At 41.6% G+C, this 119,855-nt stretch overlaps 1 protein-coding gene and 1 pseudogene across 1 annotated transcript; one reads left to right on the forward strand and one right to left on the reverse strand.

Moving 5' to 3' along the window:
* Window positions 1–1,397: 1,397 nt before the first annotated feature.
* large1 (LARGE xylosyl- and glucuronyltransferase 1) lies at window positions 1,398–64,916 on the reverse strand. Its single transcript, XM_053415438.1, has 14 exons — window positions 64,772–64,916; window positions 61,211–61,512; window positions 56,850–56,932; window positions 49,823–49,946; window positions 49,412–49,583; window positions 23,948–24,052; window positions 21,720–21,832; window positions 19,213–19,338; window positions 17,563–17,718; window positions 14,255–14,418; window positions 10,935–11,213; window positions 10,327–10,473; window positions 8,413–8,608; window positions 1,398–4,451 (listed from the first exon to the last, which is right to left on the reverse strand). The coding sequence occupies exons 1-14, from the start codon at window positions 64,914–64,916 to the stop codon at window positions 4,254–4,256; spliced, it is 2,310 nt and encodes a 769-aa protein (XP_053271413.1). The 3' UTR covers window positions 1,398–4,253.
* Window positions 38,752–40,979, forward strand: LOC128428627 (tubulin beta chain-like; annotated as a pseudogene).
* Window positions 64,917–119,855: the final 54,939 nt, after the last annotated feature.

Here is a 119,855-nt window from a genome sequence, read left to right on the forward strand (position 1 = left end):
AGGTTATGCTTTAACGTTAAAGACAACTTCCCAGAAAGAAAGTGATTCTTCGAATGTTGCTGTCAGATGGACAAACAGCTCCCGAGACCCCGGGGTAATGTCAGTGTCAGTCTGATATGGTGAAAGAAATCTAAATGATATGGAGGTTTGACCCAGTTACCCTCCACCGCCGTACGTTATCCGAGGACATAGAAGAAGACAACTCTGTCCACAGACTGATTGTTGCATGATGCCCCGACCCCACTGACTGCCACAGCTTGTATATTGACTTGTATGTAAAGATTACATTTTTTTTTTATAATCAATGACTGAATGGCCAGTCCAAATCACACCAAACTCACAACATTGTTCCAGTTTTGTCATACAACACAAGGATAAGTCTCTTTATTGTGGCGGCTGTGGCTGAGGGGTAGAGTGGTCGTCCTCCAACCTGAAAGTCGGCGGTTCGATCCCCAGTCTGAACCATCTGCATGCCGAAGTGTCCTTGGGCAAGATGCTGAACCCTGAATGGCCCCCCCATAGAACAACAAAGTGCTGCAATTAGATGCACTGTATGAATGTGTGTGTGAATGGGTGAATGTGAAACTGTAATGTAAAGCGCTTTGAGTGGTCATCAAGACTAGAAAAGCGCTAAACAAATCCATTTACCATTTATTTTTTCAGTGGCAGCATATTAAGTTCTCTTCCTCGGCTTCCTTTTTGATCAAGTGTTTGCTCTGCAGCAGTGGGTCAGTAGCTGCAGAGGTGTGTCCTGCTGCATATGAATGTATATTAGATCCTGTGACAACGTTCTAAAACATATTATATATTAGTAATTGTGTTCATTTTCCTCTCGAACACAAATATGTGAATGTTTGCGATTAATAAAAATGTCGATCCCAAAGCCGAGCTCCCAAGTGTCCCTGCACATCACCCTGAAGTACTGTACCACTGGTTAAGACCCATCACTCACTGGAGTTTTTAAACACCTGCTGTTCCAGAGTTTAAAAAAACGACCTTGAGCCCTTGTGACCACCAGGAAATGCAGTATCTGCCTCCATGTAGAGTGAGGCTCGGCAGGGATGGTACCTACTGGATTTGTCTACACACACATTAGCTTCAATTGAACACTTCTATTCAGTGAATATTGTTTGTTAAATCGCACATATGCTTGTAACTCAGGCAGTCTGTTAACAATCTGTAGTCAAGTGTTGATAACCCTGATATCAAAGTGATTTGATTTTCTCAGCTCCAGACAGAAGTGACATGTGCCCCTTTAACTCTGAAAGATGGCAACGCTCTTGGGACTTCTTGCTAGTACAAAGACACACACTGGTGTGATACTCTGCTTTGTGTGTGTGTGTGTGTGTGTTTCACATTAAACTGATAATCGTAAAGAAAGAAATGGTGAAACAGAGTGACAGAAGAGTGTTTGACTTTGCTTTTATTCAGGTAGCAGCATCAGTCAGCACTGTCCTACTTACACACCGCAGCTCCTCCCAGCTCCACACTCAAACACACACACACACACACACACACACACACACACTAGCAAATTGAACAGACATGTACAATCAGAAAAACAGCGCATTCACCTACTCACACACACGCACACACACACACACACACACCTGCATGACTGCACCGAGCCCTTCTGCAGCTCTCCTGTACAGAGTGAGAGAGTGCTGTCGAGAGAGAGACAGACGGGGAGTAAGAGACAGCGAGAGTGTGTGTGTGTGTGTGGGGGGGGGGCTCTAGTTAAACCCCATAGCAGAAACCAGTGGCGACGTGTGATGTGTGGTGAGCAGACTCAAAGGTCAGGCCTAATTAAAAATAATGATGAGTGTGGCTTGTTTGTCCCTCTACAAATTATCTCAGCTACTGTTCTCATGAAACTCATCACAGCTCAACAAACTTTTATCGACATGATCAGCCCCAACACATGCACACACACGTGCACACACACACACTTTAGGTACTGTATCTGATACAGAAATCTGTGGAAATCCATTTCCTTTCTCAGAATGTTCAAGTGGGCGGCCCTCTCTCTGGGTGCTCCATCTTCCTCCCACAGTCCTCTGATGCAGATTGGGGTAAGGTTGATTGGAGATTCCAAATTAACTGTAGGTGTGAATGCGAGCTTGAATGGTTGCTGTGCGATACACCGGTGAAGGGTTCAGGATGGATAATGTATTTTTCGGATTGCATTATATTTGTAATGATTATATTATATTTTTTAAAGATTAGAGTGGGAAGCGGATTCGATTGCTTTTGGAGAAAACGTATTAATATATAAAACTCCGCTTCCTTCTACTCGCCTCAGTGTCACCGCTGATGTGCGGAAGTTAAATCTACCGAGCAGCCGGGGCAATAAGCGCTCAGTGTAACCTCTAAATGTTCTGTGTGGGAGAGGCAGTGGGGCTGGACCCTGGCTTCTACTGGGAACACCAGGACAGATTCTAATCCTATTTGGATTTTTACTGGATCATTTAAAACCCTGCATCGTTTTTTCGTTCTATAATAAACTTGACAGAGGTTCTTATCTCAACCAAGGACGTTTTAATTTCATTTCATGTGAATGTTAGTGAGCAGGAATACCCAAAAACTACTGGACAGTGTAGTGGAAAGGTATGTTTTTTTTTTTTTTTACATTCAAGACTTTGATGTCGTAGAGAATTATGTGTGACAAACGTTCAGACATTCAGTTTGTGAATTTTCTTATGGATCCAATAAAAAAACCTGGATCTAGTGGATTTAAAGAAGAGGGCTATAAGGTGTAGCTGAGGAACGTAATTTGGAATTAGCTTTAAGGATTGTTTTAATTGATTGGGATTGATGGATTGTTGGGCTGTGGTTAAAAATCATGTGCTCTACTAAGTGCAATTTAATTTTTTCATACTGTCACATTGAAAATAAGATTGTAAAAACCTGTGACATTCCCCCAGTGTTACTTATTCTTGATCCACTGTAATTTTATTCTCTGTGACGTCGTCAAACTAGAGGCCAGAGTGAGAAAGAAATAGACAGAGTGAGAAAGAGAGACAGTGATAGTGGATCTCCTGTTCAGTTTCTTCTCCTCATGACCCCCCCCCCCCCCCCGCATCATTTCCTCCAGACAGTGAGTAGAGACCCTACCCCTCCCTGCTCAACCCAGGAGGACGGTGAACACACTGATAAACGATTCAGATTCTTGGAAAGAAAAAGTAAACTGTGCGCTCAGTGACTGGTGCTCCACTGCTTAGTGCTCAGTGTGGCGGGGGGGTAGCTTCACGAACCGACAGCGTTCCGTGTGCAGATCGCCCTGGCATCAATTTAAAATACAGTGGGGAAAAAAAGCCCTCTGCACCAACTGCTGTCAGATTCTGTTAATTGTAACAAAACACTGGAAACACTCGCGAGCAGCACAGTCAGGCTGACGTGGAGACACCCTGAATATCAACCGCGTGGACGATCTCCTGCCATCCTTGCACTTAACTCCCCTTGTTATACAAGGAGGAGGATTTATTCTGATCGGTATCAGCTATGGAACAAATTAGACGGCAGCAGATGGTCGGCGGACTGGCGGACTGGCTGCTCGACTCGATATCGGAGCACGTGTCATTCGTCAGGAGGAGATTTTCCAAATCTGTGTGGACGTGTTTACTGCTTTGTCTTATCTCGGCCGCTCGCCGGCGATTTGCATTTGAGTCGGGGTGCGCCGTCACTCAGGCCGCAGCAGCTTTTTGTTACTTCATGGCACTTGGAAGGCATTCCTCTTTGCAGCGTGCAAACAGAATGTTAAGCTTCCGACGCTTCACATCTTCAGCTCTCCGTTAAGCTTTTTGCCAAGCACCACCCTGAAGGGACACACACACACAGTAACACCTTTCATCTACCTGCATGTATACACACACACACACACACACACACTCACACACTCTCTCACACACACACACACACACACACACACACACACACACACACACGTACATAATGTTACACATAGCTCACAACTTTGTCACTGCTCTTACAAATATGGCAAGGCATTAAATGTCTTCTGTCCTTTGCCTGTCATCCGACACAGTTCCCCATCTGGAGCCCAGGGCCCCTACAGCCGGGGCCCACGTTCAGCTGCTCCGACCCTTGCAGTCCCACACTGAGGGTCAGTTTCTTGTAGTCCCTCAAGCCATCATAACCCCCCGCCCCCCTCCCAACACCCCATTCCCGCCACGACACCCCCAGGCTCTGGAGTGTGTTCAGCAGTCCACCGGGGGTGCGAGGGTCAGCAGCGGTGGCTAGCTGTTGTTCTCGGCCGTCATGTACTTAAGGGCGGCGAAGCCGTAGCGCCGCGACATGTTCTGCTGGAACTCCTCCTTCAGGGTCTTGAGACAGACCCGGTACTGCTTGTTGGAGCGGAACTTGGTGATGTCGAAGCTGGGAGCATGAGGCATGTGGATCATGTAAGCATTGGGCAGAACCACAAACTCGTACTCCTGCAGCGAGAGAAGAGCAAGAAGAACTGTTGAGTAACAGACATTTACAGCCCCTTGAATACAGAGAGCACACACATGGCATCAGTCCTATATGAACTGGTGAGTATTTCATTGGAAAGAGAGCAAAGGACAACGCTAGAGGCTTTTCTCCATTTGAAATATGTTTTCACTCTTCTCCTGACCGCCTTCGGCCCCTGTGATAACCAGTGATAGACGGGTGGTTCAGCCCTTCACCTGAAGTATTTTTCCCCTTTTCCCAAACAGTTTCCAAAGAAGGCCTCCCAGATGGGTCTGTGTAACAAACCATCTGGTGCGTCAGGTTATATTTTCAAAACTGCACATTTATTGTCTTACAAACTTAAATCAAGTCAACCTTGGGCGGTTAAGTACACATAATAGTTGTGCATTACCTGGTGTTGTCTTACCACTTCCTAGATGATCATTATTTATTGTGACTCATGGGAGCTACTGTTGGCAAACTTTAGATGTTGCTGTATAAAGCCCTTTTTCTGATATGTCAGAGAGAATCATCACTACTGCACCATCATCATGCAAGAAGGGATGTTCTGAAAATTGCTTTTCTACAAGCTACATGCAACCAGTCAGTATGCATCCACATTCACCAGTAGTAATACGATCATATTGTAGGTTAGATTATGTAATGCAGTACTTCTCACTCAGTTTTAATCTCAATGCTGCAAATATCTTAAATCACGATTCTGTCACTGGGTCAGAGTTTGAGGCTACAATCACTGATCTATAAACATCCGTCTCATAGTTTGATCTACATCTTCAACGGCTGCTGCCAGCAGCACTTTGTCTTCAGCTAAATAAATATATTTAAACATTTAATCTAACAAACAGTAGGCGTTCAGCACTTCAACATCCATTAAAAGAATTAAAGTCTGCTAAATAATGCGGTCTAGTAGACTATGCTGAATTAAATGTAACAGTGTTGACTTAACAATTTTCTAACACACACACTCTTCCACTGGTGCTGCTGTTATTTTCAATATGTGGGCTTTGACAAAAAAGTGAATTGTCTCAGGTTTAAAACCCTTCACCAAAACAGCACTGATAAACCCTTTTGTTTTCCTCCAGGAAGAAACAGAATAAGTAACAGCAGCATCTGCCTGTCCTGAGGGGGATGCAGGCAGTGGATGTGGGGCAGCTGAGGCTGACGGGGAGCACAGTGTGAGCGATGTTTACAGATGTTCCTCAATCGTGCAAAGTGAGGGAGGGAGCCGAAAGAGGCCACGAGGAGGGAGGAGACTGCTTCAACTGCGTCCTTAAATCAAGCCCTCCCAACAACCCTGAGTACACTGAGCCGAGCAGCCAGACCCATGTATATAGGACTCCTTTGTATTTGAACTGCAGTACATTTAACATATATATTTACAGCTGCAGCAGGTGCATCAAACTCACTATTACACGCCTCTCTGCATGACACACTCATTTCTTTCCATGAGGTAACTTGTTGTAGATCTGCTGTTCAGATGACAGCAATCCAAAGTCAGAGAATGGTTTTAAGAGCCAGTTCTGTAAGGGATAGGCAGAGACGCTCAGGATGTAGTAGCCAACATTCACTCCTCTGGTGATTCTGGTGTGAGCTGCCACTGCTGCCCAGCTCTCCTACAATGAGGACTTCCACAAAGCACGAGCATCATGCTAACTCCCAGGCTGTCCCCACAACCTGTTCCAGAAGAGTCCCATTCCAGCTACAACACCATGAAGGATGATGGAGCGCCAGCCTTTACAGTTGAAATAGTCACAGTGGTAGTTCTGATGTGCCAATAAGGGGTTCTGTGATCCATCAATGGCACCAATACACTGTTGGAGCCCCCACTTGGTCCCAGTATAGGCAGCCACGTCTTCAAACGTCTCCTGGACTGGGATACAAATGTATTCAAATGTACCACCAACGTCCACACAGCCACAGTGAACTCATTGGAGCAGCACGTCTCTGATACCCACCATTGTTTGTGTGTGTGTGCAGTATTGAAGATGATATCCTGATAGATTTATGTGTCATCACTACTGTAACCATGGCACATGGGCAGAATACTGTCTGCCTGGTACCAGTGAGTCGAGTTGAGTCAGTGTATGTGGTGGAATAAACACCATAACTGACATTTCTGAGCCAGTTTGTGGACTTTTCTGTGACTGCTCTTAGGCTGCTTTAGGATAAAGATGGATTACTTACATTGTTTGCTTACTATGTGGCAGAAGAAAAAACAAAACCTACATATACAGTTGACATATCTCATAGTACCTTAGCTTATAATGACTTACAATTAGCAAAGAACAGTTGCCCACACATTCACCAGACACTTGGCATCGATGCCATTCATTTTGAGTTAAGTGGCTGAATGTTTCCTGTGCAGCATTTGAGTAATATAGGACACAGTCATGATGGAAGAAGAGAACTTTAGTCTACTTGATTAAAATTAAGTACCTCCCATGAATTACAAAGAGTAAAAGTATGAACTAATTCATACAATTTATCACCTAATAACCGCTTCAGTAGCAGTTTTACATTTTTATTATGTTAAAGATGGGAAAAGAAGAGTTAAAAAAAGATCAACCTGAACACAAGGAGATCCAGTGATCATTTCTGCCTTCGCTGCATAGTTTTACTGATCCACACGCCAGTAACTGTAGTGCACATTACATCTGTGTGTTCTCCTGCTCAGGAAGGGTGCAAGGGTTCGGTTATGATGTAACTTTGTTGAACGAGTACCAGTGATCGTGCCCACAGTCAAACACAGCTTAGTTCGAGGGCAGTGGAGGAGTTACACAACACGCAGCTGGTGCAAAGGCCTGTTGGCTCTCTTCGCTGCTCATCCCACTCATCTCAGTAGTAACGAGTGGAGAATGGCTGCTGATGGAAAAGACTAATGAGAGCAGAGTTTTTTGGGGCTCGAACACCAAAACAATGAGCTGAAAGAACCTGAGGAGCTCAGTGGACCGGACAGGAAGGGCAGAGTTGATGAAACCTCCCCACTCACCATGAGGAGCATTTATATCATATGATTTTATATTTCCTCTTTAAGGTGGTTAGTTATAGGTCTTATTTTGAGGAACCAGCATTCTTATGAATCAGAATCCAATATTTGAGATGTCACGTTGTCGAGGTTGGTGAGGCTGTGAGGCACGATCAGGGACTCCTTCATAATAAGATGGCATTTAATTGAATAGGTTATGAACAATTAAGCCGAACCTGGCCTTAGGCCGTTTAATAAAGCCTTGATAATACCATCTAATTTTAGATGTGACTTTTCCACAAGGGCACTGCGGATCAGACAAGAGCAGAAGTATGAGGTAGTTTTATTTCTGATCGTTCGACTTATTGTGTTTTTGGCCCAGTCTGATTTCATTTGAGCTATTTTGGTGCATTACCAGATTTTAGCGCTTCACTTGGCAGGTACAATGTTCTTATAGCTTTCACAAATGATGGCCAAAATAAAGAGAAGAAATGAGTCCTGCAATAAACGGGAGTGATTCTTTAAAATGGTATTCAATGACTTGGGGACAAGGACTCTGTTTATATTTGTGAGGATTTTCATCTTTCTCCCAAAACCAGAGAACAAAGACACCAGAAGTGCTTCCAGTGATGTGAATCCAGCATGAAAATGATAGATTAACCTTTAGAGAACACAGTTTAGGTGGCCAGACAGGATCCTCTGTGTCTGTGGACTAGAATATATTTACTGGAGCAGAGGCGAGCCATTGGCTGGATTTCATGTCTTTTGTAAAACGTTTATAAACTTACCGGCACATCTGCCATAACTTGTTTATCAATCACGTTTCTGTGGGGAATTTTATTTCTAATGATGGTCTGAATTCTTATTTTCTGAGCTTAGGAAATGTTTTCCTAGAAATCTGGTTATATTATCACTGTCACAAGAAAATACAACACATTTTTGCTTAATACAGATAGATAAGAGTTGGGTACAGTTACCTGCGCATCCAATTCCATGATGTGAGCCACCTTGTTCCAGCCGAAGCCCACAAAGCGGCGGTCGTACTCGGGACTGTCCCGCCTCACCATTACGTAGGGCTCGAAGTCCGCCTCCCACTGCACCCTGTAGGGCGTGGTGGCAGTCCGCCATTTGGCAAAGTTAGTCGGTGCGTGGCCTTTGGTCCACACATGATACCTGGCAGGAGAGAAGAGAAAAGGTTTTGACTATTGTTGGAGACGGTGTGAACTTTGCTGTTAAGAATGTTAGGTGTCATTTCAGTTATGAACCTGTCTTTATATCACGGAAGCTCTTAAAAATGTAGACTATATTTGAAGACTTTAGCTTACAAGGCATACCAAATGATTTTTGATGGGAAAAGACATGTCTCTGTTGTAACAACCACCCCCAAGATAAAAAGGCTTTATTGGACTAGCAGATATTGCACTGTGTTACAAAGACATTCACATAATCTATCTAATGATTTCTGAAATCCCTCTCTGTCTGTGGCTTGCATGTTTAAAAAAACTTTCATTTTATAAGCATGTTCACAACGTGTTCACGATAATGGCACTGGCAACAGATTTTACATTTTGCGGTTCTATTTACCAAGTCAAGATTCACTGAACTTTGGAATAAACAGATGACCAGCTCTTTATGCAGCGATGGTGGTGCAGCTTCACGATTCCGTGGGAAGAGAGAAAGCTACAACCAGCATAACCACAGGCGGAGCAAACAGCCCATTCCAAACAGGCATGTTTAGAACGGGCGCTGCACTTAAGCAGTAAACAAGCGAGCAGTAAGAGTTAATGAGAGCTAACGACAGAATTTAAATTTGCAACAACATTTTTGCGGATTGTAGATATGAAACAAAACCATGAGACTGTATCAAGTTCAACTACCTGTCACAGATCGATTCAAGTAATCAAGCAGACAGGACTTAGGAGTTATTTCACCTCATAGAGCAGCACGAAGTGAGTGTTCACTCTGGATGGCAAAAAAAAGGACTGCTTTTTATAATGAGAACCAACGCCCTCGTCTGCTAGTCCTACATAGAACACTGAAGTGATGTGTCGGCCAAGACAGGCAAACAGTGTCCAGAGCCTTCAGCATCTCAGACCAAATCTCATCCACTCCTGGAGCTTTGCCACAGAGGCACTTCTTAACTACCTCAGAGACCTTTGCCTGAGATATGCTAGGACTAACCCTGAGTCTTCAAAATTTGCCTCTGCCACAGAGGACACGTTGGTTGGTTTGAGAAATTCCTCAAAGTGTTCCTTCCACCATCAAATTATATCCCGAATCAGCAGCTCCACTCCCCTGCTGAAAGCATCCTAAGTGAGCCCGGCTTCCCTTTCGCGAGCTGCTGGATAGTCTGCCCAGACTTCCCTGAACTGCCCCCACACACAGGTATCTGCCAACCAGGCATCCCTTTGCAGCTTGACTCGCCTTTGCTTCCCGCACAACCTGGGTCCACAAGGTGCATTGTTAGTTACCACAATGTAGAACACAGCAACCTTCCAATGATCGTACTCTCGCAAATGTCTTAAAATTGCCTTAAATTAAAACCTGTTTTGTAATTGCCTATTTTTCATCCATGTGCTGTCAGTAGCATTCCAAATGTCTTACTGTCCATCATTTTTAAATTATTATATGCAATTTGCTCTTTGTGCTTTATCTATGGATAATTCAGCATAAGTGCAAATGAGTCTGTCTCAGTATGGCCCTGAGGGTTAAATTAATACTTGAGGTAATTAATGAAGCAAAAATTTTTTATCACTATTATTGAGCGCTGATTTTTGCAACCTCTACTGCGTACTAGGAAGAATGTAAAGTACTGCTGCAGTTCTGTTGAACCAAAACTTGTATTATCTTGAACATTGTTGACTACTAAAAAAAACAGAAAACAGTTTTACCTGAAGGTGAAGAGTGTACCCATGTCGAGCTGAGAGAGCAGCTCAGCCTTAGATTTGGGGTAGGACAGGCGATATCGCAGCGTCTCAAAGGCTGGAACCACCAGAGCTTTCTTGTTGTTGGCCATGTCCAGCTGCACCACTGACTTCCTGTTAACACACACACACAAATAAATTTAATCTTACTGCAAGTCCAATAGTTAAAAAAAACTAGAACTAGTGCTTTGCGGTTGTACTCCACCAACCAGTGAAGTTGCAATTTACATCCATGTCTCTCCAGACTCTAGTGTTTTGTCATATGTCATAAGTGAACTTAAGAGTCATGACCGAATGTGTTTTGTGTTGTTGGACCCTTTTATCACCAAAAATCTAATCGTTACATCCTTGAGCCCAAGTAGACATCTTGACAAAATTCCCTCAAAGCGTTCCTGAGATGAGTCTGATAGGAATTGATGCATAGACGGCTAAACAAAAAACATAATGCCTCAAGCCGTACCTGTCACCAGCATGGAGGCCTTATGTTTAGTTGTATAAATCTGCTATCAATGAGAAATACCTATTTTGAATACCATCATGACCTATCGTTCAACCCATTTTCTTCCCCCTCTTACCTGAGATATTCGTAGAGGCCATACATGGGTAGGAAGTCGATGTCAGAAAGGAACATGTAGGGTGTGTTGACCTGCCGCATGGCCACGTTCCGCAGGAGGTTGACTGGGTAGAACTGTCCCTCTTTGTAGACGATGTGGTAACCTACGTTCCCTCGGCTCATCAGCACTTCGGAGCCCTGAGCATAACGAAGGAACTGCTGGGCCTCGGCATCGGACAGGTACAGGGCCAGGCTGATGGGGCCTTCCCAGTGCTTACAGATGGCCTCCAACATCTGGAGCCTGCAGCAGATAGGACAGAGGGTAAGTGACATCACAAAAAAATACATTACTATCGTCCACTATGCAATGGATCAGAGTCAAGTTTTTCCCATTACTTATTTTGGGTGAGGATGTGAGATAATAATGTTTGTGCAAAACAACTTGGGGAAAAATAAAGCTAAGAAGATATTAAGTTACAACCAATACCAGCTTAAGGGTATATAGAAATGTTCAATACACTACACTATATAGACAGATCTTGGTTTGTTTTGACATGTACTGAGCTTCAATTTAAAGGCCTGTGCATTAATCAAAACAAATAATAATTTGAATGCAGAAAATTTGCCTTTTGTGAATTGCAAAAATGGCAAAGTAAAAAATGGTTGTGTTAGAAATCAATTCTTTGATTTAATTTATCTTGTGAAACTAAGGGAATAATAAGTTACTCAGCCACTTGTTAAACTAGCAAAACAGAGTACTGATATTTACAGTTTCTTACGTTAAAGGGATTTTCAGAAAGCCTGCCTTCAAGGAATACTTGGCTTTTGTTGAAGAACCAATATTTTATAACTTTTTTGGTGAGTCTGGCACACAATATAAATATTTAATAGACATCTAAAGTATTAACTGAGTCCAACACTATCTTTCTGTATTTAAGATTCTGAAGTGTCTACGGCGTAATTTGTAAAACCATGTTTTGTTAATCGAATTCTTTCCAAACTACAGTTTATAATATGGTATTCTCGCTGTAGGTGAGATTGTGTTATTTGCTCAGTGTCTGACACTGATTTGGATCTGCAATAGGCCCGCGGTGGCTCCGGGCCCTCCATGGGCCTCATTAAAACAAGATGAAGTCTATAGTCAGCTAGCAGCCCCTAGAGGCAGCCATGTTTATTATACATACACCACAATAATATATTGCAGAGCAGGAGACACAACAAACTGACAATATTAAATAGGGGCTTAAATTATGTTTGTCCTGTGGGTGATTTAAAAAACTATTTAAATATAATGTTTATCACCCTTGGAGCATGAATGAATACGCATTACATAATTATCTTGTTTTGTGGTTTTACATTGTGTGGCACATCAGAAATGCTTGTGGGATGCCTGTAATAAAAAGTGCTCATCCTCAAAGGAACATGTGCCAAACTAATTTCAATCAAACTGAACCTCAGCAGAACATAATTTGGAAACCAGAGCCAAAGTTATTAGTCCGTCCCCTCACTTGAATGAAAAGCATTTTATTCTGTTGATTTCATGATTTAATGTGAAGAAAGTTACATCTTCCACAAATGAGCAATGCATTTTCTCTATATCATTTAGATTGAGGGATCCCAATGAGGAATCGAGTTATTGCAAACACGCAGTCTGAAAAAGTGAGAAAACATTCAAATGAGAAAAACAAACACTGAAGACAAGATTTAAACATATTGCATTGAAATGACCTTAATATGAAACACATCTCATGGATTTAGTGCTTGTCGTCTTTACTATTGGAGAACGTAGAGTATAGGGCAAGAAACTGTCCCTTTCTTTATCATACATATCATATCATAAGGTGCTTCAGTCGGACATAAGACTGAGATTGAGAGCCAGTGCTTTCTTACTGATGTATTAAGTGGCAAGACGACCAATCCACAGGTCACAAGAGCATCATGGGAATTTTCTATGTATTTGCGAGTGTGGAAATACAAAGAAAATTCCCATGGTGTCTTTGTGGGACCAGTGGCCATGTATCACTGTTGATCCTTCAGGGGCAAAAATGGAGTAAGTTGTTATATTGTGAGGCGAGGAAAAATAACAAAGTCACCCAAGGACTACACTTAAAAGATACTTGGACATGTTTTGCTTCAATACATGTATTTAAGAGGAATTGCATGTTTGCAGAAAAACACAATGCTCCCTGCAAAATTGGCCTTGAATCCCCCTGCCCACTGTTAGCAATGCCACAATCAGCACAATTTGCATATAAATAGCAGATTGATGTCTCCTCACCTTCACATATCACACAAAGCTCTTTATTAAATTTGACATTGGCACGTTCCAATTTCTCTAAAAGCCCGTCATTGTATTTCTATTTTGTCAATATTGTCAAGATTTGTCAATAGTCCTCATTGTGTCTCAGCATGGAGTTAGGAGAACAGTGACATCCATTCGGCTTTATTGTTTCTACATGACCCCCCCTTACATGAAATATTATCCTGAATATTTGCATGTGAACACTTTGAGCCCGAGGCACTTTCATCTGTGTGTGCATGTGCATGGAAACAGCTGTAAAGGATTATTATTCATGGATGCATGTCTGGTAAAAGCAGAACCACGAAGAGCAAATCCCGTCCCAGTCATCTGCACCGCTTCCCCTTTGCACTGCACAGACTACTAGCTATGTGATGAGTCTTGTAATTGAATATAAAGGCATGAACTTCCCCTAGTTCCTCTAACTGGGTGAGCGGTCAGCTTTGAAGGTGGTGGAAGTATTTGTGTCCCAAATGATAAGAGGGAGCTACAGACTGTGAGAAACCCCTGGACCTGAAGTACTGTTGTGTCCGTTGCATATTCCCATTTCAATTTTCCTTTCAAAGGGTTCCTACACACAGAGACACACGAGCTAGGGATACTGTAACCATGCTGCAGCTTTATGCTATTTCAACTCTGTCCCTGAGAGATCCTTGGTCATTAGTATGGTATGGTGGAAGGCTCCAATTCTTACAACATCCATGAGGTAACTCCATAGCAACTATGGAGATAAAGCCAGTCAGGGGTGTGGATTATAATGTTTCGTCATTGTAATCGTGATAAAACAATAAGTAGTTGCTAAACTAGTCCAAAGTGGCCTAGAATCTGAAAGAGAATTTGTTGTGGCTTCTTAAAACTATTTAATTATCTTTAGGTCATGTTTTCGTCTGCATTTGTTTGTCTGTCTGTTTGATTGTTACTTAGCAGGATTACGGAACAACTGCTGAACTGATTACCATGAAACCTGGTGGGAGGAGGAGGTATATTCATTTACAGCAGTATTTCACTTACAAGTAGGGAGGCAACCACAAATCCGATATTACCTGTCCATGGAGAGCTGAGCGACAAGAGTGACGTCAGTATTGTCCGAGCTGGGTTCGTACTCATAGTGGAGGAAGTACAGGTGGGTTCGGTGGACGGTGAATCGCTCTCGGCGAAACTCGTAGCAAGGATCGTCTTCGTCCAGCTCGGACAGAGTCTTCTGGAGCTGCAGGGAGAAAAGGAAAGAGACAGGAGTGAGGCAGTATATGGGCCAGAGGGAAGCCCCTGAAGATGCTGTCTGCTGCATCAGCAACATGTAGTGCCACTGCCTCTCTGCCTGGGTATATTCTGCACCCTGATCAAAAGCACAAAAAAATCTGCTTAAACAGAAACATCATTAATGATTTCACAAGTAGAAAAACTGCACCAGGCTTAAAGATGTTTCCGTGTCCTTTTTGGCTAATCCAATTCAGCTCACATTTTCAAGGAGTTAAGTCTTGAGACTGTTCACTACAGGTACAAGCTGCCACATAAGGAAGGTTTGTATGTGGCACCATCTCTACCTGTGAACCGATTTATGTTGCTTGTTTTTGAACAGCTGGAAGTGACAACATAAATATCCCCAACAGTTTAAATCACTGTGATAAAAATTGCCACGTCCTAATCTGACTTGACATGGCATGGAAGAGCAAGACTGATGTGGTGTGAGAACTGGACGAGCAGAATGAAAGTTGGACACAGCCCAAACACACACACTCACAATCGGATAACATTTTAAATTGAACATCGTATATACTGTATGTGACCTAGAAATAAACTTGGGCCAATTACAGGTCAAGTCATAAACAAACTTTGGTCATGAGAGAATGAGCGAAAACATTATGCTGTTGTCCTTCATCTATAGGAGACCCGAATGAACAGGTGAGGGGATATAAAGAGTGAAAAACTGTTTATACAATGGTTGCGGAGGTTGATTGGTCACTTTCCCTTGTAGAGGTCTGGCGTATGAATCACATTGTACTTATTGATTTAGTAGACCTATTATTTTCCTTATTATCATATTTTAATGTTTCACTAGGAAGCCTGCACATAAGACTCCCTCATGAGAGAGGAGCTGATGTGAGGAGCTAATGCACAATTTGAATCACCTCGTACACAGAGAGACAACTGAACGTGATTAACAATTTAAATGGCTTCCAGGGTGAAGGTCCTGTGCTTGAACCCTTCAACCCCCATAATCAGTTACTCTATATATGCTCACCTGGCTTCCTAGTCTCCCTTTGTTAAATGAAAGTACATTCCTTGTTAAAAGAAAGACATGACAGCAATATTACACACAGAGCTTCCATATTCCTCCCTCATTTCCATTTTTTCATACATTTTACAGGGGAAGTCAATTTAAGGGTGTTAATAATGTTATGCAAATAATATGCATGTAACTTTCTGATGTGTGTCCCCCACAAACAGTGATGGAGGATTGCAACCGTAATACATTAGTTGATGTGTTAATAGAGCAACACATCAACTAATGTATTATGGATGTCAGCATTCTGTTCGGGTCTATCTGACTTGATTTTAATTCAAGTGGAGATGAGCTCAAACACACTGGAATCGCTGCAGCTCAGCAGAGCACAGTTGAGCGGTGCTGTGGGGGGAGTTAGACAGAAGTGTTTAAAAGGGCTGTCAGCGGAGGACTTGGTGTGTGGCGTTGCTCGGCTGTGAACGTTGTTTGATTCGCGGAGCCGCGGAGAGTGACTGGGCTGAAGTGGCACTGAGGCCCTGAAGGAGCCTGGCCTGCAATGTGCCGGCGGAGCCAATCCCTCGGTGACTTCATTAGTCTAATAATCACGTTAATGGGATTTAAATCGCTGCTCAAACTCTGAAAAATTGAGTGGGCAAACTATTTCCTGAGTTAAGGACACATTGGAATTGACTGATGGCGAGAAAAACAAAAAAAAAAGCCTTGCACATCACGATGGAAATCTATAATGTGATTAGCTGACCACAGAGCTGACACTTGAATAATTGTTACACCCCATCGAGGCTTGTCCTGTAAAAACCTAGTTCCTGAGTCCCGGCCATGTGTGACATTTAGCAGGTCAGGGAGTGATAAGGTGCAAGGAATGATCAGCCTGTATTTTAAAACATACAACAGAGTCTGCAGATTGCTAAACCTGTTCTGAATGGCCAACTCATACTACCTGCCTGTTCCCTCTCTAGACATTCATGGTGTTTGTACTTAGAGCTTTGTGTAGACATCTCCCCTTAACCTGGACACATTAGAGCAAACCCACTGTTGCAGCAGATGTAGGTTGTCAGCGTTACACTTGAGCTAGCATCTGTTCAGTCCACACTGACTGACTGACTGACAGCGGTAGGACTGTTGCTGTCTTCAGAGCCAGCTGTTCTTTTATCAGGGCAGCTTAGGACGAGCTGAAGGAACAGCAGCTGTCTTCACCACCGTGGCTGTTACAGAAATTTAAAGTTCCTTTTAACCATCAGGAGGAGGCAATACACTTGCTTTGTCTGCACGACATTAACAGACGAGTAAATCACCTCAGTGATCAGATCTCAAACGGTTTCTCAATACCTCTTCGGTGAGTTCTCACCGGTCCACGTGTAATTGGAATCACCCTAGTCTTTTAAAGGACACATATTTAGCTTTTTCAGTTTTTCCCCTATAATGTGTTGTATATGTTTTTGGTGTTTGTGAATGTTCTTCAAAATTTAGAAGTCTAAAGTCTGAGATAAAGGAAGCTCCTCTCCCCCACAGAAAATCCTGACATGAAGCTCCTGAAACACCTCTTAAGGTGGCCAGCCGATACTTCTGCGGTACCGTGATGTCCCTTAACAAAGCCAGTGAGTGGAGGTCCACATTTCCTACATGCAATGAGGGCCCGATCCCAATAGAGTGGGTGAGCTGGCCAGTCAGAGCATAATGGGCTTCATCGCAATGGGGGTCTTAGAGCGAAAATGTGTTTCAGACAGAGGCTGAAGAGAGGAGCTGCAGCAATGGACAAGAAAGTGATGTGTTTTCTAAGCTTTAGAGCATGAAAACCTTTTCAAGTAATAATTCAAATGAAAGTTATGAATATGAGCATATGCCATGTCAGGCCACATTGTGGAGCCAAAATCGCCTCAAGAACCAGTGCCCAATTATTAAAGCTGTTCAAATTCTTAAAAACTAAATCCTATACCAATAAACAGCACAAACAAATTCCCTAATCCCTTGATACATCTGGGATTCAACAATGCTCAGCAGGTGAGTGCGGTGATAGTTGGATTTGACAGTTATACTTGTTATACCCTGTACTGATCTTCATCACTGAATGGACCCCACAACCAGAACTACAGAAGCAGCTCCACCTACGTTCTCACTGTTGTGGTCGGCCTCGCTGGGACAGCCAAACAGCTCTCGCCGTAGCAGGTTGCCATCGTACTCCAGAAAGGTCAGATAGAGGTTCCGGAAAAACTCAACGTGCTTGTTCTTTACCCGCAGCTTCTTGGGGGAGTTCCAGTGGATCACCTGTTTAGAAGAACCACAGAGTAAAGGAGGGTTGTGTTTATATCATCCTGCTCAGATTTTATTGAACTACAGCATTTTAAATATTTAAACATCGGAAACACTCTCAGTCTAAAATGTGTACTTGCAGGTACTTCCACATGTTACAATGATGAGTCAAATCATTTTGACCACCACTGTCTAATATGCTGTTGGTCCTTTCTAAGCGGCTCTGACCTGCTGTCACATGGTGTTCTAAGAGTTCTGTAATGCATTCACACAAAAAAGCAAATGTTCCCATCATGTTACCATCAGTATGGATGCAAAAGACTACTGACTAAAGTGACTATAATTGCTGCATTATACCTGAAGTGGAAACACAGCACAGGGAGGTTTATGTCATGGAGGCATTGTCAAAGTCCCACAGTGGCTATGTGATAGAAATTTTACTATTAGGGCAATGATTGATATGAGGAAGTACTTTGATGTTTTCGAAAGATAACAAATGTTGCCTGAGAAGTCAGGGGTTGCACTCATGACTGTTATGTGACATCCTCACTGACGAGGTCACCAAACAAATCACTTAACAGAACAGAGGATTTGTGTTTGTAAACTACTCAAGGGATCTTGAACAGTAGATGCTACATTCCAAAGGTCTGGGAAAGATAGGTGACAGGATATGGGTCACCTATTGCTTAACATGAAAGAGGTTGATCAATAACATTTGTTTCCTCTCTAGGAGGGGCTTGGAGATGTATAAAGTGCTGCTTTTCTTGTATGTCATTGCTCATTGTATGAGATCCATTCCATGGTCTTGTACATTGATGCCCATCTGCAGATGTAAAATAAACTTCCAGAAAGACATTGTAATGACTTGTGCTTGACTATTGAGAAATTCCCATGACAGGCTACAACTGCCATTTCTCCTGCATCCTACACATTCACTTCTGGAACCAAGTGTTTACAATATCCTGTATCCCAGACCTGCACGTAGTTCCCTTTATGTGTGACTGGTGATTCTCGTGTGTTATCGACGTACATAGATGGTTAAAACTCCACTTTATCTCCTTTCATTTGTTAAACATTAATTGCCACTTTAACTTCTTTCTGTGCTTACACAGAGTGCTTACACCTCAATTGCCCCTGAAGCCTGAAAAAAAAAACAGTGTTTCTTTACAAGGTTTACAAAATCCATAAAGTATAATCAAATATCAGAGTGTGGGCCTTGAGAATCTGATTAATGCAGGTCAGGTCTTTGATAATCTTGTGAGGGCGGGTCTATCTCCACAGTGCTGGGTAAACACTAGAGATTGGTGTAGGAGAAATGCTTTAGCGTCTATTCCTTTCTCTTCAAACAAAACGCCACAAATAAAAATGTGAAAGACATATTGTGCTTTTGTTTCCGAAAAGGGTTAACACGGCAGAAGCAGGGACACAGGGGAGGAGGATGCTGGATGAATGACAGGCTTGTGTCTGAACTGACTGAGTGGATTCACGGCGGGGACAGCAGGGCCTCACCTTCAGGTCTGAAACATCCTTGTAGCACTTCTCTGAGCGCGTGTGATCGGACAGCTGCACGTTCCAGAAGCACGGCAGCTGGTGAACCAGGAACGGGTTCTGTTTGATCACAGCGTTGAAGATGTCCTGCACACACACACACAAAACAGACACAAAACACACACTGAGCCTCATGCTTTGCCTTATGTTTCATCATCTACAGGCGTACTCTTTGGCTTATTTGATGTGCACATGAAGCTGAATTTGATCTTACTCTGATGTTTGCATGGAGTTTTGGCTATAGACCAATTTGACAGGTACAGTAAAATAATGTGGGTCAAAAAACGAATTATTTTTAACAAACCCTTTCCCCAAATTATAGGAGAGTATGACCAACATGTTTTGAATACTTTATAATAATCATTGTTTTAAGTTATTCTTGTGATATGGTACTTTTGTATAATATCTGTGAAGAGTGTGGTAATGCACCCTACAGGCAGTTCTTCTAGTTTGCTAGTTGACGGCCTACATGGAAGCACACTGGATGATCAGAGCTTCTTTTTCCCCTACAGCCCAAAATATCTGAAGTCTTGCTCAGAAGTCGACCTGTTGCACCAAGAAGGAACATCTTGTCTCGGTCTGTCTTGTTTCCTGTTATTGCCGGTTCTTTGAAAAACAATCCGCCACCTTAATCTTCCTCTGGATGTTCCCTACAGAAATAAATCACTATGCTATTCTGAGGTATCAGCTTCTCTCAAACTAGAAACAGTATTTGATGACTGAATCCTGCTTCTGTAGGACAACACCGCTGTGCTAATGCTGAGTGAGCAGTGACAGCGCAGGGAAGGTGTATACTGATTACTTGATTTACTGACAACAGTTGCATTCCCTGAGAGCGGAGTGACATGGACATTTCGTGCCGGTGAACAGTATCTTTTCCACTGACCTCACAATGGAGGGGAATGACACCTGTAACCATGGTAACTGTGCTCATTTGCAGTCACTCTGTGTCTTCTTTGTGGTGGTTCGGAGTCTCTTTGTGGTCCAGTTAAGTGTCTCTGTGGTTGTTCTGGGACTGAGGGCGAGCGATTATGGTCTTCTTTGGTAAGTTTATTACCAGTTATTTTGTGTCTCCTCGGTGTCTGTTTGTCTTTGTAACTCTTTTATGACTCTGCGGTCTTTTTTTCCCCCTGACTTTATCATCATTCCTGTCTTGTTGTATTCATATATAGAATGGTTTAAACTTTACAATCTCCGGAATTAAAAATATATGTTTTATGGATTTGGCTGCGTAGCATGAGATTGTACTGTGAGCTTTAAGTGGCCATTAAAATACCTTTTGATGGATGAAAAACGTTGTCATCCCAACTGACATTAGGGGTGAGAAGAATGATCACCCAATTGATGGCTTCGAATTAAATGACACTATTCTCCCCAGATGTGAGGCCAGTTTAACACTACTGACTCCTCCTCTGCGCTGTCTGTGTTTTGTACGTCTCCAGATGTTCAAGGTGTTACTCTTAATTTATGTGTCATTACAACCGGTAAGGCTGCACACTTGAAGTAGCTTTGAGTGGATGCACTTGTGTTACAAAGGAGACACATTTTAGCAATTTGAGGTTTTGAAGGTTCACGAGACACATTCCACTCCTGTAATGGGAGGCATAAAACCTCTATAGCCACATAATGAAGGCTGTGATAAAGAGGGATGATTGTCCATTGGAAGAGCTCATGCAGCAGAAGGAATGCTGAAACAATTTCCAAAGCCCTGCTCATTTTCCAAACTGCATACCTTGCAGGACCTTGCTTAATGAAGGTTGAGTTAAAATATCATAAATGCACCTGTAATCAAGATGAGCTCTGCGATAATAGAAACCCTTCGCCGAGCGCTCAGATTATGACCTTTACTATGTTAGGAAGACTGCACAAGCTAAGGTATGACTTATTATTAGGAGTTGAGATTTTTTTATTGATCAAATTAACATTGGAAAGTACCTCACAAAACACAAAATAAACCTCCGCCTGCAATTTACTGGAGTATAAATATTTTAAAGCCCTGTTCAGACCTGGAATTCACATCTACCTTGAGGGACCCCATTACAGTTGGACAGCTCTACCTATGTCAGCTCACATCTGTCATTAGGGTTTGGCTGTGTCCGAAATCACCCACACATTAACTAACCCCGACTTCACAGCAGTGGTGTTCTAAAGACTTAGGGCTTTGTCCTATATTTAAAATTTATTTTTATTTTGGATGAATAAAGACTCTAAATTAAAATCTATCAGTCCCTTACACATGTAACAACTGAACGCAACACCTACAAGAACAAACCATCTTAAAATATGTGTTGTTATCCCCATTGGTGTGATTTTATGCACAAAGCTGAATAAACAGCACAGGTTGTCCGAGTCTAACTTGTCTGCCAGAGCTGGCTCCGGTCCAGGCGATGTTGTGATTTGTGCGTGTGAAACGGCAACTTCTGCCAAAAGGGGACAAATTTGCCCATGTGTGATGTGAGGATTGTTACCTGGTCTGCCAGCGAGGTGGATAGCATGCTCATTAGTTCTCTCTCTGCAGTCAGCCTCCACATCTGCTCCCATCTGAGCTTCCGTAGCCGATCCAGGAGAAGCAAAATCACCCCTGGAAAGCACACGTACACATTATGCAAACACACAAACACGCAGGCAGAGACACGGTAGCTTAAGAAACAGAGAGATTAGTATCTTGCTGCCTGGTAAAGGTGATAAATTCCCATCATGAGGCTCTGAATCACAGTCTTGTATTTTCTGAGATAAAGCTGTCGCCTTTAAGCTTGCAGACAGACTGGCACTGGGTGGAGTAAACATGTTCAAATCCTCCTGGAAACACAAATTATTCTCAGAGGCTCATGTGCTTTTCACCGCTCAACCCCCCCCCCCCCCCCCCCAGCACCTGCCACAAACAGGAAGATTCAAAAAACAAAATCTTCTAAGTTCCTTCGCTGACAAAGCTTTTTTTCCCCAGTCGCCTCGAATAACATCCAGCTGCCAGTGTTCAGAAGACAGACTCGGTGAATCATTTCCGGGGATTGGAGCAACCTAACTATGTTTCACACACTGCCGTTGCCCCCCGTATGTTGCCACGGTCACTGCCACAAAGCCGACCAGCCGCAGCCGAAGTGGAGGTTCTCCTGTCAAATTGCTGTTCTGCCTAAACGCAACACACGCCTTTCTGTCCCTGAGATTTGCTTTTCAGTCACACTCACGGGAGGCTGAAGAGCGGAGCACTGAACCTTTACAGCACAGACGTGTCCGGGGGAGTTTACACTGCACCCGCTGAAATTCACAACGCAGTGGGCCACACTGTTTGTTCTGGGTTATATTCAATATAAAGTTTATCCTCGAGCTCAAAACAGCACAACGAGAGCTATATGTCTCCTGAAGGGAAAGAGCTGCTGGATTTGATGGAGGAAAAAATATTTATATATAAAGTCAGGGGGGGAAATAATAGCAACGTGTAATGGAATCCAATCCATTCCACTATCAGCAGCTCTGAGGCTCTGTGAATTATACCCTGCACCTTACTGAAAATGTGTTTTCATACAACTTTTAACAAGCCTGCTGGATGCCGGCAAATTCCATCAATGACTGTGTCCTGCTTCACTGCACACTCACTGTTATTTATTTAGAACAGGGAGACTGAGTTCTTTGAGCTTAAGTTTCCCTCAAATTCTCTCGGATGGTGTAACACACCAACACAATCACAGTGTGAGCTTACCCATAATAAAGATATAAAGCATGACAACTGTCACAGTTTTCAGTGGGAAATATGTGTAAAAGTATCAAACAAAGTTTACGTAATCTTATAGAAACACATACGGTTTGTGACTCAAGGAACTGTTTATTGACACAGTGGCCAAACAGTGTTTCTTCATTACAAACCAGAAAAGCATTCAAGAGCCTCACTTGAGCTGAACGCTGTCTCAAACATTCAATATATGCTACACTGTTTGAAAAGTTTTAACTTTTGAGCGCAGCAGAATGTTACTGTTTGACAAAATGATTAAATTATATCATGACATTTATCAGAGGGCTACAGGCCAGCCAAAATAAGAATCCATTGATAATGCCACAGTCTAAACAGATTAATGAGAATATTCATTTTGTCAGTCGTGTTGTGTAGCTATTACTATCAATAGTATAAAGAACCATGTATATTTTTTATTCTTTTATTTTTGAAGCTGTCTTATATTGATCCTTATACAATGTTTATGTAAGTCTTTACCACTTTTATACTGGTTTGCAGATATACCGATTTTACTGTTAGATATATGAGACTGTTTACATTGTTTATATGGACCTAAAAAAAAAAGGAGCTATATATTTCTTTAACTTTGGAAGTTCAGAATTTTTGTATTTTAAGTTCTGCTTTTGGACGACAACAACTCCGGGAGTGTTCGCTGTTTTTTAAAGCTTCTTCTCAAAGGATTATGGAAGTTATATCACTGTGTTATTTCATAAAGTGTGTTAACAAGATATTATTCATCACATCCGTATTAAATTCATTAACAAGCTACATGCATGTCAACTTTCAGCATTTGTACACATTTACAAGTGAGTTTCACACTTCGAAGCTGACAGCTGCTCTGGTAAAAATAGACCAGATGTGTTACGACACACTAGAGTGTCTGCACAGTCAGAACAATGACTCCAGCAGCAATGAGCACAAACAGACTTTTAATGTCTCTATACCAGCGCTATGTCATCAAGAACTTACCGGTGTTGAAGCCTCTGCCCAGAGACGGCCAGGGCCGATGGTTCTTCCACAGGTTCCCAAGGTACCAGTCACTCTGGTTCTCCACCAGACCCAGAACCTGCTGACCTGAAATACAGCAAACACATCATCACTGCTTTTCCCACTTAAACTTTATTCACTGAACCTTCTTTTTTATTTAGCAAATATTTAGATATTAGTCCATATTTGTTTATTTTATAGTTACTTGTGTCCTTAAGGTTTTAGACCTATTGGCTTGGTTCTTCAAATTTGAATTTTCTTTCATGGCCTACCATTTCATCAATGACATTCTTTTCATTCTCCTCTACTTGCTACACTTGTTAAAGTACTGCCTTTGACATTCAGTATTTCATGCAGGTGATTGACATTAGCACCATGTGAACACATTAGTGGAGCAGCAGGAGCAGCTCTGGGGCTCTGTGTGTGTCCACACAGAAGCAGTACAGGTTCGATAGTGAGTTGTAGACCAGAGCCCGAAACATTACTTCATAAACACAGGAAAATAATAAAAAATGTCCATTGAGCCATTATGTACCTTGTGAGGATGGATGGTTTGATCAAAATAGGAGTGTGTCTGTTCAAACGTCGCACACTGACGGCTGACTGAGAAACAAAGCAGCAGAGAAGAAAGCCTAAAGTTTCCTTTGATCCTCACTCGGAGGTGTCAAATGATTCCGCAGACTAAAGCCTGGCTAATGCTGCTGAGGAGGATCAATGCAGAGCCTATGCCAGTGTCCTGCACTGTTTGCAGTTACAACATCGAAACACAAGTTATACAAAACACACTGCTTCAGTTGGAGCTAGTAAATGCTCTGAAGTCGCTGCAATGCAAGCAAGAGAGAAGACGCCGGAGGACATTATGTCCATGACCACCAAACTGATGGAGGCAGAAGGCAGGAGCATTTTCATGGACAACAAGCTGACCAATCACAGTTGGTCTGCATCGCAATGACGCCTGGTTAAATGTCTAGATAAGTGCATATTGAGCTACAGCGTAGGGCACTGGGCTACTTACACGGCAAATACACATGTGCTGTAGCTATGGCAACAGCATGGATTTGACACAGAAAAGATACCTAAACAGTAACTATTTAGTCATCTGATTTACAAAGTCAAGCACATGTTTCAAGGAGAGGACCGACTGTTACTCCATAGCTGTAAACATAGGCCTGTGTAGGCACATGTGATCTACAACACTCAGATACTGACCACAGCAACACTCAACATCACAGTCATGATATTTAAGGATAGCAGCTTTAAAAACAAATACATTTTTGCCATTTGTTGCTATGGTGGTTTTAGTTGAAGAAGGCAATTGAGTCACGATGTGCTGTTGATCTGCAGGTCTGTGCAGTTTGCAGCTCATCAGCAGATCATCAGAGAAGATGGTTTCAGAAACTTCAGGGTTATCTAGTTCTACACCGAGCCAGAAGAAACGCAATCCTCGCAAAAAGCGGGCTTTTATGTCTGAGTCATCAGCAAACTTGGAGCGCACACCTCACAAATGGCATACAAGTGGCATGGGAGAAGGCGGAAATTGAATTTAACACTCCGCTCTTATGAATTTGGATTTTCCGGGCCACTAGACATTAGGTAGAAAAGAGGACAGGAGGTGGGATGAAATAAAGAAGAAAGATCCAGAAGGCGAAGGGACGAGAGGGGAGGGGTGTACGTGGGCTTCAGGGTGACAGATTATAGAAGGCATGCTGGGCAGAGATAAAGGTCGAGGAGATAGGCATTAGGGAGGAGATAGGAACCCCGAGTGCGGGCATGGGTGTAGAGGTGGCAGCTTTAATGAAGGTTGTAAGGAAGATTAATGACAGCCTATTGGAGCAGGCAGCCTTTAGAAGGGCTGCAAAACAAAGACCACAGATCTGCCATCAAGGTGACGACTGAGCAGGACAATTAGAGCACAGAAACAATACACTGCCCCCTTTTACTGGGAAGCACAGGTGACTCAACTAACAAAAAGTCCATAATATCAATGCTAGCAGTGGTAGGAATCAAAGTGCACTGCAGATCCTGTCTGTTTATATTCTAATAAACAGTTTTATGATGGTTAATAATTTTTATTGTAATGAAGTAATAACACTGTGTGATTCATTACAGTTAATGACTTTTTAATCGTGTTGGAATCTATCATCTATTTTTCCTGGATCACATGCAATTTTAAATGTCACAGAGTGTTAAATATGGAAGTTTAGACATCCCACACGAGCACATAAATGAAAAACGTGAATGCAAAAGTCACAACACGACTGCAAATCCACAACACAACCACAAAAACCACACAACTGAAACGCAATCACAATGGAAGCGAGTGGCCACAGGTGTTGACAGTGAAATGAACACTGCTGCCAAGTTAGCTGTCATTTGTGAAAACCCAGTCAAATCAGTCGCCACTTCAAATGAGATGCTCGTCTATTTGAGGTGTTAAGGTACAATTGTGTTATCTTGCTTTTTGGATGCTCCAAGCACCTGTACCGTAACACCTCAACGTCACTTAACTCTTACATCCAGGACTTGAAGACAGTAAGTAACCCTGCTTGTTTAATTGTCAACATCCATGAAAACTTCCACTGTGGTTGTGTTTCCAATGTGTGGATGTTGTATTTTTCGTTAACGTGCTTGTGTGAGACATCTCGGCCAACGCAATTAAATGTGCAGGATGTCTGCCTTCCTTATTTGGAGAGGACAATTTCAAAGATGTGGGAAATTAACTCTCCGGGTTCAGTTACAGATAGATCTTAAAGGCCAAAGCTAAAAGGGGAACACATTTCACGATGTCAGGGCTGTGTTTGTGTCTCCAGAGAGAGAACTGTGAAGTCTGATGAATGGCCTCAATATCATTTGAGTTAGTGTCGGCAGGATGTGAAGACTAAAAGTTTGAAAATGAAAAGTCTGGTAGTTACAAAGATCCTCTGTCGGCTGATTTTCATCTCTGCTCAAGGCTGCATCCGACAATACTTATCTCCCAATTTAATACTCTCACGATACTTAGTTATACATTTGATATGTGTTGTCATTTATTTAAAACAGATTCCATTACAGCATCATTACAATAAACCCCCTGCCTCTGTCTTAAAGCCATGCTAATTAAAAAATATATTAAAATAACATTACATAAATACAGTAGGTCATAGGATTCTACCTATTGGTTTAATAAAGTACAGATCTAATAAGCGTGGTTATTGAAAGTGAATCAAAAAATGTCCCCAACCCGACTTGCAAAACACACCTGTTAGTGTTTGGGCTGCAATATGAGTGGTGTAAGGGCCAGGGTTTGACATAAGTAAAACAGTATCTTAGGTTTTGCTGTATCGATTTTGAATTTGATTTGGTTTTGTTTGATTTAAGCTTTTCATTTTGAGCCCAATCATATTATAGGAGTACAATGCAGCATCTGTGGAGTGCTTTGAAACAAAGCCTGAAAGCCCCCCCCCCCTCTGGCACTGCTCACTCTCTGCTGCTGAGCTTAGGGTAATTTTGTCGGGAGTCACAAGGTCAGAGTTTTGATGCCAAATAGTAATACTGTGGAAATTCTACATTCAAACCTAGTCTAATCCACATGAGGTGTCTCAATCAACATAATATAAATATAACGTTTTAATATACAGGAAATATCTTATTAAATTATCCCAGAGCATCTGCAACACAACAATGCATCAATGGTGTACCTTTAAAAAAAGAGTTAGCGGCCTTCAAAAGTATGAATCGATCCAGTAAGGGTGCATGGAGAATGACAAGGTGGAGCTCTAAAGTGATGAACAAATAAAACTGGTTGACTCCAGCGTGTTCACCAGCTGCTCCCTGACTGCTGTTTGCTGCTGAGCAGGTATGTGAACAGTGGGTTTTTAGAGACGTTTACACTGGAAACAGCTGCCTGCCCTAACCCTGCACCCCAACCCTAACCCTGCTGCTGTGGCTGGATATAAGACTGATGAGTGCAGAGTTTGCACCAAATTAATGAGCTGACTGAGCCTGGAAAGTTACACACAGCATAGAAGTGTGGCGTTCTCTGTGGATGGGCAAGTAATAATTCAAATAATAATAAGAAATTACTTGAAAGCATCTTTCTCTATGGAACTGTTTCTGTTTCAAAGAAGCAAAATGAAAAGGTCAGTGTGATTAATGAACGGCTGTGGCTGAGTGCAGGTTGTGCACTATACAGAAGGTCGGCGGTTCGATCCCCCATTCAGCACACTGAAGAGTCCTTGGGCAAGACACTGTACCCCAACTTGCCCCTGATATCTGTGCCAGCAGGGTATGAGTGTCCGATTGAGAATGTGCTGCACAAAGATGCCCTGTATGAATTTATATGTAAATGGTGGCAAATCTGTAATATGTGTCATTATTTTTTAAATGAGCATAAAGTGTTGATGCATTTTTCGGCTTTGACAGGACTAGCTTCCTGATAAAAATGTGTGACTAAATCCAAACATTCAAAATGATAAAAACTGTGTGTGACTGACCGTGATGCCTTAACCATCTGCTCCGTCATATAATCTGTTTCCAGGTGAGTAAGTCATGAAGCAAGAAATAAAAACTAAATCAATACAGCTCCACTCTTTTTCAACAAAGAGAAAATGTTCTGCTCTGCAATAATCTACCTCTGGATAATACTCTGTCAAAAATGGCAGACTTTTCACACTCTTCTCTGTATTCAAGCAAAGCTGTCAGCCACACATACTGGATATTCGATACAGATTAATTCAAATTATCCTGTTTAGCTGTTATTGATCCATCATTTATCGACAGGCTACCTGGCCTGGGAGCCCCTGAGGAATTCAAGCCAATATTTGCTATTTAGCAACTGCATTCTGGGCAGAATGTATTACAGAGGTGGACATAATTGGATGTACGCATTTCCCACAAAGCAAAGACCGCACACAGCAAACCTCAGGGCATCCACTCCCAGCCTGCTGGTGGCTGATGCATGTTCCTCAATGGACTGTGGCAGGGCACCATGGGAATGAGAGGGAATTCTTTACTGCGGTGTCAGTGGCGCTGATTTAGAAAGATGAATGTCAGGGTCAGCAGGCCACACATGCACTCTTCAATCGGTCTACGCATCCTCCTCTACTGCTACTCGCATGGAGCATCAGAGGTACACTCGACATGTGAGAACAGGGAATTCTCTGTCAGCGATTATGTAGCAACCTATTTATGTCTGGAGATATTTGCTGACCTGGGCATACCAAGGATGGATAATGTAAAAAAACTGTTGTCCAAGCTCTTGATCCAAGTAAAAGTAGTGAATAGTTTGTTCTGACGTAACGCACTACAAAGTGGAACAGTTTGTTGCAGTGAATATCTCTTATTTCATGTTATTTTACGTAATTTTCGAAAGTGTGGGAACATAATTGACTGAAACAAACGTTGGAAATTATGTTTGGAAAAAACTATACAACAATTATGAGATATTCAGATATCAGACATCAGATATTCAATTTAAGGAGAGATATAATTGTTTCACATTCTATAAAAACAGGACATTATCCTGCCACATCACCGTAACTTAAAGTTTTGTTTGGGGCAGACCTAAGATTTATTTCTAGATCTAGGGCAATAAATAGGCCACATTTGACACAAACGCATCAATGTTCACAATCTAAACGCAAGTCCATCTTCAGTAAAGTACTTCCTTGTTTGCCAGTAGCTGCTGTGAGCAAACACACACATATTAAATATATTCGGCAAATTGTTCCCTGTTAGAGCGCTAGTGAAAAATCACTTGTGGGTTTTAAAATAACTCTTTCAGAATTTCAGATTTATTGCATTTTAAACTCATGTGCCTAGAAAACATATGATATGTAAAAGCCCTTTTTTAATAAAATAAATACTAATTAAATACTGAAGTGCCCCATTTTTTGACATTTACTTGTCCTTACAGAGAATAGTGACAAGACCGTGGTGCTTCAGAGGCCAATCAGACTGGGACTGGGCCCAGTGCCCCTCTGATCCTCACCCATAGTTTTCTAGTTAAACTTCCCATCCTGCTGCCAGAGCTGGACATCAATATTGGACAAATTAGCAAACCACACACTTTGTTCAATGCCAATGTTTATTTAGTTCTATTACCTCTCTCTACACACGACACTAAAACAAAGATACACTACCTGCATTACCACAGAATATTCTAATATTTGCAGTTATATACTAGGTCCCTGCAGTAGCACTTAATTGTGTATTGAAAAGTGGGTAAAAAGGACAGTTGTGATCGGCCGATGTGTCAGGTGTGATTGGCCATTCTGTTTCAAAGCCCAGGGCCTTTTAATAATAAATTAAACATACTGAGCTTCAGGGAGAAATGGGAATGAGATTGACATGACTTGTGCGTCACGATTGTAGGCTCATACTGTCGACCCTGAGATTTTCCTGACTGGGTCCAGTGAAAGCCAATAACATCCCCCCCCCCCCCCAACACACACACACACACACTTCAGTTCCAATACTTCACAGCAGATAATGTCCAATGTGTGTTTAACTGAGAGAAACTGAACAGCATCCAATCTGACCGACAAGCTTTTACTGTCTCCCACTTACGCCATCTCATTTTCTTTTTGTCTGGCCTTGAGGGGGACAGGGGTGAAACATTTTGTTCTTTGATCGAGAGAAAGTCTTTATTCCATATGTTCACTAAAAGCTATACAATCTATAGGGTGGGCCCAGTTCAGTGTAATGGGCATGTTTCAACCTTTAGCCACAAAGATACAGAAATTGCATAAAATGGGATATCTCAAACATATTTAATCAGAAACTAAACTTGAATTCATGTCATTCATGATTCTACTAGATGAATAAAGAGCAGCCACAGTGACCCGCTCAGTGGTCACAGGAGAAAATATGAAGCATCCTCCGACTGAATTTGTGGGACATAATTGACTCATAACACCAGAGTAATATCCGGATATTTAACAGATCTTTATGAATAATGTTAAGTTCAAAATGAGTCCAAATTTAGAATATATAGTGGAACGTTTGAGTGCAATTTAGATTGTTAAAATAAACATGTTGGTGATGAGAAAGCTCGAAAACAAAAATAAATATTTGTTTTAAATCTCAAAAAGGACAATTTGCTTTCTTATTAAGTGATACGCTTGATTCTTGGCATTCATGATTGATAAAGAACAACCACCAGTGCTCCATTTTCAATACTCAAGGGAAAACAGTGAAGGAGTCTCACCCTGCACTACAATCTGTAACCTCCTTCTGTCAGTTTCTGTATGTATTGTGTATACTAAGACTGAATTTATATTTTATGAGTCAAACCTAGAATTACTGCCTTGCAGTTGTACGCCTGCAGCAAACAGTCAAGTTTCAGTTAATGTCCATGTCTTTCTAGGCACATGCAATACATTTAGAGAAGAATTTGGAGATGTTATGGTAGTAGATGTGATAGTAAGCGTAATAATCCTTGTGCTATGGCCAAATTGTACATAAATAAGCCGCACTTGTCTATAAGCCGCAGGTGTCTCCGTTGAAACATGAGATATTAACACGGCAAGAAAGATTTTTTTAAAACTTTTAATTAAATAAATGCCAGTAACATCCAAAATTACGAGTCAGTTCTTCATGCTGCCGTCGCTAGCATCTCAGAATCATGAGCGTACGTGCAGCAGCTCTATTTCCTTCTTCGACAGCCAGACGGATCGCTTTTAACTTGAAAGCTGCATCATATGCATTTGTTCGTGTCTTTTCCATGATGAGGGTGTGTGCATCAAGCGCAAAATGGGTGATCTGAAGAATTAAGTGTGAGTTAGTTTGCCGAAACAGTTTCATTGGTCCACTGTGACCTGTTCGGTAATTTCATTGGTCTGATATGACTCGTACTCATACAACATGTTTGTGCCCTACCCACAATTCTCAGGTGCACTACGTCACACACACAACAAATTTCTTAAAGTGGCAGGCCATACCTGCAACACTATGAAAATCCATCAATTAGCTGCATCGTTGTAAAAGCCGCAGTCTCAAAGCGTGTGAAAAAAAGTAGCGGCTTACATGAGGGAATTTACGGTAAATGATGCTGACCATGTCTTTTGTCAGGTCACAGTGATCTTTACCTCTGACACCCAAAATAAAATCTTTTCATCCTTGAGCCACTGCCTAATTCGAAGGGAGATCCACAAAGCGTTCTGACCTGATGTGTTCTTGAAGGTGGGATGGAAGCACAGAAGGAAAATCTGAAACACGATGTGTTGAGCTGCAGCTTTGCAAAGGCATGGAAAAGGTCAGTGAGACTCTCAGAAGTTCTTCTTTGCAGTTTCTAAGCTCCTGAGTGGGCGGTCTGGTGCATGTGTGTGTGTGTCTGTGTTAAACAGCTGAGCCACAGCCAAACTGACCTTGGCCAGACAGTGTTTTGTTGTCGATGCTGTTATCCACTTATTCATCAGCTAAACTTTTGGGGCTTTATTTGAAAGTTATTGTTTTCTCTAAGTTGTCTGCACACTGATGTCCGCAGTTCATCTTGTTTAAGTAGTTGCTTGTTTAGTACCACGAGCAAACAATCAGTGTTCAAGAGGAGACATGTGTCTTTGTAGATAAGAAGCAGCCATTTGCTTTAGTGGTTGTAGTGTAAAATCTATGGCTCTTGATGTCGGGCTGTTGTCTGATTCATGTCACTGTCACCCAATGGAGAAGTTCTCCATCAACAGGATATCATTCTGACTTGCTTACTGGGCACTTTATAAAAAACGAAAACCTATTAAACACATATGTCCCAATTTTGCCCTCAAGAGGGAGAACAGTTATTTATGTAGCAGAAAAACATTACATTTTCACTTAAATCTCAGTATCCTCTGTGCACAAATTACCCATCAATCCATGCATTCAGCTAGCCAGCTAGCATTGCAATCAGCCAGCCAGCCAGTTTATCCTTTTAAGGGTCACCAAGGGGTGTGTGGCAATCTCATATGACATTGGGTAAAAGGCGGTGTACCCCGTGCCAGTCTATCACAGACAACAAACAACCATTCACACTCTCACCTATGGATATTTTGAGTCTCCAGTGTACCAAACCTACTAACTACTGCAGCACCTGTACAACCACATCCGAGTTTTACATCAAACTAAGTTAAGCAGCATTTTTAATCAATTTTACTCATCACTTATGTACTCATTAATGATATATCGCTCTTTTTTTCACAACAGACATTTTGACTAGTCATGGTAGGAAAAGCAAAGGTGTTGCTTACTTGGTCAACAGAGTATCTCCCTTCTATTTACTATTTGCCAAAGTGAGTCAACATGAATACCTGAACGAAAAAGCCACAAAATTTAACTCAGCCATTCATCTTGTTACATCCACCTGTGGTTTTTTACAATACTTTGACATGTTAAACTGTCTTCTGTGAATGAACAGACCACATTTTCTTTACTGTTGAATTTTCTTAATGTCCAGAGTGACCGCATGAAGTCATAAAGCTTTAAAAAACCAACAGGTAAAACAAGAGGCTAGTTAGTGAGCTGGCATGACAAAGCAACTCACTTCCTCCGTCCCAGGGCCCTTGAACACAAAGTGATCAGCTAAAAAGCATTTCTATCACATGAGGATTGAACTGCTGACAAAAAAGCTAAGGGATGTCTCATGCTCTTAGAAAACTGTAATACACTTAAGTGTTCTTAATTCAAGGACAGGTAGTTTGGACGGCTACACTGCCAAAGAATCATCTGCCATTAGTACCGTTGATTGCATTTAGCCATGGGAAGAGGGAAAGCATGGTGTCATAATGTAGTGCAGGATGTTGCCATGGTGACCCATATACTATCCACATTAGCAGAACATGTTTAGTTTGGGTTTAATGCATATATCTTCTGCGCACACTGACTATGATCCTATTGAAAATTGTTCAAAGAACAAAATCCAGAACCAGCATTCACACTCTGGAAATTCTCCCTGCAGATATAGTCCGATCAGGGAGTAAATCTAAGGATGCAAGACGACGTTTCAGTCAAAGAATTTTGAAAGAAAGACTCTGGAGACAATCTACATCTGCGAAGCCTTCCATCATCAATAACCTACACAATCATGTAGATTCCCACACCCCTCCCCTTGATCCTCACTGGCATTATCTCCTTCCTGCACATGTACTCTTATGCTTAAAAAATTCAACAGGGACTAGGGACATCCGCTTACAAATACCGACTGAATAAATATGTAAAAAAAAAAATGAAAGTCATATTAGCATTGAAAGTGGTTCTTGCATTGAAAGTGGTTCGTGGCTGCTCTTGGAGCAGCCACGTATTCTTTGAAACTTTCATGATGGTACGTACATCTCTCTGTTTCAATGAACCCCCAGCATTTCCTGGAGACAGGCCTGACACCCATCTTTGGTACCAGTATATCAGTATTGAAATCACTACCCAATATTATACAAATTGTAACCAAAGGTCTTGACGCTGCAGAGTGTGCTGCATTGTCCTTAAAATGGCACTAAAGTGAAGCTGATGGTGTGATGAGGGTCTGCAATGGAATCTACAGTAAACGACATGGGATGAATGCATGAAATGATCTGCAAATTTGTGTGAAACGTGTGTTATCAAAAGACAATATAAAGGACCATTAGAAAGGAAAAGTGTCATGATAAACATCACTCTGAGGTGTGAGGTATAAACTTCAGCTAATTTGGCAGTTTTTACATGTTGCCTTAATGGATGGAGATCTGCAAATCTGTCCATAGATCAGTTTTTTTCATTGCCCTGAGCTGAAGCTTACGAGCTTCACACTGGAAAGTGTGTAATGAAAGCCGATGCCATTCTTCCAACATGCCACAGGAGATGTGATGCTTACAGGCAACCAGACAGCAGTTTAATCATCTATTCATTGAGCAGTAAGAAGGCGGTTTTTTACCATCCAGTTATTAACTCATGAAAAAAGAAATAGTAAAACCTTGACTCTTTAAAACTCCCTGGGAAAATAATAATTTCAGTAAATTATATTATTATATTATATATATATATTATATTATTATATTATTATATTATGTAAGTTATTTTCAGGACAATGAAATGTTAAGAAGTAAATCATCAATTTTTTCAGATCCGAAAATAAAAGCAGACCAGAATGAATTGGCATTTGGCCCCTCGCTTTGAAGTGTGAGACTGCTTCCAAATGAAGTTTGTATAGCTTGTTTCCTCTTCTTCTCACTTTCATCATTCCTTTAAACTTTTACAAAGTTGGGGGTAACCTGATTTGGCAATTGTAAGGGCACGTACCACATGAACACACATGCTCTGTGAGGCAGGTCACTGGTTTAACTCCTGCTGGCCAGATTTTCTACGACACGTGTTTCCTCTTCTATCCCCTACATTTCCTATCTCTCTCCAGTTTGTTGATCTACTAAAGGCATACAGGCCATTCAAAAACCACTTTTGTTGGCGTCCACAGTAAATTAGCAATTTAAACTGCTAATCATCTAAGATAGTCCATCCGTCCATCTCTACCACTTATGCTTCGAGGGTTGGCTGGAGCCAATTCAAGCTGACATTGGGCGAGAGGTTGCCAGCGTAAGGAAAGGCCAAAATAGAGACAAACAACACTTCACTCTCATTTTAACACAACTGTCAATTTAGAGTCTACGATTAACCTAACTCCTGTTTGCATGACTTTGGACTGTGGGAGGAAGCCAGTAAATCCACATAGACCCTGGCTAAACTGGGATTCCAAACAACGTGCCGCCAAGATAGCACCTTGTTAAATGAATCAAATACCGTATAGCTGCACCATATAGTATATGACTTCCCCTTGAAGATGAATGTTATGTGGAGTAGAAGTGTCCAGAGCATTAACAGCTCATTCAGCAGAGGTTGAGGTGCAATGACTTTTGCCACCCGGGAAAGAAACCTGTGGAGGAAAAGCTCCTGTTTGCAGCAGTCTTGCTCCTGGGGCTGAATGATGCTAGATGGGTTAAAATTCCAATCCCAAAAAGTGAGGGGCTTGTTCCAGCTCAGCAGCTCTGTGGAAAGACTTCATCACACCAGAGATGGGCAATTATTGTTTACGTCAATCAAAATGATATCAAGCCCAGTCCCTGTTCACTGATAAGGTTCCGTTTGCGTATGGGTTAGTCTACTATCTCGTATGGGTTAGTCTACTATCTCTGCCTCCTATTGTGTCTCACGTCATCTGAGACAATTGGGTGTAAGTGGTAGATAGCAGAGATGGAACAAAAGAAAGTAAAAGCTGTGTGACTACTGGTAAAGTGGATTCTTTGACACTATTGTCAACGTGTCATCGGCTCTTAAAGCATGATATTTAACTGTGTGATCACACCGAAAGATATGAGGAAAGGAAATGGCTGGCAGCGTTTCATTTCACAGAGTCTCGATGAAGAGAAGCAGCAGCGCGGACTAAATTGCCAGCACTCCGAAAAACGAGTCAATGACGACCCAAGGATGAATCACATTACCCTCAACATGCTGCTACTGCAACCAATTTCAGATAAGGATTTGATTTTCTTCCAGATCAAACTCTTGATACATGATTAGAGCCAAAGAGTTTGTGCCAAGGTTTTTCTATAAAAACACGGATGCTGAAGCTTGTAACCATGTTATATGTGTATAAAATACTTTGTGTGGGTAACACCAGGCATTACTCCTCACCTGGCTGGTGAGAATTGAAGTAAAGATAAATGCTTTCTCACTGCAGACTGCTCACACCCCCGCCCATCATGAAAACTCTCCTATGCGCATGCGTATTTGTGTATCAGGAGAGGAGGGAAGCGATTCAGAAACCATCGAGGGGGGAAAAAGAGTTTTGAAGATGGCCTCGGATGACATGGTTCCGACGGAAAAAAGCAACGATCTTTCATTTGGCAGTGGTTCAGATATCGCAAGTAAGACTTTGAACAAAACCCTACCTATGCACTATATGCTGCCAAACCATTGCCACAAGACGTAGCAGTACCACAAATTTGTTTCCCCACCAAAAATGCCAAAAAAATGCCTCAATCTTTGTATCTCCATATCTCCACCCACTTGAAATAAAACGCTGAAGGAAAAAGCCCTGCAGCAAATTACTCTGGCTTCTTCATTTGAATAGAAATCCCATTGGACAAAAACAAGGAAAGTGTCCATGGCAGCACTTACAAAACACATCGCCAAAGACATGGCCCTGATTAGTGTTGTGGAAAAGCCAAGATTCAAAAATCTCATAAAGACACTTGACCCAAAGTACAATTTGCCTGGTCTTACATTTTCTACATAGAAAGCGCTGCCAGAGTTCATTCAGTGTACATTTCAGTAAGAGAAAACGTGGCCTTCCAGCTAACAGATGTGCCCCCACCTACGGATCTGTGGTCCAGCACAAGGGCTGCAAGATGCTCTCCTGTAATTGGACTTTTCAGACACTCGAAAAGAGTGCATCACCGCAGATAACGGGTGAATAGCTGTGGGCCTGAACAAGTGCGATCGGTGAGTATTTGTATAGGTTTGCCTCCCTCTGATGGGCAAATGATAACAATTTTAACTATCAACAACTTTAAAGATTTAATAATTTGTTACATTCAATTAAAAACTCTGACTGTATTTTTAATGATTGTTTAATACAGTTAAAAACTGTATGAGCGCATTTCATGATTTTTGTGTCCGCATGATCCATGTATATAAAATATAATTATTAAGTATTTAATATATGTCAAGCTTATATTGCCAGAAAACTTAGTTTAAATAGGAATCTAAAATCTTTCTGAGATCTGTAGAATATATATAAAAAGATTAATGAAGAAGGCTCCTTTGATGACAACGCATCTACCTCTGTCAGAGCCACCATCACAGAACTGCACTAAATATATCTGTCTCAATTCATCATTTTATACAATAATATTGTCTTTTGCACACTCTGTCTACATATTCTTACACTCACAGTATATTATATTATCTATTTTATCGCCAAAAAATATTTATACCCGTACTATATATCATATATTATATCATACTCTTTGTATATTCTTTGTATATATAAGTCTATATACACATATTTTATTTATACATGTGTACATGTTATTATTATTATATTATATTCTGCTATTATTAGTATATACTGCTATTATATTGGTATAATTACTATCATATATAAATATATATTATATACGATATATACTGTACTATTTTTTATATACTGTCTAACAATAACATTACCATCATATCATCAGTACTATTACCATCATCTGCCACTGCACCTTATCTACCTATTTTATCTTGTGTTTCTGTTTTTATTCTTTCTACTGCAATATTTTATATTTTATATTTTATTCTATTGTATTGTATTTTATTGTATTCAAATGTACCGGCTGCTATGACGACTTAATTTCCCCTCGGGGATGAATAAAGTAATCTATCTATCTATCTATGTCATCCAAAGAGCCTTTTTCATTTAGGAGAGCTGGATTCTAAGACACAGCTAAAACTCCGGCTTGATCCTCTGGAAAATAGTCCTGTTCATCAGCATCAGAGATTTCAGACTATCAAGACAAAGAATTGCCTTTTGAGTATATAAAGTTTTATTTTAGGTTACGCTAGCTACAAATATGTAATGTCAAGAGCTAGTTAGTATTGTACATATTTCTTTCTCACTAGTATTGGATAATAACATAACACTTACATGCATCAGATGTGCAAAAGCAGCTGTGTGAAATGAATGGCAGCTGTTCTATTGTGTATGACCCATACAGTATGTGTCATTTTTGACCCATGTGTTTCAAAGTGACTAATCACATTCCCTGTTTGATTTGAATGATAGTAACTCAATCTTTCTGTCACTCCGCAAGCATTTAATCTAGACCACAATGAGGGAGATACTGCATCTACAGGCTGGCCAGTGTGGCAACCAGATCGGAGCCAAGGTTTGAAACACGTTTTAAAAGTGTAACAGAGCAAATGTTAAATTCAGATCAGATTCAGGCTGCTGTATTAACTTACCTGGTGACAAAGCTTGTGTTAAGTTTGACCTTCTAGGACAAGTCGTGCTAGTTAGCCAGCTAATTTAACCCCTAACATTTCTTCTCCTCTAGTTCTGGGAGGTGATAAGCGACGAACATGGCATCGACCCGTCTGGGACGTACCATGGAGACAATGAGCGGCAGTTGGAGCGAATCAACGTCTACTACAATGAGGCGACAGGTTAGCGCCATCATCTAATTCTGAGGGATTAAAGTTTACTTATAAACCACTGTTGAAAACATTGCAAGTCACTCTGTGCTCCTTTGTCTTGTGAAAAGGGAGCGATCTCTAGTTGTGTATTATTTTCTATTTCAGCATTGTGTAAATTGTCTGTGTATTCATATTCTTGTACCCGTCATCACCAGGTGGGAAGTATGTTCCTCGTGCAGTGCTTGTGGATTTGGAGCCAGGAACAATGGACTCTGTGAGGTCTGGTGCTTTTGGCCAGATCTTTAGGCCAGACAATTTTGTCTTTGGTGAGAATTTAAATGTAAAATTGAACATGTCTTAAAATACAGCCTGAAAAAATTGGCTTAATTTGATCTTTAAAACTAAAATTTAAGTGCTTTCCACAATTCTGCAAGAGTAAGTATGCATTGCTCATTGTAAGTAAAATTAGTTTTACTTCCAAATACTATGAAGTCATTGTAAATAGATCGGGAATGTTTTTCTATGCAGCTGTGATACAGTTCTGTATTTGCTTGTACCACAGGCCAGAGTGGAGCAGGTAATAACTGGGCTAAAGGCCACTACACTGAGGGAGCCGAGCTGGTGGACTCTGTCATGGATGTGGTGAGGAAAGAAGCAGAGTGCTGTGACTGCCTCCAGGGCTTCCAGCTCACACACTCCCTTGGTGGAGGCACCGGCTCTGGCATGGGCACGCTGCTTATCAGCAAAAATCCGTGAGGAGTATCCTGACCGCATCATGAACACTTTCAGCGTGGTCCCCTCACCAAAGGTACACTTCACTCATTAAAATGTTATCAGATGTTTGTTGCTCTACCTGTTTCCTCTGTGCTTTAATGGTGTTCTTGCTTCTTTCCTTTGTCCCCTCTTTCCCTTCACTTTCCCTCTCCAGGTGTCAGACACAGTGGTGGAGCCCTACAATGCCACCCTGTCTGTCCACCAGCTGGTGGAGAACACAGATGAGACCTACTGCATTGATAATGAGGCCCTGTATGACATCTGCTTCCGTACACTGAAACTCACTACACCCACCTATGGTGATCTCAACCACCTTGTCTCAGCCACCATGAGCGGGGTGACCACCTGCCTGCGCTTTCCCGGCCAGCTCAATGCTGATCTGAGGAAACTGGCCGTCAACATGGTGCCCTTCCCCAGGCTGCACTTCTTCATGCCAGGCTTTGCCCCCCTGACCAGTCGGGGCAGCCAGCAGTACAGGTAGGGAGGCAGGTTCCGTATAAGACAAGGAAATAGTATTTAAAAGTATTTTGAATCTGACTTGTCTCTTTCCAGGGCACTGACAGTTCCTGAACTCACCCAGCAGATGTTTGACGCCAAAAACATGATGGCTGCCTGTGACCCACGCCGTGGTCGCTACCTTATGGTCGCCGCCATCTTTCGGGGCCACATGTCCATGAAAGAGGTGGACGAGCAGTTATTGAATGTGCAGAACAAGAACAGCAGCTACTTTGTGGAGTGGATCTCAAACAACGTCAAGACGGCCGTCTGTGACATCCCTCCCCGCGGCCTCAAGATGTCCTCCACTTTCATTGGCAACAGCACAGCCATTCAGGAGCTGTTCAAACGCATGTCAGAGCAGTTCACCGCCATGTTCCGTCGCAAGGCCTTCCTCCACTGGTGAGTGAAATAAGACTGATGCCAGGACATTGAGGAGAAGTTTGTTTTCTTGTTCTTACCTGTTCTTACCCAGAATTCATACACTAACTTAATGCCCATCAGAAAGTATTTACTTTATGTCGATTGTTTCAGGTACACGGGCGAAGGTATGGACGAGATGGAGTTCACAGAGGCTGAGAGCAACATGAACGACCTGGTGTCTGAGTACCAGCAGTACCAGGACGCCACTGCTGAGGAAGACGGCGAGGGTTAGGAGGAAGGTGACGAGGATGTGGTCTAAACAACAGCCATGACCTGCTTCTTACTATGCAAAAGTTTAGGGTTTGGAGACAACGATAAAACAATCCGACAATTTATTCAAAATTTACTCTTAAAGTTTTAACACTCTGCCTCATTTGTGCTTCTTTGGACTAATAAAAAGTGTTAAGTTCACCTCTGTTATACACAAGTGTCAGTAAATTCTACTCTTATGTTATACTCCACAGACTCTTTACCTGTTCACCATGTCCTGTATCAGTTTGAGTCGATGTAGAACAACTCGGTCCATTCATGCAGACACCTACTGACTTCTCTGTCTGCTCGGTGGTGTTGTGCAGTAATGTGAATGATCACCCTCTGTTTGTTTCTAGTCTTTTTCCAGTTGCAAAACCTGGGTTTATGTTAAATTGTATTCATTCGTTTGGTCCAAACGGCCCCTTCACGTGAGTGTGACATAAATCTCTCCGCACTCTTGGAATTCTAAGACACATTTCATCAAAGACATTGTTTAGAATATATTGCATTTATTTAGGCACAAATCGCAAATGAATAGTAGTATTTTTTACTCCAATTGAAAAGTGACGTACAGTCCCTGCTTATTCCCTCTTGCAGCAGACAAACAGCGGAATCTCACAATCATCACTAGTGGAGGGAATTTGCTTAGTTGTCATGGTGATAGCTGAGATTTTTCATTTGACTTTAGCTTCAGATTTATATAAAGTTAAAGAGCAGTAGCTGGCCCTCATTCATGCTACTACAGCTGAGGTGCCCTTGTGCAAGGCCATCAAAACAGAGCTTGGTGGATCATCCACAGTACTGTACATATTTAGCAATATGTCTAGAATACAAACACACACCCAAGTTTGACATCTTGATAAGAGATTGCAGATGCAGTGTGATGAAATCAGAATGGGGCTATGACAGCAAGCATTGCACCTCACTTTCTACAGTGTGGCTATTTGGTATAGGGAGACAGCAACTCAGCTGTTTTCAGCCATGACCTATTATTGGTGAACAATATTTGTGCCTACATGTGTAGCCAAAGCCTGGAACCACATGTTTCCTGCCCCCGGACACAACTTTAAGCCACTATCATCAGCTCAATAAAAGCCCAGTTCCCCTAGCCTGACGTTGTCATACTCACAATTCTAGTCAGAATGTGAGACTGATACCGCTCCATTGGGCTGTGATTATGGGGCGTGTTTCAACTGAACCAGAAAAAAAAATGCCTCTTGTCTCAATGGATAGACCTACAACCAATCAGAGCAGCTTAGTATGTGACGTATGTTAAGCGCCGGGTTCACACCGGACGCTGAAGCGACGCGCTTCACAGTCTTTCTTTGCAATTTTAACTAAGTACTTTCTCTAACCTGGCACCAACACCTCACACACACTCATCTGAAAAAAATGGTGACATCTATAGCGTAAATCACATTGAGATCAAATTCAAGTGTATCCTAAATGTGCTTTCAATTTGGCACATACAATGTCAATATTATGAGCCCAGCCAGGGTTGGAGTGCCACTCTGCCAGTAAAGTTAAGGAGTCAACCTTAAGTTGCCTCTAGCTCTCTCTGTGGGAGTTTACTTGCCAGTATAGCTAAATACACTGCAGAGCTTCAATCATTAACCCAGATTTATGGTGATTTAGTCAGACAATGTCAGGATTATTGAAAAAAAACAACAATGTTATATCCGCAGTACACCAACTTGGGAATGTCTGCATGCTGACTATCATGTAGGGCTTATGGGCAACAATTAAATAACAATGTTATTACTTGTTAATTTGTCTTGCAACAGAAGATGTGTACATATATATATACAAGATCAAGTATAAATTGTTTGTTCAGCTGTAAAATAAAAAAAAGATGCAACTTTAATTGCCTTCATGCTGCTGCTCCAACTGCTGACTGTGTTAGTGAGCAGACAAATTACAATAACTAACTTCCTGTTGTGTCTTTACCCGCTGTGACAGCGCTGCATGTTTTGTTTCCACCTGTGTGACTGTGTCTTCATGGCAAAACACGGTCCTTGAAACAAGTACTGTACCACTGAGGTGATTTTGAGTATTCTGGTGTTTGTGTGACTGTGTGTTGGCAGAGTTCGAAGCTATTATGCACAACTGATCTCTGGTGGGAACTGTTTGCTTGCTGCGGTCACAACCACAGGAAAAGCTAAATCTACTGCATTATGCCAGCATGCAGAGGATGGTAAAAAACATGAATTAAGCAACGATACAAAACAGAGCTTAAGAGTGATAAACAAAGATTTTTATGAAACCGGACATATGAGTCGATGGTGGGTCACCAGAGGCGAGGTAATTAATGGTAAACCTTGGGTCACATTTGTTAGTTTTATTATCCTTTAAGTTCCACATCACTGTAGAATCACCTTTACTAATTAAATCCAATAAAAATTATAACAGCAATGCTGAGTAAACACTACACATCATTGAACAGCAACAATAAATGCATAAACAATTATGAAATCTCATAAATGTTGACACACAGGGAAAAGGTCTGCCCACAACAGCTGGATATTTGCCGGGTTAGTACTGTTGACAGAATGTCTTTGACAATTCCCAGTGCAGAGTGATCTCTCCCTAGAATCAAAGAAAGTGCTCTGTGTCTGTAAATGGTTTAACGAGGAAAATGCCAGGTAAAGAAAAAATGGACCAGGACTCCATACACAGTCCCTGAGAGATGTTTAAGAATGAATGAGTTCAAATGCATTACAACAGACTCTCTAAACCTGACCTCAACCTACCTGCCCTCCCCCTTAGTACACACCCTCACAGGCCTCAAATTTGTCAAAGTGGCAAGGGTCATGGTTTCTACTCCCTGTAGACCATGGTATGGGAATGAGGCAAACATTAAACATGGGGTCTTGAGTGGAGCACTAATTTCCCCAGGGCTCCACACCTAACCCCAGAATATCTACTGATTACAACTCGAGGGATAACTCTTAATAAATTCCAGGCAGGGACCAGTGATTTGTGGCCATGGAGCCCACTGGCAGGATCATACAATCTGTGGTGAGGGAAGAAAAGAGGCTGAATATTCAGTGCTTTACCTGTTAATAACAAATTGAAGTGTGGAAAAAATATAGTCCAGAAAATAATTTGAAGATGTGACCAAACCATGACCACGGGTTTTGGACAAATCACTCTCCCTCATGATCACAAATATGATGAAATCCTTGTGAAAACATATTCTCTCGAGCCGCAGCTGTCGCTGGTGCGGAGGCATGACGTTTTTCTATTGGCAATAAGAAAGCTGGCATCTGCTTTAAAAAAAAAAGAGAAAAAAACACCAATAAACTCAAATTTTATTGTAAAAAGGCCACATTTCAACCTCAATTTAGAACTCCAAAATGCATGTAATTCATTGTTATTTTAAGGAGGTTGAAACAAAAAAAAACCTGCAGAGTGGAAGTAACCGGATTTGATAAGAAATGTAAATTGTGTCTCTATGAAAATGAGAAAGTTGGGGCAGCAGAGTGACTCTGATGGAATAAGTGCTGTGGAAATTCATATTATGCTGAACTTATCATTCAATTACAAACACTGCAAACTCAATGAGAGCACTAGAAGCCTCCCAAATGGACTCCCACATGTGGCTCTGTTGCCAGTATGTTCGAACCAGTCTTCAACTTGCAGTGGGGCCAGCATCTACCATAAAGCATTCAACACTTTCATATTTCTGCTGGTACACCTCCAAGGACAGGACGACCTTAGACCGGATGAAACAACAAGGATCATGGACAAAAATCGGAATGAACAGCGAACACCAGTGTCAGTGAACACCTGAAAAAAAAAAAAACACAGACAGCTCCACTGGGAAAAGATGGCTGCTCTTGGTGGATCAGGAGTCAGTGACCACTTAAGAAAGATCAGGGACATTCACGTCTGACATCAGACAACATTTTTGAAAAGATAGCGGAGTCAGAGGTTATCATCTCTCACATTATCACACCTGAGGCTGAGGAGTGGACATTAATTCATTATTTTTTCTTGACTCCTGCCAAATAGCCTTTGTTTAGCATCGGTCTGTGGCTATATTACGTTCATGAAGTAATGTCAATAAAGTTGTTGAATACACTGATATAAGAAGCGTGGAATCTCAGCATGCCCGAATTAAATTAAGATGTTTTGTCGCAGAATAACGCACTGATCCCGCAGCAGCACTCAAACAAGGGAGAAACTTCAGACTACACACATTACCTGAAAATATGCCCAAAAGCTAAACAGAGTTTGAATACAGTCAGAGCAGGAAGTTTGAGAGTAGGACGATGGAGACAAAGGAAGATCAAACTTTGAGTAAGAGTTGTTACATGAAAGAAAGTGAGTGAGGAAGAGCAAGAGAAACTCACAGCAGGAAACTGCAATAGCAGCACTAATACCTAAACATGTAAGATCAAGACAAGCGGCTGTAGACACACTGGAGAAGATATTTAGAACAATGTTGTTCGATTTTGGCTCAGATCAAACTAAAAGTCCAAATTTACTTATGGGTTTTTCAAAAAATCGATACAAAACATTTGTACCGGATTAGATACTCAATTGCAACAGAACCGATACCAGCAGTGCCGTCTTCACCTCCTCCAGTTGACACAAACCTTCACACAGCACTGCTGCAGACAGGAAGGCACACAGCCCCTCCCATTACTTGCTGAACACAACTAGACGTTCACAACACTTAACTTTGCAAATGCTGCTGTTGAACGTCCTTCAAGGTTACTTTTAGTCAAAAATTAAAAAAGTTAATGTGCCATTTGGACCTTGTTTGAATACGAGGCAAATGGACAGGGAAAGGCTCAGGAGGTTGATAAGCAAACAATGCTACAAAGTGGCGGCGACAAAGTCGAGTGGCACAAAGAACTTGTCAAAGCATCATAAAGTACCCCGGGTCTTTATGACGAATTTCAAATTATCAGTTAAACTACAGTTTCAACAACATTGAGGTATTAATCAGTTATAAGAAACATTAACCTGGCCGGCGGGACATGATAATGTTACCCCTTTAACTATTAGCCATTAGCAGATAGCCACATTAAACGTCCATTAAATTATCATTAAGCTAGTGGCTAAGGCTTATAATAAAACAACTAATGTCAATTTGGGAGCAAGGCACCAAACGTAATCAGACCTGCCCGTTTGTAATGTTAATAATCAAGTAGCGAGTATTTACCTTCGTAGTGGTATCGAGTTTGAAATTCTAGTATCGTTACAACCCTGATTCTGATAAATGTCTAATTGTATGTTTAAAAAGAAAAGCGGTTTACACAAATCTGTAAATTAGGAAACTTTTCACCCTGAAACATGGCTGACCAATAAACCACAGTGGAAAAATATTACTAATTAATACTGTGAACACACGGCTTTTAGTTGTGAGTTAGTTAAAATAAGTCAGACATTACTTGTTGTGAGAACTACCTTCCATTAGGCTAATCTAAGAGGCAAACTACGACTAAGGTCAGGGAATGGCAGTGTTTAGAAGCCTTCTCATCAGCAGGGAATTTGAAGAATTAGCGAAAGCCTAAGTTACATTTCTAAGTGTGCTAGTGCATTGTTGTAATGCTTTAAACATAATGGGGATACACAGTTCAGCCAGACTGAGCAGCAAAAGGGGGTGGGTGGTAGGGGTGCCACGCTGGAGACGTCTGTTAATTAAGATTGATCCAATCCCCATTGAACATGTTGCGCTATAGGAAGACACTATCCATAAATCGGTGTGTGACTCACCTACGCCTCCTTCCCTCATCCTGCCTATGTGCCTTTCTCAATCTTTACTCTCTCCTCTCTTCCCTACCTCCCGGGGATATACTCTTGGGAAGGTCTTCTAACACCTCCACATTTCCTGCCAGCCTTCTATTTAAGATAGAGGACAGGATTCTATTAAGGTCTGACTGTTCTAAAGAAGTGCTGCTCTGACCATTTAACAGCATCTGAAACCCATTTTCCATTGGCACAGTCTGTTGTGGCCTTTGTGTTGGTTGTTTTCATCAGCCTCACTGATGTCGTGTGCAAGGTCATATTGTTTAAATGTCGACATAATGACTCAGATTGTCAATGGAAGGCGTTTTGGAGGTTGCATTGGGGAATCTACATTAATAGTGCCAAAAGTGGTTAAACACACCGGCCAATTCCAATGTCACAATGGTATGCTTGACAGATTGTTGGCTTTGGAGGATCATGGACATTGTTGGGTGCAGCCCTCCCGAAACTGGGGTCAGGAAGGTGTGGGAGCAAGGAGTCACTTTCAACGATTATGTTCTAATCAGACATCTTAACTGTCTGAAACACACCTTTGACATCATACCCACTGGATACATTGGCGAAGGGTGCAGAGTTGTGAAAGCGGTCAGTGTTTCATCCTCTCTCCTTGGATCCTCATGTCAGTTTGAGATATTGAACATTCATTAATTGCAGCTGTTCATTATAAATTATTGTCATAATCAGCACAATGACTTTTGGTTCAGTTCAGTTCAAAGGCAAGGCTTGGATTCTCTTCATTTTTAGAGCGATGGCGAGAATGACCAGATGATGAATGCCCCTCATACATTTGAAGGTCCTGCACTAATTAAGTTACCATCCACCAGTAATGTTTGAAGGTGTAAGTGACCACCGGGGGATGTTAGGGTCATAACTAGTTGTGCGCCTTAGCGTCATCAAGTGTTTTGACCTTGTGATCGACGATACAGGCCGAACCTGATGGTGCGCTGAGCCTAAAGGTAAATCTTACTAGTTACTGGCTTGTATGGAAGCACTACGACAGGCATGTGTCCCACTCACTTCAGACCAGCGGATGTTAGGGACATATCTTCTGTGCACTCAAGAGATACTTCAACTATGAAACTGTTATGTGGGAAGTGTCCCACTTTTTACTTGCAAAGCCTTTCCAGACTCCAACAGAGGAGTTGGCAGGTTTTTGGTATTTGTATTAAACACCTACGCCCATCAACTGCATCGAGCAGGAAAAGCACTGAGTGGATTGAAACATTTCCTTTAATAAATATAATTTATTTTTTAAAACCATGTATTGCATAACAGTTTCTTTAAAGTTTACTTTGCTATTGAATGCCAGTTGGGATTTACACAGGAAACAGCTGCTGGCCTATATTTTTGCACAGTGTGGTACAAGAAAAGATGGAGAGTCAGTCCCAAAGACTCATAGAAACACCACCTGTATAACACACAGCATCTACCGGGCGGATCACAACCACATATTGATTCAGTCGTACATGGTGAGTCATACTGTTACATAAGCCATTGTTGGATAACGTGAGAGGAGAGAGAAATACAGCTGCTCTCCCAGACCTAGATGATAGAATGATTGGGTGGGTTATACGATATACAAACATAATGGCAGATGCCTATCAACAATACCAGAGTACAACATGCACTGTCTACGTGTCGTGCAAACATAAAGCTACAATATACAAGGGGTGCCACCATTTTGCACTTTCAAAATCATTTTGGAGCCAGAGTCAGGGCAACAGTGATCATGGCGTGGCTAGGCGGTATTGAGGCCCGGGAGAACCCTTTAAAATAAGTAAACTGTGTTCACCTGACAAACTTCCATTCCTAAGTAACGTCCCAGGTGTGAGGTTAGCATAAAAGTAAAAGTCATGACCAATTTGTCAAGGTAAGAAAGCTGTTTTCCGAAGTTTCTGCATTCGGCTCTCAATTGTTTTGTCGCAACCAACTGAATCTGTGGGATTTTGAGTTCCTCCCTTTATTTGATTGTACTTTTTCAACTCTCAGCCAAATGACAGCTACTTATGCCAGCCGGAAATTTGACATTAAATGTTTTCACAGCTCAGCTTGATTTGGATACAGCTTGCTCAACACGGTATTTGTTCACAACTCGAAACAGGTAGAAAAAACTCTGGCAAGCTGCTGACAGACCAATCCATCAGTCCACTGGTGCTGGCAAAATGGTTGTTAGACCTTAGTTATATTACTATTAAAGAAAATAATATTGCTTTAATAAGCTATTTTTAGCCACCTTTGATTTTAATTCCTATTTGCAGAACTACTGAACCAAAACTGAACTGTCCAAACACTTTGTTTGATTTTGTTGTATATATGAATGAATTCCATACTTCTGAAAGACAAGCCAGTCAGGTAAGAAGTTGTCACGCTGCATATTCATGTAGTGAAGTAGTAAAAAGACAGGAGCCTGATCCATAAGTGGAATATTACTCTCACATACTGTCCCAGACTCGAGTGAATGGCTCTATCTAAATGCTGTACGCAAAAGCTTTCCACAACATACACCTCTGGGAAACAGCATAATCTTTAATTTGTCTAGATTTAAATCACCTACTGATAACCAGCACAAAATCACAGAACAACGCCATTCTGATAAAATATTCATGGTGTCCAGCCGATTTATCAAGAGTTGGAAAATGGGAGCCGTCTTACCTTTGAACTTGTGAAACACAGCCCAGAGTTCAGCGATATCGGTGGCAAAGGTAATGTCTGTGTCCAGAACGATGACCCTCTGCAGGTCGGACGGCAGCGTCTTGGTGAGCACAAGCTTCATCAGACCGTAGATCCCAGAGTAGTGTTTGTTCGGGATCCATGACACCTCACTCTGAAACACACAGAGGAAAGATCGGGATCATTTGCTGTTAAATGAAGTGAATAAAACAGCAGTTTACATAACATCATTCTTAAAGATGGTTTACGGAGCCGATAGCGTTCTCCGGAGGAGTAAAACGGGTAGCACATCATCGAGCGCTACAGGAGAGAAAGTGAGGCTGAGTGCAGCTCTCTGTGTTTCTGGGGGGGATCAGGGGGTTAGTAAAGTGAAGAGCGGCTGGTGTTCCTCACCTTCAGCTCATCTGCGTCGTAGAAATCAACCCTGACGGCGGGAACCATCCAGGTGTGGAACAGAGAGGACAGGATCTGCTGAGCAATGGAGTCTGTGATGAAATGGAAATGTAGAGGGTTCCGCCTGTAGGGACACACACATGCACACGCCAAAGGTTAAATACATTCTGTTGTTCTATTACCGAAACATCCCAAACAGACAGTTAACATTAAAGGAAAACGTGAACAAATGACTGGACAGACACCGAATGCTGATGCTTCCATTCAGCTGCACCTCGTGATACAATTATGCATTAAAGCTCCCACCACGTTTTGCAGCAGGTAAAAAAATGCTGAGCATGCAAGTGGAAAAGATCTGAGCGACTTTCGGCGAGGGGTTCATTGTTGGGGAATAATAGACGACAGCAGCTACAGTCACAAAGACACCCAACCGGCTGTTTCAAAAGGAGCAGTGACTGAAGTGACATCTGCATTTACACCGATGTGAGATGTCAGTTAACACTGCTGGAAACTTTGGTGGACGAAAGATATGGAAGCGATGAGACTGTCGGCAACAACAGTCTGTCAACGGTAACATGAAACCTCAATAATTGGTACTGGACATTTTCCAGAGTTTGGCTTTCACATATGAAGACTGCAGCGGGAAACCGACCCAATGGGACCCCTTCACAACACATGCGAAAATATCCTGAACATTCTGGTGAGGGATGGTGCCTGAGCTCAGCATGTAGGAGGCAGGATGTGATGAATACATTCCACTGTGGAAAGCTCAGTTTGGAACACATCACCGACATGTCAGCCCTCACTGCCAAGATATTATTAATGTTGTTGTCTTGCCAAGTTGACGTCTTCGTCCACGTCTTCTTGGAAACTCCTTTTCATCCTGAGATATTTGTGTTCATCTAGTTGGGCATCAGTCATGTGTTTGAAACACTGCAAACTGGCTCGCTGTGAATCTTCTTGCTGTATTCTCGCACAATGTTTGGACATCAGCGTCCGAAAGCATCTATAAAGCATCTATAAAGGAAGGATAACATTGTAGAGCTACAGTGCATAAACCCTCCATAGGCACTGGTCTGCACAGATGTAAAAAAGTGATACATCAAGATGACTCATCCTTCACCATGTTCTCCACAGGTGGGCGAGTGCTTGCGTGGTATATGCCAGAGAACAATATAGGCCTGAAAGCCTGACCCCTGCAGAGAGGGGGTGTGTGACAGCTCTGTTATTCTGCAGGGGCCAGTTTGCTTGTATGGTTCAGCTCCACATACCTCAGTATGCCTGTGTATCAATGCAAAGTTTGCTGGAGTGATCATCTTTATTCTACGATGGAACATGTCGTCCTCTCTCCCAGGATGACAATGTTCACAACCGCGCAACATGAAGAGTCAAATCATAGTTTGATGATTGCGAAAATTCATATGCATCTATCCTACTTGAGCAAAGCTCCATTGTTTACAAAAACCTATTAAAATCCCATCAGTGAGTCACGCTGGGTGACATGGTCCTTCATCACTGTGAGCACACACACTGTAGTGTGTTTTGATTCACACACACATCATCTTTACACCCAAAATACTTTTAGAGCACAAACGTGGATGAATCACAAAGTCATAATATTCTCAAACACTTCTTGTTTAAATGTTTTATAAGGAAATTGCTGAGCTTTAAAAAAAGAAATAAAACATTTACAGTTAAAATATCAACTAGTTTCACAGCTTTTTTTTACTGTGTTTTAGCTCAGCAAAATTATTTTATAGCTTCAGACCTTTTATATTTTATGGCTTAAGCTTCTGGTATTACCAGAAAAGAGCTCTGTGCTCTGAAACACATTCTGATCTACTCTTGCCATGCAGAGTTTTTTTCTTTGACTTTTAGGAAGCAAAACATCCTGAGTACATCATGTGCATGTCTATCTTAATCTTCATCAACAGTTTTATTTACTCATGAGGGAAATGTGATGTGACTGGAAGCTACAGATAAAGCAAGTAATTTGGCTTTACAGACTTGGGCTGGATGCAGAGAGGATGGCCAAAAGCCTCATCCAGAGAAGACTGTACACTCTTTCTATATCTATCCATATATTTCTCACACTCACACACACACGCACACGCATGCGCGCACACACACACACACACACACACACACACACACACACACACACACACACACATACACAGAGAAGATGTGTGGGGTGTAAACTAGGTATTCAGAGCATTCAAATCAGGTCAAGATACAGCGACACTGAACCGGCGATGTGAGGACGACCCCGGTATCTTGTGCTGAATGACTTAGGGAATGAATGTGTCAGCTGCACTTGCTCAATAAGGACTGGAGGCTGAGAGCAGTCAGAAGGCATCAGAATCATACAAGCTGTCATACACAGTAGTACAAATAGAAAGGATCTTCACATGCACGGCAACAAGCACTTTACTGGATCCTGTGCCGATAAACAGTGTGAGTGCAGCCATTTTGTGTCTCTTTATGATCATTTTGTGTCTCTTTGTTGTCGTTATGCATCTCTCTGTCTCCTCATAGTTGTTTTAATTATATGCTTCTGTATGTCTTTACCTGTGTACTTCAGCTAAGCTGGGGCTTCATGTTCCACATCAGAAACCCTCAGATAAGCTGAGGCTTCATCTTCCACATCAGAAACCTAAACTCTATTGAATTTGTTAAAAAAATCTTTGTTGAGAAAATGAACCATTGGTCCTCCTTTCTAAGAACATCATAAAATCAATTATTATAGAGAGCAGATGTCAAAATTAAGAGCAGTGTCAAGAAAGTTTTGGTCAGTACTTTTATGCATTTCTAGTAAATTGTAGTAATTGATGAGTTAGTATCAGCAGAAGGTCACACCTGTGGATGACATTGCTCAGTCCAGTGTGTAAAACAGTTTTTCTACGATTGATCATGCAAACCAAATAGGCTCAGGAAGAATGACAATCATGACAATCCATAGATTTTAAGTTCCATGAAGAATGACTTTATGCATTTTGTAAAAAAAGGACATAGGTTTGGGTTCTGCAGTTCTCCTGCCTCTTTCTCCTCTTGTTTCTCGTTTTCCTCTCCCCCTCTGTGTCATGTCTGTCTCTCCCTCTGTCTGTGAGTGTGTGTGCTGATACAGGGCGTTGCTGGCCGCTCTGCTCTATCCTTCCTCCTCTTCATGCGATCACTGTTGCCTATCATTGTCGAATCAAGGGCCACCAGCTGCCACCATATTTAAGCCCCAGCTCTGCACCCAGGATTTGTCCAATGGTCAAACCACCCAGTGGGTTTTCCTGCTTGCCTGCTATCCTGACTCCTGCCTGTGTTTCGGTCTCAGCTTCACACCCTCCATCTGTTTCACCTGCTCCCTGTGTGAGTCTGGTTTGTGTCGTGCTCCGTCTGGATTGGATTCATCACCTGCCTGTTCGTTCTCATTCACCTTCAAGCTGTTCATCATCATCTGGATTCTTCTGTTGCATACTTTAATATTTATTAAATCTTTCTTGAACATTCACTATGCCTTCATGTCCTGAGTTAAGAATTTATGTCCGGATCTCGTGTTTAACGCAACAACTGGCCTGTTTCCATTCTTAATTTATAAATATTCAGCTAAATTCGGAGTGGATGTTAGGTTTCTGATTGTGTGATATATAATGTGGAGGGCAAAAAGCCCTAACCTTGATTATAGTGATCTATCGTATTTAGTGTGTCTGACATGTGTGCCCCGGTTTATACCTCCCGTAAATATTCAGTTTGTATAAATGTAATGGCTTATGCTGCAATACCCCTTCCATCAATAGAAATGTCAAATATATAATTGAATACTTAGGTCATTGGATATTTGTCAGAGCAGCCTGGGTATTAGAGAATGGAGCAGGTCTTCATATCTTATCAGCAAAATAGGCAGATTTTGACCCTTATAGGCAGTTGCTGATCTGGTTTTGGTGGGAGATGAGATGTGACCTGTGGTTTCACTTTGAACGTTTTTGAAATGTAACAACACTGCACTGCTTCAGCTGTTGCTTCTGACAAATAGGATTTATCAATAGTTCCACCAGTAAAGGTTACATAGCTCATTTAAAACTTTTAAAAAGATGACTGCTCCTGTCGATTTTCTGCTGAGGACAGTATTGGATTCTCCCGACAAGACTTATAGTCGGCGTTGGACAGAGCAAATTATGAGAAGCCCCACGGTCTGACTGAATACAGCGGAAAGAGGCCATCTTTCAAATGGAACAGCATCAGTCACACAATGAGCAACTCTCCAGGGCTCTCCATTACTGAGGGAAGGTAATTTATAGCATATTCTATATTTCATTAATAAAACATATTTTAGCAGTGATGGTGTTTATCAAATAATTTATCATATTTGACAAGACTTGTCAGCGGTTGCCAGCAGCGCTGAAGATGATGCTTTGAGAACACGGTAAGTGTTCTCAAAGCTTAACTCTAGCCCTGTCATCTGATAGGTGATTTGAGGGGGGATGAGGGGAGTTTCTGATAGTAAAATGACCAACATGCAGACAAAATACACAACCTTGTTGTTATCCTTTCACCCTTCCTCCATTCCACGGCCGAACTGTGCTCTGCATTGTTAAAGCCATCAGACGCTGTCCATGGTGCTGAAGCTACCGAAGCTCATTCACCCACATTTCATATGAAGAATATAACAAATCCCTGCTGGTTGTAGCCAACAACCAAGTACCAAGATAATTTACTCTATTAAAGGTAACAATAGCACAGTGTAAAATATATATATATATATATTTTTTTTTAATCTGTCAAGTCTTAGAAACATCATCATCTGGCTCATGGTGACACAGGATAATATAGGGTTTTAAAAAGCTGGAGTAAAGAAAATTCAGGGTTTTATGAAAAAACACCAACATTTGGAAGAGTAAAGAGAAGAAATCTAAAGAGCATGTTGAACTTGACCTCACATAAATCTACTAACCAAAGAATAGGAAAGAGGTGAGGGTGTGTGTGCGTCGGCCCCAGTCTCAACGTCCGGAGTTCAATTCGTATATTTACAAAATAAGTTTCAGTGTCCCCCACAAACCAAACATAGTTCGGTTCAATCCAGTTCAACGACGACAAACAGATACAACAAAAATAAACAGTTCCTGGTTTTTACCGCAGATCTTCATAAACCAACAACTCAGGAAAGCAAACAGAGAGAGAAGCATTGTGTGTGTCGCTTCAATAACAACAGTGTTCCTACATACAATATGTTCGGGGCAGTCACTGTGCCGGCGATAGTCAAGTCGGTCAGCCAGCCGCTCATAAGCCGGCCGGCAGCTCCTCAGAAATAATAAGGAAAAAACAATCCACACCTGATTTCCTCCTGACTTCGACTTTAGAGACAAGGCGTCTGCCCAAGAGTTAAATGTTCACTTATTAGCAAAGTTGACTCTCAGGTGAGTTTGATTATTTCATGAAATAATTAAGACACTGAAGCATAATCCAAATTAGAATGTTCAGATAATGACTGTGTATTTATTATCATTACTATTTCATAATGGTCTTTACGGTTGCTTCCTATTTATTTCCTCTTTCCTAATTACACGTTGTAGAGTTTTAACAAAGCAATGTTCCTGCAGGGATCAATCTTTCCGATTGTGATAAACACAACAGTAGTTAGACTCTCTGATTTCCTTTAGAGCGCCCGCAGCTCTTTCAGGTAGAAGGCAGAAATCTTAACCAGACACAGGTTCAGTGCTGCTGAAGTTCCCGTGGCCATTAAAATGAAAAAAATAACCAACACAGTGAAAGTGTCTCTGCCAGCGGGAGTTAAAGCTTGAATTCTGTCAGGATGAAATCTAATTATAATTGCACTTATGATTAATTCACCTGCAACTCTGAAGCTAATTAACAAGTGCTGTATGAAGCTGCGATGCTGAATGCACACTGACTGATTGCTAATGGATCCTCATATCTCCAATGCGTAATAAACCTTTCATTATTCATGTTTACATGTGACTAATGGCACATGCCGCACATCAAGTGATGTTTCACGCTGTTTAACAGTGAAATGCGACGGAGTCAAATTATGTGAGTGGAGACTAGCCTTTAACATCCGTCAGGTCCAGCACATCCTTTATCACACTAAACAGGTTGACTGACTTGACACACGTTTCTTTCTTTATGACAAAGAGCTGGAGGTAACGAGATGACGTTTCAGGGTAAAAATAATTGCCCTCTGATTCTGTCAGATATTTCTGCAAGAGAATATTTGTGTACTTTCAAACTTCTGCAACGGAAAGCATCGGAGGGGCGATGCATTCCCTGAGCAGGCTCAATAAATCGGTAATGCTAATACTTTATTTATTTCATAACAATGTCATCATGTGAGTTATTTATACCATGCAGATGCTGATGAATGTTTGGATAATCAGAGTGTAGATCATGTCTACATGTACAATATCCTAGGATCATAAATAATTTTCATAGAAACACTGGTTGTGTTTATAGTGGTATAGGATGCAGAGATTCATTAAATAATGCATGTTTTAAGAACACATGCCTTTTGTAGAGTTCAGTGGGACTTCCTCACTCTTCATGTGACTTTATTTGATGGGGAATCATTTTCTGATCAATATAATATTTTGATTCTCTCTATATTTGCAGAGATATCTTGGCAAATTTGTTTTTCAGACCTTTTTTTTCCTGACCTTGAGGCTGGTCAGCTCTGAAACTTAATCACCTGACGGTACTAAGTAATATTACTTACTTATCCGGCTCTAAAGTGATGCGGTGCATTATCATGGGTCTCAAACATTTAGTGGTGTGTGTCTATCCCCTAGCAAATATATTTATATGTTGCCAAAGAGTTTTTCTAACTAATTTGTGTTATCAAACAACTATTAGTCAAGTAAATATTAAGCTACTAATAGTAAATAGTAAGTGTTAATACTCACACAACTTTAACATAACATGTGAGAAAGGTTGTGTGTGTGGTCATATCCTGAGGGATACTGCCTCTATATGTAGTATATGGGAAAGTGCTGGTGTAAGAAGAGAAAAAGGAGCATTGCTTTACCTGTGGAAAAGGACGGATTTGACCAGTGTCACCACGTCTCGACTCGCATTGTAACCTGCGCATACGATGGCCACGTGGATGGTCTGTGGAGGGAAACAAGTAAAGGATTAGAATAAATACACTAGAAAAAAGAAAAGGTTAGAAAGAGACACATTTATTCTGCATGACACAGGGAAGGAACATGTTTTGAATTTGCTGAGTAAAAGTATAATCAAAGGCAAAAACAAAAAGATATCCATTCCAGTGAGCAACAGTTTTGTGTTAGGGGTCGCAGGTCCAAATAGCAATTTAGTCAACACAGCACCTCCTTGGGGCCTTAACAAAACACATGCAGAGTGAGAAGCCGATAAAATGAACGGTTCTCAGGATATGCTAGACAGACAGACAGACAGATACAACTTATACTGAGCTGCCCTTCCACAGCCCTTGGTCATAGCCACACTCCCAGCTTGACATATCACAACTCCATGTTCATTTTCTTTCCCCCAGGGATCAGGGGCGGCAGGGGCTAACCCTTCAAATGAGCAGGGGTCACGTTCAAACACTGCTGGATAGGAGCAACAGTCACACATGCCCTCCCTAGATGTCTCCTCCTGTGACCCTGAAGGAGTTCTGCTTCCCCTGCAGTGAGCTGGCTGCTTGAACAGTGACTGAAGGCTGAGTGTGAGTGACAGCGGAAGGAGGAGGAAAGCCGAGGGTGGTGATATAAAAACAACAACCATGAGGGCATAGGCTTTTTCAGTGCTACACTCAAATCACACACACCTGCCATGAGAGAGTGGATGCTGGGGGTTGAGGTAGCTCTGAGGCTGCTGCTGTTATTCTAGTTGCATTCGGAGCTATGAAGAGATATGAAATCTGTTAGGAAGTCACGTCATTCTTCCAAAGCACAGGGTGCAGCTTTAGCAGTTTGACATGCATTTAGAGACATCTATTAAATCAATGTTTCTCTTGTTTGTGCATCTGTAACTTTCTCCTGGTGCAGATTGTTGCGTACGCCCCACTTGCTTCTACTCTTCTAAAATATCCAGGCTACCAAAGCTGCCATGTTGCTCATATGCAGCCAGACTCTGCGCATTAGCAACCTGCCAGTATGTAGGGTTATGATCTGTACTGCAGATAGCCACCAACTGGCGATCAAAATGCTTTGGCTTTAGTTTTGGTGAGCAATCATGTCTTCCATCTTGATAAATAGTCTGCCCCTCTATTTCTTTAATACAGGAGTATTCTGCTTATTCAAAACTGCACAGCCCTTATTTTAACATCTTTCATGTCAAAACCTCGTGCCCATTGAGCCAACTATGCAATGTGACCCACTGGCAGTTTGGTTGGACATACTAGTATCATATTCTGTAAAACATAAGGGATGTTTTTTACCAAATGGAAGAAGAGCATTCTGTCAGGATTTCAGACAGTGTCTTACAATCGTTTAAATTATCACATTTTATCAAAAATATGGTAATAGGTTGAGTCAGCTTCAGGGAGAACAAGAATTGGTGCTACATCACACTGCAAAGTCAGGCTGTTTAATGTGTGACAAGATTGTTTAAACTGATGTCAAATAGCTACACTGATGATGAGATGAGGGGCATCATTTTCTGTGTGATTCAGCTCAGCGGGGTTCATCACACTGCACATTTGATTTGCATCAATTCATCAAAGTAACATCTTGCAAAGAGATGACTGGTCCAACTTCTAAAAAGTTTGGACAAGTGGACACCAAAGCCCAATCAGCTGCTGATGTATATGGGGGGAAAGAAATACTCCTGCGAATGGTTTGACAGACAAAAAGATGGTTTGATGATCACCAGTTGGGTACACGTTTTTCATAAAAGAGTGTGCATTAGGGGTGTAACAGTACACAAAATCACTATCCAAGAGAAAAACAAAACATTGAAGTGCTTATTTTACCATCGTTCCATGAAAAAATCTGTACTATTGCTGCAACCGGCTGCAACCTTGAATAAATTACATTTAAGAAAGCAAAACATTTGTTAGATGCGAGGAAAGTAACTCATCTCCAAACCCATCAGTTCCCACTGAAAACAAACACACTGACCCAGCTGGTTAATGTGAGTTTTTCGCAATTGTTACTCAAAAAGCAGTAAAGAGGGCATTTATTGATGACTATTTTCATTGGCATAAGTACTTCTGACAGCAGGACAATGTATGAAGGACTGAGTCAAAATAAATGAGTGTTCATGGTGATGAGGGGACTTGTTACACTGTGCTACACTGTGTCTCACGGATGTGTTTTTTAATAGTTTTAACTATGGTCTCCGTGGCTCAGACGAATGAGATAGCTCAGGCTTTGATACAAACACTAATCGTTACTAGAATATTCATTATTGGTTTGGCTCTAAACATGGGACTTGTTGACACCAGGGGAAACAGACTGTCATCATTAACCTGTAGTACTTACCAGAGCCCGCCTAATAAAACTGCAGGGCAGAAATTAGCCAGCTGAGGATACTACAGTACTGACATATACTGTGTGCAATAGGCAAAATAAATAACAAGGGTAAGTTTGTGGTGTAATTTCTAACTATCCCTTTCAGTATCTCTGTCAAGCTTCTTCAATATGTCAATTTCAAAATATACACATTTCTTTATTGCATTCTGACCAGAGATGATGAGGCTAAATAACTTACTATTGATACATTCATTGATGTATTGATCCAATGGCTATATCGCTAATCCTTTGAGGGGGCGCAGAGGACCTGGAACCAATCCGAGCTGACATTGGGTGAAGGGGAGGAAACGCCCTGAACAAGTCACCAAGCGATCGCATGACCGACATACAGACTTTGTTCAGACCTGGTATTAACATCTGTCCTGAGTGATCTGATCATTAGTGGAGAGTACTAAGCACTCGCTGGGGCGGTTGGGGGTCAGGGGAGAGAGACGTTCATCTTTTATCCAGAAGGTCAGTGGTTTGATCCTAGTCTTCCCCATAACGAGGTGTCCTTGGGCAAGATACTGACGGCCCCCAGACGGCTGTGCCATTCTCATAGACAAAGGGCCGTCCATAGAAGCACTGTTAATGTGCGTTTTTTTTTTTTTTAGATGTCTGTTAAGCAATCTTTAAAACCCAAGCTCACAATTTTTCTAAATAAAAGCTCTGTAATTCAGCTTGGAATAAAGCATTGCAGTAACAAGATAATCGTTGTGCTTTTACTTTGAAGAAACATTGCCAAACTGGAAGTGCTTCTGTGAATGTTGTCGCCATTTGCCATGACGGAGATCAACACCTGTTGCGGGTCAGTCTGTCATTCTGTCTCTGTGTGTGTGTTTGTGTGTGTGTGTGTGTTTCTTGTTGTTCTGGGTTTGTAGCCTCCTGGTTAAATACACTTATTGTAAGTCGCTTTGGATAAAAGGGTCAGCCAAATAAAATAATGTAAAGTAATGTAATGTCCAATATGGGGTAAAGATATCTAATTATCAAAATGACCTGGCAGCGATTTACAATTTATCTGAGGAGGTCAAAGAAGACGTGTTTAACTGGGTTAGCACACTGCCCCACCCCCATTTAGTGCTAGAGAGAGCTGGTTGCCTGTTTATTACAGTTGTGTCGACATTGAATGCATCACATATCCAACTAGCACCAGATTATATTATTATTATAATAATACACTTGCCAAGTGTGAAGCCGATTAGTGGAACACTTTGCAACATATGCCTTCACATACAGAGAGAAAAACAGACGATTGTGTAATTAGTAGGAAGAGAGATCCGATCTCGGGGGGGGCACAGGAGACACATTCAGGATGCATCTTATGCCAGATGTTAATAGAAAAGCATTGCACTGCCTACATGTGATCGGATCTCTAAGAACAGATTAACAAATTCACAGAATCTGCTTAACTAAAAATAACAGCCTGGATATAAAAAAATTAAAAAAAAGAAGGAAAAAAGACATCATGAACACTAAATTAACAAAATAAGTTTTGTATGTAAAGACCATGACCCTGTTTCAAAGCACTAAACCACTACCCTGACTCCTTAGCTGTGACTGCGTGTGACTGCTGCACTCATCTAGACAATCTCCCAATGAGCTGAAAGCTGAGGTGCTGTGATGCAGGGAGGTACTATCAGTGCATGGCTGTAATACAGCTCTCACATCATACAGCCCACAGCCAGGGAACCACATCCCATCAGCAAATAAACACTGCTGGAGGATTAGGCTAATACGAAGCCAATTCCAGCCTCTAACAGGTTCCCACAATGTGCTAATGGCCCTCTGGTTCCTGGAAACTAGCTCTGAGGTCATAATGCATTCCCACGCGGGAAAGCTTTGAGTGGTCTGCTGACAATGGAACAGCTTGTAGTTATAGCAGTTGTTTTTTAAACTGTTGTCTCACCTCGCACTTATCCACAACCGGCTGCTGCACGCAGTCGGAACTGTTTCCCGCCGCCGCTGCTGCTTTCTGGCCCTCGTTGTCGCCGGTGCCCTCCTCCGAGTGGGCTCGGCTCTGGTTGCCACGGTGACTGCCGTTTGGGAGGCGCGCTGGCGGGCTCCTCGGCGGCTGGCTGAGCTCCCGGCGCAGAGCCCGGTTCTCCTCCTCTACCGCCCGCACCCGCAGCTCCAGGGCCTGCCGCTCGCCCACTCCGCCCACCGCCGTCGATGACTGGACTTCCAGTGGGGAAAGAGGGAGGGGCTTCACTGTGGGACAGGTCAGGGAGAAATTGATTAAGCATGGGGATTGAAACCAAATCATTAAGGCATAACATTATGAAAATATGTTTGCACTGAAATTGATATATTGACACAATGCTGCTGCATGGAAGGAGAAGGCAATCAGTGGGGAACCCTCAGGGCCTCCGAGACCTTCAGAGAACATTTCAGCCTTTTAAATGTTAAAATCTTGGATTTAATCATTATTGTCCTCTCTTTCTAATCCAAAACCTAATTTCCTATCACATTTTGCTTTATGGGGGTTGGGACCAAAAATCCTTGCCCGAGGCCTTTACATAGGCTCAAGGTTCGATACATCTCTCAGGGTTTACCTTTGTTCTGTCCAGGGGTATAAGCCACCTGTCAGATCAGAGACTTCAGTCAGTCAGCACAGAGGGCAAAGTGAGGGGACGGTGGATGGTGAGGTAGAGAGGAAAATAGGTCATAAACCAAACTGGCAAAAGATATAATAACTCGGCTGCCTCCTGTAGTTGCTCGCTGTTCAGGGATTAAGGGCTCCAGGAATTTTTACAAATGGAATAAGTGAAGAAGTTGCGGAGTCATCTTAGACAAATTTATATTCAAATAAAAAGTCTATATGTACTTGACCAAGCATTCTTAGATGCTGTGTTTATTTTCGTGTGGGTGGCAGCTGGCGACAACGGGCCACACACCCCACACTTACACGCTCTGATTTGTACATTCGCTATTTAAATGAAAAAGCGGCATTCCCAGCCAGAGTTAACAAAACAACTCAAATTGACACGCATTGTATCACTCCCTAAACAAAAAACACACAACACGCTCCAGCGGCAGCTTCTCATCTTAATGCAAACCTTCTATCAGTTGAAAGAAGCAGTAAACACAGATGTCTGGTTTGCGTGTCTAATAGTTTTTGACACCGGAACTCTCTCTGCATTTGGATTAAGAAGCCCTTGCAAAATAAGACGTATCATAGGGTTAGAAAGCTACAGTTCCTATTTAAGTGTGTTGGATACAAATTTAAACAAAATTTAGGTAAATTTATGTTTTCTAGGAGACAATGTAGGGGAGAGCGGGGTAATGTGGGACATCGGGTAATGTGAGACACCCCCTGTATCTAGGCAATGGAACACATTTGTGGTCATTTGACCGTTATGTATTCAAGCCCCTCCCATTCCCCCCTTGCCATGAAGGAGAAGTTGGTGCTGGTGCTGTGGAAAGTAGGTTTTTTCACAAAAATGTGTTTTTTGCATGTAAAAGTAAATTTTCTTGCTTTGAACTTAATCAACTGTTGTGTCAAAACAAATTGAATCAGGCAGAAAAATTATATCATACATGTTGGTGAACTTCCAACACATTTGATTGATGCTAGCTGAAGATTAGACTGAATTGCTAAGAGATTTTTTTTTTTTTTTTAAATGGTGGCTGTGGGGTAAAGTGGGACAAATGCTGTGAAGAGATGCTGTGTTAAGACTAAACTTAACATGAAGAACAAGTTAAGTTTAGTCTTAAACATATTTTAGTGAAATATTACATTATATATGTTTTATTTTTAATGTCATAAACATTGTAGAAAAGCCATCATGCCAAGAAACTACACCAGGAAGACAACCTGTGGCCAAACACCCCTCGCAGAGATGGAGAGTGCAGCCGCTGAGGTCATGCAAGGAAAGAAGTCCTTAAGAAAGCTGGAAGGGATACAAATATTTAAAAGACAACCCTCAAAAGATTTTAAGTGGAAAGTAAGAAAGTAAGTGGACCACTTTACCCCGTAGCTGTGGTAAAGTGGGACACGAGACCACTTTTTTTAAAACAACCATATTTTCACTGCCCTTTGTCCTGAAGACATTCTTATCATTTCCTTTGCTAGAAAACATCCTGAATTAATGGGAAATTTGTAAATTTTACTGATATATCATTTTAGCTCGCCTGTGGGGGAGCAAATGTAAAAAATGTCCCACATTACCCCGCTCTCCGTTATTGGATGATTCCCCGATATTTAAAGAACTCAAGCTTAAATCAAACCATATATTTAACAATTCCAGAAATCTTTGTCTGTGGCTTGTTTATCAGCTTCAAAGTTGACATATGCATTGTTAAAAGGATAGTTCATCCAAATATGAAAAGAGGGTAGGTCATTAATATGCTACTCTATTTAGCCCTGAAACTCCAACAGTGTGTTGTGGACTCAAACAACTTCCCTACTTTGTGCAGCAGGGGTGGTGCAGCCTCAGGGTTCTACGGACCCCAAGGAGCCGGTCTTTACTTGCCACAGCTCAATTATGCTGCAGGTCACTTTGACAGTTACAGAAAGAAAGCTCCATTTGTATTTCCACAGGCCAAACAAACAGCCCATTCCAAACAGGCAGGTTTAGAATGGCCACTGCACTATAGTACTTGAAAATACATTACAAACACAGGCCTGCAATCACTGCAGCAAACTCTGATTTAAGCTAGTGGCATGAACCAAGTTGTAAAAGACTCTTAAGGCCACAGCTTCCTCAGTCTTGACCCGGTTTGTTAAATGAAACACAGGCTCCATATGGTTAGAAGCTGCCTGAACAAGTTTGAAGCCAGACTGTGTGAATAAGATGAAACAAGAGCATCATAAGTATTTTGAACAGAAGCCGAAAAAAAGCTACAGCAGCGGTAAGCAGGTAAAGGAAGATTCATGATTCTACAACAAAAAGTGCCTTTGAAAATGACACCTCACACACAATTTGCAGTAGACACAACCAGACAGTTCAGAGCTTCTCACTCGGCACAAGGGTTATCTGAGTTCACTGGTGTTTCGGAGACCGATCAGACAGTGTGAAGACATCACATGAACCTCTACGGACCACTGCTCACACAGCTGCACAACACTGTGGAGTGGACAAGATATTAAAGAGGTCACTGAAAGACCAGTCACAGCCGGCACACCAAAAGGCTTGAACTACCTGCCCCCCTGCTTATCTAGCGTAGAGGAAACCGAGACATAGGGTCTATATTTTAGAGAGAGCATTAATACATCAGAGAGAGATACACGATAGGCGACATGATATATGTCCAGCCCTTGGGCCAAAAGGCATTAGGAAATTGAAATTAGCAAGCAATACCTCTAAAGAGTAAAGCTAAGTTGATCCCAACACAAATCCCCCGTCTGAAACACAGGTAGCAGCACATGCAGCTGTTTGTCTGACTGACATCTCCTGAAAATCATCCTGACAAGACCGAGCTAGTTCCTTTTCCTTCCAGGGAACGGCTCTCCCACCCATGACCTTACCATCACCATCGACAACTCTGTGGAAGACCCCACCCAGGCCACAAAGGAACCATGCTGCTCCGTCAGTGCGAGGGACACCTAGCCACTCAACAAAATCACGACTGTTTGCTGTCCTGGCTCCGAAATGGTGGAACAAGGTCCCCATGGACATCAGGACAGCAGAAAGTCTAAACTTCTTCCACCGCAGGCTAAAAACTGATCTCTTCCGACTGCACCTTAGTTAAGGGATGAGGGTCTAGTGACCGTAGTCAACTCTGGCAAAAAAATAAATAAACATATATATATATATATATATATGGCACCAACATGTAACACTTTGTAGTTTGGCTTTTTTAAAGCTAATGTATCTATGTTATTCTTGCTGTTCTGGGTTTGGACCTTCATGGTTGAATGCACTTATTCCATGTCGCTTTGGATAAATGATACTTTATGTAATATGTAGAGTGATGTAACAAAATTTGGTTCGTCTTTGATTAATATTTGACTTTTACTCCCACCCAGGCAAGTAACCTGATATGATTATAATTACCGGAAAGGAGTGAACCACTTCTCACACCATGGACTCACTGATCCACACACAAACACTGCATTTCCCCCATTTCCTCCTCTCTCTCAGATAACACGTCCGACCATAAATCATTTGACAGACCAACTGTGACTTGGATAGCATTTCGCCCTGTTAGCACAGGGTGGAATAAAAGTAAATTAGTTGTTTCATTGTGCTGTGATCAATTTAATATCACATATCAAATGATTGTATTATCATTTCCTGTTATATACAGAGCCTAAATAACTAACCAGCACAGTGCTATAAATGCAATGGTATATTTCTTCCTTACAAGTCATGTTAATTGTTGATCTAAAATACATTTTTCTCATTTGTATTGTATAGTCTACATTGATATGATAAACTATTAATTTAAACCAATAAAAAATATGTTAAATTGAACAAAAGGTTGATAAATATATAAAGTAAATAGTTGTTGTAATTTAGTTTTTGCTATGTGTAATTGTTTTTCTATCCTTAAATGTAAAAATGGATGCTTCAAATATTGAATACCTGGCCAATAGAATGCAAACAACTAAAAGCTCAAATACAAACAATAATCATGGGCTAGGAAGAGTAGACATTGTTAAGGGATACAAAACAAAATGAAAAACAAATATCTCCCTGTGAAAAAGCGGAGCCATACATGTAGAAGACACCAACACATATGTGGAGAGAGTTTATGGTGGTAAGAGCTGACACCCAGTGCCTGTGTGTTGTAAAGGAAATCACGTGATCTCCGCATTAGAATCAAATCACCTCACTTTCCGCATCTGTCTGTGCAATATTTCAGCTATCACCACTGTTCTTTTGCTCCATCTTGTTGATTATCTGTCAGTGGAATTCTGTGCAACTTGAAAACACCTAATAAATTATTTAAGTCATTTAGTTTCGTTCAAATGGCAGAGAATGGAGAACGGAGAACGGCAGAATGTCTCTCGCAGATGTGTTTACCGTTATCATCCATACCCAAAAGGATTGAATCTGTCATTCAAAATAAAGCATATTCTGTATGTAGGATTTAATAAAATAAAACAATAGATGAAGAGTCCACTGACCTTTGCTGAAGCTGTTATTTTGGACCTTCACTTTAACCTAATCAGTAAAACATTCATGTTCTTTCCATTCAATCGACATAATTCCTCTTGAGCTTTGGCTAAAAATGTACATTATTTTTAATGATTTAAGATTTGATCTGGACAAGATATACTGATCTGGGGTGTTCAGGTTTGTTGTGTGCAGTGGCATCAAAACATATTTTAAAAGACTAACAAACAGAAAAACAGAGGCTTTAACAGCTGTTTCCAAAGTTAAGGTAAACAGTGCAGCAGCCGAATCCGATACAATTTAAGTCAATGGTGACCAACACTTACAGACGTAATAAATCAACAGAAAAAAGATAACATGCCTCCATACTGCTCATGTGGTGTCATCCAAGTGTCCGCAAGCGTAGGTCACCATTGAATTCAATTGTATTGGATTCTGCTGCAACGCTGTTTACCCCTGAGACTCCAGAGGTCTTTTGTGGACTCCAACACTTCATCCACCCCTCCATCGCCAAAGCGGTGAGTAGATGATGAGTGAATTTTCATTTTTCAGTGTACTATCCCTTTAAGCAGAACTTTCCATTGACAACCCCATGAGAAAGTAGCCGTTCACATTTAGGAGTTGCATCAAAGTGTTGATGCCTCTCAAGACGGGGAAGTACACAGATTTGTTTTGATCAATACCACCAGCACTAACAGCTGGTCCGCCTGCACTCTGGATATACGTCAGCAGCAATTTCCTTCCTCCCCTCTGTCTGTTTCAAATATGAGCAAGCAGCTCGGAATCCTGCAGAGAGGAAGGGAGATAAAACTCCTGAGAGGATATGAAGCTCTCGCTCTCTCCACTTCATCTCAGTAGCCTCAGCTCCCAAAGGGGGAGGTGGAGGAGAGGGAAGGCTTGGTTGAAGATCACTAAAAGCACGGAGTGGGTTCTCCATTGAGACTCAGATGGGGGGGGGGGGGGGGGGGGACAGACAGCCTTGTGCTACATCCACAGCACTATGTTTTAGTTTGTAAAAGCATCAACTCTGCTGTGGATTCACCTGTTTTAGAGCCGCTTATTTTCAGAAGTTTTGGATACGCTGCCAGTTTTGCCCAAAACGGGCACAGGGCCAACACTCTTATGTCAACAGAGCTTGTTTTGGTAAAATAAAATGTAGTAGCATAGATGTGACCTTATTGAGGGATCCACATCTTTACAGTATGGCAGACAACCAGAGTCATTTTAGCCTATTTTACATGTATTGATCTCTGGCAAGGGGGAAAGGCAGCTTTCCAATGCGATACCATCTGTTATCTGACAACCACCGGTTGCTCCCACCCAAAGTCAGTTTCCCATTTTGACAGAGATACTCAAAAACATGTCTGCACTCCTACAGAGAAAATGGCAGTAGAATTCAGCACACGTAACAGTTTTTCTTTTACAATGTCCTCAAATGGTTTTATATGTAAAGGCATCTAATTCATTCCCATGATAATGTTAGAAAACTTCATATTGGCCACGGCTTGATTTTCTGTCATAAAAAAATGTGTTAATGAAGTGGCATATTTTCTCTTTCTTTCTTCCTCCGAGATTTATTGTCCCCCCTGCGGTCATAATACATAAAGACAGCCAGATACACTGAATATGCAGAGAAACATAGGCTTTCTCCCATATAACCAGAGCACCTTCTGGACTCAATTTTGTCCAAGCCGTAATTCATTTTCAGAGTGGATTTGCTGGGCCTAATCCCACTGAAACGGACTGAATGACCATTTGATTGTGCTGCTCAGAGATTGCATATGGCATTTTCAGGGCAGCGGATGCACCTGGTCTTTCATGCTGCCCAGCCAATTCATCTGGCTCCAAGGTAATTGTCATGAAGCTCATTGTCTATGTGCAAACAAAAGCCTCAAACAAAATACATGGATCAACATTTCCCTATAAGAGCATGTCAGCTGCCGTGCGACGTAACACTGTTATTCACTTCTGAGAGAAAGCCACCAGGAAATGATTTGTGTAAACACTGATCAGGTTTAGAGTAAATGTTTGGCTTGGATGTTTTATGGTCAGGACTTGTCGCAGTAAAGAAACAACATTTTTAATTACTCTCAAACAGGAGTAGTACATTTACCTCAGAGGAAAGTGACTTTTATATAAAACTGGGTTTTACTATAAATGAAAATGTTATTACACTGGAGTCAGAAGTTTAAAGGGATAGTTCACAGAAAAAATGTATTTCCCCCAATATCTGCTCACCGCTATGCCGATGGATGGTTGGGTGAAGTATTTGAGTCCACAAAACACTTGGTGTCTCAGGGGTAAACAGCGTTCCTCTTCTTCAGGCATAATAAAACAACTCATACTACTTTGAATATCAATGTGGGTGCTTGGCGACACTTGGATGACACCAAATGAGCAGAATGGAGGCATGTTATATATGTGAACTCTCCTTTTAATTACAGTTGGGTTGGGTAGAGTTGTTTCTGAAACACTTTTAATTTAATTTGTTGAAATGCTCTTTATGTCCCAAAAGCCATCGATAAACAATGGACGTATTTATTAAAAGATAATGAAAAATGAAAAAAAAAGTTGGCGTCTGTGGCCCTCACAGGACTGTAAACAACCACCAATAATTTCAATCGTGAAATGATTGGTCGGCATGCCTGTCTGTCACTAACTGACCTGCCAGCCCGTGCGCACCCTGACTACTCTCACTGCACATGAACTCATGAGTCTTCAGCTGGGGAAACATCCTGAAGCAGAAACAACAGCCAGAGGTCAGCGAGTGAGTCACTGCAAAGAAGACTTCTCTCAGATGCAGGCAGTGCATGCTCGAAGTTTGGACGAGAGCGCCAAGTGGAATGTATAAGACACAATTCATCACTTCCTGCATGTGAATTGGTAGCAGTAATCTATCCCGACCCTTGATTGCATTTGCTTCTACTCTGTGAGTGAATGGTCTAGATGGTCTGTATTTAAAAACACTTTTCCATTCTTGATGGCCACTCAAAGTACTTCACAGTATAGTTTTTTTGCACTTTTTTTACTATGAGGGGCCATTTAGGGTTCACAGTACATTGTAAAAGGACCCTTCAGCATGCAGATGGGGAAGACTCTGGTTAGAGGACGACCGCTCTACCCCATCAGCCACAGCTGCCTCCAACCTGTGGTTCAGCTACTGATACCAAACTCATGACTTCAAGCAAAGACGTTTCACATTACAACCTGAATCAGTTTAAAGAGTACTTTTTTTTTGTGCATATTTATTACAGGTTGCACACTTTTCTGCAAGGTTCCTCAAATAAACTAGATAATAAAATAAATGTGTGACTTTTGATCATTAAAATAGCATTTTCATATGTTTCCTCTAATTAACACAATGCTCTGTCAATTCAATGCTGTGCTTAGGGCTGCCCTCAAATCAAATACGTTTTTTACATCACCTCTTGACTGACTTTGCGACGGTATTTGTTGTGTGTATTGCCCCGACAGCCATACAGGCGGGAATGTGATGGGAGAACAAAGGAGCGAGATTCACAACACCCAATTGGCCACGCTGCCGAGCTATCCACCGCAAAATATGGCTCCCCTGAAACCTAATTTGTAATTCTAACTCTGTGAAGAAAGACTAACACTGTGCAGAGTTCATAGTTACAATTTATAGATTTGTATTAACTCATAAATTCAGATATCTCTGTCTAAACAAAACCCACCAGTAACTAGAACAGCGGCCATCACAGAGAGGCCCATTGAGAGCGTGCAGAAACTAATGATCATAGAGCTAATCAGCTGACCCCTTATCCAGACACACCTGTGGCACTGAATGATTCATGACTGTTTGGGTGCCCCACTCCCAGTGTGTTCACGTTTGTCAGCTTTAATTCTCCTCAGCTGTTCTCTAGCTCCGGTTTCTTTTCTTATCCTCTCCCTCCTGCTCTTGGGCAGATATCCTCTGGGCAGTGGCAACAAATCCATCATGTGATGGCAGCTGTTGACCTGGCAGACGGCTTGAAACTCCTCAGCACAAGTATACCAGCCAGCCGTTATTTTGTCTTATCATTAGGACAAGGGGTGAATACTATTCACCAAACACTGCAACTGACAAAAGTGAAACTTCATTTGGAAAAAAAGAATAGATTAATGAATCGATTCAGTATTTTTAACACAAATGTGATTTTGACAAATGTGAATAATATGTTCAATGAAATGGTAGAGGGGTAAAGGGATTAAAGAGAATAGAAATAATGTATTGCAATATTAGAAACGAATTCAAATTAGTCAGATTTTCAAATCATATTGTTTATATCATCTACCAATTAGACTGAAGAATGAAAATACAAAAGGTTCTGACAATATAATAATCTTCTGAAAGTGCTTCACTTCATGGCCACACTAAAGGTGGGGGGGTTGTGGTGGCCTTCCTAGCCTCCCCCTGGCTGCGTCACACTGCCTATCATCTTTTTCTTTGAGGATTCTGTATCTTGTGTCTTTGTAGTCTCAAAATAATAAAGTGAGGATGATGAAGCAAACTTTCAGTTTATCTTCCAAAGGCATCCATGGGGTTACACTTACTTGTACTGTATGAAAAGATGAATGACATGAACCCTGCCAAAAGTGAAGGCACATTATCTGGATCGACCCACCCGGTATGATGGCTGCAGTATAGCTTATAAACCCCACTCCCACCATGTTGGCAGAGACGCATTGACCATGTTTAATTTTTTTTAGTTACAATCAAAGTACATGTCAAATTAATATTTTCTGATGATGGTCTGTCATTTTGGGTAGTAACAATCATTTTGAATGTATCTTCAATGGTTGTTTGTGTTCTGGACATTCTGTGCAGAGCTTTTTATACACTGTCTATGGTGCAGAGTGAAGTTAGAAAACTTTGTGTTAATCCTACCTGGTTTATCTGCAGAGAAGATTTTATAGTCAATGTTTTTCATAAAGAGTAACTGAATTTGCTTCATTGTATTTCATTTGTGTGGCTTTTATAGTATTGACTCAACACTGGGCAATTAACCAAACAAATGCCAAGTGTGAAATCGCTAAGAAATATGTGTTCCACAAACCGACACACAGACAGAAATTTGTGGAATTCAAAGTTAGCTAAATTTTACCTGACCAGAGAGGAAAGGACTCTTGTAGAGTGAAAATAAACTAAGCTGGAGGAATCGAAACCTGCCTAGTTTAATTGAAAAACTTAAAATGGCAAACAAGAACATTGTTTTAATGAAAGTCCAGTTAATCAATACTTGAGATTTACTTGAATTGTTTGTAATGATACTACTACTACAACTACTACGTGACAAAGTCTGGGCAAGAATATGTTCAGACAGATTGGGGGGACCACTTTATATAGAGGGTAAAAAGAAGTGAGTACACTAAATATGCTACAAATCCCTGAGTGCAATGGAAAACACATTGCACAGTTACTGTAAGTGATGTGTCACGTCAAAACTGAATTTAGCCCTCTTCCTGAACTTAATTCAGTCACACAGTCTGCTGTCTACACAGAATTCTAAATTAGTTTTTTCAGGGTGAAAGCTTTATTAAGTCCCGAAATTGTCATGTTGCTGTCTGTACTTCCTCGCTTTGCTAACGGCAGGTCAGGGCACTGGCTGACACGGTCTACTGAAATACTCATTTTAAATGTGGGATTTGCCCTTGGCTAATGTGCTGTCCTTCTGGGCTTGCAGGGGGCATCCGTGAGGTCAGGTATACCTTTGAAAGGAACGTTAAGGTGAGTCAGTGATGGAAATGTAGCTGTGTTCAAAGATCTTGGTTAAAACAAAGCAAATGCTTATGGACAGGTGCACAGAAGACTCAAAAGCTCTTAGTTTACTAATCTACCACCCACATGTGAGGTTTAATGAGCCTTGTAGCAGCCTTTCTGATGCTCAGCGTGTGAGTGCCCAACAGTGTGCGTTTGTGTGTGTGTGTGTGTGTGTGTGTGCCAGGACAGATGGATTATGTCAGCTGCCTAATCTTGGCATTGACAGTGATGGTTTGATCCCATGATAATAAAAACTGATGAACTGCCTGGGTCAGTGACCTTCAATGTTGCTTGAAGATTGGATGGATGGTATTCTGCATGGCAGCTGCTAACAGGCTTGACTACTCACCACAAACACACAATGCATCATGTATACAATCAGTCTGTTTACTATGTCTCACTGCATACGTGTGTGATATGGTGATGCATTCTGTTTGCTTAATGTTAGCACATTACTGAATGTATCTTGTGTGCCGGAAACCTCAAATGACTGTTCATGTTGACAACAGGATTCACTGAGAAATCATTGATTTTTTTCATCTCTGTCTATCCAATTCAGGCTGAAATGATTTAACCTTTGTATCATTTTTCTACCTTTATATTTAACCCCTTAAAATGTTTTTAAAAACACTTGTTTTTAATATATCTCACATTCGCTCTGTAAGGAAACCGATTTTTGCACAGTATACTATAGTCCAGTATACTATGATCCCTAATACCATGAGTGTTTATTTGGCTAGCCTGTGATAAAACGATATGTATCGTGATGATGAGAAATGTTTATAATTTCACCTTATTCTGTATCATTTATTTAATTGTGCCACTAATCATTCTCATGCAGTATCTTTCATCATGTTGTGGTCTTCCACACAGCAAGGCATGCAGACAGGGAATTTGCATGAAGGCAATGCAACCAAACATGGAGGGGACTGAAAGTGAGACAGAAAAGGTTAATTCTGAACAGGAGAGGGACTCTGACCAGTCGAGACAAACCAAGGAGCTCATTCCTAAAAGAGAGGTTATGTTTGTTGCATGGACAGAGTCTCAGACAGACCAGAAACTGGACATTGCAAATAATGCCGCAGAGAAGACTGGTCCCCACAACAGACTCAAAACACTGCTAACGTCTTTTAAAACCTGCACAAGTATTGTATTGTTAGGGTTTTGAGAGAGTGGAGGGTTAAGAGCTACATACGTACAATTAAGTGCCAAAAAAAAATCCCAGACTTTGACATTGCATACGAATCATGTGAATGGAAGAAGATAACGGCTGCAACTAAAATCTGCAAACACCCAATTTACAGCATTCAGAAAAAGGCAGTACTTACAAATAATGATATGCACCATTGTCTGGAAATTAAATTGGCAGTAAATTAGCAGTAAATTAACATTAAAATGGAAGTAAATTGCAATATAATCATATACTGTTTATGTTAATACTTTCCCGCTATGCAAAATTAGAGGTGATGAAGTCATTTTGTCTTTGTTAAAGTTTGGCCCACTCTAAAGGAAACTTCAACCGTCTCCCCATCACATTAAGTACCCAAGAAAATAGAGATTAAAAGTGTCATCTAGCGTCCTATGGGACCTAAGAAAAATGGGGATGGTATGATAATCACTGACTGATCTAACTAAGTATGTCAAATATATATGTGCAATAACCAGTTCCAAAGCACACTTTTAATGATTCTGGGGAGATGATGAACTCTCCACAGTTCTGAGCACTGTTCGGCTTTGAGTCAGGGCAACACTGGGTTGTAAATTTGCATTGTAATTTACTGGGAGCTCTTCCAAGGTGACCTATCAAAGTTTTGAAAATGCAAAAGTATCCCAATTATCAGGAAGAAAGGGATTGCTGTGCTTTGTTCTAGGCATGACATCCCAGCATATTCGAGATAGGCTTGTAAATAAATAATGTCGTGGACCAAGCATTCAATATGGCTGCTTTGGTTTGTGTGACTGGATTAACATCACCTCAACACTAATATGTTTCAATCTAAAAACACATCACATATGCTTAATTTATGTGTTTTCACCAGTGCTCAAGACAACAAGCACAACAAACAATTAACATGTTTAAAGTACAAACCTATAGAAATAATTTAAGGCTCTAACAATTCATAAATAGACAGAAAATCATTTCATACATGAATTTAACTCTAAGAAGAAAATACCTTTTTTTACAATGTAAATGATTACATTGGATACTCATTAAAATATCTGGCTAAATTTTTGTATTATGTGATCAAAGCTGACATTGAGTACATACAGATACATAAGCAAATTTCAGACATGCACTGGACTCTGCAATCACTCCGTATTTTCTCTGGAGGAGGTGCACGTGTGAACGCAAATGTCAGCGTGAGATTCTCTGAAGTCTCTGCGGACTTTATTCGCCTGACATCCAAGTGTAAAGTCGGTAGAGAGTCGATGTTGAACACAGACATCCCCGCTGGATTCACCGCGAGAGTGCGGAGAGGTTGATGACTCTTATATTGAGCGACAGCCGTAAAAATGAAAAAACAAAAGGAAAACAAATATCTCCCGTTGAAAAAGCGGTGTAACACAGACGAAGATGTCAAGAGACTTTGTGGCAATAAGAACCAAGACTGGTATCTGTGTTTTGTAAAAAATAATCATGTGATCTTCACAGAGGAGTTAAAACATAACTACCTGCCTCTGCCTGCTGCACCCGGCTGCTCCACCATCGGCTGAATAATGCAGAGAACCACCTGCTGATTTGTGCACGTGTTAAAGGCAAACTCTGGGTAAACTCCATAGTCCATTCTCCGGCTTTCAACCTCAGGTCATGTCTGAAAACGGCTAAAGTGACACTGAGCAGGTTTTCAGAGGGTGAGGTTGGCCTCCCCAGGCGGAGCTCCGTACACTTTCAAGGAAGGCTCAGTAGGTGAGACAGGACAGCTTATGTGCTTGATTTCATTAAATAACAGATTCAGAGATACAGAGGTTGCGGAGAATTGTATTTTCTCCACATAATTATAGGCATCTAGAGCGAGTGAATAGCCCACTGTGAGAAGAGGGGGCTACTTTTCCTAAGCTTAACCTGAGGGCTAGCTCACAGTGTCACACTTTGAAAGCCCCTGGACCTGAGACCTGTGAGGATTGAATGAGAATCCTACCTGTCCTAATTAGACTAATTGTAGTTTGGATTTGGTCTGATTCACATCCCGGGGTCAATTCTCGATTGCTCGGAACTAAATGGACTTGTGAAAGGACCTATCCTCTAGAAAGGCGGAGTAATGTGAAGCTGTGGCTGAGGGGTAGAGCGGTCATCCTCCAACCAGAAGGTTGACAGTTCGATCCTAGCCAAAGTTTCAATTGGAAGACGAAGCCTCATGGTGAAGCAGAGGACTGAACGTCTTCTCTGAGCTAAATCTAGTTACAGAGACCTGAAACTGTCATGCACTGTGCGGCTCAGATCGCTGTGCTGTGGAGTATACCACACCTTCAAAGACAGTGATTACACTATGGGAAAACTGGGACATGTAGGGGGACTGAGGGAATTAGAGTATGACCGAAATAGAAAAGAAGAGAACATCAGGTGAAACGCTTACATTATGGTTACTGTCTTACAGTTTGTGCTAAATCCTCCAAAGTAAATCATTTTCATTTGGCACAAAGACTGAATGACAAAATCATCCCACCAAAACCAGTCTCCCTCTTTCATAACCCGGCAGACTAATGGTAGAGCTTGTGCAAACAGATGTGATCCACAACAAAGAACCTAGCACCATCCACAGTTTCTCATTCCCCTTAGACACTGAATAAAAGCTGTGGAAGGACCAACGCACATATGAGAACACACATGGATTATACAACTGTTGAACATCCAGACCTCAAAATATAAGGCAACATACATCAAACTAGCTGAGTGTGGACTCTTGGTCTTATTGTTGACATGGGTTATGAAGGGTACCTCGGGGTAATAAAGCCAAAATGTTCCCACAACCCTATAAGAGAAGAGAGCTGAGTAGATGAGCCCATTATGCAAACATTACATATCTCTCACACATGAATTGTGGGATTGTTTCAGGATGTAGCTCACTGTCATTGAGAAAATTGTGTGGGGTCTGTATAAAGGTGTAAGTCAGGTTGAGGACAGAGACACATTCATTTCCACTTGTGGGCAAAACAGAGGGAATGTTACTGTAAATGGATTTCCCCAGTGTGACTCTCTTTTCTGATGAATATAAAAGACTGTTGTCCATTTACAAAAGCAGGAGCCGCAAGGTTCAACTAAACCACAAAGGGAGGTAAAATGAATTTGACAGGAAGGCCAAAGTAATGAAGTAGCCAACGGGCAATGTGATTAATGAGAGACAGACAGTATTTGCATACAGGGCTTCAGGAGAAGGAATCAAAGAGTAGGCTAATTTCACTGAGAAGTTCAAAATAAACCCGGCATTTTTCAGACCCCATTACTGCCAATTTGAATGAAATATGGGATTCACTAATCTGGTTTTCCGGGGCCACATGTGATTTGTTATTCTAAGATGCACGAGAATAATTCGAGCTAATACTCATTTGTTCATTCATTTATTTTGTTAATTGAATAATTCCCTTATACGCTGTGTGTGTCCTTGGGTGGTCATAGTGAGGCATTGACCACAGTGTGTTAAAATTTGAGGCGGAAAGCCAAACTTGGCCATGTATCGTTACCTAATGGAAGCCATTTAAAATTTGGCAGTGTTCTGGGAGAAAATACACTCAAGGGAAAACTGTGCCACTGAGACAATGAGACGAGACATAATCTAATGGAGGCATTGGATAACCTTTGAAAAAGTGAGGCAAGACTAAACTTTGGTTCTTGGCCCTGAGCTGAGGTAAATTGGCTTTTTACATCATAGATTATATATTTATGAAAATTGATGGGGAAAATGAAAAAAGAAATGTTGGTATGTCTCAGTAAGATCAAGTGTGTAGGGCGTCACGTTTTTCAGAGTCTGATTTAAGGCCAAACTTTAACATAGCAAAATGTAGTTATTATAATATTTATAATATGTAATTTTATAAATGGATATATCAACATCAGGTGTTATGATGTGTGTCACCCACCCAGTCGATCATATTGATGACCAGGCCGAACCACAATAACCAACTCTCCTCCTGTCTTTTCAGAAATCTCAATTTACCTTTGACCTCGAGCAGTAACACACCCTGCACTTCCCATTCAGGCACTTTGTCCTCACAAATGTTTAGCTCAACACATTTTATTAAGTGTTCTTTCTGGTTAAGACAATCTTGGACAGTCATCTACTTTCTTGTGTCACCTCTGGTTTTCTTTGTAGCTGCAAATATAAAGTTTTCTTCAAACATCAACCACTTAAAAACAAATAACATTAATATCTTTAGGGCTTTATAAACAAGCTTTTCTACAGAAATAATTTAAACACTTAATGGATTTTTTCGTTTGCCAAAGAAATCCGTTTACCCCTACGAGCCTGATGACAACATTTCTCCAGGTTGGGCTGCGGCTGATTCATTTTATCTGACTTGCTGACTCAGTCACATCAGAAACACTGAATGTTCTCATTATTATAATTAGTCTGTCCAAGCCCCTAATAGTCATTTCAAATTTTTTGATTTGATTGAGTCAGATTACACTTCCAACAGAAACACTCGTTAAAGGTAGTGTGTAAAATTTAGCTGAAAGGGATCTATTAGCAGCAATATAATATAAAATAATACTAGTGACGTTTTCACTTGTGTGTTTCATCTAAACAGGTTTCTAGGATAGAGCGGATTCAGATAGTCAGTGGTTTGATCCCAGTCTTCCCGAATTCGCATGCCGAAATGTCCTTGGGCAAGATACTCAACCCCACATATCGCCTAGTCAATGTGTGTGTGAGTGGGTGAAAGTAAAACTGCACTGTAAAGCACTTAGAGTGGTCGCGCATTCATTTTTCACAAAGTCTCAAATTTGTTGAATTGCTATTTTAGGATTTAAAATGTGACCACGTATCTGATGTTTTTTTGTGTTTTTTTTATGTATTTGACACGATTATATTATCTATATGCTATTTAAAGGTAGAGCTGGTAAATTGTTTCTGAAACACTTTTGAAATCCTCTTCATGTCCCGACAGCCATCAATAAATCAAATTGTCACGAAAAAAAGACTGGTGTTTCTGGCCCTCGGAGGACTGTAATACATGTGACCAATCATTTCATTTGGACCGATTGAAATGATTGGCTGGCACAGTCTGAGAATAACCAACCTGCCTGCCTGGGTGCACCCTGCCCTTTCTCTCACTGCACATGACTGGAGTCTTCCGCCGGAGACACGTACACAGCTGAAGCAGAGATGACAGTCAGAAGTTGGCAAGCGAATCATGTAAAAGTCGCCTTGGAGCAGCTGACAGTGCACGGTCGTGTGTTTTCGGGGGCCTGCAACTTTGACAGGACGGTCAATGTGAGGAACTGGGATGCATCAACTGCATATTTTCAAAGTGTAGCCTGCTCTTGCTAGCTATTTCCAGGATTACCAACCCCAGCTTTAATGAAGAGACCATTATGGTTAAAAGAAACCCTTTAGCTGCCGTGTGGTTATCTCCACCACCACAAAGTCTGCCTCTGCAGTATCACTTTATATGGGCATGTGACTCTGTGTCAGTACTTGAACAAGACCAGCATACATACATACATTAGGAAAGGGTTCAGATGTTGTGTAGTTATGAGTAAAATAAATGGGGGATTTGTGGGGGGATTTTATGAGACTTGAAAATATTGAAATTTCCAACATAAAAGTCTCCAAGTTCTTTTTATGTTTGCCTGTTAATCCACTCGACTCTAGTCCCGCCACCTCTCCATAACCAGCTCATCTGCACAGGCCTCCACCTTCACTCAGCCCCCTGTCTCGTGCCTCTGCTCCCCAGCTCTTTCTCACTGCTGTGAAGCCAGCCTCCACTGCAAAAACACGGTCAGGCTACACCATGCTGGTTCTACCACAGCTTGTTCTCCCTCCTGCTGACCAGTCATCCGGCCCCCCGCACAGCTCAGCCCTCATCGGCTGCGTCCTGATAACGGACCATTCCCTCTATTCCTTCAGCCTTCACCTGCCAAAAGCCTCATCTCCCCTATAATTCTAAACCAAAAACCGAAGATTTAATCTTACAACATTACTCCACCCCCATTGCTCCATAATAAATATATAAATATTTACTTATAATGGCCATTGTACAACATCGTACCCTGGCTATATTTCCATTGGCACCAAAGAAAAACTACATAAGAATATTGCTGTTACACTAGAAAAATAAAAATAAAAAGTTTCCTGATATCGGGTGGAGGCCGACCCCCCCATTGCATACATTGCGGCTGGCGCAAAACAATGCAATTACGTAAAACATAATTGAAGCCTCCTTCTGATTAGAGTAATGTACACAACCAGCTACTGGTTTATTTCCATCAAAACAAAACTAAATCCGATAGGGAGGAAAAACGTTGGCCTCTATGTAGTAGGCAGTGGGACGGAGGGCTGGGACAAAGTGGGGTCACCTAAATCAATGCACAGCCTAACCCATTCATTTCTTGTACGACGGTAATACACTTTCTAAAAACACCCTCACACCAAAGTACACATATGTATGTATGTGGACAGGGGTCACACACCTTTCGCCATACGGTGTACTTTTCTATCTGTGGCCCTATTCTCTCTGCTCCGAGCAGCTCATCCAGACAAAGCACTCAAGACCCCAGGGACTCGCACTCTTTCTCAATCTGCCAGACAGATAAACACAGGAGAGAGAGAGAGAGAGAGAGAGAGAGAGAGAGAGAGAGAGAGAGAGAGAGAGAGAGAGAGAGAGAGAGAGAGAGAGAGAGAGAGAGAGAGAGATGTGTTAAAGGAAGAGTTTGAGCTAGCAGAAGCACATTGCTCCTGTCTCACACATTCAGGCCTCACCTACAGCTGATGCTCCCTGCAGCCCGGTCCTTTCAGAACTTATCATATTTCCACCAACTACTCTCCAGCCGCCAGGAACTTACTGCCAAATCTAATAATTGCTTTGCAGACCCTGGCGACAATTGCATTATGGGAATGTATTCACAAGTACAGTCTCCAGGACAGTGACCCCCAAGTCAAAATTGTCAGTTTAATCATAATTAAAAATGGCACTACCGCAGCGTTTCAATCCTGCGAGTCAAAGTCATTAAAATGGCTCCAAGCACTCCAGAACTATATTGTCTGGAGGAAGTAATCAACTTTGGACAGGCCCGAGTAATTCATTAATAAACCACCTCCACAGCAGCGAGGGAGGAGGGAGGGGTGACTTTGTCTGCAGGACATTTGTTTCCTCACATTTCCTCTGATGAGTTTGGCTGTTAAGACTTGGCTGCAGTGTAAAGAGGTGAGCAACACTTTGTGTTAGGTCTAATCACACAGTGTGAAGAAGAAGAACTCACACACACCAGTGAATCTACAGGTGAGTCAGAGGAGACCACAGGCCGACTGAAACTGAGCAAAGAACCCCCGCATTTTGTCTCTGGTAAGAAAACATTCAACGGTTTTTAAAAATATATAATTATCACATTTTATTCAGGTGTTGGGCCAGAGCCCAGCGGGGGGCCGCCAGACACTGGAGCCGAGAGGAACAAAGGGTTGTTAAACTTTGGGCGGGAAAACATCCTCCTGCAGGCTCAAGAATCTCCCCCTGGTGGTGGAAAAATGTCCTGGGGTTTTCCCAGAAGCCCCTGCTCAGTTCCAAGCCCCGCCCACTCAGATCCATTTCTGACACTCAATTGGCTTAAAGCCAGCATCATCCTATGACCAACTCCTCAAGGAGGAGGACCTCTCAGGTAGAACAAAACCACTGAGACCCCAAACATCGCAGCCATTTTTACCCTGCTCTGAAGACAACACCAGGCCCCCTTCGGGGCCTCTCAGCTGATTCAGTTGCTAACGGGGGCAACCTTAACTTTAGTTTATCAACCAGAGTTATTTTATTTTCATTTCTTTTATTTCTTTATTCAGTCGACGTTTTTATTTTCAAAAGGACTTTTGCTCTTTTAACTTGAAAAGACCAAACAGGAAATTGCACGCGGAACAATCTCAGACTGTTCCATTTTCCCCACGGACTTTTCTTTTCCCAACGATCTACAAACGGCTTCCACAGCCGTCCCCTGCAGAAGCGCGAGATTCATTCCGCTGAGGAGCACGAGCTCCACATCCCTGAAGAAGAAGGACGACGTTCATCTCGTCGAAGCAGCACGAGCAAATCCGCTGTTTGTCCGGTCCAGCGGCCGAAGACCGCTTGAGAGACCACGTGATTCACTGGCCCGACGCGCACGCACACCGCGAGGGTGGTACAGTAAGAGGCTTTATTGTCTGGGCAGATGTTAATATAATACGTAGCGTATTGTTTTAATAATTGAACGTATTTGTTCTGTATGAGACCGCCGAGTCTCTAATGTTTAGCGGCGACTCGCCACTTCCGGTTTCCGGTTACGGCCTTGTGCCACAGTTTTTAAGCGCCGTGAGCAGCGTCTCCAGCTCATTGTGACCGTTTGAACAACTTTAAAGAGACTTTACCGGTCAAACCTCAGCACACAACGCCACTTGGGTGCTGAGTGGTAAAGTAAATGTAACTTGTCTCTGACGGTGCTTTTAAGAGCTTTGCTCCCTCCTTGTATGCTCTCTCTCTCTCTCTCTCTCCTTCTAAACCGACCTATATACACATCCGATCTGTATTTAGAATACAGTTCATGTAACATAGTTAAATCTATATTCAGAGAGGCTGGACACATCTGGAAGCCATGCGGCCGAACGCCAAAGCAGAGACAAAGAATTCTCTTTGTCTGAAAATCCCTTTGTGTAATTCATGTGACGACCACCAGTGTGAGCTCCGGCCACATGGTGTCATTAACATAGACTCCATTTTGGATAACGCAAGTTAAACCACCATTTTGAATCTATTATTGCCACGCCTCCTCTCTCCCTCTCTTCCCATTCTGGCTCTAAATTCATAACGGCTCCGCCATCTTGTTTTGTAGTCAATCCACCATTTTGAGAGTTTTTAGGCCTTGATTCCACGAATCATGATCGGCCGCCATCTTAGATGTGACGTCACCAAGTGACTGCGTCATCGCCACGCCCCCTTCTTTTTCTCTCTCTCTCTCTCGCTCTCTCACACACCCACACAGACACACCCACACAGACACACATTGATAGACACAGACAGATACACACACAGATACACATAGATGAATACATGTGTTTTTCTAAATTGTGATAAGCGGCTGCTGTTGTTATCTTTGAAATATGGGAGTTTGTTAAAATGATGAATCATTAAATAACACTAACTTTATTTCACATGCATACACATAGACACACTTTGACACAGACACACACACACACACCGAGACAGACATACATAGGTAGACCGCCGGTTTTACATGTATTTTCTGAATTGTGATAAGTGCTGCTGCTGTGTTTATCTTTGAAATATCGGAGCTTGTTAAAATGATGAATCATTGAATAACATTAACTTTATTTCCCCTTTTTAATAAATGCTTTTGTAATTAAAGTATTTGTAGTCTGTGATTATTTATGCATATGTATGTGATTGCAGCTGGATTATGATTGCCTGTGCTCGAACTTAGTAGCCTTCACTGTTAATTAAATAATTATTAATATTAAATATTGAGATTATTGATTTGACATTTATCATTATGAGACTGATATTTATAGATTGTATCGTTGGTCCCTGTAACCAGGGTGGTGCCCCGCGACAATAAGCAATGATTACAGATTTGTATTATTCTTGATTGATAATTTTATTGTTTTCATTAATTATTTTAACTATTATTAATGGATAACCGTATCATTTCTAATTAAATGTGTTACATTTCTTAATTAATAGCTTTATCATTTTTGATTATTTTTAAGAAATAATTGTTATTTTAATAATCATATTTCATGATTATTAATAATTAGCCAACGTCAATTCTACTCCTACTATTGCACAACACAGGATATTTAAATATTCAATGATATTTATTCTTTTTTCACATAGTGTTGCAGATGTATTTGTTTTCATCGGATTGTTGTTAACTGGTTCTTCATGGTGTGGTTCTTGTTTTCATTTTTTAGGGTTCAGTTTTTATTCGTAATGTTCTTACACATTTCTATTTCGTTTTTTGTTTGTAATAAAATGGAATCGCCTGATAATATCTGACAAAATTTGAATTTACACTCTCACACATGTTTCTTAGGACCGGTTAGCTTGACTGTCATCTATGTTTGATATTCGGCTAAATCAGCAAAAGATAAAATTCAGTGCTTTGTCATACATGTAGCGGGAATAGCTAAATATTCCCCCTCCCAACTTTCATCATAAGAATCAAGAATCTCACACATGACACACGCACACACTACACAATAACACATTGTGCTTCTTTTTTTTTACAGTAAGGATGCATTTATCTGTTCACCAGAGGCAGTAACACACATGTGCATCAGTAATGGCGGCATTTAAACACACTGAGTTTCACCAGTGTAATACACTTGAGTGAGCAACTGTGCACGGCAAGTGGTGGATACAGGACGACCAGAGACTTACATACAAGCCGTGCACACAGCAGACATGGAGACCAACATTAGGTGGGAGTAGTTCAGTGACCATACAGTGGGATGTGGTGTTAGCTGATTCTGAAGACTGAGTGGAAATAGGAACTAGCCATCTGTTAGCTTTTAGAGGCTTTTGATGACTGGTAATTATAAATGTCATGTATTAATGGATTTTTCTTGTGTAATGAAATATTTGCATAGTGCAGAGGACAATGAGCTGCTGTCATGTTATCTGTCTTGGTGCAGATGTGTCGCTCCCTCAGCTGCTAAGCACACTAACACGTACCTTGAAAGCTCCCAACTGACAGGTAAAGCCAGGTGAGTGTTGGGATGAAGACCAGGGCAAGGGTGGCCGCCAGGAACTTCCTGCGCCCGCGACACATTACCAGCATCCTCTGGACCAAAGCAAATGGAAAGAGAGGTGAAGTGACCTCTATGTGGGTAGCAGCTGTTGTCCAGGCTGATTCATGGCACTGGAAGAGAAGGCAGAGGAGGGGAAAACTGGGTTAGAGGAGTAGACAGTCACATCCTCTACAGACGGAATTACAGCTCAGCACTAAGCGAAACGCATCTGAAGGACCAGAGCCAAGGACACATTCTGAATTATTCACCCAAGATTCTGGAGGACTGTTAATTATCATTCATTCTGAATGGTTCTAAAAAAGAGACATAGGGGCGACCCAATGGCCAAACGGTTAGTGCACATACGCCTTAAGCAGCCACTCCCTGGAATAATTCTCAGTGGACTGGCCAAAAATACGACCAAATCTCCCAAATTTGACAGAAAGAGAAATATAAATCCTGGATGGGCCCTCTGATCGGGAACCACACCAAAATGTAATGGGTTTTTCCTTGGGCTGCCACACAATTCATGGTTCAGTAGGTTCTGTGTAATCCTGCTAACAAACAAACAGACGAAAACAAAACCTCTTCGGTGGAGGTAATAATTTATATATAGTTATATACAGGATATGGCTATATATTTCTCAAATCTATTATGATTATGAGAATGAAAAGTTTTGGATATGCACACCAAATGTGGTCACAAAGTATTGGTAAGATAATACCAATACTGTTCTGTTTTATCGTGTCACTATGTCAGATCAAATTTAGTGGAGACAATCTGCAATAGATAGAGGATATGCATAATTTGATCTGGAGCTTCCCAAAGATATGTAGTGTACAGCTTCAAGTGGTTATTATGACTGGGGAAACACTACAGAGGGCTTTTGAATAGGCTGTCAATTTACCAAAAATCAATCGTGATCTGCCCCCCCAAAAAACAAACTATATAATTAATAAAATCAATAGTGAGGTGATTATATGGATTATGTTGACTCTCTCTACATCAATGCACTTAGGCTTGTGTGGTAAAAAACTCTGATTATAGCCTTTACAGAATCAGGGTTGCCAACCGGGCGGCCACTGCATCCAGGTACATTACTCTGTGTCGGTCTACAAGATATTCTACTCCATCTTTATAAAAGACCTGTTGAATTCATATTTATGTTCCTGGATAAACGGGGCGATGCTTCTTTTGCAACAATGAAGTTAAAATACAGCGTTAGATAAAAATTTGTGGGAAGTTCTCTCCAGTCTGCAGGAGTATGTGTGTCTGCCCATCTCTGTCTCCCTTCACAGAAAGAAAAATGATTACATTTATCTAGATGTCAATGTGTTTAAATACAAGTCTCATAAACTCAGGCAAATCAAACAAACACGAAGTAAACTTCAGTAATAACCTAATAACTTCTTATAAGTGATGATGTTTATTGTTAACGTGTAAAGTGAGTGCGTGTCAGCGTGGGAGGAGGGGGGGCATGAGCCAGGGTTATACAGCAAGGTAAAAGGATTCCGGTTTCATAATGTGCGTCTGCGCTAATCCTCTAGTCCTGTTGCAACTTTCACATTTTCACCTCCCGGGGTTTCAGCTAAAGATTGATTTCTTTTGCCAAAATTGGATGAATAAAAAATGGATATATGCATTAATAAGATAAAAAACTACCTGGACAAAATCAATGGGATTCTAAACCACCCTGATTACACCAACCCAATGTGGGGTTAGACATGACCATTCAGTTGAGTGTCTCCTTGGAGCCAGCTTATCAAGCTCTATAAATAAATGATGTCGAGTTTAGATTAGGCGCTCGTAAAATCCTGACTACAACCACGGAGCAGTTGTACCGTTTTTAACCTACCCACCAAGTCTTAAGAGATATTCATCTCGTTATTAAATGTTGCATATAATATCAAGCAGTCACACATCAATCCAATCTGATGACCTAAGCCGATTCGTCAATTTCTGTAGCGGGGGCAGGGCACAGAGTGCAGAAGTCTCATTAGATCATATTAGCTGAAATCCTCATTCCGTTTTCGACCACATTTGTCCAATTACCCGGCCGACCACAGACGCTACCCAAACAGCAAGGATGAAACATAATACCTCCGGCTGGCACTGCGGAGGCTGGCGCATACACAAGCCGGGATGCCAATTATCATAGTGTCACTCTCTCAAAGCTTACTGAATCTTGGAGATATTGTATTGTTGCCTGGGCTGTGTGGAGAGCACCAAGTGAGACAGGGTTAAACGAGGCTAGAGGAGATTAAACAAGGATTTGACAGCCACTGCTTTGAACTGCTGTGAACTGTTTCAGCTGCTCCCTAGCCTTTGACCCTGTGTGATATTAGTTTTTACTGGACGCTCGTGATCTAAATTGCAAATACTACACTTAAGACATTTATTACCACATCCAAGGGAGGTGTCGGACCGCAGGGAAGAGAGCTGCAGTCATGGAGGGACGCAGGGAGAAACGGCATTATGTTGCTGTTGGAGAAGTTGTCCTCCTTTAGGTAGTTTTCTGTATTACTGGGTCTTTATGTCTCCATGTGGTACTAGGCCATGCTTCTGGGCACAGTTTACACTCAAATGTCATTTACAGTGTACAATACTTCAGTGGAGTCTGTGCCATATAAGGATATTTGGGTTTATATGGGCCCTGCAGAAGACAGCCTTCACAAGCTGGGTGGCATTACACAGAGTTAGCTTGTATTGCTTCATCTCTCTCTTCCTCGATGCTTTGAGCACCAATAAAACTGCCTCTGCTTTAAGACTTTTGGTTCTACTGAGAACTTCTTCAAGCACTTCACTGGATTTTTTATCCCAGCTGCATGAGGGAAGACGCAGGAGCTGAGGTTGAAGTGTAGCAGCACACCCAAAGACATTTTCGGGCTTTGTAGCTAAGGCGTGACATGGTGCCATTAGCGGGCCGAAGCTTTACGAAAGTGTAGCACGTCAGGAAAAAGACAGCGGTGTATCGAAGCACCATCTCTATTCAGAACACCTCAAACGTTATACTTGGTTTTACAGTAATGAAACAGGTTTAACCAGCTATTGCGAAAATTGACCGGCTGGAATAAAACACTGGAGTACATGAGCAATCCCCAAGGACGGAGTTATTTCTTGGGGGTAAAATGATTCCTTGGAACATAATTTAGACCCTGGTCCCTGCAGTGGAAATGTACAAAGTTCCGGGGGAAATTTCCAGCAGTGGAAACAGCTTATGTAATTCGTCCTCTAATCACTCCTCAAAATAACCAGGCCACTCCCCCAGTCACTGAATCACAGCCTTCAAACTCTGTGGCAGGACCATGAGGCTCATATGACTGCTTGTATCCTGACAGAGCCAATCTTTGTAAAACTCACACACACATTTATAATATGAAGGGCAGGAATCGAATACTATCTTTTCCTCATCTTCCCCGGTCCACAACACAAGATGATATCCATAGGCTGCCTTCATATCTTTGGTGACTGCTAGAGATGTCAATAACAAGCCATCCCTCATGGCTCATCGGGAAGTTGAGAGAAACGTAATTTTATCTCCACAACTCAATATTAAATTGCCGTGTGTTGACACTAATAGTGATGAGCAATGATTACAGGGCAGTGTTTTATTGGTTGAAAAAGGCCATGGGGGAAAACCCTGAGAGCGTCTGATTGAATCATCTGCTGTGAAGGAAGGCACTGCAGTGGAGCTGGGAAATGGTCAAATGGTCACAGATTTACACAGGTTCCAAATATTGTTATGAGAAATAAAAGAAGAATGATGTCCAAAGGCACCTTATTCCACAATAAGGCCCCATTTCAATTTGACTCGAGGTCCATTCAAAGTTAAAATCATGAAGAGCGTTCCTCTGGACTTTTATTTTTAACCAAAGAAAGAGTCCCTCTCAAAACAGACCACACTGTGTTGGGTGGATAATGTGGGATATTGTGGAGAGAATGCTTGCATGCAAAGCGAGAATCCATCATTTTTTTCAATTTGCCATTTAATTGACAAGCAACGTCTAGAGGCCGCATGAGTAATGACTCCTTGCAAAAATTAGGTTGGGGTGATTGGGTCAAAAAAATAATAATAATAATATGATTGACCTCTGTTACTTATTCTACTGATTCCAAAGTATTAATATTGGTTTATTTTAATAGTGGCTATGATTACGCTACTCTTACTAATATTAACCAAATATTGAAACAAACAATTATTTATTTTTTCTGATCAGATGTCTTAACCTATATAACCAAACTTTAAATTAAGCTCTGTTGAAATCTTTATTCCTGTTCAATTAAATGTCTGCTATTTTCTCATGTTTTTATTCGGCCTCAGCTTTAGGTTTCCCCACCTGCTGGGTTAACTCCACCACCACTACCAGAGTCTAAACTGGGCGATCCTGTCCCGCCTCTTACGTGAGCCTACTGATCTGATGCTTAATGGAGATGCTTCACTTCGATGGAGTCACATCCCGAGAGCCTTTCTCTGTTGCAACCTGAATACATTTTGTTGGACGTGTGCAGCTGATCTCTCCTTACTGTAGCAGATTAGAAAACTGCCATGCAATAATATTCTGGAAGAGTGATTTCTAATATTTTTGAAAAGCACCGACAAACATGATTTGTGGCTGGGACACAAGATTAGGAAACATCAACATGGTCTATAAGCACTGAGAATTGCTGTAAATAACACATTTAACTTCATCGTATTGAGATAGAGAAATAGACAGATCTCAAGGGTTGATTAATATGTGAGGAAATCTTCACTGGTGTCATCAGGCTTTCCTTAACACAGGAATGTATTGCTCCATATTCATCAGGTGTCTTTTCATGATATTTGGCTAAATTTCATTTTGCATTTCCAAGAAACATTACAACTCCAAGACCTGACCAGGACAGAATGGACAAACCAAAGGTAGGACCCAAGAGTAACACTAAGGACATGAATTGAATTCATAATAAAAATATTAACAACAAAACACTAAGCATTTGTCAGGCTGGTGCCTGTCATTTAGAATAGGGAGAAGTGAAGGGTCAGATTGTGAAAAACTGGAAATATTGAGTAAAACATTATTTAAGTTTGAAGTGACACAAGACGATGGACAAGAGCTCAATATCTAAATCTAGTAATAATAACTATAGACTTTATTTATATAGCACCTTTCCAAAACAAGGTTTACAAAGTGCTTTAGATGATACAAAACAACAGGAATCATAATAGTGTAATCCCAAGAACAGTGTCAATAGAGGAGTATAAAAAACAGTCTATTAAGGTGTGCTTAAAGAAGAGTCTTGAACAAGGTAATGCATTTCAGGCAGGGGGCTTGAATGGCATATGCTCTGTCAAGACGAGATTATAAGAGATGACTTAAAGGACATCCCTGTCAGGTGGTGGAAAAATAGCACTGTTTGTCCTAACTGAGCCTAAGATCCACTCCACGTTATCGAAAGGCCTTTTCTGGATCTAAGGATATTGCAGATTCTGGCACGGACACCATTGACGGATGGTAGATCACATTAAAAAGGCATCTTGGGTTGAGAAAAAATTTGTGCTTACTTTAAAGGAATCCGTCTTAGCGAAAGGAAATAGTTGTCGGTAGGACAGTTTTCAACGTGTTGGACAAGCATTTCAGCGATCTTAAAATCAACATTTAACAAGCTGATTGCTGGGTAAGGACAACTTTATTGGATGGCTGTCCAGCCCTGCACATTTACCGCTTGATGTAATAGCAACAGACAGATCAGTACTTATTGGATTCTCCAACTTTTCCACTCCACCAGTGTAATCCTGAGGGATTTCAGGCATAGAGAAAAAAGTTGCCATGGTCCCCCTCATGTCAGGAGTTGGTTTCAGATGTGTGTTAGGAAGCATAACAGTCTTTACTTTATCAGAAGATGTTGGAACTTGGGGGATTAGGTGAACGGGATGGTGTGACGTGATTGGTGGGCCAGTAATCTGCCAGTTTTGTCACCCTGCTCATGATTACTTATGGATTTAGAGATTAGTTCAGCAGCGTGGCCTCCAGTCAACGTGTTGAATTCTGATTGTAGAGGGGCGTCTTCTTCACTCACCTGAGTGGCTTTAAGATTATCGATCCAAGAAAGAATCTTTGTATGTTCAGTTCATTTTTCTCATGACTTAACTGAGAGATTATCTCCCCTCTATTATAAGATTCCTGTCTGATATGACTTAAAAACATACATTTGTCAACAACAATCTCACTTGAAAGTAAACCTGTTTATATTCTATATAGTAGTGATAATTCAGCTCACAGAATGTAGGCTGTGGGTATATGTCTGCCAATTGGCTTAGTATGCTTTTCATTGTCATCTTTGCTGCGGGAAACACCAACTTCCCAGCTCCAACGGATGCTGATGTTGGCAGGGTTTGATGATGGTTTTTGTGGGGGCTTTTCAGGGACACGCAAGCAAAACAAGAGTTTTTTATTGTTTTTGGCCTCAAAAACATTGTGATACCAGATCTAGAAGTCAGCCTTATCGTCAAAAAGATAAATACACCCACACACACACACACACACACAATAATAATAATAACCGATTTGGTTCAGGACACCAACTTAAAACCAAGTACTGAAGAAATGCATATTCCCATCACTCGTTCTTGTCTATCAGTTCAAAGACCTGATACTTTGAAAAACCCCATATAATTTGTTCATATTATGCATGAGGGAGAGAAGGAGTCCTTCGGTGCGAGAAATCATCTCTGCCGCACAAAACTGTGACACTTCCTGATAACACTTTATTAAACCTGTCACTTGTGGTCTGATCCCAGATTGCCCTTAACACTGAGGCACAGGGGCACCTCATAACTTCCCCGTGCCCTCCAACATCCACATCGTCCAGACAAAAAGGAGAGAACAAAGGCGACCTTAGATTCGCTTTTAGAGCCGAACAGAGGTGACGAAAGAAAAGGCACAAAGAGTGTGACCGAGTGTACGCTTACAGCGACACGGCAGGGTAGGAGTACAAAGATGAAGAGGTGCATCTGTTCAGTGGAGACCAGCTTTGTCTCGCTCACGATAATCAAGAGTGGCCATAGGTCAAAACAATCCAAATTATCCTGACAGGAGTACATAATGTACTGTGAACTAAATGGTGTCGGCCTCACCCGCATAGATGGGGGAAAGATATTGATTGTGCACCGGGAGTTAGTTGCCTTCCATTTCATTATGTTACCTTGGCTATACACACTCATTAGTATTCTGTTAAAGCAGAGGGTGACGCGTGCACTGCCCTGCAAAGGAGCGTCTACCCCATGTGTGTCACAGGAGCTTATAAAGATTTTTAAATGTAGAAATCCTCACAAATCCTCAGCAGTGATGTGTAATACACAACCGATGTGGTACCAGTACCCAATGGTAACCATTTTTTGGTTCGTCACTCTCTTTTTAGGCGTAACACTTGCATTATCTGTTATATTTTTGTTGTTGTCATCATTACTGCAGTGCTTGCACAGTGTGTATACTCTGCTATGTATACTATTAGTTTGATACATACACTTTGAGCGAATTGAATAGTGGCTCATCATTCATTCCACATCATCAAACTGCATCAGTCAACGCTTTCAAATCACCATGTCCTGAGTGGTCCTGTCGTCCATATTTATACACAGTAATGATTTATGTCATTTGAAAGGAAACCAGATGTAGGATCCTTTTTCAAGGAAACATGACATGGCTTAGCACAAACTGTTATCTTAAAAGAATATGTTCAGAGGATAATTTACAATTCATTACAACTGTTATTTCAAAATGGACAAAGTTAATTGCGGCGACCTGTGATCCGCTAGAAACGAGTCAGACAGAGCCACTCAATCAAATCTTCTTTTGAGAAAGCACGTTTATAATGATAGATGTAGAAACCCCGTTTTCACGTTCAACGGTTTGCTCCTCGCTCGCCAAATACCACAGGTCAGATGAAAAGAGAGGAGAAAGAAAAGGAGGAATAAAGTCCAAATGAAAGAAAGCCAGTGTGCTGCAGATTTCATTGAGACCATTAATGATGATCAACAGTGACCCTCATCTCTAAAGTAAGTTTCCTTTGAATTTGTCTGCATTTGTTAACCTAAATTAAGTGAAACTGGCTGGTTCCTCATATTTCAAGATTTGTAGCAAATATACAGGTTATATTCTGAAAGCTCTCATTTTAGCTTGTACAAAAAAATATATTCCTCTAAGCTTAGTGCTCTTCTCTAACCCAAATGGGCAGAGAAGAGCACAGAGAAGAAAGAGTGACCATTGGTGACTTCAAAACTCTCAGCCATTTTTTTCTTTTCATTCAGCAAAGGAGCTGCAAAGAAAAAAAATATATATATAACTGTTGTGATGATAGGAAAACCCTTGAAACTCTCTTCTAGCGGGTTTATCTCTACCTTTCACGGTTCCATTTGGAATATGCACAGCTTCTGCTACCATGGAGGCTGCCCACCTATTCTCCAAGAGTGCACTCAGAAACAAATTGTTTGTGGCCAATTTGTGACTCGGTGTAAACTTCTCTGTCTGCCTTAAATCTCAGAAAAATGTTTTTCTTCTTTAATCGCTGCACCAGGGTAAACCTCACTCCCAGCCGTTACAGGCAGCTCTCTCAGTTGAGTGGTCGGTTTGCACTCGGCGGCTGACAACATCTCCCAGCTACACTCGGAGCCTCCTCTTATACGAAGCAGCACTGCACAGATGCAACAGCTTGAAGATGAACTAGTGTTTAGTTGGGAGGGACACAGACCTTTAGTGGCCCAGATGAAGCAATTAATCACGGCCAACTCTGAGCTGCAGGCGAAGCAGGAGAAAAAAAGAGCACATCCCACTGAAACATTCATCTTCATGGTGATTTTTTTCCCCCTTCGGCATCGCTCTCTGGCTGCAAGTTCTTTGTTGTTGTCAAAAGCCAAGTATCACCATTAGTCCAGAGAAAGTTACAACTCCAACACTTTTATAATGTTAATCGGCTTTAAAACACTACCAGGTAAGGAAAAATTCAGCTCTAAAAAAACTAAGTGTAGCACATAGTCCTTACATAATAAACCGATAGGTCTCTTTGGTGGCATGTATGAATCATCATTTCTAAAAATGATTTTGGCCAAAAACCATGTTTCTCTGAATCAGTTCAATTGATTGGGTCGATCCTTTGCGCAATCATGAGTCATATTGTGTACATGGTGGTTTTGTAGAACACACACCACAAAGAGTACCAGGGTTTTGAGCAAGGAATTAAAGTAGCAAGCCAGTAGGTAATATGAGCCATCGCGGGGGGGCTACGAAGACATGCCCCCCAGGAGACAATTTGGCTGCAAGACCCCAGATTCGGTGCCTCTGGTACATTCTAATGCCAGAGTTCCTTCATACACAATGCTCTTAATTACTGCATATTTTAATGAGTTTTTCTACCTGGTTGTTAACCTGTAATGCATTATTTAAAATGAAAAAAATGAAATGAGAAAATTACGAATAAACTTTCAATTTGACGAAATACAAAATCCAGCTAGTGATTGAGTTCGTAATTGGCATTTAAATTTTTAACCACACAGAAACTGTTTAGTTACTTCACCTGGTTAATTGTGTCTGTCAGGATTTGTCTCTGTGTGTGTGTGTGTGTGTGTGTGTGTGTGTGTGTGTGTGTGTGTGTGTGTGTGTGTGTGTGTGTGTGTGTGTGTGTGTGTGTGTGTGTATGTATGTGTGTGTGTGTGTGGACGCAGCCTCTCCCAGGAGGAGATAGAGAATCAGTGAAAATAGATACGGCCGATTATACTTTCAACAGGACATTGGAATTAGAATCACAATAAGGCTGAATACCATAACCAACAGAAATTAAATGAGTACTTGGCTATTTGGCAGACAGCGTAAGGACTATAAAGAGAAACATGGTCAGCAATGCCTCCAAGTGAAAGATGAGGACAGAACCACATTAAACCCTACATAGGGAATGTTACTCTTGCAGTCTTGGCTTCATCATCTAGCTTCAGTTACAACATTTCCCCACAGTCTTCTTCACTAAGATGAGAGGGAAGCCCTCTTGACACGATTCTTGAAGCCCTATTTTTGCTTTATTTCAACCAACCATCACTGTCAATGAGCTCTTCATGCTGATGCAACTCATTAACTGCTCTAAACTGTCTCTTTCACTATTCCCACTGGGCACTGCAGGGCTTACTTTTTCCCCAAAGAGCGTATGTGCTCCTCAGTTAAAAAAAATTCAGGAGTACATTAAGAGCTTTAAAGGCGCAAAGAAAAGGCAAAGCTAACTTTTGCCTTTGGCAGTTCATGTGAAATAGTTTCTGTTCTATGGGCCTTGATCCAGATCTAAGTCCTCTAAAATTATCCACATCTAACTATTGATACCAAAAACTTGTGTAAAAGGAAACATTTTATGCCCATATTGGGGCTAATACTTCTAATTTGGGTTCAAATTAAAAAAAAAGGGAACTATGCTCTAATGTTCAGAAAACACATTTTGCTCATACTGCTTCCAACGTGTGTAAGGTTGTCAGCCTCCATCCTGGCTTTACCTGGCTGTCAGGGAGTTTGCTATACCAGCTGTCAGGTGCAGGTGTACATGTGGTGCCGAGGTATCGGCCGGACTACTGACAAGGTGTTTCACTTCAAGAGAGGGGTTTTCTGTAGAGGAGAGGAGATCCCTGTGTTGCAGACTTTGGCCTTTTTAACTTTTGACCTTTTACATACACGAGAACCTTTAACACACTAGACGAAAGGGAAAGCATAATATTTCTCCTTTAAAATGTCGACCATTTTAGTGTTGTTACAGAGTGGAGGTTCTCTCACAAACTGTCTTTGGCTTTGCAGAGACACGCAAACCAACAGTTTGTTTCTTTCAGCGATGACAGTGACGCTCAGAGTCAGAGAAACCTGAGAAACTATAGCTGAATGGTTTCCACACTAATATGTAAACAATTATTACAATTTGTATTTATGGAGTCAACATTGGTGCAGTTTAGTGACTGTGTCATAGTTATTGTTGTGTTATTAATCGTTTTGTTATTTGCACACGTCCATAAATACATTTGACTGCTTGATGAAATCTATGCACATCATATGGATGAAGGACTTTGACATTATCAGAGAGAGAGAGAGAGAGAGAGAAAAAAAAGAATTATCCCACACTGAGGTTTAAATAGTGGAACAATATCAGAAACACTCTGGAGGCCTACAGCTGGGTGTCAGCTGAGCGAGGTGGATTTATCTCGGCAACCCAGTGGGTCAATATCAAGCCTCCTCTGTAAAAATCAATGGCACATGCCTTCGGCAGTGACAGGGCCTCTGTAGGAGACTCATGAGACACAGAGGAAATGTTTCATATGTCACATGTTGCTACGTGTCTCTGATACATCTGCTGAGCTCTGTCAGTGGCACAACGGCAACAACCAGCATATCTACAACATCTACAGTAAAATATCTATATAGAGATACAACCAGCCGATTAATTGTGACTAGTAAATAGAAACTGAGTCATTGTGTGAATAACCAGCAATCCAACAGTTTGGAGTGGCATTGATGTCATAGCTTGTGGCTAAAATCTGATTCTAATTACGCAGATAAATAGCACCGGAAAAGAAAGAAGGCTCAATGTTAAATGAATCAAAGCCAATCAATCGGAAATAATTAATAACCACTTACATCCTCAGTGGATGACGATTAGCAAGCCATCGAATCGTTATTTGTTTAGTCAACTGTTGTGATTGGGGATGCCACCATGTGAAAATTCTCCCGCCAGTTAATAAACTTGCAACAGCCCCGGTGTTGCCGCTTACGCCGAAGAGTTGAAGAAAAGAAGTGTGTTGGCTTTGTTTGTGCAGCCTTACTCGTGTGGTGCATTTAAAGAGGTGCTTCACAATGATTACCCAAACGGAGAAGCATTGCCCAGAGAATTAATTCAACCTATGGTGGTAACGGCGTGCACGAGCACAAAGGGTCACTCGCACGCACGACAGATCTCGAGTGACAGGTAGACAGACTGAGGGCCCGGTCACATACATGGGAATGTTCCTGGAGCGAACCTTTGCCATCCGTTCAGTATTAATCTGTGATAGTGAGGGGGCAAATAACAGGCTTGCTTCCTGTGGCAAGACAAATTGTAACGTGGCTTCACATGGAGTTCAAATCTGGTGAACTTTAACCCCCAATATTTGCTTTGCATTCATGTTTGAGTGACCAGGCCCCTAGAGAGTAATAGATCAATTCTGGATAATAAAAACTCCATGGACCAAAGCACAAACACGCAGTGAATCATGGTTGTGCTAGGACGGGGTGGCGAGAGAGAGAGTGAGCCAGCACAGAGCAAATAGAGCTGCAAACAGCGCTGCACACATCAAGAGGGTGATCCCTTTTTATTAAGAGAAGTGTGAAATATGTTTTAGTTCATTATGAAACTGTGGCAGGACATATTAGAATATGGTGGGCCGCCACAGACTAGATAATTACTGGGAACAGTGCAGTGGCAGCTTGCCATGGTCTAACTTGTCCCAACACGGTTTATATTGATATAATAAGGCAATGTTATATCCACAAACTAATACAGCATAAAAGACCTATAGATTGGTTTTATATTTTGTGCCATAGCTTCATGGTACAGCTACATTTTCTTTGCCCCACTCTCTCACATGTCACCAACTGGACATTGGCACCGAATGGACATTGGCTGAACAATGTGTTGGCGGCCTGGTGAGCCATCAGAAGTTCAGTTTACTGGGACCTACGTGTCCCCAGACAAAGCTGCTCACTGACAGAGGAAGAAAGAAATGCTCATCTTGGGTCCCCAAATGATGATTCGACAGTCAGGGGAGGGGGGGCAGCCCCAGTGTTTCCATACACTATTATTATTCTAGGCTGGGGGCAGGGTGATAGCAGCTGCATAATTTATCGTCCTGTTCAGACTATCGAATTGGGACTTTAATTTGTATTTGCTGACAAGTACATAAAGTTTTGCTGAATATGAATGATTCAATCCACAGAAGTGTCGTGACAAAGAGGAAGCGATGCAGCTGATATTTTCCGATCACTGACTTTCAGAGGGAAAACACTTTCTCCGGTTGGTTGTGTAATCGACAACTGGTCTTAACGGTTCTCTTGTTAACACAGAGGTTGTACGATGTCCAGCACATCAGCAGAGCTCACAATGTCTCTGTAGTTACGTTGATGAAGCTTTTTGTGACTGTTACAAAATTCAAATCAGACCTGTAGCAGGTCTGACCTACAGAGACCGCTGCTGTGACCTTTATGTACAAGTGACACGAGTCTGACATTCAAAATGGCAGCAGCGTTGTCATTTTTCTCGTTGTGTCTCGTTCAACGGTGTCACATTTAGAGAAGAAACGATCCTGTGCTGTGGAGTGACAGCGAGAGGAGAGGCAGAGGAAATGAGACACCACACAGAAGCCAATAGTAGGTAATTAAGTTTATACTGCAAGTGTGTGCAAGCGAAAACAAGAGGGGCATGTGTCATTTAAAAATAAACATAGATGTGCATCATTAGAAGTCTACATTGCAGGGCCTGCGCTGAGCACCGGCTGATTGACAGCTCTGTTCCCGCATGAGACGTAAACATGTGGGTAGTAACCAGCCATGAAAACAGCCTGGTAACCAGCCGCTGAGTTCCTCCCACAGGAACGCACGCCCACTGCAGAGTGAGGCCGGAGAGAGAGGAGCTCTTTCACTCAGTGTGAATGTCAGAGGTCATTTCAGCAGCATCTCTTCAGGGCAGTGGACGGTCGCCCCCATTACTCCTACACAACGCACAACAATCATAGTGTTACATTTCACTGGCTTTCTCCTGACTAAGTGTACTCTACACAGCCCCACACAGGCGCCATTACTCATCCAACATCAGCAGCAATTGACAAAGTGGTAGATATCTACATGCTAACCAGCGAGCTGCGGCACACCCATCATTGATATCCATCCATTTTGTTTAATTGACTCAGTTTTGACAGACACTTCGTACCCTTAACAATATTTGTAGTCGAAAAAACATATCAGACAAGTTATCATAAAAAAAGTCATGCCTTTGCTAAAGTTTTGCTGCTTTCTCTGTTCACAAGTCAAGTATGGACTGATATTGAGTGGGAGTGTGTGTATATATTGATTTTGAGAGAAACAACTCCTCCTCGATCCTTTGAGAGATGGAAATACATGATCATAAATTCCGTCAATTCTTTCTCAAGATTCAAGATTCAAGAAGACTTACTGTTTGTCATTCCCAAACACGACGTACATGGGAGGGAATGAAACTAAATACTGAGGTCCTGGTAAAGCAGCATTGAAATAGAACACTAGAATCTGAAAAAAACTAAGCAGAAGCAGCAGATAAATACCATAAAATAGATCAAAAGAATATCAGACTAAAGAGGGTTAAAAACAATACAAATTAAAAAGTGCAAATGAGTATTGACGGATATGAGTATAATTATTCAAGTTGTATTGCACATGAAAGATTCTGGTGTGTGGGCGGTGTCTTGTTCTTTACCATCAGTGTCTAAGATGCACTGAACGACATGAGACACAGCAGCATGTACCAGTAAATACCAGTAAGAACATCCCATAGAGTGAGACAACGCTCCACCACAGACCAACCGGAAAACGTTTTACCTGCAGAATCAACTGTCGCCGACGCAGAGGCAAAATCCAGGAGAGCTGTTTGAATTGTTCCTTCCTTTATATTTTCTGTGCCAAGTTGCATGACCTAGAAAAAGAAACCTATGAACATAATTTACATTTCTGACCCACTTCATTTCACTTTTTAACTCCTACATGATATTTGGAGCAGATGACAGATAATCCCGAGATCACAGACTTGAAGCTATGAGGTGTGAAGCAAACTGTGGCTCTCGTTATGATGTGAACTGCTGAGTGGGTGCACAGGTCCTTATTGTACCACACTGGGCTGGATGCATTCCCAGAACTGCTTCTTCAGTCAAATCCTGCTCTGAGGGTTGTGGCTTTACTTCAGGGTCCAAGCATGTAAAATGTCACATATATTTATAGTTTTGTTAAAAAAAGGGACAAAGTGATCCTTAACATTTACCTAATTGGCCAACAGGTCCAATTGAAAGTACAGCTAAATTACAAATTTAGTTTTTGAGCATTACTTACACTTTCCAACCATTTACAATCATCAAGTTATAATTTTATTTAGCCTCAATGGGATTAAAGCTATTACATTTTAACTATGAGCATGGAGGAAAACCAATATTTTAAGTGGGACCTTTCAGGCTGCTCAATAAATATATGTTCTTGACCTTTTTTTTGTTATGATTTGGTTCTTAAAATTGAACTGAACTGAAAACCTTTTATTATAATTCATTGCTCATTTTGCCAGGGATTTTTTTTTTTGAGTAAAGCACTTTGTAACCTTGTTAAGATAAGTGCGAAACAAATAAAGCTATTATCATTACTATTATCATTTTAATATAAAAGTGGTAAAGGAGCACAATGAAACAAACGCAAATTTATCTAAAGCCAGAGAACTTTAAACTGTTTCATTTAACTTCCTACAATACCCTTCTTTAAAAACAGAACTGTGCCGTTGAACTTCCTCTCATGTGTTGGCTCACTTCCACCCTGTTCCCTACAACGCATCAGGGAACCTCGAACCAAACCCTCGCAAGGTTCCAAAAAGTTCAAGCAGTGTGAAGGCCCATGCTTTTAGTAATTGTTTTTGCATTTTAGAACAGGATAAGATACACCTTTCTTAAGATTTAGGACAGTGGACCCCATGGCAAATGATTTTCCATCTAAATGAGAATGGAGGACCCTGATCTTTTGCTTGATGTAATTGAATTAAAAATCAATTATCCGGAATGAATTCTATGATAATTAATTACCTAAATGTTTCTGATGCAAACAGCCCTCATTTCGGTTGGGACCATTGAAGCTTCTATACCTAAACAAACAGCGTCTTGGCAGGCCCCTCAAAAGATAGGAAATGCAATGATTAGTGTCACATCAGGGGATAATCCTGTATGTGAGAAACAGCGGCTGCACTTTGCCTAATTTGATCAAATTGGAACACAACGGTGTTAGTAATTTTCCCCGAATGGCCACACTTGGATGGTGGGGTGAAAAGTTTGCGGTCGCAGAGAAGGGTGAGACGTGATAATTGTACAAATGGGAGCTCCAACGCACATTTCCAGGCAGCCTGTGGCCCTCATTCATTCGCTCACACGAAGTGATGGGAGCTCGAAAGAGAAAATCAAACCGTTGCCTACCTCCACATCTCCACAGCCACTGCCTGGGGGGGGAAGAATGTCACAATGTCGATATCTGAAGCTACAGACTATTTTCATTATCCATTTTTTCTAATTATTTCTTTACAAGTAGCAGGTTGATTATTCAGAAATGCCCTGAGTAAAAGATGGCTTTCTGCAAATTCCATCCGACATTTTGGACTTAAAATAAACTCACATAATCAATTAATTGGCGGATTTATTCATTGTTTCAGCTCATCATTAATCCATTTTCTGTTGATTGCTGAATTAATGTTTGTTTAAAGTATAATTTGTTTGAGTCCTAAACACAACAATGGAATGCAGTGACTGTTCACTCTGGGCTCATCAGCAAGTGCACAGCACAAGTCGGTTAGTTCAAATCAGACTGCATCGCAATCTGCAACACTTCATATAGTACAGCTCTGAGCATGGAAATGGAATAACGAATAAATCCATGCTTCCTAATGACCAATCTACCCTGGCAATGGCAACAGCATCAGAGCAACTCCAAGACCCTAATAAAAGGAAATGCTATGTCCTAATTCAGTGTTGTCCAAGGTTCCCTTCAGTTCAGTGAAATGCATTGATAGTCCACATGCAGGAGCGGTAATATGCCATGGGGGTGTTTTCCCTCCTCAGTTCAGTTAAGAGACAAATCCAGAGACGGAGCGATTCAGCCATTGGCGGGATCTCCAGCGGAGAGGGGGGGCATTAACTCCCAGAATATCTACAGTTGTTACATCGTGATGAGTGCATCACCTGCATGTGACTGCTGGGCCTGAATGGGGTAAATCAATGAGGCCTCATCAATTGTTTTCCACCACATGACTATTATGTCACGCAAAATTCAAGTGCCTACTTATCCTTTACTTTACTTCACGACCACACAAGAAAGTTCTGATTTGCCACGGCGGGCCTGAGGATTAAACCCAAGCTACCTAGCAGAAGTGCCAAGGTAACGTCAGTGTCCGAAGAAGCTAGCCAGCAGTGCTTGTGAGCTAAATTTAGTTTCTGTGAAGTGCGTGCAACCGGCAGATCTGTGTTTCTCCCATGGTGGACAGTGTAGCCTCAAGTATACACCAAACATCATTGTGTCTGACTGTTTCACACTGCTTCTTTCTTCAATTGGCAGTCGTTTGATTGTGTAAAGAAACTACACTGTTGAATGCTTCACACACTACAGCTGACATTGAGAGACATTACTGTGGCATCACAGGCTCATTGCAGTTCCTCAGCTGAGCACTGGTTTGTAAGACTGGGAATTGCGCTGTGTCATACTCTGCCCAAATGAATACTTAAAATTGAGCATAGAAGAAATCAACACCCATCAGGGTTACACTATTGACAACATAAAACTGGCAGTTACTTAGGACTTAGGTTTTGAATACGTTTTTAGTGGTAGGACACTGTGCATGATAATTGTCCCATCAGCCTTAAATGCACCGCCTGCCAATTCATTCCTTTACAGTAAATTGATGGTCTATTTAAATAAATAATAAGTTGGTTCTTAACAGTGTATTTAAATTGTTGTTATATAACGTTTGTATTTGCTGAGCTGAATCAACATTTGATTTGAGTTTGTGCTGAATCATCAACATGTAAATGGCCAGTAAAGAGGACCATGATGCCAGCTGATCAGGGCAGAGCTTGTCTCAAATATACTTATTTTCAACGTCTTAACTATGACTGTAGCCTTCGACCAAGCTCAACGTCAACAACTCATTCCAGTGTGATTTATCAAGTATTTCCAGCTACAGATGTATTACGACACTACTGCATGCCCTGCTGCCAGTGTTTCCTTCTGCTGCCACCTGTTGGGAGGCGCTGTGGGGAACAGGAAACATTTCTCCCAACAACCTGCCTGTCAAGAAAAGTAGATGTGGAATACAATGTTTGCCGAGAGCAACAGACAAACTATTATTTTAAATTTGACAAGCCTGTGTTTCTAGTTTATAGAAACATGCATCATTACAGCTGGGCATGACAAACATATTGAAACAACCACTGAGGCACAACAAAGCTTTTTTTCTCTGTCCTACAATGAAACAAACAAATACACACCAACCAGCCATATTTGTGTGTTGGATCACTTGTTTGAGCAACTTGTTTTGGCTTAAACCTGCTGCGAGCAGCCTTGTCATCATCAGCATCTTCATCACTACCATCTGACATCAAATGCCTTGCCAAAGAGAGGCAGTTCAGTTGGCAGTTCAAATTTTAATTGCCCGCATAGGTTGTTATAAAAGCTGGAATGGGCCTTAATAGGTAAATGGTTCCCTAGACATCCTTTGTCTTGTATTGAGGAGAGGGAATGCACATGTACAACGAGGGTCAGGTTAGAAATACCTGACCAATCAGTAACCATTGACAAGTTAGAACATTTTAAATCCACATTTTATTGCATGTTATAATCAACTCTACATTTATAATATTGACCGTGTTATTTATATACAAGTCATTTCAAAAGTACTTTTCAGTAATAATATCTATGATTTTTCTCATGTGGGGAGTGGTAAAGCAGCGTTCTATCTCCCCCTATTAATCTTCCATCACTGAAAAAATACTTAAATGAATAAATAGTTATGACTGATTAAATCACTGTTGTACTGTTGAAGTATTTTGTTTGCCTCAGTTCTATGACTAATCCATACCTTGGTGCATTATAAGAAAGCGGCCGTTATTAAAGTAATGAAACCTAACGAGGTCGATGTTTTTTTTAAAGTTTGGATGTTATTTTTTTTCCCCCTTGTTTTTCAGACAAACTGAATCGATGCTGGCCTTTCAGAGGACATTGCCGAATGGACTGTTAAGATGTTGATTCAATAGAAGAAGCGATGGAAGTTTTAACAAGCTTGTATTAAATTAACTTATCTTACGACTCAAGTTGGTTTGGTCTTAGCAAAATTAAAATTGTGGTCACAAGGACATTTGTAAATAATGTAACAATGTTAGGATATATAACATAGAATTCCTAATCTGCAGAATAAGTTGCTAAGGGGGGGGGGGGGGGTACAAGCAGGTGTAAGCTCCCCAATGTGTCATTGTTAATATCCCCTGTGTTACTACTGTCTGTGTACAACTGTTGCCTCTCAGCTCCCTCCACTGTTGTGTGCGGCTGCTGAGAAGAAGTGGACAGGGACGAGCATTAGCATACTTATCAAAGACATCAAAGACCGCTTGTCCACATTTCTCCAACACGGACAGACGAACTGCGTCAGCGGGGGAAACTCTGAGGGTTTGACCGAGTCCGCCGCTCATCCTCTGCCCCTCCGTTAGCCACGGAGGTTTATGGGGGATTAAAGGACCGTTATCCCCCTGGTTTCTGCAGGATGGGAGATAAAGCCTCATTCTGCTGCATTACTGCCTGCGCTCTGACTCATGTACACGCGCACACATACACACACATATCTATATATATGGAGATCGAAGCACAAGGACTTTCTAAGGTTACCATAAGTGAACAGACACAACACAGAGCAGTGCCAGAACCACAGCGGGGACGGGCGGTCGGAAGCGGCCACAGTGGGACTGGTGAGGTGAGGTCGCTGCCGGCGCTCAGACGCGAGTATGTGCGGCTTCCACTTTACCTGATGCGGGGAGGCTTCAAACTGCTGCTGGTCCGATGCTCCGGCCAAATAAATCCGCGCTCGCGCCAACCAGGAGCGGCTCTTTCACGCGGACACCAGCTGCGTGCGGCTCAGTCGTAGCGGCTCCTCATGCGCAAAACCAGACGGAGCTCCGCCGCTCACTTCTTCCATGGAGTTGGAGCGCAGTCTTGTTGTTTACGAGCCCCGGCAGTTAGCAGCGGCTACCGGCAGCAACAAGCCGGCCGGGCGCGTCTCCTCCGGGCAGCTTGAGCACTCGAATCCCTGATGTGTCTGTGGCTGTGTCGCCACGGAGCAAATCCAGCAGGTCTGGATCACTGCGACCAGCAGGCAGGCGACACGCAGCCCGGGCAGGGTGGGGGGGGGACTCACAGAGGCCTCGTTGGCAGGAGCACGGACACTCGGTCTGTGCTGCCACTGACGCTCAGCTACTCAATACGCGTTAGGAGTGTGCGGGGAAGTGTGCATCGCCTCCACGGTGGTTTTCCTCCATCGCCCGGGTCCTGCCTGTGTCTGAGAGCTCGGCCTCAACACAACAGCTCTTTCTTCCTGACAAGCGGCCAATCACGGCGCGGCGCTCGGGGAGGTGGGAGGGAGGAGAACGAGGAGCGGATCGTCACTGGTCCGGAGACTGGAGCGGACTCACCGATGGACCGGGCGTCCGAGCGCACCGAGGCCGCTCCGAGGGTCCGGGAGAGCCGCTACACCTCCCGTTAAACACACCTCAAGGATCGGCGCCCCGTGAGCACAACATCCCCTGAAATGTCAGAGGTATTAATAGTGGACAGGGTCATTACACAAGAGATTAGGCACAGATGCAGGAGTCGCCCCCAAAGCCATTAATTTTAGTTTTATATTAATCAATAAATCAAATTACCACAAAGGGCCCCACACAGTTAACCCGGGGCCTCCGGGGCCACAGAGTTTGGCAGTTGGCCACTGCGCTCAGCTGGATGAGTCCTGGTCCCAAGCAGTTTGAAGGTTAAGCGAAAACTGTGGCTGCATGAAAAAGCACGAAATGACTCAAGATGTGGAGGTGGATGTTGGAGAAAGTTTGCAAATCGTACATAACACACTGAATACACTTTTGACATTATGAGTGTTTTGGGGTGAGGACACTGGTTCAAACACTTTATTTTCATTTAATAAATGTGACTTTTTTTTAAATCAAATCTAGGGGCAAAATATTTTTTTTGTAATATTGGACACAAAATTCTTAATCATATTTTTGTAGATTTATTCTCGACAATGTTATTATTACAGAAATCCCTGTCTGTATTAATCAAAAATCGGAATTGCAGGTCAATTTTTTAATCAAACATTAATTAGAGTAAACATAAAGTTGTATCAATGCTACTTTGAAGATGTACGATCGTAAGATTGTTCTTTGTATATTTACCAACATAATAAATTGAGCATTACATACACTGTTAAAATGATGGTGTGAATGTTTTTCTCTAAATCTGAAAGGATTGTCAGGAAAGACTTTGAGCGTCTTCCATAGTAAATGGTTTTGTATTTATATAGCGCTTTTCTAGTCTTGATGACCACTCAAAGCACTTTAGAGTACAGTTCTACATTCACCCATTCACACAGACATTAATACAGTGCATCTATTCGCAGCACATTATTATTATATGGGGGGGCCATTCAGGGTTCAGCATCTTACCCAAGGACACTTCGGCATGCAGATGGTCAGACTTGGGATCGAACTGCCGACCTTCAGGTTGGAGGACGACCACTCTACCCCTCAGCCACAGCCGCCCCAATAGTGCAACTTACATGTTGTTTGTCACTTTGGCACAACAAACTTTTCACAAATGTACATTTACTGTGGCTTTGAAGATTTCATCAAATACTATACATGCGTTGTAATCCATTCCCACATTTTCCAGCATCCCAGATGCTGCGACTGCCCAAATAATCAGTAAATTCTAAATTGATGCTACAACTGTGACTGGAATTTTTCCAAAAGTACTGAAACTCAATGTGTTGTTATTAAGAAAATATTATTTTAGAGCAGAGCATTTGTCAATAGTATGTGATGCAAGTCTGATGTGAGGGGTGATTTTCGTCAAACAAATTAGTATCATAACTCAGGCCTAGACATTTTGAACGTATGAGCTGACTCTAATGTACACTATTACCCATAAACCCTACATTCGTGGGATAAATGTAACGGCATTACAGAAGAGGCAGGTCCATGGGTGAGTCAAAGGATCGCAGCTTGCCCCTAAATGTCTGTAGTAACACCAGCAACCAGCTCGAGGAGCGTGCACACTGTCTTGGTGTGTTGAGACCTTCAAATTAAAATTGAAACTCCTCATTGCACCTGATCTTTTAGTTATTGCCCAATTATTTCATTTCAGGCTTTTACAATTCTGCCACCAGCGGGTCTGTCTCAGTCTCGATTAATCAGTTCTACCCAGTACTGTATAATCTGTACAATGTATAGTTGGGGCTTGTCCTTCCGACGAGGTTACTATAAACTTTTTAGAAAAACTTTAACACTGTAGCTTAGTTTATTTGCTCCCTCAAGCACATGAGCATCCAGGCAGTGCGCCCCTGTCTCCCTCTCCCCTTTCTCGCTCCTTCCTGTCCTCTCTTTTCATTTCTCTCTCTCCCCTGTAGTTTTGTGCTTTTTCATCTCCCTCCTCTCTCCTTCTGTTCTCTGTTAGGCTCCCTTTTGGAGCTGCACAGTCTGGAGTCTGACGGTAAGCCTCCTACTGGCCCCGTGTTCCGGCTCAACACCCACTGCTGCTGTTTCTTCTTATTATTCTCGAGATTTGTTAGAAATTCACAACTTTTCTACCTTCTCCTTTTGTGTCATGTATGTTCCCTATTTGTTGTGTGTGAGTGTGTGTTTGTGTGTGTGTGTGTGTGTGTGAGAGAGAGAGAGAGAGAGAGAGAGAGAGATCCAGTTCCCCGGAGCACCAGACCTGCATCCGCTGATCAGTTACTCACCATGAGCAGCAGTATGAAGGCTCAGTCATTCCATCCAGACTTTGTCAGATCCTCCAGTCCCTCTGTGTGGTAATTCTGCAGCAATCTCCCCATCTGTTCTTCTAAATTATTAACATTTTTATATTAGTTTTCATTTGCCCTTTTAGCAAAAGTAAAATGCAGGCATACAAAAAGTTGGGCAACCTTTAAAACATTTCACCTTAAAAAACAAGGTAAGGCAAATTCGGTGGTAGACAATATGGAAATAGAATGTGCCTTACAACTTTTCAACATTTGAACCACAAGGCAAAGAAGTTGAATGAATTATATTAGTGGTCACTGTGCATTCTCCCTGCTCTTTGAATTTTTTTTGTTATCCATAGAGTGAATATGAGGTATGGACAGTGTGGTGGCTACAGCAGTGACTTGGTTGTGATTTGATGCCTTACATGAGGCGCTTAAGGAAAGGCCTCCCACCCCTGTTGCCTTCTTCTCTGTGCCTTTAGATGTAAAGAAAAGGCAGAGAGAAGGGGAGAAGTGCTCAGTGCATGATGTGAATTCCCCCAGCCATGTGGACCTATAGCAGCATTACTAAGGGATGGTTCAGGACTCACCTGATCCAGTTCTAACTATAGGCTTTATCAAAAAGGAGCGTTTTAAGTTTAACCTCAAATGTAGAGACAGTGTAACTACAGAATCCAGAATAGGAGCTGGTTCCACAGGAGAGGAGCCAAAGCTCTAGCTCCCCTCCCAATACCTTCCAAAATGTAATGGCTGCAGACATGAAAAAAGGAGCCAAGCAGTAATGGAACACATGTAGGCTCCAAATACAGGACATTCAGTCAAAGTCAATTACATTTTAATAGCACCAAATTATAACATTATGCTATAATTACACATTATTTCAAGGTATGAGTAATGAGTAAGATAGAGACCTTGACAATATAGAGAAACCCAACAGTTTCCACAATAAGCAAACACTTTCATAACTGTGGAGACAAAAACACTCCCTCATTAACTGGAAGAAACTTTGAGCAGAACCAGACTCAACGTAGGCGGCCATCTGCTTCAACTGGTTTGGGGTGAGCGGAGAAAAACGGGGGTAAAAGGAGTAGGTGGGTGGTAAAGAGGAGAGAGGAGGAGAGTGTAGAACAGCAGTGTAGAACACGAATTCTTGAATAAATGACTTACATCAAACTTTGACTTTAGAAATATATAGTCTTGCAGAAGTGAGGTATACTGGTTTGGACTGACACTTGATGCCAGTCTGTCCCTGTAGCGCTGACCTTCTTGCACAGGTGGAGGCATTGCATCCTCTTCATGCATCAGTTCCTCAGCAATGATGCAGACGTTAGTGAGTGGTGCACACACTGCAATGACCTGAGGAGCAAAGGTGTGATGCACTTCCAGGGCTTGAAAGAAAATTCATTGCCACTCTATTTTCATCATACCAAGGCCCCTTCTATAATGGATCCATGTCTGGACTGGTGAGAGTTGATGCACACCCTCATCCATCCCGACACTGGTTCCTAATACAGGGTATTGCAAGTGACTGGTGCAGTCAGACACAGGTATCCTCCATCCCCCACGTTGAAGTGACCCCCTGATAACAGCTCCTGACAAACCCTGGATTGGACTGAACCATGGTAACCAACAAATATATCCAGAAATTTTTCCAGTGATGCAGGTCACCTGAGGCTGGATGCAGCGGAAAAGTTTGCAGTTCAGGTAATCTTGTGCATGTGGCGAGTGGGGAGCCTAAACACAGAAGTGGCATTAAAGGCTCCTACATGGTACAGCTGAGAGCTTTTTGCTGTAGTATAGCTGAAGGCGTTTTGCTTTCCAACTGTTCCTGTTTGGGAAAGTGGACCATGTCATCTTGGAGACACAGGATTGCGTCATACATCTGATATACAATGTCAACATGGAAGACAACTGTGTAAGGCAGTTCATGTACCAGGCTGCATAAGGAGCACCAGCCATGGGTCTTCTCCTTCCTGAGAAAAGCCATGACTGCCTCAAAAGATGGATTTGATAGGCTGTAGTCAAACTGCTTTTGTTTGACATAATAAATCGGTGTAAATATTGTAAATAATGTGTAAATACACGTTGTGTTTATAGTGGGTACAATGTGTACCCAACGTGTAAACATACTGTCTTATCAACATAATGATGCATTATATATGCAGGAAAACTCATATCTGTATCCTCTTATCTCTTGTGAGAACAATGTGAAGAGCGTGCTCAGTCGTACCCTCCTCCTGTGTACGTCACTTTGATTCAGCTAAAAGTTGAGCCACACAGCAGCGGCAGGCTGCAGATCTCCCATTATGCTCTGTAACTGTAATACTCCCCATAGGCCACTAATTGAAAATAGGCTCATCAGGATGTAAACTAATCAGCAGGGTAGATGGGTTGTTGGCCATTCACTAAGTGCAGTTGTGCTAAGCTCTGGATAACCTGGTGGTAATATGTTTAAGGAATCAACTATTTTGTCGTATTGCTATTTACATGTCTAATACCATCACAAATTCACATCAGCCATGATTACAAACACAGTCAAGTCAACTTTCCAAATGTGTGAACTGAGTGGCATTGTGGTTCTTATGCATATAGGCGAATAATCAGTGGTAGAAGAGGTATTCTGATTCTTGACTTTCATAAAGTGTTTTCACAATCTAAAAATACTCATCATAGTAGAGAAGTAAAATTGCATAAGCCGAAAAACATGTGAGGATTATCCCTTTGCTTCCTTGTTGTTTGTTACCCCCTCGTCCCTGTTTCCTGCTGTTTGCCTGTCCTCATTTGGTCCCGATCCTGACTGTGTATGCTGCTGGATGGGTGTCATTTGTGGATTCTTGCTCTCCCACCAATCAATTTAAACTCCCAACGGTTCCAACAATGAGCAGCACTGTAGCGACTGTGGAGAGAGAAAACTCCTTCATTAGCTTGAAGAAACCTCTAGCAGAACCATACTCAGTGTGGGCGGCCATCTGCCTCAACCGGTTTGGTTGAGCCAAGAAAAATGGGGAGGGGTAGAGAGATGGGTGGAAAAGAGGGGAGAGAAGAGAGAGAGATGGCGGGGAGGGGGAGGTGAGGGGGAGAGAGAGAGACCAATCGCTTCCTGGTTGTCTTAAAAGTAAAAGCGCAACGTTCGCTTGAGTTTTTTATTTTGAAAAGTTTTGAGCTTGGGTATGAACATTTTGTAAATTGCTTGACATACCTCTGAAATAGTTGAGATGGAATGTAGGAAAAAATAATACCATTCATCAGTCAGACTTATGTCGGAGGAGGGGCTCACTCACTATAAGCAAATTTTTTCTATCCTTTTCTTTTAAGAGTAGGGCCCAATGCTCGGCCACCTGCTGGTTAAAAATATCATATTTGGTGTTTGAAAACATAAATGATGTAATGATCATTATCTTTATATAGCAATTTGTAAGAATTTTTTTAACTTTTGTTAGAGACTTAGTTCTGAAACTGGTCAGAAAAGGTGGATGTGTTTGGAAAAACGAAATGAGCTAAACTCCACCGCAGCAGCTTTTGGGTAGAATTCATCAATAAAAACAATGATAAAGCAGAGTGGAATATTAGCCTATCAAAAACATAATTTGAAGCAGAGTCAAGAAAAAATCTCCACTGCTATTTAAATACAGTAATAGTGTTAATTCATTACTCAGTCATTGAGCGACAAACACTTGTGTTTAAGGATTCTCCTCCAGCCAGAAGGAAAAAATGATTGCAATGCACTTATCTTCAGAATTACTCGTTTGCAAAGTTTCCCTTATCACATCCATTGTGTTCAATATGCAAAACAGTCAGTGGAGAGTTTTTATTTGCAGACAGTGCATGTTAGGAAGGCCGCTAATATATTTGTTTTGCTTCTTTAAAAACTCAATTCAATTAGTTAAGTCAAGCTTGAATAATTCATGCTCTAAGGTTCTGAGGTAATGAGAATAACACAAGTTGATTCCATTAAATCCCTGAATGTCTGGCAACAAATTCATGAAAGAGAATCAAGCAGGATAATGTGAGTGACAGTAAAACAATTTGATTATCACGGATTCAAAGGAATAGATAAAGCGTATATTTTTCTGAAATGTCCTTAGTATCAACAAATCGCACAAAAAGACAAAAACAGAAGACAGCAACATGATGACGTCACTGTCAACCCTTTCTTACCTCACTATTCTGTTCGTGGTTAACATATATCTTTAATCATAGCTCTGTAAGTTTGCTTTAAAAATGAATTATTTTCTAAGGCAAAGGAATCCTGAAGTTTATTTTTACTCTGGTTATATTAGGGTATTTGTTGGGGACTATTTTCAGTGCCTTACTGATTCAGGGCACCAGCTATAAGTATAGATATGGAATTGAGTCAAAGGAACAAATCATCCAGTGCAACTGTGTGGCTCATTGATATGGTGTAAATAGATTGTGGACATCAATGAAGATCAATGAACCACAGAGAAAATAAGGCTTTGGATACACAGTAGTTGTTGTAGGATGTGTTTATGTTGTGGTTTGGCTCTGCACATGGGTTTTAGTTAACAAGAAATGTAAAATATCACTTTCAACATTAAATGCAAGTTATAGATTAAACATATTGACAGTTCAATCCAACTAAACCCCCACAGTGTGAGTAAACACATAAATTGATTCGATTATTTTACACCAACCAAAGACTTTTGTTTGAGTTTGAGAACTCACTGCCTCAGAGGCACTTTGGTCAATCCCTTGTTCTGCAGCTCAGAGGAACTTGACGGTCAACTGTTATTCAATTTTACTTCTTGATGTTGTCTCTGTCTCGAGGGGCTAGTTCACCAGTTTGAAACATCCTGTTAGATTCTTTGAAAGGAAGTCAAACATAATCCCACTGAAGTTTATTGAAGTGTGAACCAGGCGGGTTGAGCCGGCGCCAGCCTTCCAGCTTTGATGGCTAACATCTGAACCACATTCTGTTATTTGGCTTTTCTCCTTCTCTGCATCATGTACATACACAGCCGCAGTTTCACTCTGCAATGTGATGAGGTTAAATGTAAGTCTCTCCTTACAGGTACTTTGCAGGTGAAATCAATGTTTTCCCGGAGGATTCTACAGGGTGTGGGAGTCTTTGTTTCATCAGGCTGTGGACCGTGTGGCGATGACCTCAAAGTCCTCGCAGTGGGATCAGCGGTGGCAGGCTACTGTAAAGCTGCTGTGCTTGCCTTCAAAGCTCCCAGCAGGGAGCTGGTCTCTGAGCTGCACCAGTGCCTGGCAGGAGCTCAGGTCTCTCTAACACTGGAAATCCTCGCGCCGATCTCACCGTGCTTTGCTCCGCTCAGCCTCGCTCTCTGTCCAAGTGATGAGCCGCTTGGATACATGGAAATATGACTGAAACATCAAAGGTTGGTGTTGGATCAGGAGCTAATCCCCCTCTTCCCCCTGTTAAAGAAAACGATGATCAGTGTCTTTGTGAATAATCACATCTTGATGTTCTACCTAAAGCTCTGTGGCTTCGAGTCGTGCTTTTCACTTTAGTGTTACCTTTGATAATGAAACAAACAGGAACAGCCTTGAATGGCAAAATGTGGTTGTTGATGTTTAGGTTCCCCAGAGATTCTGCACACATCACATTACGTCAGACACACAACTACCTCACAGTGTACACAACACACACACGCACATGCTGACTCCCAATATGACAAAAAGGTTTAGATATTAAACATACAAGCAGTAACATAATTCACGTGACTAGTTAGGAAAGTAGAAATCAGTTAAATGTGAATTTCATTTCTAAACTCAGTGGCAGCCCCACCACCAGATCATACACTAAGCTACACTTGTCTAATTCCAGCTTTTTAAATCTCCTGCCGACTCCTGTGTCAGACCTCCAGCTGCCGTCAGTTACTCCTCGTCCAGCCTCCGCTCACCTCTGGCCCCCCTACGAAAAAAGGATCCCTCATCCCAATTCCTCTGCCTCTGCGCTCGAAGAGCAAACACACTCATCTTCAAAGTAGTTTTTGTTCAATTTCAAATTCTCTTAATTAACCAGCATCAAGAGAACGCACAGGATGTGATTAAGTACACAGAGTAATAATAGAGAACACAGCAGCTCATAGGCACTGATCAGCCTAAACAAGCAATTTGTGAGCAGTTTGTGTAGCTAAGTGTGTTTGGTGAACCACTTGAAACACAAAACATTGGAGGGGTCAGGAACAAGCTTCACAGAAAAAGAAAGACAGACTCCAATTGAATATGTCTTGATGATAAAGGGAAGCTTATGTGTTGTCCAAGACATAAAAAGCTTATGGGGTGTTCAGTGCATATAGATTTGAGTTTAATGTATAAATCGATAAGAATCAACCTGATGATGTTTTGATTGCCGTAACAACACGGGACCACAATGATCTACAATAGATTTTATTGCAATTCAATCACTGCTTTAGAATACTTTGCGATAGACCAAATTGTTGATTTAGGGGGAGTTTTCATCTGGTGGTTGGGTTAGAGAGAGGAAAAGTCTCACTGTGAATACAAATAATGAATTATGAAAACCTTTGGACCAAAGTATTGGACAGCAAAATATTGTAAAAGATAGATAAAATAGATAAAGATCCAGGAGAAGGAAGCTGAGGCAGAGGAGGAGCGTCTGTAGGAGGGCTGGGCACCGAGTCAGCATTAAAGCTTGATGGTTCCTGCTGATTTACTGCAGGACTTCACAGGGCCACAGCCTCATTAGCCCACCGCACCCCCCGGGGTCAGGATCACATGGGGTTAATACAAGCTAAACACTGTTTCATTACTTTGTTATACATCATTTTGACTTGTTCACAGGTGTTTTCATTTATCATTGCCATCTGCAGATCAGTGTCAGATTCACTCTATGTTCTATGAAAAACAGGGCCAATGGAAACTCAGACTCTTATAAGGTGCACAGGTAAAAGATAATCCTATTGATGCCAGTGTCGATGTGCTGAAATCAACACGTTACTTCCTGCCTCTCCCTGCTGCACCACCACTCATTTGAATCCTGCAGAGGTTTTGTTGCTGTTGTGAACGCACCCGAGCAGAGAACGTCCCACTGCGTTGTGCAACAGTCGAAAGAAAAACTTCGAAAAGAGTCACGACCCGATTCTTCAGAGAATCCTCCACAGGACATGTCTGGAAGTGTCTTTAGTTTCATTTGGCAGGCAACATGATGGGTATAGAGAAGGCTAGAGGAGTGTAGGACTGTAAGAGTGACTCTGAATCGTTTTCCAAGTAGCAAAGTCTAAAACTACAGTTACAGTAATGAAACTTCGTCTTCAGCCCCTTTTTTGAATAAGGTTGTTGTTATATAGTTGGTTACTAGTGCTGTCAAACGATAACAATATTTAATTGCAATTAATCGCATTTATGTCATAGTTAACTCAAAATTAATCGCAATTAATCGCACATTTTTATCTATTCTAAATGTCCCTTTTTTTGTTTTAATGCTCTTATCAACATGGAAGGTGGATTGGCTTGCTTTATGCAAATGTTTTATTTAATTGAAAAACAACATTACCAAACAGCACTCAGCCTATAATGCAGTTAAACCATGGCTTAATATTTTTTTTTTTTTCAAGTTTGCTGTGAACATAGCAGTCAGACCTCTTATTTCAGAAACCATGAACCGTAACAGTTAGGTTATCAATAAAAGGTAACCCTACTTTTTTTGCTTTCAGCAAGCTACTCAAACAGACAAGCAACAAAATAACAAACAAACAAAATACACAGGCAAGTGTCGGCCTACTTTGAAATAAATAAAAACGTATAGCTGCAGCCTAATAGGTTAAAAATATATATTTTAGTTGGCGAAATATTAAAGCAAAAAGCAAGAGCAGGTCAGACTGGAGGCGAGCACAGATACTGAAGATCGGTAGAAACCAACTGCAGCTTCTGCTCTGATCAAGAAGCTGAGGCGCCGATCTCTGAGCAGCTGAGACCAGAGAAACTCTGTGTTTTCAGTGTTTCCATAGATAAGAAGCAGTCAGTCACTGAGCGGCTGCTTTACATGACACACAGACTTGCCCGCTCCTGGTACATCATGACGGCCTGATCCTGCAGAGGGCCTCTCCTGCGGTGCACATCCTGCATCGCACATACTGCGGCGCATATAAATAAAAAAAATATATAAAATTTAAAAAACATATTTAAATCAAATTAATAAAAAAACTGCGCGCGCACATCCTGCGGCGCATATAAATAAAAAATATATTTACAAAAAAAAAAATAATAAAAAAACATCTCCTGCTGCGCAGATGTGCGCACATCTGTGCCGGTGCACATCTCCTGCAGTGCACATTCTGTGAAGGTGTTATCTAATTAGCATATGATTCAGGGCGAAGGCGCTGCTGAGCCTCTATCATTCACAATTGGAGGAAACCAACCCGGAAAGTCACTCATGATTGGCTGGTAGAAGTGTTGCCATTGGTCACCCTAGGTCATTGCAGCACACACGTGGGGTAAACCCCTCCCACACAATATTAATAATAAAAATGTATATATAGTTGTTACTAATAATATATATATAATAATATATCATAATTTATTAGTAGGCCTTTACCAAAAGCAATGCAGTTAATTAAGACTATACATTCATTCATGTGATGCTTGATGTTATATGTGAACATATTGTACAGGGAAGAAAAAACATGAACGAGGTATGTTAAGTCAAAGAGTGAAAAACTGAGGGGAAGCTTGAAATGTCTCATTGCAGCCTCTGGGTCATACGTTCTTTGTGGGAGTCTGTCTGAATCTGCCCCAGTGTGTAGACATCTGTGGTGTGTAGACATCCCTGGTGTGTAGCTGTGAGATCCAGTGTAGCCTCTAGTCTTATTTGAAGTGTGGCACACAGGTCGGTGAGCTCCCGGCTGTGGAAGGATGGATCCATGTCATCTGTCCCGCTTCAATCAGCTGTAAACACAATCAGTACAATCAGCACAGTTCAATGCTAACATACATCCACACATGTATCTGAAAAATGATTTAATGAATCTAACCTTACCCTCCTTTTTCTCTGCCGACTCCTGGACTCCTCAATGCTGATAAAAGGTCCATATGGATGAACTGGAAGCTCCGTCATACTGGTTCATAGTGGGTCTTAGTAAGTCATAGTACAGGCAGCTGGAAAACAACATGAGTAACATGAGTTTATTATTAATAAACGGAAATAGCCTCGCTGCATCACCGTTGGAAGATCCACAGCAAAATTCCTAAAAAAATCCTGAACAGATACTTACGTACAATGGCGTCGTTTTCCCGCACTGCAAATGCGGACTTTCAGCGAGTCTCAGTGTAATGTGCAGTGAGTCATTGTGCACAGGAATCAGGCTGTGAAAACACAACGATGAAAAAGATCAGATAAAGTAAAGCTGGAAGATGTATTTTAAACAGCACAGCTCTTCAGCCGGCCATTTTCATCAGAGCTGTGAAGAGACGGAAACTTCCTAAAAAAATAAAAAACCGAGAAAAGTCACATTTATGAAAAAACTTACGAGAACAAACTGTTCGATTTAATTAGTTCATACCTATTTAAACATGCACTAGTTCCGCTACAGCACTCAATGCTTTATTCTACTTTTAGCAACTGTTGCGCTAATCCCACAGTGGTTCACACATTTTTCAAATCTGAGTTAGCACACTTCACACGATCCTCTCATGTCTGCGGCAGATGCACTCTGCATTCACGAGGCTCTGATTGGACATGCACATCAGGTGATGACGCAAACGACCGACGTAAGTTCTTCAGAGTAAAGCTTCACAACTGTCCTTTTCATCTTAAAGCAGCGGTTAAAACAGCTTTTAAATTGAAATTTGATATGGGATGAGTATGTGACTGAGGACCCGTTTATTCTCTCTGGTTTTAAGTTATTGTACTTACATGTTTTTGCTGTTCTGTGTTTTTACCCTCATAGTTGAATGCACATATTGTAAGTCGCTTGGATAAAATTGTTTAGTGTTTTAATGGAATACTGAGAAAGTTCAATAAGAAGTTCAAATTATGAGGGAATTTCCAGTATTTTGGGAGGACAGATATCTTTATGGAAAGCCAGTAGAAGTTTGGAGCTTACAGGACACAGACACATCATATCCAACATCATTTCTGCCTGTTGTGCGGATTGCTGGTAGATGTGTGTTTAACACATCCACTGTGCATTTAACCAGCACAATTGAAAAAGTTACTGTAATCCTGCCACTCTGTACATTGGTTGAGATTTAGGATTGTGTTTTGGATAATAATAAAATGCTGAAATAATGTGCATTGTTAAATTTTTTATTTCATAGCATTGATTTTTCTCAGGGCATACAATGAAATTGTTGTTCCTGATGTTTCGTGTTGAGCTGAGCCTACAGAGGAGGGGCCAATTCATAATGTTACCAAAGACCCCGACGTACACTAACAAGAATACATCAGGGTACTTCAAACACCATGTCCAGAATAAACGCAGCTCGATCTTTCTTGATGCTTCACGGAGGCTTTTAGTGACACTCAACGCTTCCTCTAAAAGCCTCCCAGGGAAAAATGGAATGCTACAAGGCTTTTAATGTGAAACAGAACAGATTAAGAGCAATTAACTAGACACGGCTGTGAAAGTCTGGGGGAGCTCTGTCGAGCCTGACGAATCACATCGCCGTGTTGTCAACAGGGTTGTCTTTGTTTGAGGCTCCGAATACATGACAGAAAACCTGTATTAAAACCTGAGGGCATGAGGTTTCGAAGATGTGAATGGATGGAAAGCGCATGCGATGGGTTGCATTACGGTGAGTGCAGGTTCTGTCAGAGTAATGGTGCTTTCCAAAGTGAAGTGACTTTTCCACGCGCTGAGATCACATACATAGTTAATGCAAAGACGCAAATTAATTAATGTGTGTCACATGATCGGAGCAGCGCAGCTCGAGTTGGCCGCCTGAACTCGTTGCAAGCATCGGCATGAGTCCTCAGCCCCGTAACGCTGATAGTTATATCATGTCACATTCACTCAGTGCTGCGGTGAGTGACTCCTGCTTTGAGTCCCCTCTCTCTCTTCGTCTGATTCACTCAGGTCAACAGGGACAGGTTTGCTGCTGACATTGTCCACTTCATCTCTTTAGTGTGGTCGATCTCTCCACAGGGCTCAGCATACACCAATTTAGAACCCATTTTGCAGGGCAGGCCTCATAAAGAGGTGGGGGGTTTGTGAGGTGGACTAGCAGAGCGTCGTGCCACAGAGTTGCAAAGGGGGAGGAGGAAGAGGAGTGTCACTGAGGCAGAGGTCTGCGGGATACGCCTGAACAGCAGCACAAAGAGAGACCATAGAGAGAGCTTTTTCTATTACAGCACCACTGTTCATTAACTTTCATCATAACGTTCTATTGGTGTCCTAGCTAAAAGAGTAAAACCCTTTCTCACAGTGGGGTATACTAACATGATTAAGTTATCTCACAACACAGTTATGATAGTGTGACTATACTTTGGGTATGGGTTCAATTAAGGCCCATGTGCTGCATTGTGTAAAGCTACAATGAAGAAGAATAATGCTGCACCTCTCTGATGGACACAATGTGTATTTTTCGTGGTATTCTGTGAATTATTTTGGGAAATAAAATTAGAAAGACGACAGGACATGCAACATACAGTATGTTCCTAAGTGGATGCAAATTGGGGATGTTTCCAATAATGGTTGGCTCCTTAGGGCCAATACTGCAGGACACCAGGACATCTCAGTTCTTCTATTAAAAGTTGTTAATGGACAGGATGCATTATACTGGAAATTGTCAAAAAGTCGTTTTCCAAATATGTGTTTGAGCCAAATAGTCAGATGGAAGACGGTGGGCCATGAGGACAAAGGGAGTGAAAATGCTCTGGAATGCTACAGGAGGCGATAGACTTAATGTGAATAAGCAGCAACATTACAGAAAATATTACAAAGACTCATAAGACGTGGTCTAACCAAATCCATTATTAAGTTTTGATATTTTAGAAGAGTAACAAGAGATAAGATACAGATAAGATACATTTATTGGTCCCACACACATGACATGCAAGGGGGGAAATTTGTTCTCTGCTATGACCAATCTGGTTAACACAGGAGGACCCACAGAGCAGTGGGCAGCCATGCACGGCCACCCGGGGAGCAGGTGTTGGGGGAGTAAGGTGCCTTGCTCAGGGGCACTTAGACAGTGGGGTGGGATAGGCACTTTGACAGTGGGGAACAGGTCGAGGTGTTGTCCATCCAAGTATGTTTTTTTGTTGTCGCTCTGTGGAGTCGAACCAGAGACCAGCGTCGGATTTCATACCCATAGTCCAAATTTCTGCCACTAGTCCACCGCCTCCATTCGTACTTTGTCCTTTGGAGCCAACATAACAAGATCATTTAGAACAAACAACTTTTTTTTTATCACTGCACAGGTCAAACTAAAAAGGGAACTGAGAGGACACCATGGACGTTTAATGAAGGAATTAGCACAGGTTGAGATTGCAGTTAAAACTCTGAAGCCTTGTGAATCCTGAAATGCCAATAGAAGATAATGTTCTTATTATGTTGGAGAGGCTGGTGCTGTTTGTCATGGACAGCAACCTATAGAGCAGCTGTGTGTGCAAGTAGCCATCAGGTGACTGGGGATCTGCAGGCAGAGCCGGAGCCAACCGCTGAATGGAAAGTCAATGACAGGAGAAATTAGAGCAGGCCGATAGAGTGAACGGCAGGAAACATGTTGTTGTTATGACAACATGCGGGCCTCATCATCTCTGCTGATTGAATGGAAGAGTATAAACTGCAGCTTTGCACCAGCACACTCGTTCTTTTTTAACCAGTACAAACTGCAACCCACAAAAATAAGCATGTGGATCAGGTCTTTTCGGCTCATGGGGGAGTCCAGTGTAAATGTGCAAGTCGATCTCTTTCAACCAATTCACCACTGGTTTTGTCCGGCAAGGTGGTTTTATTTATACAGCACATTTCATACACAGAGGTAGATTCAAGGTGATGTACAGGGACATTAAAAACAGCACGGAGACCAAATTAAACCAGCTCAAGAAAGAAGAGTTTTAA

The sequence above is a fragment of the Pleuronectes platessa genome, chromosome 22, assembly GCF_947347685.1.
Source record: "Pleuronectes platessa chromosome 22, fPlePla1.1, whole genome shotgun sequence".
In the NCBI taxonomy this organism is placed as follows: domain Eukaryota; kingdom Metazoa; phylum Chordata; class Actinopteri; order Pleuronectiformes; family Pleuronectidae; genus Pleuronectes; species Pleuronectes platessa.

What these genes read in the sequence shown, in the direction of transcription:
- large1 (XM_053415438.1), bottom strand. Translation starts at nt 64,916, where the DNA reads ATGGGGACCTTGTTCCACCATTTCGGAGCCAGGACAGCAAACAGTCGT. An exon ending in CCACCTCGCTGGCAGACCAG is followed by an intron (nt 19,339 to 21,719) that starts GTAACAATCCTC and finishes GTGTGTGTGCAG; the next exon opens with GACATCTTCAACGCTGTGAT. An exon ending in GGTACACTCTTCACCTTCAG is followed by an intron (nt 8,609 to 10,326) that starts GTAAAACTGTTT and finishes CTCTCCTGCCAG; the next exon opens with GTATCATGTGTGGACCAAAG.